Source organism: Xenopus laevis, chromosome 2L, assembly GCF_017654675.1.
Source record: "Xenopus laevis strain J_2021 chromosome 2L, Xenopus_laevis_v10.1, whole genome shotgun sequence".
NCBI lineage: Eukaryota > Metazoa > Chordata > Amphibia > Anura > Pipidae > Xenopus > Xenopus laevis.
Window position 1 is genome coordinate 170,492,259 of NC_054373.1, and position 144,179 is coordinate 170,636,437.

General features: G+C 40.0%; 2 protein-coding genes across 3 annotated transcripts; one reads left to right on the plus strand and one right to left on the minus strand.

Annotated features, from left to right (window-relative positions):
• Window positions 1–17,103: 17,103 nt before the first annotated feature.
• cwf19l2.L (CWF19 like cell cycle control factor 2 L homeolog) lies at window positions 17,104–98,520 on the minus strand. 2 transcript variants are annotated; one of them, XM_041581113.1, is made up of 18 exons: window positions 98,253–98,520; window positions 95,794–95,904; window positions 95,501–95,620; window positions 94,271–94,369; window positions 79,365–79,484; window positions 76,001–76,094; window positions 74,301–74,416; window positions 73,330–74,108; window positions 67,716–67,812; window positions 64,540–64,644; window positions 56,431–56,556; window positions 53,806–53,943; window positions 38,570–38,782; window positions 27,744–27,860; window positions 26,725–26,880; window positions 23,085–23,165; window positions 19,321–19,422; window positions 17,104–17,822 (listed from the first exon to the last, which is right to left on the minus strand). In XM_041581113.1, exons 1-18 carry the CDS (start codon window positions 98,343–98,345, stop codon window positions 17,688–17,690), a joined length of 2,802 nt encoding a protein of 933 aa, XP_041437047.1. In that variant the 5' UTR covers window positions 98,346–98,520; the 3' UTR covers window positions 17,104–17,687.
• Window positions 98,521–98,626: 106 nt separating this feature from the next.
• LOC108704684 lies at window positions 98,627–103,602 on the plus strand. Its single transcript, XM_018241371.2, has 2 exons — window positions 98,627–98,738; window positions 101,455–103,602. The coding sequence occupies exon 2, from the start codon at window positions 101,524–101,526 to the stop codon at window positions 103,411–103,413; it is 1,890 nt and encodes a 629-aa protein (XP_018096860.1). The 5' UTR covers window positions 98,627–98,738; window positions 101,455–101,523; the 3' UTR covers window positions 103,414–103,602.
• Window positions 103,603–144,179: the final 40,577 nt, after the last annotated feature.

The following is a 144,179-nucleotide window of genomic DNA, read 5'->3' on the forward strand; positions in this document are numbered from 1 at the left end:
AGTTATGATCCTATGTAAGTATGTAATGAAAGGCTTTCATTTAAGCCATGATTGTTTAGGGTATTGAGTTCATAGATCCATCTACTTTCTATTGAAAGGAGTCTATGATCTAAATCTCCTCTTCTAATTCCCAGAGACACCTTTTCGAGGACTGAAACAGTTAAACCATCTGTTGTACCATTATGGCATAAATAGAAGTGTTTTCCCAATGGACTGACTTTTTTAGGTTTATATGATTCTCCATCTGCAATAGTTTGGACCTCAAGCAATGCTTTCTTGGTGGATTTAATACTAGTCAGATGTTCAGAAATCCTTTTATTTAGTGGTCTCTTAGTTTTACCTACATAATGTAGATTGCAGGGACAGGTAATCATATAGATCACTCCAATCGTTCGACAGTTACTCCATTGTCTGAGAGTATGTTTCTTCCCGAATCTGTCTTCCACCTCTTTGATATTGTGTATATAAGGGCAGATATTACAAGATCCACATGGATAAGTACCCCAATCTTGTATAGATCTTTTACCTTTTTTATTATTAAAATGACTTCGAACCAATAAATTTTGCAGATTGGGAGCCCGTCTTGATGTTATTTGTGGGAATATTTTAATGTGTTTACCCAAAGAGGAGTCAGCATGTAAAATATGCCAAAGTTTTTTTAAAATGGATCTAATTTCATTCCATTGCTTACAATATGTAGTGATGAATCTCACACTGTCACTGTCCTTCTTTTTCTCTTTCGAATATAGAGTCTGTGACCTTGATATGGCGAAGGATCTTTTTTGTCCCTCTTTTATTGATCTATTACTATAGCCCCTTTTTTTTAGTCTTTCAGTTAATTCATGTGCTCTTCTCCTGAAAGTGGAGTTATCTGAACAGTTTCTCCTGACACGTAAGAATTCACCAATTGGTATGGCCTTTTTGACATTAGTTGCGTGGTGACTGGAAAAATGTAATGTTGAGTTAGTAGCGGTTTCTTTCCTGAACATGTCTGTTTGCAGGAAATCATTATCATCCTTGATGATAGTTATATCCAAAAAGTCTATCTTAGTGGGGTCAGCAGCATATGCGAGTTTCAAATTTAAATCATTGTCATTTAACACCTCAAAAAACTCATGTAGGGATTCAACTGAACCCTCCCATATAATTAGCAGGTCATCAATGTAGCGTATCCATTGACTAACATTACTGGTCCATTTGTCAGTTTTTTCAGAAAAGACATAAAACTGCTCCCACCAGCCCAAAAATAAATTTGCATAAGTTGGGGCAAATGGGGCCCCCATGGCCGTCCCTTGTATTTGTAAATAATATTTTTCATTGAAGACAAAATAATTATGAGACAAGCAAAATTGTAACAGATCCATGAGAAAAGTTCTAAAATCAATGCCATAATTACTCTCACTTTCAAGAATGGTATTGACAGCTTTTGTGCCAGCCTTATGGCTAATACAGGTATACAGTGAGGTGACATCACATGTAACCAACAGTGTGTCTCTATTAACCTTGATGTTTTCTAGTTTTCGTAAAACATCTCTCGTGTCCTTAACATAGGACGGGAGAGCAATAACAAAGGGGCGCAATTTCGTATCAATATATTGGCCTGCAATTTCACATAGATTCCCATTGCCGGATACTATGGGTCGGCCAGGAGGTCTCTCTTTGTTTTTATGGACTTTAGGTAACATGTAAAATGTTGGTATCCTGGGATTGTTATTGGATAGTGCATTAAACTCTTGTGTGGAGAGTATTCCTGATTCCTTGGCTTCCCTTATAAGATTATGATATAATCTCTTATAGTTGTCAGTGGGATCTTGTGCAAGTTTGGTATAGCATTTGTTATCATTTAATTGTTTCAAGGCCTCCGCTATGTACATTGTTTTGGGCCATATTACTATATTGCCTCCCTTATCTGCAGCTTTGATTAGAACATCGTCCCATTGTTGAATTTCTTTAATTGCTCTCCTTTCTGCTTGTGACATGTTGTCTCCAATGGTTTTGTCGGGTAATGAGCCAAATTCTTTCATCACTAGTTCCCCAAAAATTTGAACAGCTGGACAGATTTGGCTCATAGGGGTGAAAGTACTCTGTGTTTTAAATTGTCTTTCGGATGTTGTCTCATCATTCAGAAGTGAGCATAAATCCTGTAAAGCACAGTTAAAAATCTTCTCTTCTTCGTTGTAAATCTATTTCTTCTTTCTTGCATTCCACGGTCAGCTCTGGGCTAGTCCCCAAGCCTTAATGAGAACATTATAAATAATGCATTTGGCATCATAGTTATTTTGCTGCTATTGACTTTGTAATTTTATTTCTGTTTATGTGTTAATCCCTCGGGCATCTGAGAGGTGAAAGGCCCCTGCACATTTTGACTTTTTTCCCTCTGTGAAACGTTGATTTTTCTCTGAGAATAGGACGGCTATGGGTGCCTTGTTTCTCAAGCTCTGGGAGCTGCAGTTGGAATTTAAAAAAAAATACATGTTACAAATGCAGTTTTCTATTCTCAGGATGATCTTTTGTGTACTAGATTTACAGGGCTGTCAATCTGCAGATGTAAAGATGCATTATAAACCAGCAACATACAGAATTAAGTAAACCTTATATCTTGTTCCTCAATTTCAGGGTGGCCACCTGTTGTCTGGGATAATACTGGCCGGCAGGACAATAATATAAGGGTCGTGTGGACAAAGATGTGACATAAAAAGGGGCAGAGTTGGGTGGAGACTGGATAAGTCTTATAGTAGGCTTTTGAGTGGGGGTACAGCGGGGACAGGGGATTGGGGCAGGCTGTGGGCTGAATGACTACGTTCCTTGCCTTGACTGGTATTTCACCAGCTAGTCCAGTGAAATACCGGCTAGGTGGAAACCATAGTTAAGCCTTTAAAATGATAATCATCTCTCCAGCCAAACGTCCAAGGCCAGATGTGGTCCTCCAAGACATTGATATTAACCTCCAGACTGCTGAAGACCTCCATTGTATCCTATCATTTTAATATAATCTTGCCCCCCAAACATATAGCAAAGAGATTTACTGGAACATATTATAGAAAAAGTTTGACAGATCCATCAAACTTAAAAGTCTATGGTGGAAGGTTGTGGACCATAAAGACTCTAGATACTCCCCAAAGCCCACGGTTGTATAGGCTAAGGTGAAAGTGTTAGGTTTATGTTCCTTCTCAGAACCAAACCATATTTACATATTTACCACCCTTAAACTGTTTGGGCATGATGACTGATCTAAAACCAACTGTTTACTCTTTTGTTTGGTGTTACATTCAGCAGCTCAACCTAGTTTTAAAGAATGGCATTCAAACAAAGAATATAAAGACATTAATAGTGGACTTAATACTAAATAATATTTATTTCAGAGAGCTGCTTAGTTATTACTGGTAAAGCATTTTACCATTTTTGCGAGAGGAAAAGCGGATCAAGTTACCAATGATCGTCTACTGTGAAAGTCTAAAGGTCACTATTCCATACTCATCCTTCTAGATCTCTCTGCAGCCTTTGACACAGTTGACCACACACTCCTCCTAGACATTCTACACTCAGCTGGAATTCATTACACTGCTCTTTCTTGGTTTACATCTTATCTGTCTGACTGTTACTTTAAAGTTGCCTTCTCTAACTCTACTTCTACTATGTTCCCACTCTCTGTTGGAGTTCCTCAAGGCTGTGTTTCTAGGCCCTCTGCTGTTCTCGCTCTATACAACTTCGCTAGGAAAACGTATTCAGTTGTTTCGACTTCAGTATCACCTTTATACTGATGACACCCACCTCTACTTGTCTACTCCTGACCTCTCTTCTTCTGTCCTTTCACAAGTTACAGACTGTCTCTCTGCTGTCTACTCCTGGATGTCACAGCACCACCTGAAACTGAACCTTTCAAAAACAAAACTCATTTCCAAGATCTTCCCCTGTCCCTCAGATATCACTCACAGTAAACAACACCACCTTTCATTCCACCACACAGGCTGCCTAGGAGTCATCTTAGACTCACGTCTGTCTTTTTCACCACACATTCAAACACTTGCAAAATCTTGTCGTATTCAACTGCGCAACATTGCTCGAATACGACCATATCTCAGTTCAGAATCAACTAAAACACTGATTCAGTCTCTCATCATCTCCCGCCTTGATTACTGCAACTTACTCCTCACAGGTATTCCAACAAGTCACCTTTTACAACTCCAATCTGTTTGAAATGTGGCTGCTAGACTCATTCATCTATCTCACTGCTCAACATCAGCTGCTCCCATATGTATGTCCCTTCACTGGCTCCCAATCTCCTCTAGAATCAAAGTCAAACTACTCACACTTACATTTAAGGCCCTTAATAATGAAGCCCCTCCCTATATTTCATCTCTGATCTCCAAATACACTCCTTCACACAACCTTCACTCTGCTTCTGACCTTCTTCTCACTTCTCCTCTCATCACTTCTGCCCATTCTGGTCTACAAGACTTCTCTCAGGCTTCTGCTTTTCTCTGGAACTCTCTGCCTCGAGTTGTCAGACTTTCTCCTTCTTTCCAAACTTTCAAACGCTCCTTAAAGACCCACCTGCTTAAAGAAGCTTATTCAATGTACCTTAATCAATCATTGCTGTATCACAAATCACAAAATTGTTTCTAAAATCCTAATGTCTGAATTATACCCTAACATTTAGTTTGTAAACTCTAATTTGTAGGGCCCTCTAATCCTATTTTTATCCACCATTTAGGGTAGGGGCACACTGGGCGATTTGGGTAGAGTCACCTGGCGACTAATCGCCTCACCTTTGCGGTGACCAATCTCCCCGAACGCCTACCTTCTCTTGCACAGGCTAAAATGAAAAATCGCCTGCGCTAAAGCACACGTGTCACTTCGGTTTCTGAAGTCACCCGAAGGTGCCTCACAAGGAAACTTCGGGCAACTTCAGAAATCGAAACGCCGCGAGTGCATTAGCGCAGGCGATTCTTCATTCAAGCAGGCGGAAGGCAGTTCGGGGAGATTGTCGCCCCGCAGAAGAGGTGATTAGTCGCCAGGCGACTAAATCTCCCCGAATCTGCTCCAACCCTTTATTCCTTGTTTGTTATAACTGAGGTGCTATATAAATAAATGATGATCAAGTGCCTGTCTGCCTCACCAGTGAAGAGTTGCTGATATACATTCCTTAGCTAGCATGTACCCCCTTCACTGATTAGAACAGATACCACACTTTATTCTAGCCAAAAGGCCAAGAAGCAAACCACTTTTAGTACTTGTTTACATGACAGGACCTCTGTATTATATTGCACTCAGCGTTGCTCAGTCCTTCCTGCCTACAATTACAAATCAGGCTCTGCTGCACCTATTGATGCAGGTGCTGAGCAGTAGCGTAGCTAGAGTCCACTGGGCCCGCTGCAAAAAAATCTAAAGGTAACAAGCTAGCAAGAAAAAAAAAACCCTTCCCCACCGAAGAGGCTTCCTCTATGGTTACACCACTGGTGCTGAGAGAGCCCTGGAGCTACGGCCTGATCAGGAATTGGTAATAGCCCCACGTTTTCTTCAGCATCCTGCATCAATTGCAACAGCCCAGTTGTGCACAGACATTATTCATCCATTTAACACTGGAAGACGCAAGACAGACTTTGGAAATATTTTTTTAAAATATTGTGACACTTTTTGGAAAAGTGAATACTTATCCTAGTTTAGGCACATGAAGAAAGTGGCCGACAGACTCCGGTGTATCCGGTGCCCCAAAACTAAGCGAGGATGAAGCTCAGTTTCAGCCAGAGCAGTGCCATTGTACTTTGATTGGGTAAAGAAGAGAAATACTAAATCTTGGCAGCACTAAAACCCAGAGGAAACATTTTCCCACGACCCTGATATTAAGGGGAAGGGGGTATGGCTTGTTCTGTTGTGTGAAAAGTCAAAAGGCTGCAGAAAAATTGTTAAACATCAGAACATCATGTCCTGATAATTATTTATAGTTTGACAAATAACCGTTAGTAACATGATTGAGTTCTGTTGTTTACGTATTTAGATAGCATAGTCGGCTTATTAGAAGAGAGCTAGTGAGAGCAAGCAAGTAATAAACTCCCATAGATACAATTTTCAAGGGAAAAAACAAGGAGAAAAAATCCAGAGTCAAGTTTAACTTCTGTGACACTGGGGGGCCACATCCTTGATGGCCAGAGTTGTATATTCTACAATCTGTGGCAGATACGGAGGGTATAAAACAACTACACCCAATAAAATCATATTTCTTAAGCCTATACTTTTCTCAGATTTCCGGTTTTTATTATCACCAAGTGCTGAGTTACTTGCTGGCCCTATATAAATAAAGGATGGAGGGCACTGCTGCAGCACAGCACGTATCATTCATTCATGCTGGTTTCTATCCCAGGAACATGCAGGGGAGATTTCACATTTAAGGGGTTATTTATTATTTTAAGGTCGAGTCGTTTTTTTCCCAAAGAAATAAAATTTTCGAGTGAAGAAAACTTTTCGAATTTTTTCTTTTTTTAGAGATGTATTATAACCCGAAGCTGGAAATAGCTAGAATCCAAAGATACACCAGCTAAAACCTGTCCAGAACATGTAAAAGTCAATAACAGAGGCCCCTTGAACCTTTTGAAGATGTTTATAGCCTTCATGATGTTTTGTACCAGCCCAAGGCAACTACAGCCCTTTAGCTAAGATATGTCTCCAAAGATGCCCCAGTAGCTCCCCATCTTCTTTTCTGCTGATTCAGTGCAAACGCTCTGTGCTGCATTAAAGCTAATGCCCATCCAAATAATTATGACCTGCGACAATTTTTGCGTACAAGTCAATTTTTCTTTGTTCTGCCGAATTCTTCGCCTACACATTTTCACCACAGTTTTGTTTAACGTCGAAAAAATTAGCAAAACGTTTGCAAAACACATTGAAGTCAACGGGTGTCAAAATAATTTTGACGGCGCGATCGGCAATTTTTATACGTGCGACTATTTTGTCCAAATGCCTTAAAATGAATGGCAATTTTTATGCACGTGTCAATTTTTTTTCGTCCCGGCAAATTTTTCACTGGCATTTCACGAAAACATTCGCAAATTCATGCCTGGTGAATTTATTCCCCCATCACTAGTTATTACCAGATACAAGGAATTGTTATATTACAGACCAAAATCAAATCAGACAAATTTAAATATGCTTGTTTAAAAACAACACTATGGGAATGCCATTGCATACTGAATAAAGGAGTTTCTGGATAGTAGATCCCATACATTGTACATTGCAAGTGATTGTGGCGACTAAAACAGGCCACATTGAATGACAATTCCAATCTGGAATGAAATGTATCCATTCCTCGACACAAATATTTACATGGATACAGAAATAATGTTGATGCCCTTAACCCATGGAACCCGTAGTCATAATTATATAAATTAGCAGGTAGCATTTACAGGTCACCTGTGATAAAGTAAAATTCCTTAGTGTCCAGTTGCAGAACATAAGGGTTAGGGAAGTCCACCCCTTGCCTAAAAGGTAGGACAGTCGGAACACATAGAAATGAGAGGTTATAAGAACCCACCACTTCATCCTTATGCTTTTTTCTCTCCTACCTTGAGCAGGATGGTAGGAACCTTCTTTTCTTTTTGTTTTGCAGCTCCTAGTGAAATGGGGACATTTAAGGGACATGAGGGTTTGCCCACACATTGAAGGTGGAAATGAATGAGAAAAAACAGATACACAACAAATAAAGTATTGCAGTTAATGTAAAGCTTAATGTAATGCTTAATCTTGAATACCATATTAGTAACATAAGTTTTTAAAAAAAAAACTTTTTTAAAAATGAAGTTACATGTCAAACATCATTTGGCTCCACACTTACACATACCCTGTGTTTCTATATATTGTGGGCGTAAGTATCATATTTGGGGCCAACGTGCCATGTAATTGAAACCTTCTAAGATTAAGTTAAGGTGGAATCATTCCTCAATATACTTAAATTTCTCCCAGTAGTATTTTTTAATCTTATTAAATGGGGGGGGGCTTGTATTGTGTTACAAACAATGTCAGCCCATATTTGTACAGGGGTATTTTTAAAGTTATCCAGGGAATTTTATTTTCTGGATTGAACAAGCTGTTTAACAGAACCATATAACACCGTTTAAAGGGGAACTACGGTCTAAAATAGAATAATGCTAGAAGTGCTGTATTTTGTATACTAAAACATAAAAATGAAATTACTGCACCAGAAGCTTAATTTAACAAATTATTTATGCTTTCAAAGTTGGCCACAGGGGGTCACTATCTTGTCTTTGCAAGACAACGCACATGTTCAGTGTGGTCTGGGCTTCAGTTGGGAGGTTAAGCCCAGGGATCATCATAAATTATCAGAACAGTACCAGTCAAATAATATCTGCCATAGAAACCGATACAGAAGACTGATCAGAATATGCAGACTGCACTGGGTCTGTGAATACAAATCTCTACACAGTCGCTGGCTGCTCTACAGGGAAACAAACAAAGCTGCTTGAGTTTTGGGAAGTAAGGTGGGGGGCTCCCCCTGCTGTTTGAAAGTATGATCGCTTCCCTGCAGAGCAGTTAGGGACCGTCTGAAGTTTCCAATCCTCAGCAGTCAGAGCAAGACTGATCATTAATCAGAATATACAGACTGCACTACATCTGTTAATATGAATCTCTATACAATCGTAGGCTATACAGTCGTAGGCAGCTCTACAGGGAAACAAACAAAGCAGCTCAAGTTCTGTGATGTAAGGTGGGGGGCTCCTCCTGCTGTTTGAAAGTATTATCATTTCCCTGCAGAGCAGTTAGGGACCGTATGAAGTTTCCAATGCACAGCAGTCAGCGCAAGTAAAATGAAGGGGGAATTTCACTGCATACAGTCAGGTTTATTATAAAAACGGTACACATTTTTAAATTAAAGTATATTGGAGATATGTTTCTTTTTCATTCAAGGAAGTAAAAATTAGATTTTATTTTTTTGCTTTTACATCCCCTTTAAGGCATTTTCCATCTGCCACTCTGGGTATCCTCTAGTGAGGAACATTTGTATCAGTGCATGGGACTAGGAACTCTTGAACATCAGTGCATAGTTTACTCTACGCAGTCTCATGAACTGGGCTATAGGTATGACGCTGATGACATGTTTAAGGTGGCAGGAGGTAGCCCACTACAGTGAGTTACCTGAATTGGGCTTCCTATATATGAAAGAAACAATTTTTTCATTTCCATAGTGTGGAAAAAAAATCAGGTTAGCGAACTGTGAATTTCAGACCCAATTCATCAATGCTTGAGTAATCAACCAAGGATTCAAAACCACTGAACTTACCACATCAAATCAGTAGTAGGTTGTCAATGTAACGCCCAAAATAATGTGACTTTTGAAACTGCTATTGTTACTGTGAAGAAGTTGTTGCTCGCTCAAAAAAGAAAAGGTTGGCATACGAGCAAATTTTGCTCCCATTTCCGTACCCATCCTTTAATGATAGAACGTGTTATTACAGAGGAAACAATTACTTTGTAAGAAGAAAGTTCACTGGCTGCTTGTAAGACGAGAGACTGTAACAGTGATGAATAGGTGCTAAAGTTTTTTAATTGTTAATCTAAAGCTTTCAGGCCAAATTCATGTGAAATGCATGTGTAGAATAATGCTACATCCTGTAATTATACCTGGTGGTCTTGTAGGGCGGCGGGGATGTCGACCAATCTCCTCGCAGGTCGACTGCGTTTGGCATGCCTATCCTTTTATTTGGTGCGTCACATCTGATATCATTATTCTTGGCCCGAAATTCAAATATTTAAAGACGCCTTGTCCATTTTTTCATTGCCCAACGTAGGTCTATTGTTTGATAGTTCCTGGGTGCGATTAAGATTTGATTTACTGTTCCTTGCCTGCTTTGCGAGCACTGTCTGTTTACAGACTATTTCCAGATCCTGATTCTGTACTGCACTGTCTGACTCGTTATTGACCCCGGCCTGTTTTCTTGACTTTAACCCTGTTGCTCCTGTCACACGTTCTGGTTCTCTTGCCTGACCAGAATTATTGTCTTGGTTCATCCAAGTAGTGAAGGGATCCTCCCGATGTGAAAGGAGGCAGTTATAGGCAGAAGTGTGAACTGTGACCTGAACCTTGGCATCTGTTCTGGGTTTTGGGAGACCAAACGTGACTCATCCATCGAGGTCCAGATATATTGGTTTTTCCAAGTTATAGCAGATAATTGTTTTAAGACATGTTGGCTATCTTTTGATATAGCTAGAGAAGCATAGAACAAGTGGTTGCAGAGATTTATCTGCTAATTGAGCTAAAGGCTCACCTTAAAGAGCCAATTCTTGAGATAATAGGGTGGCAATCAGGGTTCAGAACCTCTTTGTGAACTCTGAAACTTGTCTTAATGCTTCATTATAGTAATCCTCAAAACTACTACTACCATTCCTCCCTTGTCGACTGAATGAATTACAATGAAGTGATCTATTTCCAGAATTTTTAAGGCTTGTTAACAATTGTTAAATTATGAGCATGTGTTCTATTAGAAGCACTGTTACAAAGTTGCCTTAATTCTTTATATTATTGTAATTTATTTTAATATTCACCATTATATTGACCATTTCACCTTCCTCATCACTACACAGAAAATGTTTCATAAATAGTTGTTTACAAACATTTCCCCCCCAATTTCTCTGATTGAGTCCTCAAAACAATGAGACAGGATCACTTCACATTCATAGCAATAATACCATTTTGGCTGAGGAGGAGCTGTTTTTTTTCCCCATTGATGGAGATGAGTTGCAGAGACTCATTGTGACTTAATGGGTGTATAATCTTCCTGTGTCCAGTATAGATAGGAATCTGTAGGTAATTAAGTTCATACATAGCTCAGCTCAGTCTGGTCATATAAAAGTGGCCACTGGCCATTTTACTGGATTTCTGACAGCACAAAATTAACCCAATAAAATTAGTTGAACTTGTACTTAAAGGGATACTGTCATGGGAAAAAACATTTTTTTCAAAATGAATCCGTTAATAGCACTGCTCCAGCAGAATTCTGCACTGAAATCCATTTCTCAAAAGAGCAAACAGATTTTTTTATATTCAATTTTGAAATCTGACATGGGGCTAGACATTTTGTCAATTTCCCAGCTGCCCCTGGTCTTGTGAGTTTGAAATATGTTTTTGGCGAACAATTCAGAAAATTATATGTATGCAAATTAGCATTATGTGCTGTCCATTTCTTGTTAAACATCCTACTTCAATAAAGCACCAACATATTATTTGAAACTTCACAATAGGATTGAAAGTATAAATCTCGGACAGTCAAAAATGGGAAGAAGTACTTTTACTGTAAATGTTAAACTTAACATGTAAGGACACCTTACTGAATGAATGAATATAAAATAACCCAAGATTAAAGCTGGCCATAGACGCAAAGTTAAAGTTGTACAAAACAAAGGTTTGCCTGATTTTCAGACATTTTTCGTACCATGGCGATCGGTCGAACAGATGAGTCAGTATCATTTCAGGCTCAGATGGGATATCTTTGTTGGCAAAACATTTTTAAAAATTGCTGTTATTTTTCGCAGCTGTGTATAAACCGATTAAACTTTCTGGCAGATATAAAGTCATTTCAACTTTGATTACTTCATTTCAACTTTTGCCTGAACAGTAATATCAGTGATGGCTTCTCACAAGTATTCTTATTGAACAAAAAAGGCCATTGAAATTAATTTATTCCATCCAGCTGAAGAAGAACACTATGCTTGGGAATGATGGGGCAGGTACAGGCAGAAAAAAATGTGTTGTTTAAAAAATATTTGTATAGATAACGTAAGTTAGGACACCATTAATTTCCAGTATACCTTAGTGGGAGCATTGGGTCAATAGTGCATTGTCTACATGGCCTAATACAAAAATAGAGGGTGACCTATTAAAGGTCTAGCTGGGAGACACTGGTCCATCTGTCCAAAAGCTTGCACTATATATAGGTAGAACTCCTTCACAGATAAATTAAACCTTCAGCTTTGCTTGGATGACTGAAGAAGGTGCCACAGTTAATGAATGTAGATAACTCACCAAGTTGAATAAGTGGTCCACGAGCACAAACCCCAGACCCTTAGCTGGGGAAGCAGTAAAACGTTATTAATGAAACAAACAGAAATGGGCCAACCGGCACTCTAGGAAATCCTCAGATATAAAAGTAAAAGCAATCTAAAAAAGCAAATTAAAATATAGGCATCTCATTTGGCCCAACAGGGTTTCCCCATGACAAAGTGCTTACTGGGCACGAAATGTATAGGGCCAATGAAGATGCCTATATTTTAACTTTTTCTCAATAAATACAGGCCCATTTTTGTTTGTTTGGATGACTTCTTGGACAAGCATATTATTATTAATAATAACATGTATTTTTAGAGCGCCAACATGTTGCACAGTATAGGTATGTGTAAATATATGGATTGGGGTTTGTTTGACAGGATGAACTTCAGGAGCTTTTGTCTTTTTCAACCCAAATCAACTATGTATCTAATCTATACATATCCAACAATATTTTAAATGAAAAGGTCACCTTTATACTTCAGGTGCAACACAGGAGAAAAAGGCTCCCCAAAACAACTGTGCTCCCTTCAGGTCCCAAACTGCTGAAAGATTTAAGTATACCTTTGTAAAACAGGACATGTTCCTAAAGTGTTGGGGGCCCTCTAAATGACTTATCTGCAGCCCACACACATTATACCAATCCTCTGTACGACCATTCAATTATAAACTTTAATCCTAAAATGTAGAGAGAACTTCCTTGAGACATTCAGAGATATAAAGGGTACAATTATTCTTCGTAAAACAGCTTGTTGTGGTATTTATAGCAGACCTAACTGATCCTATATTTTTCCCACAATATTTCACATGGGACACTCAAAAATAATAATTATTTTGGCTGGTGCTTGAATGTTTAGGAATGCACTTCTTGGCAACATTCAGTAAACAGGAACACAATTCTTTCCGTGTTTGCGCTAATCAAACATGCTAATTCCTTAAGACGAAAAAAAATGAAGGCGACTTGATTGTATTTGATACAGAAGAAACATGGCTTCAAGGGATCCTAAACCTAGGTTTGTTTTATCTTTAATCTGAGAGCAAAACCTGAGATTTCCCATATTTTACAAGACAAATCAACAGAGTCTTATTTACTAAGAGATGTACAAGTGTGGCCTTAAAGGACATGTAAAGCCTACATTTTCCTACCATGGATATAAATTGGACATATCTCTCCACCCAAAGTACATCATTTGTACTGCATATACCCCCTCCATTTGCCAGCGCTGTCACATGTTCTTAAAACAAATATCAGCTTTCACCTGGCGGCCATTTTCCCTCTGACACATCAGTCACATTTACATCTGCAAACATCATCTGTGTGCTGTAAAATTCATGCAATCCAGAATGCAGCCACCAATGATATGCTTTCTTTCTTCTGGGATGAGTATAAAATAAACACGGATTGACTAGCCAAGGTATGTAGACAGTATTGCCAAACTGGTGTACTAATAAGGTCTGGAAAACTAGGCAGTCTGGAAAAAAATAACTTTTTATTGAATTATAACTTTTCCAAATACCAAACCTCTATAACCTTATTCTTAATCATCTCAATGGGAATCCCAACCAAAGGTGTATATTCCTACCACCAAAGGAACTAGGTATGTTGTATTGGGAAGTGTGTTTTGTCTTTTTGACTCTCTATCATATTTAAAATAAAAAAATAGTCAGAGCACAATTACTGGTTGGGGCTTGTGTTTTTGTAGCTACATGACCACCAGTCGTGACTGCAGCCTGCACTTCTATGACAAACCATGCTTTTCCCATTCTGGACCCATGGGAAAGTTGAGGCCATCTGCAATACGAAAAAACAGAACACACAACTCAAGAGCTTGTATTGCGGTGCAAGTCCTGAGCCAGCAAGAACTGCTCAATGGCATCATTGAGGCTTACATTCAGATACGCCCACGTTGAGTGCTCCACCATCTTTGCCTGTATTATGGTCGGCAAAAGTACCTCCAAATGTTCCTACATCAGACAGGGTCATATCAAGATGACACTACCTTGCAATATGCAGTTGACTCCTCTCCTCTAGTGCCATGGGATTCATAAAGGGGTCTCAGCTTTGTGATCATGAAATTATTCGCTTGTAGACTTAACCCACCAAACAATGTAGGTCTCTATAAAAAGATATTGCATAAAACAGCTCATATGTAAAACCCTGCTTCATGTAAATAAACCATTTTCATAATAATATACTTTTTTAGTAGTATGTGCCATTGGGTAATCATAAATAGAAAATTGCCCCCTGGGATCCTATGATTCACGGTGCACACAAACAAACCATACATGTTAGGTCACATGAGCCAATTAACAGCCAGAGTTCTGTCTTTTGCTTCCACACTCCTTCCTGTTACAATTAGAGTTGTAGTATTTCTGGTCAGGTGATCTCTGAGGCAGCACACAGACCATCACAAATGGTGGTTTAAGTCAAGAGATGTAAAAGGACAATATTTACTTAAATATATAGCAGTTTGGTAAGATTTTTTAATATGCCACTTAATTTAAAATTAACGGTTAAATATGTTGCTTAAGTATTCATTTGGGGGGTATAGTTTTCCTTTTATATACCTTTCAGCCATTGAAAAACATGTTAAATAGTCCAGGCTGCTGTGCCAACAGATTAACTAGTAAAATAAATATGTATTTTCCATATTTAACTTTTGTGTAAAAACATTCATTTGGCAGAGTCAAATCTGATAATATATTTAAAGGAATGTTTTTTTTCTTTTTTCCTTTCTGCCCGGGGATTTGCACTTTCCTAATCCTATTATTTCTGTATTGTGTTTATAGAAGATTTGCAAGCTTTGTATACCTGGTGTGCATTTAAATGCAGAGTGGAAATAAGCCATCTCAGTGTATTTCCAGGAAAAGTGACGGGTACAGCCTTTTTGATAATCTGTGTATTGTGGGAAAACCTAACATGGGCACAAATAAAACGATTATATAAAATGTAAATAAGGTTGAGTTGTGTTAGGCAAATACATTTTGACAAAACTGTTAACTATTCAAAGGAATACATGACCTCAACAGGTTTTAGATGGTGTATTTTCGGATTCAAGCTATTTCCAGTTTCGGGGTATAATAAATCTTTTTTTTTTTTTAAGGACAAGGAAAGGCTTTTTAATACCTCTCACAGAGTATTATAGACTGCCCTTGCCTGTAGTTTTTTTTAAAATTTCCCTCCTGTCTCCTATTGTCCACCATCCCCCCTCCGTTGCGGCTGCCATTTTAGTCAAACCTATGTAATAAACATGGCCGCGCAATACCAAATGTGCATGCGCCAAGCTTTCTGCATTCCCCTTGATGCGAGTGAGTGGAGGGTAGGCACATATTGTTAAGTCGAGCCACGAGCGCATGTGCCTGCCACGAATATGATTAATTACGCATGCACGCGGTCTTGTACCGGGAGCGATGCATTAGGGGTATTTTTTTCTCTATCCAGCAGTTTTGAGGAACATCTACTACACTGCTTCATAATTGTGCGAATTAGGAGGACTATGGAAGAGGATTGAGGTATGGCTTTCCATGGACACAGTATTGAGTTTGGACTTTCCTTGTCCTGAAAAGAAACCTAAAAAAATTTTAGTTTTTTTTAACCCTGTGACTGAAAAATACCCTTGAAAACTTGGACTTTTCGTGTAACAATCAACTCCAACTTTAAAGGGATCCTGTCATCGGAAAACATGTTTTTTTCAAAACGCATCAGTTAATAGTGCTGCTCCAGCAGAAATCTGCACGGAAATCCATTTCTCAAAAGAGCAAACAGATTTTTTTATATTCAATTTTGAAATCTGACATGGGGCTAGACATTTTGTCAATTTCCCAGCTGCCCCTGGTCATGTGACTTGTGCCTGCACTTTAGGAGAGAAATGCTTTCTGGCAGGCTGCTGTTTTTCCAATGTAACTGAATGTGTCTCAGTGGGACATGGGTTTTTACTATTGAGTGTTGTTCTAAGATCTACCAGGTAGCTGTTATCTTGTGTTAGGGAGCTGTTATCTGGTTACCTTCCCATTGTTCTTTTGTTTGGCTGCTGGGGGGAAAGGGAGTGGGTGATATCACTCCAACTTGCAGTACAGCAGTAAAGAGTGATTGAAGTTTATCAGAGCACAAGTCACATGACTTGGGGCAGCTGGAAAATTGACAAAATGTCTAGCCCCATGTCAGATTTCAAAATTGAATATAAAAAAATCTGTTTGCTCTTTTGAGAAATGGATTTCAATGCAGAATTTTGCTGGAGCAGCACTATTAACTGATGCGTTTTGAAAATGACAGTATCCCTTTAATAAATAACCCCCTAAATGACAGCAGTTAAAGCCTATACCACATATATATTGTACACAGAAAACCTTATGTATTGTTTTTGAAGAGCAGATCAGGCACCAAAACCAATCACGATCATGCTGGGGGTTACACAAAAATCTACATAGTCAGATAAATAAAATAATATACAGTTATGCTTTACGTGAAGAGTAGCTCCCATAGAGTCCATTATAAGCAATACTTCTCTGAAGTTCATTTGACTTATGTTTAGGATAATTCATCCTTTTTGCAAAACGTTGCTTTAGGACTATATCCTATTTTTAGGACTATTTCATCATTAAAAAAATAATGCATTGTGGGTAAAAAAAATTGCAAATATGAAAATTTTGCACAGACCCATGGTGTATGTATAAATGCTCAATATAATGTTGTTTAATCATTATAAATGAAGTGCAGGTGTCTGTGAAAAACTCTGAAAAATAGCGAACCTATCGTTTTTGAGATATACATGGTATAGATGTGTGTCAACTCAACCTAATATCCTAACACTCAACCATGCTGTTTGTCAGCAGTGCAATGCATATTACTGACACATGCTGGAATCCGCCAGTTAGAGCCAGTAATATCTGTCAGTGACTCACAGCATGAGCCTATTGGCTGCAACTGCAGAGAAGATATAGTTCTTCATTATATAACAAGGACTTTCACATTTTTCCAAGCAGATGTTTCTAAACCATGAGCCATCACATTCCTTTAGTTCTATAGTCAGCGCAATTCACAGCTTACAATATGAGAACAAAACAAAATCTTTATTTATTTATTTAAAACATCCGTCTTATTCCAAAGGTTTAACACTGACCAGGAATACTCTACTCCATTAAAAGGGGATGTTCACCTTTAAATTAACTTTTAGTATGATGTAGAGAGTGATATTCTGGGATAATTTGCAGTTGGTTTTCATTTTTTATTATTTGTGGTTTTTGAGTTATTTAGCTTTTTATTCAGCAGCTCTCCAGTTTGCAATTTGGTTGCTAGGGTCCAAATTCCCCCTAGCAACCATGCATTGATTTGAATAAGAGACTGGACTATAATTAGCAGAGGATTGAATAGAAAGATGAGTAATAAAAGTAGCAATAACAATACATTTGTAGCCTTACAGAGCAATTGATTTGCGATGGGGTCAGTGACTCCCATTTGAAACCTTGAAAAAGTCAGAAGAAAATGAAGCAAATAATAAAACAAGAAAAACTATACAAGATAGATAATGAAGACCAACTGAAAAGCTGCTTAGAATTGACAGCTTTATAACTAAAAGTTAACCTAAAGGTGAATAAAGGAAATTCTACCTAGCTATGGCCACTGTTGCTAGAACTTTCACTCCTTTGTGACATCAAATGGTTTCCACCACTGGGCAAACTCTAACACTTTCTTTCTCTGGTCTTCAAAATTCTCCCGGACAGCTTTGCGCCAAATCCGTGGCTCCAAATCCAACATCCCCCCGATGATTTCCTGTAGACGAGAGAGAGTTAGAAAATAAAAAGGCAAAAAACGAGCAATCATTGTGGGAAGATGTCCCTGGTTAGAACAGAATATATGTCTCAAATTCTTCAGTCCAGGCTGCGTGTGAACTAGAATCCCAAAATGATTATTACTTCTATATAAATGAAGGACAATATTTTTATACAGAGAGATTCACATCAGCCCCTGCCCCAGTGAAGCTTTGAATCAACCCTGCCAAGAATCCCACTGTTCTGTTTCTATTTCTACAGCCATACCCTGTACTTTGGATTGTCTGGTTGGGGTTGTGTGTAATACTTTACATAATTATTCAGAAGGATCCGAATTATGGAAAGTCCTTCTCCCGTAGACTCCATTTTATTCAAATAATCCAAATTTTTAAAAATGATTTCCTTTTTCTCTGTAATAATGAAAACAGTAGCTTGTGATCAAGTGATCCCAACTAAGATATAATTAATCCTTATTGGAAACAAAACCAGCCTATTGGGTTTATTTAATGTTTACATGATTTTCTAGTAGAGGGTATGTAGATCCAAATTACGGAAAGATCCGTTATCCAGAAAACCCAAGGTCACAAGCATTCTGGATAACAGGTCCCATACCAATATATACATATATATATATATATTTTTTTTTCATTTAATGTAAGAAAATAAAGATTTGGATTTTTAACTTTTAAAACCAAATCCCTGTGTCTACCAATCTTTTGGACAAAACCGAAACGTCACTTTGGCTGCACATGCACGTTTTAATACATTTGTTTTTTTCACAAGAAATTCCGGTGTTGCTGGTTTTATTTGAGTATACTTTTCAACAGGGCTGAAATGGAAGCGGAGTGCTGCCCAGAATAATACTATAATACTATAAGCTGTAATGGTTCAGCATCTGCTTTGCCTCTATTGTTTAATGCCTGTGCCTTGCGTTTAATACATTTGGTTTATTGGTTATTCTGGAGAAGCTGCTCTTTCATATTTGGATTGTTTAAATATTTTAAAAATAGGTATTGGATGCCTTATCTAGAAATCCGATATTCAGAAAGCTCTAAATTAAGGGAAGACCATCTCCCATAAAGTTAATTTTAAGCAAATAATTCTAATTTTTAAACATTATTTCCTTTTTCGCTGTAATAATAAAACAGTACCTCGATCTTGATGGTAACTAAGTTGCATGAATCCATATTGGTGGCAAAACAATCCTATTAGGTTAGTCATACCTAAATCATATCGTTATTATCTTAACTGTGTGTCTGTATTAAAAAAAATCCTAAATTTAATTTTTTTAAAAGTATTTATTTTAACACTTTATCCACAAAGTTACAGCACAAGATAATTTACAGGAGGGAATGTCAATCAAAGCCTAGTTTGGGGAGACTTTTTTCTCTCCTTATTTCGCAGAAATTATTGTACAAAAAATAAAATCGTGGGCAAAATACATCAAAATTGCTTTATTGACACGCGTTATATATATGTATCTCATAAGACTAACATACCTTTCCAAAGTAAGATGGGAACTTGTGCTCATCTTCAATAACGTGGGCGTAGCCTCCTTGCATTCCAAAATCCACAGAGAAATAGGGCAAACCTTTGGGCACCTGAAACAACAGAAATATAAGTACTGCCTGGGTAATAAATAAATAAATTAAAAGGACTACAGGACTTGTGTTTCAAAACTTGTATTTTGTAATTTAACGTTTATTGAACGGTAAATTCACCCATTTTGCGAACCTTGTTTAAAGAGAAGCGTGTATATAGATATAGATATATAGATATATATATATCTATATATCTATCCGGAGACGCGTTATCCAAAAATGATTTCCTTTTTCTCTGTAATAATAAAACAGTATATTGTACTTGATCCCAACTAAGATATAATTAATCCTTATTGGAAGCAAAATCAGCCTATTGGGTTTATTTAATGTTTACATGATTTTTTAGTAGAATTAAGGTTTAAATATCTAAATTAGGGAAAGATCCATTATCCAGAGACCCCCAGGTCCTGAGCATTCTGGATAACAGGTCCCATATCTGTATAAGTAAGTATAGTCATTTTGTCAGTATAGACGACAACCAACAGAAGTTGAAACTAGATGTACAAGTTTGTATACAAGTAAAGAATCCATAGGGAATACACAATGTATTTCCAGAATGAGCTGCTAAGAGTTAATAGGCTTATGGTTTCAGCCTGATTATCAGACCTACAGAAACCCTGATTTTTTCTAGACGAATCCTTGTAAAATTTGCTAACACGGCACAATGTTACCAGCCCACTGAATACTACAAGTAAAGCAAACAAAATGTACCTAATTTAGCATAGGTAATGCAAACCATACACAGGCCAACTTTGCTTTTATTATTATTATTATTCCGCGGTATTCTCCATCCATTAGATCCGTGGGCCAATCAGTTTGACCTGTGTGTGGCCTCCTTGTGTTCCTTGTAGGATTACTGACTGCAAACGAAGAGTGATCGCAGAGTAGCTCACGGGCACAATCATCCGGCACTTCGTTAATCTTCGGGTCTTCTTCCCGCGCTTTGGCAATTTCTGTCAGTTGTAATGCCCATGAGCTCGGCTGCATTCACCATGCATGTATGCTCAGTAATCCTTCAGGGGACACAATTGTGGGGTAACACTTAGCAGGAGGAAGGCAGGGAGGGGGCCAGCGGATCACCGTGGGGGTTTTAATCACTCAGAAATCCTTCTGCTCCTCTAACCCACTCTGCCCCTCCCTCAGGAATGTACTTGGCTGTTGGCTAATGAGCATGCTCAGTTCTTCTAAACTCAGATTACTAAACACACCCTCCAGTCTAACAGCCAATGAAGAGATAGTGTTGCTGGTTCCCATAGAAACTCTGCTTTAGTTGTCTGTTCCTATTTTTTTCTCCTAACCTCCTCTCCTGAGCTCAGAGTAACCATTACAGTGCTCAACCCCAGCAGAACTTTTTATCAAAGTAAGTTGTGATTGCTTAACCCTGCATTTAAAATATAAGGATATTATAAGAAAGCGTTCCATGTCCATATGGCTCATACCCGAGACTGAGATTTTAAGAAGTCTAAGAAACTAAAAAAAGTGAAGCGTTTTACTTTACATAAAGCATCATCTTTAAGTTAAAATTTAGTATGATGTAGAGAGTGATATTATGAGACAATTTGCAATTGATTTTCATTTTGTATTTGTGGTTTTTGAGTTATTTAGCTTTTTATTCAGCAGCTCTCCAGTTTGTAATTTCAGCAATCTGGTTGCTAGGATCCAAATAACCATGCACTGATTTGAATAAGAGACTGGAATATGAATAGGAGAGGCCTGAATAGAAAAAAAAGTTAAAAAAAAGTAGCAATGACAATAAATGTGTAGTTTTACAGAGCATTTGTTTATAGATGGGGTCAGTGACCCCCATTTGAAAGCTGGAAAAAGTCAGAAAAGAAGACAAATAATTAAAAAACTATAAAAATATAAAGGGCAATTGAAAAGTTGTTTAGAATTGGCCATTCTGTAACATACTAAAAGTTATCTTAAAGGTGAACCACCCATTTAAAGGGGTCACTATACCCTTACATTTACCTGCAGAATTGAGCCTTACAGTACAATACCTATGCTGATTTTGATTAATATTACAGGTTATGGGAAACCCAAGGGGGCTGTACGTGGTATGGAGAGTGCCTGGTTCAATAAAGATAAGACTGTAGATAGATGATAGATTACATTAGATAGACATAATATATATATGTGTGTGGATATATATAAGGTCAATAAAAGAGAGAAATGCTTTGTAATTCAAAAATTCTATTTTTATTCAAATATCCATATTAAAAATATTTTCATACTCACCCCATGACCATCCACCTTACACATTTCATACCCTCCGGTACTTAGTCATAGGTGATCACAGGTGATGGGTTAGTATGAAAATATTATAAATATTGATTTTTAAATAAATATGGAATTTTATCAATTTTGAAGTACGGAACATTTTTTGCTATAAGTGGTGATTTGTGCCCTAGGAACTGGGGCAATATCCCATTCATTCTGGACCATTTTTGACTGGCAACAGGATTCCCCTAAAAGGCAATATTTGTTTCAATAAAAGAGACGGCATGATAGAAAAATAGCTCCGGCCAGTATATGCCTATGACCCCAATTCCTGATCAATTCTGAGCTCAAGCAAAAATATATCCAAGTTCTAAGCTATGCTCACATAGAAATCAACAGAGGGAGGGATTACACAGCAGAAAATGCAGATTAAGCTCCACTCTACAATGGACCAGGCCATCGACCATAGGAAACTCAGTTGGGCACAAGGGGCTCAGAGAATTTGAAGTATTAGAGAAAAAAAAGTCAGTCTCGTGTTAAGAGAAGTAATCATGATCGGTCAGAACAGTAAATACCTATGTATGGGTAGGACTACACAAACGATTTTGGCGCGATCCAACGCGCTGCGACAAAATGCATGTGACAAAAATAAGATAAGTGAATGCATTGTCGCATGGTGTTGCAGTGTTGATCCGAAGCAACATGACTGTCGGATGCAGACGCTGCGTTTGCATCCGACAGTCGTGTCAGATCAATGCTGCGACACCATGCGACAATTCTATAACATACCTTATTTCTGTTGCATGCGTTTTGTCGCACCGCGCTGGATCGCGCCGAAATCGTTTGTGTAGTCCTACCCTTAAACACACTACCCTTGCTCTGTTTAGCTACCAAATTCAATACCATATGTTACATCTGTCACCTGCTTATTTCTGATCTTGCCCACTCCCACACCTTGTGTCTTTTTCCCTTACCCTTTAGATCGTAAGCTCTTTTGCAATCTCACCTTTTGTTCCGGTACTGGTCATTATGTATGTAAAGGTGGCCATACACGGGCAGATTAAAGCTGGCGATATCGGTCCCGATATCACTCCTGACGGGTCCTCCCGGTCTATATCAACCAAAAATCGGCCCGATATCGATCGTCAAGTTTGATTTTTTCTAGTTAGTTGATGTGGTCCTGTGACCAGTCGGAGCCCATTCGTAGTATTGTAGTATGATCGGTTGGCCCCAGGTACGAACGTTCAGATTCATCCGATATCGCCCAGCCGTTAGTGGGCATATTGGGTTAAGATCCGCTCGTTTGGCAAGGTCTTATAGTGTATGGCCACCTTTACTTTGTATGTTCCATGTATGTAATTCATGTGATTTCTCTGTATAAACACTTTTATTTTATAGCACTGCGCAATATGTTGGCGCTCTTTTAGACTTTTTAAACTTACAGCTCTTCGAATGTCCTTTGTAGAAAGGTCTATTAATTTCTTATTCATGGACCACTCCTCATCAGATTCCATTATGGCTTTCTGGATAAAGGAAAATAAATGCTCATCAGTACATTGGTCATCACTGACACAGAGACAGAATAAACAGGCAGGGAATAATCATAATTCATTAGATGGGTGAAAAGCATGGCTGGACTTTGTACGAATGTAACAGGTAAACCTTCAGCATTATGTATGTGACATGTCTTTTTTAGTCAAATGTTCAATGAAACTGGAAAGTACGGGTATGGGACCCGTTATCCAGAAAGCTCTGGACATTGGGTATTCTGGATAACGGATCTTTCCGTAATTTCGATCTTCATACCTACATACTAGAAAATTATGTAAACATTAAATAAACCCAATAGGCTTGTTTTGCCTCCAGTAAGGACTAATTATATCTTAGTTGGGATCAAGTACAAGCTACGGTTTTATTATTACAGAGAAAAAGGAAACCATTTAAAAAATTTGGATTATGGGAGATGACATTTCTGTAATAAGGAGCTTTCTGGATAACGTGTTTGAGGATAACAGATAACATACCTGTATAAACAGTTAAAAAACATTTGATATATTGAGGGCTGTCCATTATTATAAATTGGCAATTCGTCGTAGCTCGGCTACATTGCAGCTGAATTAGGACTCCGAGATCTATCCATTAATCTCTTATAATAAATTTCTAGCTGGTTGGAAGGGGAAACCGAGCGGTCCTTTAATTGAGACATGATCTTTAAAAAGCGGTTAATGTAAAGTGGCAGGTATCAATTTACTGCAAACTCTGTAGCTTCATCGGTTTCATTTTCGGACTAACGAACATTCATCAAAGGACAAAAAAAGAAGAAGACTTAACAAGGCAGTGGTTGGCATTTTTTTATCTTTGGTCATCGATATTCATTGATTGCAGTCTAGAATAAGTGGTATGGCAATCAAAGCACTATTTAGCAGTTAATCTGTTGTGGAGTGCCAAATTCTTGTAAAATACCTATATTGAGTCTAGAATAAGTTGGCTCATTTTGAGAGTTTAGTCAAGTTATATATAGGGTATAGTAATAAGTGTTGGAAAGGTCGATGCGGTTAATCTAGAGCAGGGGTGTCCAAACTATGGCCCGCGGGCCAAATGCGGCCCGCAATCCATTTTTAATTGGCCCGCAGCAAACCACACAGGGTCGGACTGGCCTACCGGGGGACTTGCGGCGTGCGCTGCGTCTGCACGTAGGGTTTGATTGCGCAGCACCCGGTGACTCCTCTTTCCTGACGCCACTGGCCAGATGAAGGACACGACGCCTGTAAAAAACAGTGTGCTCATGCTTGCATGCACTCGCACGCTCAGCACAGTGCAGCAGGGAGCAGCGATGGCCCTGAGACGGCAGCATTTAAATATGATCAACATTTTGTTGCTTCCAAGTGCTGCCTGGACAGGAGGGAGGTCGGTAGTGTGAGAAGAAGTGAAAGGGACAGCGGAGAGATTGGTGGAGGTGGGTGAAGGGGAGAGGTCCAGTATGAAGAGAAGGGGGGGGGGTAAGAGGCTTCTAGGATGGGGAAGTGAAATTGGAGCAGAAGGTCAAGTGAAAAAGGTCTCCATGATGAGCAAAGTGGGTCTGGAAGGGATTAAAAAAGCAGGGCCCACATTGTTGTTATTATTCCAATGGGGTTAAAAAGCAATTGTAACAAAAAAAACACAATATGGGGTCTTTGACAAATGTAAGAAGCTACAAAGATTTGTACACAGCACTGAATACTATTTGGCCATGTCCTCGTTTGACACACCCAGGGTTGCTACTTTTTATTACTCATTTAGGGCCTAAATCGCTAGTTAGCTACCTCGAAAGGGATATCAGTGTCAGGCTGAATGTCAAGCTGAATCGTCGGCCCCCGCACATTTTCACCTCATCAAATTTGTCCCTCGTTGCAAAAAGTTTGGACACCCCTGATCTAGAGGCCTGTAGCTTTTACAGACTTTTAAAGGGGTGGTTAACTTTTAATATGTTGTAGAATGGCCAATTCTATGCAACTTTTTAACAGACATTCATTGTTTTATTTTTATAGATTTTAAATTGTTTGCCTTCTTCTGACTCTTTCCAGCTTTCAAATGGGGCTCACTGGTCCCATCTAAAAAACAAATGCTCTTTAAGGCTACAAATCTATTGTTACTTTTTATTACTCGTCTTTCTATTGAGGCCTCTCCTATTCATATTCCAGTCTCTTCACAATTTCACCAGTCTGGATGCTAGGGTCCAAATTACCCCAGTAACCTTGCATTAAATTGAATAACTGGAGAGCTGCTGAACAAACAGGCAACTCAAAAGCCACAAATAATAAAAAATGAAACCAATTGCAAATTGTCTCAGAATATCACTCTCTACATCATACTAAAAGTCACCTTAAAGGTGAACAACCCCTTTAATGTTATTATAACATAGCATAAATTAGAGTTCAGCAGACTCTTCTGTTCCATAATCACTAACTTGGCTGCAGAGCATGTTGCCATCTTTGTTTGACTCCCACGTGTCACTTGTGGCTTGGGCATATCATTTCTTGGATTCCAGCCTGTACTGCACATGTGCCCAGCTCATGTCACTGCAAGGAACCCCCCAGGCAGATTCTTTTTTTAAAAAAAGACATGCCCCAAACCAGGGTAAAGTTTTGTGACTTTGGCCACTTTTTGGAGGAGGGGGGTCATCCAGCGAATGACCAAAAGCAGAAGGGCAACCTGTCCAATGAAAATCCATCACCTTCAGAATCACATTTTTAATATAAACTAATAAAGGGGTTGCTCACCTTTCAATTAACTTTTAGCATGCTTCTAAGACAATTTGCAATTGGTTTCCATTTTTTATTATGTGTGTTTTTATTTGTGTTTTATATTGTGTTTTTTTTTAGTTATTTAGCTTTTTATTGAGCAGCTGTCCAGTTTGCAGCTTCAGCAATCTGGTTGCTAGGATCCAAAGTACTCTAGCAACCATGCATTGATTTGAGTGAGAGACTGGAATATGAATAGGGGAGGCCTGAATAGAAAGATGATAGTCAGAGTTAGAAAGAAAATAAATTCAAAAACTATAAAAAATGAAGGTCAATGGAAAAGTTGCTTAGAATTAGCCATTCTATAACATACTAAAAGTTAACATAAACCACCCCTTTAAAATTTTATTATTCTATTTATTTGTAACTGGTCTGACTTGTTCTATAGTTTGCTGTCTAGTAGTTGTTTAGAAACCAAAAACAGTGACGAGGTTGCTTTTTCCGCTTTTATCTGCAACAAAGAAAAAAACGAATGCCGTGTAACGTTAGTTTGGCAACATCTGTTGCAGCTGGAAAGAATGAACTAGCCATTAAACTGCTCCTAGTAAGTGATGCCCTCCGTCCCAGAGAACAATATTATAAGGAATAATGACAATCCCTTATATCCATATCTTCTTCTTATATCTAGACCTTCTTATGCTGTTCTATACAACTACCGCCTTATTCGTTTGAGAAATATTCCCAGTTCCCCATTCAAACTAGTTCTTGTGGTACTGTGGTTCATGTCTATATAAATCCTGGTTCTTTATATGGGTCTGGTTGCTCTAGACACCTTATAATTTGACCAAAGTTGATCATTTACCTTAAAATATATAGGTGCCATATCACCCAGTTCCTTTGGCAGAGGGATGCATTCATAGACCAAATGGAAACGTTTTCTTGCATATATGTTGGACTCCAAGAAGACACAGTCCAGGTCTTTAGATTCAAACATCCTGACCAAGGCTTTCCGGAACACCTATGAAGACAAACATCCACTTGCTCTTTTAGCATTAACACATTTTACTTTTAAAACATAAACAGCCCAATAAATGCCTTTATTTATGTAAAAGCCAATTGCACTTTTTCATTCATCTTCCTAAACAAGGGTCTACCATGTCAAAGTCATTGCATTTCCAAGATCACGGTTTGTCATTGGCATATGGTGGAACAGGTATGGGACCTGTTATTCAGAATGCTCAGGACCTGGGGTTTTCCAGATAACGGATCTTTAGATCTTCATACTAGAAAATCATATAAACATTAAATAAACCCAACAGGCTGGTTTTGATTCCAATGAGGATTAATTATATCTTAGTTTGGATTAAATACCAAGGTACTCTTTTATCATTAGAAAGAAATAGGAAACCATTTAAAAAAAATTCTATTTGGATAAAATGGTGTCTATCGGAGCCTTTCTGTAAGTCACAAGCTATTTTTTTAAGTGCCATCTTTTAAATGGAGCATCATCATGAAACGGCAGGTCCCTCAGCTGTAAGATCTGTAGAACAAGTTTTTTTCTGAACAAATATCAAGTGATAAAGAAGCAATAGATATTAATACATTCCTACTTAAGATAGGATTATGTCTGTATGACCCAGAGAGCAACTTACTGCTTAAATAACACCTTTCTTCCCCATCCGCAGCCTCTCCGTAAGCTGCTGGCATCTATAGTTTGCTCTATTTATTGATCTACGCAATTAAATTATGATGCAGCCTTCCATTTTATCCCCCCAACATTTCACAGCACTCTACCACCACTGCTGCCAATGAGCTTTGTTATCCTTGGGATCAGGTCTCTAAAATGACAGGTAATATATAGAAAATCTCTATTAAAAGTACCTGGATTTCATTATAGATGTCTTCATCCAGCAGAGTGCTCGCTGTGTGGTGCTGCAATGGAACGATCAGGCAATGCCCCTCTGTGAGCGACAGATGGTTGGGAAGACGCAAGTAAACCTGGACAAAAAGATGTCAGATGTTCCAACGATTAAAAATAAATTTAGAAAATGTATATTATATATAAATTAAGGAAACTGCACTCATCAGTAGAATTTATCTTCCATATTGGTGTCTTTAGATTGCAAACTATTTGCACCTTTTCTTTTAAATGCATTTGTATTTATACATTTGTATGCCATTTTATTTGCCTGAGCAGGATCAGCTTCCTTACATTTTTTATTTTGTACAGTATTTGATTTTTTTCTTCGGACTCTTTCCAGATTTCAAATGGGGGACCCCATCTAAAACCAAAATGCTCTGTAAGACTACAAATGTATTGTTATTGCTACTTTATATTACTAATCTTTGTTTCAGGCCTCTCCTATTTCTTCATATTCCAGTCTCTTATTCAAATCAATGCATGCTTGCTAGGGGAATTTGGACCCTACTGAAATTGCAAATGGAGAGCTGCTGAATAAAAAGCTAAATAACTCTGCTGAGCTGCTGTATAAATAACTAAATAATAAAAAATGAAAACCAACTGCAAATTGTCTCAGAATATCACTCTCTACATCATACTAAAAGTTAGTTTTAAGGTGAACAATCCCTTTAAAAAACACCACATTTTAGTGGTCGTAATCAAAAAGTTCTTTGGCCCTCTGGTGAGTGTCTTAGCACAGAGAGGGAACGAGCAAGACAATATGGAAGCTCATTTTTGGATGTGGAACAGAAAACAACTTGCAAAGGAGGAATGTCCTTCTCTATGGTCTATGGAAGTGAAGAAAATCAAAGAAGGCTTTATTGTCTACTTGGAGGTGAGGAAGTCAAACTGACCATAACCCTCTAACTAATTCACCTGAACAGAAAGGTATAGTAGATAAAGTGAGCATTTCAAAGGCATTGCTGTGTATACAGCAGTAGTAAACATGTACATGCACATCCAAGTGTATGGAAACCTGTGAAAAGACTCCTGTAACAATTAGGATAATCCATTTTATTTATGGATACTGGAGATTCAGTATTAAAGGCCCTTATAGACAGAAGCTTTTCTGTACTGCCGCTGTGTTTCTGTGCATTTGTGATCAGTCACAGCTCTTTTCACTTACCTGCATTGTTGCTTGGCAACCTATAAAAGAAGATCAAGGTTAAACAAGCAAAAGGTCCCGTCTAGAGCAGAAAATGGCTCTTAAAGGAAAATACACCCGATTTAATTTGAGTTTATATTCTAAAAAGAAGAAAGTATAAGATCACAAAAGAAGTATCTTTCCTACAGATTTACATTTATACTCCCAGGTAATTGTGATATCACTCTTTTGTTTTGCTAAGGCATTCCCCAATTTAAAACATAAATTCAAAGCACAGTCTTTGTTTGACCAACTAAGATACTTCTATTTTCTTTAAGGTTGGGGCCAGTACTGGAGTAATGGCAACGGCTGAATAGGAATGTTGCAAATAACATTTAAGGTTTATTGGGAGAGGTGGCTCTCAAATGACCCTAAATAGTATCTCCGTTATTGAATACATTAGTATCAGGGAATGAGAGTTCAATCAATAGACAAAGGCATTTACAAAGGATGCAAGATCATTCCCTCTTATTATAGCTCCCAAACCAATCACTGCATTTTTATACGCATTAAAACATGGAACAAATGTCAAATGCAGAAACCACTGTTGGTGTGCAGCATAAAGAAATTGAAAGTTTTAAAATATACTTTTATATAAAGTGAATAATGGAAAAGGCCCATTCGGTCACATATAGTTGCCATGAGAAACCCTCTGCCGCAAGCTTTCAGAGCAGTTTGTTTCAAGCTAGGAGTAGGGTGGAAGCAGAACATTCATAGGGGTTTGGAAGGAAGAAAGCTAAATATAGTCTTGTGTCTGATTGTTCATTATTGAAGAGATAGGAGCTTGCTTGGATACTGCTGAGCTGAAAATGAATAGAGGGAATCAGCGAAGCAAAGCCTAAATGTAGGAACATGTACAGAGCCAACGTTTGCTGTGCCAGAGTTAAAGCTGGCGGCTTATTTCAAAGGCGGCATAAACACAGGCTACAAGTATCCCTTGCCTCTGCCACCCAGACGTAATGCTAGGGTTATGGTACTTTTCTGAACTACAATCACAATGACGTCAAATAGGCAGTTCCTCAATGGTTCTGAAGTAGAATGTAAACCAGTAGGACAGTTATTTTCAAACGTTTTCAGTTCAAATGCCCTTTCGGAGTTCTAACTTTCAGGGTCAGGGTTCTCTTTTAGTGATGTGCAGGCCGGCCCGAAGTCCTCAGGTTGGGCGAGTATGGACTAACTTTCACACAGTGCTCTGATGGGTTCAGGCTGAACTTTACCCTACGTCCACCCTGCCTGTGATCTTACAGTGCCCCACTTCCGCCTCCATGGTCTGCATTTAATACACTTTCTGTGTCCCTGCCCTTTCTATGACTAAATGGGGTGGGTTCAGGCGGGTGTCTATAAATAGGGATAGGCACCAGGTTAGGGTCAGGTACGGATGCTACAGGGCTGGGTTAGGTTGGGTGCAGGTCGACTTTTTGTAGACTTTCGCATCACTATTGCCTTTATCTCATAACAAGGTTACAGATATAAGAGAATATTGTTTTACTAGTTGTTTAGCCACCAATTCCAGATCTAGGACAGCAAATAAGTTCTCATCCACAATCTAAGCCTAATGGCCTTCAAGATGTGGATCTAGAATAGCAAATAGGAATTATAAGTGGCTGCACCTTTCATGACATGCTTAGAGATTCAATATGATGTGAGAATAAAATAATTTCAGGACATGATGATGTCATCTAAATAAATGCATGATGCTTTTGTAATATCGGGGCTTCTAATAAGGAACAGTCCAACGACAGCTGCTACACTTCACATCCACCAGGTTTAACAGCTCAGTCTTCCTCCAAGGTGTCTGTCTTGAACTTAACGGTTATAGAGCATATAAAGTAAAATAGCCTTAGGCGTTTCATGCCTGGAGGTAGCAAGTGCTTTGGAATTTTATTCCAAAGGTCTGGAGCCCACTCTGAAGATGTGCCTCTCTTTCCTTGGGCATTTTTTGAATCAAAATTATATAATAGAATAACTACAACAAACAGACAGCTATTGGTTGCCTTCAGTTAGTAAAATGCTGTTTGGGGTATGGTTTTGTTGAACATCTTTTGTAACATCCATTAATGTTTTTCGAGGCAGCACCGATTTTCATCTCCAAGAAGCCATCCAGGACCCCCTGCCCCATACTGGTAATGTTACAAAGACTAAATGTAATCAGAACAGCAATTTCATGCTAACCTGATTCTGTCTGTGGCTTCAAGCTACAAACTAATCTTGATGTAATCTCGTGAAGAGAAACCACTAGCTATCCGAAGCCCTGTTAATACACATTTCATTTAACAGAAGTATATCAATTCTGCTACAGCATTTTTTACCTACTCATTTTCCATTAATCCTCCATAAGGAAGCTATACCCATGTCCTGCCTCATTAGAAGAAGTATTAGTTTTAGAACAACTGCAAAAATAAAAGCTGATGCAACAAGAGATGCCATGAGAGCCGGTAAACACTTGTGTGATTTTTCCCTCGCTTGACTTATTTTCTTTTTTTGAATTCTCAGGTAAATAGAATGTAACATGGTTTTATATGATATTCAATTCTACACCGTGTTCAGCAGTATTATTTAAACAGAACAGAATTAACACTTTCATTTTTTGTTTTTAAATACTGGTTGGTTCTCAAACTTATTCAGTTCAAGCTTTGTCCAAAGCCCCACTGTAGGGCCCAACTTAGTTTGTGAAACGAGTACAGGTATAAGAAAACCTAGCAATATCAGCCATAGTATTATTATTATTAACATGTACTTTTAGAGCACAAACATATAGTCTCAAAAATATCTAAAACAGCATATTAAAGGACATGTATTAAAGGAGAAGGAATGCTACAGAAGCATTTTATTGCCAATAGAATAGATGCAATAGTGCAAGTTAGAATGCTATATTTATTCTGTAGAATGTTTTACCTTACCCGAATAAAAAAGCTCTAGAAGCTCTCTGTTTGTTTAGGATAGCAGCTGCAGTATTAGCTTGGCCTGACATCACTTCCTGCCTGAGTCTCTCTCACTTATATCTCTGGGCTCAGATTAAAGTAGAGAAGGGAGGGGGAGAGGAGCAAACTGAGCATGCTCATGCCCCGGGGCAAGGAAGTTTAAGATGAAAACAGGAAGTCTGATACAGAAGCCCATGTGTACACAATAGAAGGAAAGAAATACTGTGACTGTGGGACTCAGAGCAGCATTACTTTGAGGGTTTACTGGTATATGTAGGTAGACCTTTCTCATAAGGCTTACTTAGTTTAAACCTTTCCTTCTCCTTTAAGCTGGGCTTTCAGATGCATCTATCATACAAAATGGCAATTCTCTCCGATTCTCACACTAACTTGCTGAGAGCATCACAAGTATGCAAAATGTTCCTAGGGGATGCCAATTATGGGCTGTGATTTACTATTAGTAGCCCCTATGCGATTTACTATTTGTAGCCCCTATGTGACTTTAAGCTGGCCATACACTGTTAGACCAATTCCCTTGGCAAGTTTGCAACACAAGCACCAATGAACTAGGCCAAACTGGGGCGATCCAATAATTTGGTCCCTGGACAACAACCATAACATAATTTGCCTATGTGGTCCTGTTCTCAGGCTTTGTGGATTTGTGGCGAGGCCACATAGGCCCGGGCCTAGGGCGGCACATTTTTGGGGGCTGCATGCCGCCCAGCCGCTCTATGGGAAGCACAGGGGACGTGCTGCTCCCCAGTGCTCTGGCGCTAGCACGCTAGCGCTCTTACGCCTGCGTGATGTGGTGTGGGCAGGCGCTAGGTCCACACGGGCCAGGGCCACCCGCCCAGCAAATCCGGCGCTGCCTGTTCTGCCCTCCTAAATAGATATATCTGTCTTGTTTTTGTTCAGATATCCATTGGGCCGGCCAATAAACTGCCAACACCATCTGGAAGAGTTGAGTTGGCAGCCCGTGTATAGCTGCCTTTAGTCTTCCATTTGAACAGATTTAAAGGGCAGTTTACTGTCAACTTTCATAATGTTGAAGGTTAAAGTACAAAATGCTCACACTTCAATGTGTGTGTTTAAGGTGTTTCAATGGGTTCAATTGCAGTTTCTTAGCATATCACTGACTACATAACACTAAAAGTCAATTTTAAGGTTGAGTGCCCTTTAATAATGCAGCTAGTGGTGCATTTTCATTCTAGAATTTGTGTCAGCTTGTATAAAATCTTACATGCACGTGAGGAGATCCAGAAGTCACGTGCCAACCAAAAGCATCAGTCTGGAGACAACATCTTCTGAAATCATTTCCCAACTCACAATGACAAGTTTCCTCAAATGGGTAACATGATAACGGTTATTTGTCACTATAATAATATGGGAAGTCACTCATACGGTGAAAAAGCTTCAGTACCTTCCATTCAGCGGGCTGACCTTTGGACTCCCCTACGCAGAGCATGACATGGTTGCAGAAGGACCAAAATAGACAATATTGTGTGCGCTTTAAAGGGGACCCGTCACCCAAAAAAATTATTAAAAATCCTATTTTATCAGATTAGTCAAGGAAAATGAACTTTAATTACACTATATAAATTATTTGAATCTTGTTTCCTTCAGTCTGGGATTTCATAATTATAACAAGCAGGCAGGAGCCATTTTGTGGACACTGTTATTAAGACAAGTCTTGTATCATCTCAGAATCTTGTTTGTGCACCAGAATGGGGACCCGGTGTCCATTCCCATGTCCTGGCTACACAGTTATATGCTACACAGTTATATGGTAAAGAGAACTGGGGGAATGTTTGGGGAGCAGTGACATCTAGGAAGTGCTGAATGGAAAGTGAAAGTAATTGTCTGCCCCGCCTCTATGCCACGGGCATAGAGGAGGGGCAGACAAAATTTGATTGACAGCTAAGATTTTTAAATGCGCTTACAACAGCTATGAATGCTTAAATAAAAAATAGAAATTGGATTTCATATTTAATTTGAAAAGGACTTTTATTATACAGATTTTTGTGTCTCGGTGACAGGTCCACTTTAACCACCTTTTTTAACCTTGTAGGTTAAAGCAGTCCGGAAACCCTTGCCAGGGGTTTGCATAGACATACAGGAAAAAAAATACCGCTGCATCACCTCTTCACCTGTTGCAAAAAGTGAAAACTTGAATTAATTATGTCAAACAACCAGGCAACGTTTCGGGCTTACTCTTGCCCGGAAGAGGCAAGAGTAAGCTTGAGAAAGGGCAAGAGTAAGCCCGAAACGTTGCTTAGTTGTTGACCTAATAAACTCAAGTTTTCACTTTTTGCAACAAAGAGGTTCTGCAGAGGTCATTTTTTCCCTGTACGGTTGCAGAAGGACAACACAGATAATAAAACCAGGCAGCAGCCTAGAAACAGCCACTACAGTATGCACTTCACATATCTACAGTACATAGCACCTGCTTCCATTGTACTAGCATTGTGACCGCTGCCTTGAAAGGTGGTGGAATCTCCAGGGTTCCCACCGGGCCTACACCTGAAAACAGATGCCATTTTGATGGCGAGCACTGGAAATAACATCTGAACACTAAAGATTTTCAGAGCAATTGAGGCTCATTTATAATCATTGAGTAAATTTGCAAATGGGCAAGTTTTGGATCTGCCCTGCCACGTCTGATGATGTCGTTTCCAGTTTGCAGCAACAGCACTTCCTGTTTAATGGTGGTTAGGGGGTTGCAGATTGGGTTGTGGAAAAGGTATTTGCTAGTTGGGTAGCTGGCCCAAGCAGGTAAAAATGTGGGTTGTGGGTCCTGGTCCAGGTCTGGGTTGGATCCAGATTTCAAAAATGGGTTGCACTCAGGACTCTACCTTCTCACATAAGCCAGATCCTTTCATGAGGCCATAAATACATCATAGGCTATATGTATGAACAAGAGCTTCACACTTTCAAAACAGACACCAAATCCGCAATCCAAAGGAATGGCGGAACAGAACCACAGATAACAGTAAAGGTTTCTCAAGATCCACTAGTAGAATTAAGGATTTATCTGTTATTGTGCAATCTAGGACATTCTTTACCGTGCAGGCAAACTGACACAAGGGGAGTGATTAATCTACTAGAAAAGCCAACCCTGCAATGCGGCAGGAACAATATCATGACATTTCAAGGTCATTGTAGCAAAAGTCCGTGAAGAAGTTTCTCCGGTGCTAATTGGACAAGTTCCCGATCTTACCTGGATCTGTCGAAACTACCAAGACCCTTTAAATCTTTTACCAGAGCTTTCAACTAAATGTGTTTTAGTGCCATCCCAATGGAGATTTACATTCTAGCCGGCGGGAAGGCTTTTCGGGGAGATTAGTCACTCCAACAGGAGGCGATTAGTCACTAGGCGACTAAATCTCCCCGAATCTTTGCATCTGTTTCTGCCCTTACAGGATTGTGGCATGATACCTAATATATATACCATTCCTATGTATTAGATCTCCTATACACATACATCGCCACTAACCTGCTGGGGTCTCTGGGTCCTGACCCACTCTTCTGTACTGACTGAAGTGAGCAGTTTAGGAGGCTACTGCATCGGAAGTTTAGATTTTGGAGTGCCAGGCTATTTAAAGGGGTAGTTCACCTTCAAGTTAACCTTTTAGTATGTTCTAGAACGGCCAATAGTAAGCAACTTTTCAATTTTTTCTCCTTTATAGTATTTGTCTTCTTCTTCTGACTCTTTACAGCTTTCAAATGGGGTAACTGACCCCATCTTAAAAAAACAAATGCTTTGTAAGGCTACACATTTATTGCTATTCTTTATTACTCATCTTTATTACTTTCTATTGAGGCCTCACCTATTCATATAGCAATATCTTATTCAGATGAACACATGGTTGCTGGGGTAATTTGGATCCTAGCAACCAGATTACTAAAATTGCAAACAAGAGAGCTGCTGCATAAAAAGCTAAATAACTCAAACACCACAAATAATAAAAAATGAAAACCAATTGTAAACCGTCTATCACTCTCTATATCATACTAAAAGTTAACTCAAAAGTGAACAACTTATTTTATGCATATACAGGTATGGGACCTGTCATCCAGAATGCTCAGGACCTGGGGTTTTCCAGAAAACGGATCTTTCCATAATTGGGATCTTCATACTTTATGTGAACCAGAAAACGATGTAAACATGAAATAAACCCAATAGGCTGGTTTTGCTTCCAATAAGGATTAATTATATCTTAGTTGGGATCAAGTACAAGCTACTTTATTTTTACAAAAAAAAGGAAATCATTTTTAAAAATGTGGATTATTTGGATAAAATGGATTCTATGGGAGACAGCCTTTCCATAATTCAGAGCTTTCTGGATGACTGGTTTCTGAATAACTAATCCCATACCTGTAGCCACTGTACATAATATAGTGTGCAATAACAAAGGCACTATCCGAAGATCAGTGCATTTTATTACATAAATATTGCCCAGCTGCTGCCCCAGAGATGATATAGTCTTCATATTCTAATTAGCAGAAGTGCAAGTAAACTTAGAAAAAGTGTTCCGACAATACCCGAGTGTGCCGATATTTATGCTCGAGCAGAATACATTACATTAAGCTGCCTTATTTGTGAGTCATCCATTTCTTTCTATTGTCTCTTGCCTGCTGGAAAGCCTCAGTCCACAAATCACTCCTATCCTCTACCCGCGCTCAAATTAGCCCTACAAAAAAAGCTCTCTCATTTCCCGGAGGTTAGAGACGAGGCAGATTTTTGACGGTCGTATTTCTGTAATATGCGGATAGCCTGGTACAGCACTTTCCCCCATATGTAATATAAGGCACAAAGTTTGCCCAGGAGCAGTAACCAATGACAACCAATAAGATTCTTGCATTTAAACAGGTGACTAGTAAATGCTAACTGCTGATTGGTTGCTATGGGTTACTGCCCCTGGGCAAACTTAGTGCCTTTTATTACATAACCCCATTTGTCTTTTGCCGTGTTACTTTATAAACACAAATGCGTCGGAATTAAAAAGAAATACGTCAAACGCACGTTTGGTTTTCTGCAGCGCTACATGTCCTGGGAACACAAACCCTTCATGTTAATGGGGAAATAAGGGCAAATAAAACGACACTTCTAAATAAGGTATGTGGAAGGAGATTGATTGAACAGGTACGGGATCTGTTATCTGGAAACCCATTATCCAGAAATTATGGAAAGTCCAGACTCCATCTTAATCCAAAATGTTGAAAATTATTTCCTGAATCTGTATTTTGTACAGGTATGGGATGCGTTATCCGAAAACCCGTAATCCAGAAAGTGCCGAATTATGGAATGCTCGTCTCCCATAGACTTAATTTTATCCAAATAATACAAAATATCTTTAAAAATGTTTTCCTTTTTATCTGTAATAATAAAACAGTAGCTTGTACTTGATCCCAACTAAGATATAATTAATCCTTATTGGAAGCAAAATCAGCCTATTGGGTTTATTTAATGTTTAAAGGATTTTCTAGTAGACAAAGTATGATGATCCAAATTACAGAAAGATCTGTTATCCGGATGACCCCAGGTTCCAAGCATTCTGGCTAACAGGTCCCATACATGTACTTGATCCCAACTAAGATATAGTTAATCCTTATAGGAAGCAAAACCAGCCTATTGGGTTTATTTAATGTTTACATGATTTTCTAGTAGACAAGGTACAAATTACAGAAAGATCTGTTATCCAGAATGCTCGGGACCTGGAGTTTTACGGATAACAGGTCCCATACTTGTAATATCCTAGTTAATACTTTCCTGCAAACAAGCAATATCAACCAAATAGTGATTGAGAGAGGGATAGAACCCCAGTACATGGGACCCGGACACCAGGACAGAAGGGATAATTCATGTTATGCAGATAAGCAGAAAGGTAGAAAAAAGGAGCCAGTAATAGGATATTGCAGCACCTAAGATGCAAGTTCAATATCACTCCTTGGTGGAGGTCAAGACTATTAAAGGGGCTGTTTGCATTAACTTAGTATGATGTAGCGAGTGATATTCTGATATAAAATGCAGTTGATCTTAATTTTTTACGATTTGTGATTTTATTTTTTTAATTATCTCCCTTTTTTTGTTTAGCAGATCTCCACTTTGGAATTTCAGCAGCTATCTGGTTGCTTGGGTGCAAATTACCTTAGCTACCATGGAGTGGTATGAATGAGAGACTGGTTTATAAATACTAGAGGACCTGAATAGAAAATCGAGTTATAAAAAGTAACAAAAACAACACAATTGTAGCCTCAACGCTACCTTTAAGTGTTCTCTGGCTTTCAGTTGTCTACAGGATTGGTAGGTGGTCTAGCGACTCCACCTGCAGTCATTTCAGTTACCATGTTTCACAGAGAGAGAGCGAGTTACCACCTGATACCCGGCTATATTATTAACATTTATTATTAACATTTATTTATATAGCGGCAACATATTTCGCAGTGCTGGCTGTATACTCTTTTACATGTTCATATCTGCTTTTGTCTCATCACAAGGCTTTATCTCAAAGGCAATAGGCAGACTTTAACCCAAAATGTAAATCCGCTGGTGTGTGAAGTGACAGTAGGATGCCATACAAATCACTGATTAAAAATACAGGACAGTTGAGAGTTAAAGCAGTTGTTTAGATGGCAGAGAAACCTTACATGTAATATAAGCCTCGGAAGAGTGTTTCCTTACCTTGGTACCAATAGCAATTATAAGATGCTTGGGAAGTTCAGAATTATCGAAGCAAAAGGGGCATTTTTCCATTCTGGCAGCGAGTCTCCGATGTTCGTCTATAGCTTGTTTTCTTTCTCTTTCTTCCTCTTTATTTTCATGTTCTTTCTTTGCAGCTTTGGAGACAAACATATCATCCAAAGTGTAGTTGTCCCGGTCAGTTTTCTCCATAAACTGGAAATGGGGAAAAACACACAAGGTCAGAAAGCAGTAACTTTGATTAGCTGAAAGCTTGATCTGAAACGCAAAGGGTGAAAACGGTCTTCAATTCGGGTCCCAAATTCATCGACATTTTAAATATCTCAAGGATACGGTTGGGTCAATGGGGATACTGTTCCTTTTTTAATAAAGCTATAATAAATATCAGATTTTTAACCTTTTTTTTGGCGGCCCTTGTGGAGTTTTTCTGAGTGCCCAATACCCCTCATTTGTATTTAGCTAGTTTATCTGCACCCTAAGCGGAGGATCTGGGGCACCTCACCAGTTGGTGAGTGATCTACATATTGTGTCTTGTGCCCCCTTTTTTCAGTGGTTTAATATTCAAGGATATGGTTTACCTACAGAGCTTTGCAAGCACAACTAAGGCACATGCAGAATAGATTTAAGGAGCACCTGAAACCTACATCCCTACACTGACCTACTTCTCTCACAAAACTGCACTTGTTGGGGCTCTTGAGAGCAGAGCATGGTTTGTGGATGGAGTCCAATCATCAGATCCCTTATCTGTTTTTAGCATGCAGTTCAATCGATGCAAATCTGATGAATGTTTAGACACAACAAATTACGGCAGTTATCCCCAACCAGTGGCTCACGAGCAACATGTTCCTCACCAACCCCTTGGATGTTGTTCTCAGTAGCCTCAAAGCAAGTGCTTATTTTTGAATTCCAAGCCTGGAGGCAAGTTTTGGATGTATAAAAAACAGGTGTACTGCCAAACAGAGCCTCATGTAGGCTGCCAGTCCACATAGGGGCTACCAAAAAAGTCAACCAGAAACTTTTTCATGCTCTTTTTCATCTCTTTTTATATTTGAATGTGGCTCACAGGTAAAAAATGTTGGGGAACCCTTAGCTAAGGGAACCCATATCTTCAAGGCAGGTGCTCCAATAGTGTGCACCAATTCACCAGCATTAGTTGAACTGTCTTGCTGATCATCAGAGCCGGGCCAATCCGGCCAGGCGCCCTAGGCAACCTGGCCAGGGACGGCTGCGCTCGTGCGCACATGCGCAGAGGTGCATTTACGCACAAAAATTCCAGCGGCAGCCGGGGAGAGACAGTGCCGGACATGGGGTAGGCGACAGAGCAGGTACGTGTCTAGCGACCCCCCCCCCCAGCTTTCAGCCCTAGGCACGTGCCTACTCTGCCTACCCCTAGTTCCGGCCCTGCTGATCATACAAGAAGCAAGCAGAAAGGCATGATTTTATAAAACGCTAATATATCTTGTACATAACCCAGATAAAACTGATTTTCCAATGAAGCAAAAGGCATTGTAGACCACATTAAATAATAAAAGACCACTTGTTAAGAAAGTGGTTAAAATTGTGAAATTAAATAGATCTATCCTGCGCATGTAAAAATACTTGAACTGCTCCCAAAGGCCCTTCCAAACAGACCAGTGTGTATTTTTAGATCAAAATACCGTGGTATTATTTATAGCCACAGGGCAGACAAAGGGGCAGATTTATCAAGGGTCGAATTTTCGAATTCATGGGAGTTTTTTTTTGTTTTTTAAACTCCCATAAACTTCCACAAACTCAAAATTTGAACAATCTAAATTTATTTAAAAAATCTAATTTTCTAAACTAAGGTGAAATAAGATTGACTGAAAACTCAAATCAAATTTGCTTCAAAATTTAAAAACTCGATTAAATTTTGCCTTGAATGTCAGGAAGGCAGCAAACATCTCCAAATTTATCCCAGGACTTCTCCCATTGACCAAAAGAGCAATTCGACAGGTTTTTGGTGGCGAATAGTCGAATTTGAGTTCTTAAAGGGCCAGAGTATGATTAATCTCAAAAAAAACCTCAAATCGAACTTTAACAATTCCCTAGTACAATTTGACAGTTTTGCCATAAAAAAAAATCAAAAATTAGATATTTCAATATTACCCCTGATAAATACATTTGGAGCATGGCTGGATTTACACAGAGGGCACCTCTAGGCCCGCTGTCGTTCGTCGCCCAGCGTACCCTCCCTTTTTATTCGCTCAGATTTTCATCATTGGGACCGGAGCAATGGGGATTGGCAAAGATTTAAAAAACGATCATATCTCCTTCTCATCCCCAGTATTTCTGAACCAATGTGGGTGTGGTTGAGCAGCATGCCATCCCCTAAAATTCTGTCGCCCCAGGCCCAGGCGGCCTCTCCACAAATCCGGTCCTGATTTGGGGCATTTTCACTTCCTGGCCCTTTAGCTTGCCAAAAGTATTCTTTCTTACTTATATACATTTTCCCTTGTTAACATTTTACAAAGAACAAGGCCAAATACTTGGAGCTGTTTTTTAGGTTTAAGGCTCATTTCACCTTATGGCAATTTATTTTGCTAGGATTCATTTTGCCCTCATCGTTTATGATATAATAGCAGCAGGAACACTAGGCCGAAAGTACAGAAATGGAGCTGAAATCTTCATAGATATTTCCTTCAGCCAACAATACAGCGAGGACCATGTGTCAGATCTCTTTTACATTGAAGACTTGCCTGACAGCACTGGCATTTCTGAATAAGCGGTCAAAATACACCAGGGGTAGCCTAGAAGTGCGGCCAACTGACCGTAACACACACTGGGATTCCAGTCCTGTTTCAGCCTGCTGAGACTTGGGATAGAAATGGAGCTTGATGGGCTTTATACAGCCGTCACAGGGACAGAGTTTTAAACAGGGGACTATGGTATTCAAGTGAACTAGTAAACTTAAAACCAGGGTGGGGGTATATAAAAACAAGCAGTCAAAACCTTCAGGAACATTACGGAGAACAGAAGGAAAAACGGTTTAAAGGATGTACGGTTGCCTTGCACTGGTAAAACTGCTGTGTTTGCTTCAGAAAGACTACTATAGTTTATATAAACAAGCTGCTCTGTAGCCTTGGGGGCAGCCATTCAAGCACAGGATACACAGTAGATAACAGATAAGTGCAGAAGAATCCCATTGTATACTACAGAGCGTATCTGTTATCTGCTGTGTATCCTGTGCCTTTTCTCCTTTATCAGCTTTGAATGGCTGCCCCCATGGCTACATAGTGGCTTGTTTATATAAACTATAGTAGTACTTATCTGTTATCTACTGTGTATCCTGTGCTTGAATGGCTACACAGCAGCTTGTTTATATCAACTATAGTGGAGTTTCTGAAGCAAAACTTTTACCAGTGGAGGGAAACAGTATTTTAATTACTTAAAGGAACAGTAACAACAAAAAAATGAATGTGTTTTTAAAAAACCTTTCAGATTAACCTGCAGTCTAACGATCTGTTACATGTATTTATCTTGAATAATAATTAGTACATCAGTGTTTACATCGAATCACACCTATTTTATCAAATGTGTTTTAAGCATGTTTATTACAGAAATGACACCTGGAGGTATCCATACCATTCTAAAGCCATGCAGGCTAAATGTCATCTCTCAGTGATGGCAATCTCCTGTCACCTGAACGACTGGCGCCATATTGAATGCATGGATAGTGGTGAAAAGCAGACCTTGGCGCAAAAAAAAAAAAAAAAAAAAAAAAAAAAAAAAAGCAGCCAATCTGAGAGAGCCTCAAGTGAGCCCTTTAGGCAGCACTGTATGATGCTCAAACACCCTGAGTGTGCTATAGGCTTTAAAGGGGAACTTAAAACCACCGATTTTTAATTTTTTCTCATAAATAATATCTTAATGCAATGTCTGGGTAGTGTTGGTGCACCACAAACAATTTATTTCTAATCCTAAACATACATTGCAGTTGTGAGTTAAAGGGGAATAAAGCCTAAAATAGAATAAGGTTAGACATGCTGTATTTTGTATACTAAACATAAACCTACTGCACCACAAGCCTAATAAAACAAATGATTTATGCTTTCAAAGTTGGCCACAGGGGGTCACCAACTTTGTTATACATCTCTGCAAGACCAAGACTGTGCACATGCTCAGTGTGGTCTGGGCTGCTTAGGGATAGTCATAAATTATCAAAACAGCACATGTCAAATAATATCTACCAGAAGCCCAAACAGCAAGACTGATTAATAATCAGAATATACAGACTGCACTGGGTCCTGTGTTGTCATGTAATCTAATGTTAATTTTATAGTTTATGTATTGTTTAATACAAACTTTCTTCAACTCTGCAGAATCAATGGCTGCAGCAAAATAATCCTCCGAACAGAATCCCAGTTTATCTTGCTCCATGATCTTTGTCCCTGCCACTGGAGTTGGAAACAGTAAAGGGGATGTAAAGGTAAAAATAAAATCTAATACAAATCTCTAAACAGTCGCCGACTGCTCTACAGGGAAACAAACAAAGCTGCTTGAGTTCTGCATGGCTGGAACTTAAGGTGGGGGCTCCCCTGCTGTTCATGAGTATGATTGTTTCCCTGCTCAGCAGTTAGGGACCGTCTGACAATTCCTATGCACAGCAGTAAATGAAGGGAGAATTTCACTGCATACAAGCAGGTTTCTTATAAAAATAGTACACATTTTTTAATTAAAGTATATTGGAGATAGATTTCTTTTTCATTGAAGAAAGTAAAATGGGATTTTATTTTTTTGCCTTTACATGCCCTTTAATGCCCTAAAGTGAACTTGTTGTGTAGAATACACAACGGCAGCAAGGAATGCAAGGAGTTATTTGCCATTGTCTGCTGATCAGGCACTCCAAATCCTTCAGGCGACTGTCATGATTATGACAACAGGGATCCATCTGCATCAGCATCCTCTCCTGCAAGGTGTTCATTTCTCTAACCTAACACTGATTAATGAACCAGTGGAACATAATGGGGCAGCCACATATGGTGCTTGCAGGACTCCAGAGCTCAGCAGCAACTGTTAATGATAAAGACAAGTGACAGGCTGGAGTCAGGTATTCAATACACGGCCATTGGGGGAATTCAGCTGAACTTACTCATATCATCTAGTTTTTAAGTCTTAGGACATCTTTTGGCATATCTGTGTATGCCTCACAGCACAATGTGAGCTTCCTACATTACATCAAGTCTATAAAAGGCCCAAAATAGGAGAAAGACCAAGTATTTATCGAAATCGGATAAACTTTGCTGCTTTATCGCTCAAGATATACATTTGGTCTAGCTGAGATTTCTGAGGATGTCACTACAGCTAGCCATAGTGCCTGTGAATGGCAGGCTAGAAACACTAAGATAAAGCTTTAACCAATCAAAGGCCTGCTGCAGAGATGATTTCCATAAACAAGACTGGCCCAGATTGGCTGGCGACTAAAGGTAGCCATACCCGGGCTGATAAAAGCTGCAGACAGACAGAGTCAGCAGCTTATTGTCTCGTGTGTGGGGGGCCCTCAGACGGGCTTTCCTAATCGATATCTGGCTGAAAGTTCGTTGATGTGGTCCCGCAATCCGACCGCCTGTATTCCTTATATTATGATCCGATCGTTGGGCCCTAGGGCCCACGACTAGATCAGCCTGATATCGTCAACCTCATGGTGGGCATATCAGGAAGAGATCCGCTCGTTTGACGAAATCGCTAAACGAGCGGTTCTCTATGTTTATGGCCACATTAAGTTGTTATACGTGCTGGACATTGCAAATAGAAGAAAAAGAAGATGCCACAGTAAACCAATGAAGATAACTCGCCAAGCAGAATCCATGGTCAAGGTGCACCAGCCCCAGACCCTCAGCTTGGGGAGCTATAAACCATCATACATGCAGACTAAAATGGGCCAACCGGCACTCTAGGAAATCCAGGGGGGCACAGATATAAAAGTAAAAACAATATTTACTGAAAAAATAGGGCCTACGTGTTTCATGCCCAGTAGGCCCATGATAAAGTGCCTCCTGGGGACGAACTGACTGTATTAACTATTTTCAATAAATATTGCTTTTACTTTTAGATCTGTGGCCCATGTGTTTTTTCTAGAATGCCGGTAGGCTTATTTGGTCTGCATGAATCACCATCTGTTGAGCAATATAATAATATTTTTAGAGCCTACACCACCCAGTATATATTAGAACTACACCATTAGCTTGGATAATAAATAGTTGAATATGGCCACCTTCTACTGCTATTCCAATCAGAATGGAACGTGAAGAGAAGCCACTTCCTTAGCTGCCAGTGCACCAAACACTCACCAACATGGTGCATTGATAGATACAATTTTTGAACATATCTGATGATCCACAGTTAGATAGATATGATAGATCATGATGTTCAGGCAATAAGGTTGAAATTGCTCAAATTCCCCAACCCAAGGCATGTATGACCAGGAGGACTCCTGTTATCCAAAATGCTTGGGACCTGGGGTTTTCCGAAAAAAGGATCTTTCTGTAATTTGGGTCTCCACACTTAAAGCTAAATAAATCATTTGAACATTAAATAAACCCCATAGGATTGTTTTGCCTCCAATAAGGGGATCAAGTACAAGTTACTGTTTAATTACTACAGAGAAAAAGGGGACAATTTTTAAAAATGTTAATTATTTGATTAAAATAGACTAGAGTCTAGAGGAGAGATGGCCTTCCGGTAATTCGGTGCTTTCTTTTTTTTTTTCAATTTGCAGGTTTATTGTGTAATAAAGGCATACAAAACAGTGATACGTTGCTGTGAAGAAACTCACAAAAAAGCCTACATATCAACATCGCATGTTATACAAATTGAGGTAACACAGTGAAAATAAAAGATAAGAATAGCAAAACCAAAGTAGAAAAAATACAAACAAAAGAGAGAAAGAAAAAGAAATAAAATAATACACGGCAGTACATGGCAAACACTCAGGCAGGTAGAAAATCACAATAGACCAGGGCATTTAGTAGGCCTTGGGAAATCTTAGAAGCAGAGTCATTCAAATACAATGAATCAATCAGCTGTAATGGGGTGCCACGGGTCCCAGATTTGAGCACATTTAAGCTTATCATCCACAGAACCTGCTGCCATGCGTTACATAAGTTCCTTGAGTCTAAATGTTGCAGTAAACAGGATATGGTAGGGGTCACATTAAGCTTCCATGTCTGCGCAATTAGCGTGACCGCAGTATTAAACACGTGAAATAGTAACTTTGGGTTATCATAAGAACAGTTATCAGGGTAAATCTGCAATAGTCCTATTTGGGGCTGGAAGGGAAGGTCGCAGTTCAGTCTACCCTTAACCAAAGCAAACACTGCAGCCCAAAATGGGTGAACTGTAGGACACAACCACCACATATGCAAAAGGGAGCCAATCGCACCGCAGTTCCTCCAGCAAAGCGGAGAGTAGTGGGGTGATATTTTAGCTATTCGTTGTGGAGTAAGGTAATTCGGTGCTTTCTTGATAACAGGTTTCCGGATAATGGATCCCAAACCCACACAATCAGGACACCTGTTCCATTAACATATGGATTCTTGGAGGTCTTGTAACTTCCAGTACAATTTTCTTTCCAATGATTTTTATTTGCTTTTTTCCACACATTTAAAGCAGACCATGAGTGATAGCATTATCTCAATAAGTATGTAAGGTTTATGAAAGAAAGGAAAGGTAAAAGGAAGAAGAAGGTGTGGCCCACATACCAACGCGCAGTGGGGCTGAAAGGGAGAAAAGGAAAAGATAAGCAATAGATTCCATTAACGATTAACCGAGTTGTATCAACATTCAGTTTGACGATGCCTGTGAGGACTTTTTACTAACCCCTCGGTGCAGATTCAGGGAACGGAGTTCACGGCAGCCATCTTCCTGGTCTTCATGTCTTCTTCCGGAGTTTCGGCAATTTCCATAAATTTCGGCTCCAACTGTACATGCGCTGCCACTGCCGGTCTCGTTGTCAGATTACCGAAAACCCCAAGATGGCTGCTGTGAACTCCGATCCCTGAAGTAAAACGTTTAGGGGCACTTGCCTGTGTTAGCAGCTAGGCTGGGGGGGAGGGAGGGGAATCTTTTTAATAAGGGGTTTTTTGTCTCCTTTAAGATGCTTCCTCAACATGAACCATAGATAATATCAATTGGCAAAAAATCCCCCCAAAAAGCATAGATCATGGATTCTTTATAGGAACTCAGTGAGTTTTATATCTCCTTTTGCCGAGGATAAGCTGGCCCAGCAGAACACAACGGCATAATAAACAAGATCAAGGATCTCCGTTTGCTCCAGGAATTGCCCATCCAATACAAGTTCAACTCAAAGTGTCTTTTCAAATGCTAAGTAAATAATTGTACATGTGAGGCTTCTGGCAGAAAGCTCAATGTCTCATAACTTGCCCACAGGCATTCCGGAATCCTTATTATTAAAGTCATTAGTTAGTGGTCTGTCATTCAGTGATAAATACGACCATTTGACCTCAGCACACGTCGCCACTGAAGGATCTAAGAGCGGAATGGCTATGTACCTATAATTGCTTCCTTTGTGGTTCAGCGAGGCTATATATTTGAAATTCTGCTTTGCAGACTCTTTTTTTTAAAAGCAAGAGGCATCTGGAATGCTGAGAAGTGATATACAGCAAGGAAACCTGAAGAAATGGTAATGTGTAGCCATGTAAAGAATTACGGTTTAATTGGTATTTTACAGTTACTCCTTGATACTGATAATCTTTAAAAAGCCAATAATACCAACAAATTAAAGTTTTTTATGAATTTAAATTGAATATACAGTTACACAGCACAGAAAAAAAATGATGTGCCTGGTTGAAAGCTCTAATATAGTTTATGTAGAGAAGCTGCTGTTTAGCCACGTGGGCAGCCATTGATGTTCCAACAGGGCTGCAGGGCTCTCATTTGCAATGCAGATAAAATATAAGTTACTTCAAATGCAGTGTTTTTAGTTCTTAAAAGAACAGTAACACCAAAAAAATTAAAATGTTTAAATGAATGACAATATAATGTACTGTTGCCCTGCACTGGTAAAAGGGGTGTGTTTCCTTCAGAAACACAACTATAGTTTATATAAACAAGCTGCTGTGTAGCCATGGGAGCAGCCATTCAAGCACAGGATACACAGTAGATAACAGATACGTTCTGAAGAATCCCAATGTATACTACAGAGCTTATCTGTTATCTGTGGTGTATTCTGTGCCTTTTCTCCTTTTTCAGCTTTGAATGGCTGCCCCCATGGCTCCACAGCAGCTAGTTTATATAAACTATAGTAGTACTTATCTGTTATCTACTGTGTATCCTGTGATTGAATGGCTGCCCCCATGGCTCCACAGCAGCTTGTTTATATAAACTATAGTAGTACTTATCTGTTATCTACTGTGTATCCTGTGATTGAATGGCTGCCCCCATGGCTCCACAGCAGCTTGTTTATATAAACTATAGTAGTACTTATCTGTTATCTACTGTGTATCCTGTGATTGAATGGCTGCCCCCATGACTAAACAGCAGCTTGTTTATATAAACTATAGTAGTCTTTCTGACGCAAATACACCAGTTGTACCAGTGCAGGGCAACAATACATTTCATTTTAATTACTTTAGAATACTTGCAGTTTTTGGTGTTACTGTTCCATGTTGATTGAAAGAATTACGTACACAACATACAAGGAATATTATAACTGCCAAAGCTCGAAAAATTTAAACCACATCCTTTGGGAATTCTACACCAAAATCAAAGTTAAACTACATATACCAAAAACAACTGGAAAACCTAAAACAACTTATATATTAATTGAACATGGCATATAGCAGATATGTAGAATAGCTGTTAAATACAACCCAAAATGAACTAAAGTTTTGTTCTTAGAAACAGAATTGCTTCTGCCACATCCTCCTTCATAGAAGCTCTTAAAAGAGAACTAAACCCTAAAAGTTAATATGGCTAAAAATGGCATGTTTTATATACTGAACTTATTGCACCAGCCTAAAGTTTCAGCTTGTCAATAGCAGCAATGATCCAGGACTTCAAACTTGTCACAGGGGGTCACCATCTTGGAAAGTGTCTGTGACACTCACATGCTCAGTGGGCTCTGAGCAGCTGTTGAGAAGCTAAGCTTAGGGGGTGTTGCAATTTATCAAGCAAAAAATGAGGTTGGTCTGTAATATAAGCTGATGCTACAGGTTTGCTGATTATTAAATTCTGATGCTAATTGCACTGGTTTCTGTGCTGCCATGTAGTAATTATCTGTATTAATTACTAATCAGCCTTATATTGTGACATTTCTATTCTATGTGTACTGTATATTGTGAGTGGGTCCCTAAGCTCAGTAAGTGACAGCAGCACGGAGCATGTGCAGTGAATCAGCAGAAAAGAAGATGGGGAGCTACTGGGGCATCTTTGGAGACACAGATCTTTACTGCTAAAGATTATTTTCAGTGTTTCTATTTAAAGTTATTAGGAGTTGAAACATTTTTGGTATGTTATTAAATTGCTAATTCTAAGAAAGCTGCTTGTTCTGTAAGTTTGTCTTTTTTGTTCAACCTACAGTTGTTGTGAGCTGCAACTCCCAGTACCCTCATGTAGGCTCAGCTGGGATCTGTGCTCGCTATAGCTGGAGAGCTGCACTTCCAATATCCGTCTCATACAGACTTTCTCAAACTGTACGACTTCCATAAAAAACATTAAGCACAGAGCATAGGAAGTAGAAAGAATAGGAAATTAGGTCACCGCAGATAAAGAGAAAAACTGCTCTTAATGAACACGGACAGCTCAGCCAGCAAACTGCAGCCACACCGTAATGATATCTCCTCCAGACTGTGCATTTCTGCAATCCCACTAGACTCACTTAATACAGATTTAATATCATCTTGAATAAACAAGTAGGAATTCTGCCTTACAGCAAAAGCCATTTCTTCTAGCAGCGAGGTCGAGTATTAGTGATGTGCTGGTCGGGTTTTCTCCGACCCGTCCGCCTTTTATTGACGAGCACAGACCACGGCCTGCTCATGACATCACAAAAAAGGCGGGACGATAAGGCGTGAATCTATAAAAAAAAAAAGGAAGTTGGAAGCCGGCAGAACGGCAGTGCAAGGTAGCGGGCGGGGAGAGCAGGAAGAAGAGTTCAACCCGGACCCGCCCGTGGAGGTCGGCTCGAACCAGCCGAAACCGTGGATAAACCCGCGGGAATCGGGCCGGCCCACACATCACTGTTGAATATCTCTATCTTAGTTAGATTAACCCAAAAGTCTATTAAGGGACCTGCGGATCAGTGCAATTCTTTTCTCTAATGCGCAATGTATGTTTTTGGTATACAATGAAACATTATGGGGCAAATTCACTAAGGCGCGAAGCGCCGAACGCTAGCGTTTGGCATTTTCGCTACTGCGCAAATTCACTAACGAACGCTGGCGTAGTTTCGCTAGTGTTACTTCGCAACCTTACGCCAGGCGAATTTTCGCTAACGACGAAACTACGCAAATTCACTAACTTGCGCAGTGTACTGAACGCTACCTTTTACGCTAGACTTCCTTTGCCACCTCAGACCTGGCGAAGCGCAATAGAGTAGATAGGGATTGTTTAAAAAAAAAGTCCAAATTTTTTCTAAGTCCCAAAAAACGCTGGCGTGTTTTCTATATTTCCTGACTCATGGCAACTTACCTAGACAGTGGGCACATGTGTAGGGCAAAATAAAATTTTTATTTGCAGATTTGAAGGTTTTCTAGGCATTTGTAGTGCAGATACGTGTTCCTCCATTGAAATTTGAATTTCGCGCCGTATGCAAATTAGCCTTCGCTAGCGTAACTTCGCTTCACTTAGCGAATCAACGCTAGCGCAACTTCGCAACCTTACGCTACCCCCGTGCGCAACTTCAGATTTTAGTGAATTTGCGGAGCCCTGGCGAAACTTCGCCTGGCGAAGTGCGGCGAAGTTGCGCCTGGTGCAACTTTGCATCTTAGTGGATTTGCCCCAATGACTTTTAAAAGGGGCCGGTCCCATTAATTGAACTTTTGCCCCCACATGTAATAAAAGGCACTAAGTTTGCCCAGGAGCAGTAACCAGTAGCAACCAATAATATGTTTGCTTTAAATCATGTGACCAGGAAATTCTACCTGCTTATAGGTTACTGCCCCTGGGCAAACTTAGTGCCTTTAATTACATAACCCCATTAGTATGATGTAGACTTGATATTCTGAGGCAATTGGTTTTCATTTTTTTTTTTAATTTATTTATTTATTTATTTTTGAGTTATTTGGCTTTTTATTCAGCAGCTCTCCAGTCTGCAATTTCAGCAGTCTGGTTGCTATGGTATGCATTACTGATCTGAATAAGAAAGTGGAATATGAATAGAAGAGGGACTGAACAAAAAGATGCGCACTAACAAGTAGCAATAACAATAGATTTGTAGCCTTACAGAGCATTTGATTTTTAGATGGGGTCAGCGACCCCCATTTGAAAGCTGAAAAAAAGAGTCAGAAGAAAAGGGCAAATAATTGAAAAACTATAAAAAATTAAAAAAAAGAAAACAATGAAGACCAATTGAAATGTTGCCTATGGCCCTTCTATAACATACTAAAAGTTAAATTAAAGGTGAATCACCACTAATATGCATTATTTTTGCATTTTTTAAATGATTTTTATGTTATTTGTAAATTGCTAACAATCAGTTGGGCTCTGTCCAATTGCACTTCTGGGTCTGACCGTTAGAACACTGTAGCAGAAGGCAGCCGATTATCAGGTGTGAAGAAGAAGCATAGTCCTGTCTGGAAGAAAGCGGACTATTGCTGCATTACTTGAAGAATCAGACTCGCATTACAGAAAAGGACAGACAGACACTGCATTTTCATTTAAAATAAATCATTGGCCATTTTCAAATGTATGTTGGAAAGTAACAAAATTCTTTTTTTTAAATTCTATTTCCCAAAAAAAAAAGTTAAATATTCTGCACCATACAGCGCTGTATATCTATTGTATCTACTGGAGCCTAGAAGAACATTTCCACAGGCAATAAACACACATATGACTATACTTTCAGCATCGACTCGGTTTATTGCTTGGAAATGAAACAGATCAATGTTTCTATGGAGGGTGAAAGAAGCCAGAGTTGTCGGGGCCTCATAGATATTGTACATAACCCTTGATCTCTCCCTGATTGTTTTCTGTTATTAAGCTTTGCTATAACACCATCAACCCCAGTGTCACAGAATATGACTAGACTACTGGTTTTTGACAGGAATAGCGGGTAAATGGGTGAATTTATGAAATGTTTATAACATGTGCTTGACTGACCCCAAGAAGATTTGGGGCCATATTTCGAGTGCCTGCCTTCTAATGGCAAGCCCTTACAGAGAGAGAGATTAATTCCAAATCTTTCCAAAATTCCCCTTTAAATGAGAAATTTGCCTTATAAATTGGGTTTATTTTCAGTATACATTTTCAGTAGGGCACGAGGGTTATCGAAGGCAATAAATAGGATTTGAAGATGCCGTGCCTGTGTGCGCTGCTGAGATAAACCAAATTATTACTAGTAGACTCTAATGGAACAACGAAAATGCATTGTCCTTTGCAAAAATATCATTTTGAGAAATGTTTTCGTTTTTGATTAGATGCAGAGGGCAGGCCTCTAATATTTGATAAGCTGCCATCGTAGCAGAAAACAGAGACATTAAAGTGAGGTTTAGGCCAAATGGTTAATAAAAAAAGGGGTTGCAGAAGTCTGCTGATTTTTCTAATACAAGGGAATAAAAGCGAATAGTAAGCATCAGTATTAAGCATCACCATTTAAAATCAGGCCAAACTAGGCAATTTTTCCTAGAGATGCTTTCAATATATCTGCTGATATTGGCTGCTGACTTGCCACCAAGTTGGGAGTATACTGGCCCATACAAGGCACAAAGCCATGGTCTCCTCATTCAAGAGTTGATCCAAGATATTATTTGGAAAACCTGGGAAATCCCAAAATGTGAGGGCTACAATGGACCATTGATGCAGTCCTCTCTTGACAGGTCTGCATGGATGTGGAGTGAGATGTTAAAGGGGTTGTTTGAGTTAACTTTTAGTATGATGCAGAGAGTGATATTCTGAGACAATTTGCTATTGTTTTTCATTTTTTATTATTTAAGGTTTGAGTTATTTAGCTTTTTATTCAGCAGCTCTTCAATCTATATTATAAACAATCTGGTAGCTAGGGTCCAAATTACCCTAGCAACCATACATTGATTTGAATAAAAGACTGGAATATGAGTAGGAGAGGACCTTACTAGAAAGACGACCAATAAAAAGTAGCAGTAATAATAAGTTTGTAGCCTTACAGAGCATTTGCATTTTAGATGGGGTCAGCGACGCCCACCTGAAAGCTGGCAAGAGTCAGAAGAAAAAGGCAAAAAATGATAAAACTATCAAAAATAAATAATGAAAACCAATGGGAAAGTTGCTTAGAATTGGGCATTCTATTGCATACTAAAAGTTTACTTAAAGGTTAACCACCCCTTTAACATTAGCCAAGGAGTGCATCAACAACTGCATCAGTCAGCTTTCACCTACTACTTGGGTGGCTAGATTGGGCGAAAAACTAACCATACATGTAAATCTTAGTCCCTTGGTGAGCTTGAGCTCACAATAGAAAAGGATTGAGCCAGAATTAGGGCATGTCTGTAAACAAGGACAAAGGAAGCAAGAATAGTTCCAGGGGCAATTATAAATGATACATTAAAATGTGTTTAGATTAGGGCTGTGTGGCCCTCCAGCTAGACATAAGCTTTTTTTAAATCTGGCCTTGCAATCTATTATAGTGCATGATTGGCCCAAGATATAGGAAATGTTAACTAGCATTGGGTTTGATGATATGAGACACCTATCTATTAATACATAAATAAAAAGCAGAAAATTGCTATAGCTGCTTTCCATTTTACCCTTCAATAATTCCCACATTGCTATGGCCAAAACCCAACCCAAGATGCCTCTTGCAGACTAATAATCAAGACAAGTCAGAAGTGGAGGCAGCCCATCGACTGTGTTCTGGTGTCATTGGGAATGTGGCTTTTCCAAGCAAAAAAGCAGGCATACCTGTAGGACGTCTTAAGAGAATAGCGATGAGAAACTACGCCAACATACACACATATATTCCCCTGTATGAAGAACATTTTTCAGCAGGAAAATGTTAATGTATATTGGACCTTTTAACAATGTCAAAGAAAGATGGAAATTTGTACCTTGGATGCCATGCGGAGAAACAGTTTATTTTGGTCCTCTGTTGTCCCCATCTTTTCTCTCTTGACCATTTCTTTAAGGCTTTGGTTATCATCATCATGAAAGTATCTCACCCTCTCCTTATCAACATGTGTAGCAACCTAAAAGAAAACATACAATGGAAATGTACATAACAAACATACATAAAGCCCCTAGAAAAGTCCCCAAATTAAGCAGTATTCTATGGTTTAGAGGTTTCTTTTTACCGCAGCATAAAAATATGGAACAATTAAGACTTGAATGAACCAAGCAACATATTTTAATATAACTACAGCTTGGAGGTACCCCCTTTGTATCCTGAAGGAAGAAATGCCAAACTTCCATGTGGTTGTATCGAGCGTCAAACAGGACCATGCTAGGGCCTGACAATTAATATGACATGTTAGATGTAAATAGTTTTAAATATTATCAATGTTATAGGCCTATGGTAAACCAGATATAGGTTTTAGCACCTACACCCCAACCCCTTTAATGGTGGAATCATGCCTTTAGAAAGGGTGTTGGTCTTGCAAGATCTCCCCCTTGTAAAAGATTAGGGATGCACCGAATCCACTTTTTTGGATTCGGCCGAACCCCCGAATCCTTCGTGAAAGATTCGGCCGAATACCGAACCGAATCTGAACCCTAATTTGCATATGCAAATTAGGGGTGGTAAGGGGAAAACATTCTTTACTTCCTTGTTTTCTGACAAAAAGTCATGCAATTTCCCTCCCGCCCCTAATTTGCATATGCAAATTAGGATTCGGTTCAGCTGGGCAGAAGGATTCGGCCGAATCCTGCTGAAAAAGGCCGAATCCTGTCCGAATCCCGAACCGAATCCTGGATTCGGTACATCCCTATAAAAGATACAGTGCAAGAGGATCTGACCGAGACCAATGCTTTAGTAAGGAGAACATACAGTACGCCATAAAATGCACCCAAGCATTAAGATGCCAGCCTATGAAAATATATGAGCACAGTTAAAAAATTAGGACCACAGCATGGGGTTTACCTCAACCTGGTATGGTGGCTTAGCAATTTTAACAACATAAATTTGAGTTATTACCCTCATTGAACCATCATAGAAGTGGATTAATGGTACCATTGTGCACAGCCCTCTTCCCCCCCCCCCCCCGAGTGCTTGCCATTAAAAGTTACATATTGTAGTCCAGCACTGAATGTTTTAAACCAAACACTGCTATTAAACAGTCCCGTCCTCTAAATATTTCAGCTGTCTTGTTGTGCTAATATTTCCTTGGAGAGAGAGAACTTAAATGAAAAAGCCCTCAAAGAAAATGAGCAGTAACAGTTGGTGAAAACATCAACACATAGAGAGAAACAGAACAGTAATTTATAATTTCCTCCATAAATCCCAGCGACCCTGAAGATAATTCTTATTTTAAGTTGCACACAGTCACAGAGCTCATGCAAAGAAAGAAACTCATTCTCAAAAGCACAGTAAGAGCTCAACAATAAGACAAGAACGAGGATCTTCAGCTGTTTCTCCGTAAAGGGGAAATAAACACCTGAGTTCAACATGATCACAATAAACCGCTTGTGTAGAAAATGTGTTCAGGGCTTTGAGGGGCAATGTGGTGGGATATCAAGCACCAATGTATTGCAATGCCTCGCTTATGGACTCATGCCTGTTTGACAGAGTGATATTTCTAGTGTCTCCTGTAGATGTGTTTACCTTCAAATAAATTGTGAGTTGCTTCCAGCAGGCCAATGCATTTCAATTGCCTTGAGTCTCCCTGAGAGAACCGAAGCAATCAAAACACTCTGTGCGTCATCAGCCTAAAATCATCTGTAACTCTTAGTCATACTAGGGGATTTCTCCTCAGCTCTCATAGTGCACATTCCTATTTTAGAGGAATGGTGTGATCTGCCCTTCAACATCATCAACTTTAAGTCAGAGTCCTACCTTAGCACATAATAAAAGTAACAGAGGTAAACATTGTTTTATCAGTCATTAGCTCCAAACACAACTAGAACAGCAAATGGTTTCAACTGAAATATCCTAATTGACCTTCAAGTTGGTATTGTATGTGTATCAAGGAGAGAAAATAGCAATTCAAGCCATTTTTTCGCCCCAGCTGGCCATCATCTTAAACCCCCATTCCCACTTCCCCCATTTTCTAGCCTAATCCCAACACCAAAATCTTTTAGAAAGTCCTACAAAACACTGTTAAAGCAGAGAACACCTCTCTCCACTCTTCATGTCTTTATAGGACCTTGGCTTTCAACTCTTGTTCCTCATGGAGCCGCCATCTTTTTACAACACCAACATCCACACTGTCTCTAGTCAAACTTTCGTTTCTTGCTTACCTCTGGGATTCCATTTATGAATTCTTCTGTAAAGAACTCTCACAACCTTTTCAAACCTAAACAAGACCAGGAGCAATAGACCGTCTTTTGCATTCCTGGCCCTTATAAGCCAATAACTAAACCACTCCAGTGTCTCTTAAAACTTGGCACCTTGCAGGTAATTGTATTCGTGCTCAGTGTTATTATTCTCTGTCTGTTTTATTAATTAATTTATTAATTGTTGAAATTTTGCCACATATACAAGAAGAACTATATAAATAAAATGATACACAAGTACATACCATCTGTCTCTTTCTCCTTCCGCCTTTTGGCTCCATTGAATCTGCTGTTGCATTCACAGGCCATGCCCGTCCTGACTGATCTGTCCTGACAAGGAGAGCTTCATTGTCTTCATTCAAGTTGGATCTCTATAAAAGAGAGAGGGAAAATGATTTAGAAACCTTTGAAAATGAAGGAATAAAACATACTCAGCTCTGGCCTGTAATTGAAACCAGCTTGGATTATACTAGCCCATATTTTAACCCGGAGTACAAAATATAAACGTAGCTAAAATGTTAAAATAATTTTTTTTTCACAGAGCAAGAGTATCTAACATTTACTTGTTGCTCTTTCCTGGAGAAGCTGACCTTTTTCTTTCTGTGGAGGGTGTTAAATTATTTAAATGCACTGAAGGCTTTTAACTTTTATCATTAATGAAAGACTCGCTGTGCCTTTTTTCCTCTCTTAAACAGGATGATAAGGCCACTTCAATAATGAGATTTGTGGACAGGGAAAAAGGAATAAAGCAAATGGTACTGAATACGATCTAAAAGAGGCTTTTATTGTGATAAAGAAAATGAACAGTGAACTCACAATAAAATGCTCCAATACAATCAAGGACAGCAGGAGATATCTAAATAGATAAATTAAAGGAGGCATTGGGGCTCAATCAACACTCCATTAAAGCTGGTCCACTCCAATAGGCCAAACTCATCCCGAGTATCATCAGGATTGTGAGCTGGATCACCTTCCTACTACTGGTCCAGACTCTATCTTGGAACACTAAATGAGATCTATTATATGTTTGTTAATAAGCTCCTTCATTCTTAACTACTGGTAGTGATATGCATTCATAATCCATAACTGGATTGTGCAGCAAATGAATTCAATTATCTAAAAAGTTATCCATGATTTTTTATGTCAGCTGTTCATGGGTATAAAGAGGCTGTGCCTGTGTAGCTCCTAGCCAACCAACAGCTCTGTTCTGATTGAAGACAGCTTATTCAACTGTTCCTTTTTAAAGATACAATACCTGAACTAAATAAGCATGGTTATTGACAATGTGATATCCCTCATATTTTGTAAGCAAAAATTGCATATCACAATATGAATGTTACACCGATACCCACATTCTGGACTGTGCAGAGTAACTGTAGGAGGAGAGGCCACTACCTGGCACTTATGACATGATGATGATGATGACATCCAAAAAGATCAGTGGAACTCTTGATCAGACTACAGACTATAAACATATCTGGCCAGTGGGCTTCCAAAAATGACAGTGATGTCTTAAAGGTGAACGACACCCCTCTAAATTTAAAAGCCCCCATCCACCACCCTGCCTGCTTCCTCCCCAGATAGTCTTCTAGTAGAAAAAGTGTCCCTGGCAGCAACGTTGACCTATCTATGCAGAGTAGTACAGTGGAGATTATGAGCATTATCTTCGATAGCTTTGTGAAGTGACCGCTGTCACTTTAGCTTCTTGCGCAGCCAGAGCCAATCCTTACTAGTCGCAACTGTGCATGCGCTGGAAAGATCCATAAGTTACCAAAGAGAAAGAAGAGAATCCAAAGATACTGAAGCTACCGAATATGGCTCAAAATTTAATATTTTATATACTAAATTTCCTACACCAGGTTAATGGTTCAGCACCTTTATAGCAGCAATGTTCCAGGCTTTCAGACTTGTCAAGGGAGCTGGCCATCTTGGATTTTGTTAGGACAGACTGTGACACTCACATGCTCAGTGGGCTCTGAGCAGCTGTTGAGAAGCTAAGCTTAGGGGTCGTCACAAATCATCAAGCAGAAAATGAGGTTCCCCTGTAATATAAGCTGATGCCACAGGGCTGATTATTAAATTCTGATGCTGGGGATTTTTTTCTCTTTAAACCCAGAACCGGCTGTACTGCACTATTAAGACGTTTGCATGACAGTCAATGGAAGGTGGCAAGTGCTGGTTTGGGTCCTTCTTTGTCGCCTAATACTGTATAAGCTGGCAGAGAACCAACCCCTTATGCCTTAGCCGTAGAATGAGTAAACCAGGTAAAACATTACAAATCATGCAGAAATCAGAAAAATGACAATAGTCCTGAATGCTCCCAGGTTGTTATCTCTTGCACTGAATAACGGGCCTGGCGGCAAACTCCACTCTTCTTGCTGCTATTTTCAAAAGGAAACAAAATTGCCGGCTCCTAGCAGATAACAATTTCACTACTCATTTTAAAATAGACTACTGCTAGCAAAAGAATAAAAAGAATGAATTGCGGTGTCATCGGCTGAAACAGACTGTTCCGCAGGCTCCTGAGTGAGTGTCTCAGATGATAACAATGAGAGCACAGACAATGTCTATAAGAACTGGACTCACGGGACAAGGAACAAGCTAAAATAACAAAGCAAAGAACATGAAGAAAGTCATAGAAAATAATCAAGGCCATTCAGATAATACATTTAAATGACCAAACGCCATCTAATTATTGTTCATTGTAGACGCAAATCATTCACAAAAGAAGAAAACTTTGGAGTGCAGCAGCAAATAAGAACCAGATAATAGGCTTTAATCTGTTTCCTTCTGTCTAAAGAGTCTCAATGTTACTGCAGTAAAGCTTTTTTGCTTAAAAAAAAAGAAAAAATACCCACATAACACATTTTATATCACTTTATGGGAAATCTACTTGAAAGGGGTTGTTGACCTTTAAATTAACATTTAGTATGATACATAGAGTGACATTCTGATTTTGCAATTGGTTTTTATTTTTTATTTGTGGTTTTTGAGTTATTTAGCTTTTTATTCAGCAGTTCTCCAGTTTGGACAATGACTTCATTGCACTTTTTGCCCAATGGGAATTTCTTACCTGCTGATTAATATGTGGCACATTATATGGGATATCTGTCAGGCAGGCCAGTCAGTGGTCCCCATACAGGGGGTTAATAAGTTGCAACTTAGTCAGAAGGGACAGAGTCGGCAGCTTTTGGCAGCTGATGTATGGCCACCTTTATCCACCTTCTCAGGTCGGTTAATCACAGAATATGTAAGGCAGTGTTGTGTTTCGAGTAATGGCTCTAGAGGAGCCGACTACTGGTACAATCGGTCAGTCGCATCAATAGTACAGGTATGGGACCTGTTATGCAGAATGCTCGGGACCTGGAGTTTTCCAGATAACAGATCTTTCTGTAATTTGGATCTCCATACCTTAAGTCTACTAGAAAATCATGTAAACATTAAATAAACCCAATAGCCTGTTTTTTCTTCCAATAAGGATTAATTATATCTTAGTTGGGATCAAGTACAAGCTACTGTTTTAGCATTACAGAGAAAAAGGACATTTAAAATGGAGTCTATGGAAGAAGGCCTTTCCGTAATTCTGAGCTTTCTGGATAATGGGTTTCCGGGTAAAAGATTGCATACCTGTACAAGTAGTCAAGGTAGGTAACTGGGTTGGACAATCAGAAAAATGGCCTTTATTTGCAGAGCTTACTTTATAACTCTTTAAAGAGCATGTTCACCTTTATAAAATGCTTTAGAAAGGGCAGTTCTAAGCACCTGTGTAAATTATCTTCATTGTTATTTTTTTAATGATTAGCCTTTCTATTCTGCCTTTTAACAGCTTGGTTGTTGGAGGGGTCACTGACCCAGGCAAAAAAAAGTTGACAGTGGGAGTCCAACTTTAATGCAATTGTACTGCAATTTCTATTTATTTATCTTTCTTTTCAGGACCTCTCCTACTGATCTTCCATTCTGACTACTGGTTGCTATAGTTATTAAAGGGGTGGTTGACCTTTAACTTTTAATATGTAATAGAATAGCCAATTCTAAGCAACTTTTCAATTTGATTCAATTTGGATCTTCATACTTTAAAGCTGGCCATAGAGGTAAAGATTTTTAAACAATCTTTTCGTTTTCGTGAGACCACGAAAATCTCGAAACGATCTTTAAATGTACGATTTGTCCATCTAACTAAAAAGACCATTTCAAGCGATATTGGCAGGAAAACGGAGGGTAGCTGCCTGCTTGGCCCTGCAAACATAGATCGATTGCACTGGGACCCGATAAAACTTTTTTAACCTGGCCGATCAATTTTCTGACAGATGGACGAAAAATCGGAAGATGCACGAACGTTCGATTCTCACTAACTTTGCGATAATTAGACTGATTGGTCGCATTGCACTGAAATCAATCGTTCACCAACAAAAGATCTTTGAGTCTATGGGGCGCTTTAGTCGAATATAAAATCATATAAATATTAAATAAACCCAATAGGCTGGTTTTGCTTCCAATAAAGATTAATTATATCTTAGTTGGGATCAAGTACAAGCTGCTGTTTTATTATTACAGAGAAAAGGGAAATCATTTTTAAAAAGTTTGGATTATTTGGATAAAATGGAGTCTATGGGAGACGGCCTTTCCATAATTCGCAGCTTTCTGGATAATGGGTTTCTGGACAATTGATCTCAAACCTGTAACAAGTTAAATTTGAAAGTGAAATTCCTCTTTAGATATAAAATATATAAATAAACAGATGCTCCGGAGGATCCTGCTACAGTAGGATATAGGAACACATTCAAACTTCCAACCACTAAGGGGCACATTTACGGTACTTAGCTCGGAATAGAATAAAAAAATACTTCGAATTTCGAAGTTTTATTTTGGCTACTTCGACCTTCGACTACGAATCGAACTTAAAATCGTTCGACTATTCGATAGTCGAAGTATTGTCTCTTTAAAAAAAAAAAAAACTACGACCACCTACTTCGCGACCTAAAACCTACCGAGCATCAATGTTAGCCTATGGGGAAGGTCCTCATAGGCTTTCCTAGCTATTTTTGATCGAAGGAAAAGCCTTCGATCGATGGATTAAAATCCTTTGAAACGTTCGATTCGAAGGATTTAAAAAAAAAAATTTTCCTACGATCGTTTGAACGAACGAATAGCGGTAAATCCTTCGACTACGATATTCGAAGTCGAAGGATTTTACTTTGACGGCCGAATATCGAGGGTTAATTAACCCTCGATATTCAACCCTAAGTAAATGTGCCCCTAAATGTTTGTAGTAAGTAGAAAATGAACACAGCAGTGATATCCGTAAGATTATACCGACTGCCAGCAGCCATGGGTTACTAATGTGGCCAAGCATTCCAAGACTGGTTTTGCTCAGGACACCATAAAGGGCGCGCCTTCATCAAGCTTTAATGTATAAACCCACATTGTACATTCTCTTTAGCGGCGTAATGCAAAAATCAATTGCAATCTTAGCGGACATGCTTGGTTTGGTCCTGAGACAGAATCCCTAATTATAAGCTTTGCTACTTCTGTAACTCAAAGATGTGACCAAGAAACATTCAGGCCTTTATTCCTTAGAGAAGTCAACAAGCTGGAGAAAAGGAGACAGCAGTGGCAATCTGCTCTTACAATCTTGTTCCACAATACAGTACATAACAAGACTATCACCAGAGGCCGATAAGCTTCTCTTCTATCCATCGACCCCCATGTTGTAATGCACAGCGAGAGACGTCTGATTTAGTGCTTGAGAGATTACGGACAGCACAGGTGGAAAAAAACATGGCGGAGTCTAAAAAAGATAGAGTATTTATGTAAGTTATAATGCAATTAACTATACAGGTATGGGATTCGTTATCCGGAAACCGATTATTCAGAAATCTCAGAATTACAGAAAGGCCGTCACCCATAGACTCTTTTTTTTTTTTAAAGGATTTTCTTTTTCTCTGTAATAATAAAACAGTAGCTTGTACTTGATCCAAACTAAGATATAATTAATCCTTATTGGAGGCAAAACCAGCCTATTGGGTTTATTTAATGTTTACATGATTTTCTAGAAGACAAAGTATGAAGATCCAAATTTACGGAAAGATCCGTGATCCGGAAAAACCTCAGGTCTCCAGCACTCTAGATAACTATTTCAGTTGTTTCTACCTCAGTGACAGATTTATTAAGGGTTGAGTTGTGTTTTCCATGAAAACTTCCAGTTTTCAAAGTTATTTTTTGGTCATATATCTATTTTTTATTTTGGTTTAAAATTGGAATTTTTCAATTTTTTTTTTAAAAAACTAGATTTTTTTTCTAGATTTATTATACCCCGACCCTGGAAATAGCTTGAATCTGAAAATACACCATCTAAAACCTGCCACGGTTATGTAGGAGTCAATGACAGAAGTACCCTGAACCATTTGAAGATGTTTGTAGCCTTCATGATGTTCAAGTCTTTTTCAGTGTGTTTCGCGCAAAAACTCAATCAATTCAAGCAATTCGATTTTTTTTTCGCCTAAAACCATCAATTTGAGTTTTCAGGTTGTTAACCCCAAAACTCGCCAATTCGAGTTTTTTCCATTCGAGTTTTATCTTAAAGTGATAGATGCTAAAAATTACTTTTTAAAATCTGAATGTATATTAAAAGTTATCTATAGGTCATGTTGATTGTTTTTTGCAGAGAAGTTTGTTTTGTATGTATGTTAGTTGAAGTTTCTATGGGCGTATTAGGCCGTTTCTATGGGCGTATTAGGCCGTTTCTATGGGCGTATTAGGCCGGTGACATAATTTATTATTTTCTATTTCCAGCCAGCGGTATTATGGGGAACGAGAATAATGAGAATTACATGTTGGAAAAAGAAACCTAAGTGCTGAACAATGCATGTTGATGGTCGTATGTGGTTTCAGTGGCGTAGTTATGCCCGACTGATCTTTTTTAAAAAAACGCAACATTAAAACGTCCCGTCTGGCCTTGCCCTAAACCTGACTGTTCCAAATCAGCCTGTCATTTAGAGATTCTAATGCTAACAGACTCCTGCTGCACAAATATGGCAGCCCCCTCATACAGGAACATGGGGCATCAGACAGGTAATGTAAAAGCATCAGGCAAATACTTTATGGCAAAAGTTATAAGTAGCTTTCAAAGGCAATATTATGATAGATGTAAAAATAGTTTAATTTCTGGTGTCAGTATCTCTTTAAAGGGGTGATTCACCTTTAAGTTAACTTTTCGTATTTCATAGAATGGCCAATTCTAAGCAACTTTTCAATTGGTGTTCATTATTTAATGTTTATAGTTTTTGAATTATTTGCCTTCTTCATTGACTCTTTTCAGCTTTCAAATAGGGGGTCACTGACTCCATCTAAAATTAGATGCTCTGTAAGGCCACAAATGTATTGTTATTGCTACTTTTTATTACTCATCTTTCTATTATATGCCCTCTCATTCATATTCCAGTCTCTCATTCAAATCAATAAATGGTTGTTATGACAGTTTGGACCCTAACAACATGATTGCTAAGATAGCAAACTGGAGAGCCGCCAAATAAAAAGCTAAACTCAAAACAACAAATAAGGTAAAATGAAAACCAGTTAGAAATTGTCTCAGAATATCACTCTGTACATCCTACTAAAAGTTCATTTAAAGGTCGAACCCCTTTAAATTAGAAACCATTTGCGTTGAGAGTTCATTCAAGGTTTAAAAAAGCTCGCATAGCTCTAAAATTCAACCTTTGATAAATAACCGATATAATGTCTGTCTTTGAGTAGCGCAGCCGAGTTCATCAGCGCCATCTTCTGCCCATTCATATATCTTCGGGTCTCTTTGGTGACACAGAGTCTGCAGGTCGCATGCGCAGTTGGGGCTAGTCAGGAATCCACTTCAGCTGTACATGCGCCTGCAGGCTTCGTGTCGGCAAACAGACCGGAAAATATATGAATGAGCAGAAGATGGCGCAGATGAACTTTGCTGCGCTACTCTGCATTTGAGCTCAAATTTCCAATCAGGCAACTTTCTACAGAATACAATGTGTCGGGAGGTAGAAGCAAGATGGAGAGCAGTTGCAGAGGGGCTGTTGCATTTCAGGGGGTTTAGTTCTCCTTTAAAATCTGAAGATCCACATTACAGCAAGATCCCTTATCCGGAAAACCCAAAGTCCCGGGCATTCTGGATAAAAGATGCCATAAACTGTATTTATGCAATACAAGATTACATAAACAAGATTATTGGAAAAGCCTTTTTAACATATGCAACGGTTATGTGTTTTATTTTTATTTTTTATTCTCAGGATCACAACCACTGTTCCACAGGACAAAGCATAATGACGCCCTCTTAAGAGCGATATACATGAAATCCACAGCTCCTGACTTACCTCTGCATCAGACCTTCTCTCTGTTACAGGAGGGGTTTCCTGAGGCTTCCTTTCTTTCTGTTGACGAGCTTCATCTAGCTGGGCTCTCAGTTTTGATGCCAAAGCCTAAAAGAATGAATAGATTAAAGATGACTATTTTGTTTACACTAAAAATAAATAGCTGCTTGAAATTCTGACATTCAATTAGTACTATGTACCTACATGAGGCACATAAACTCAACCAGGGCTGCCGTCAGAAATCACAGGGGCCCCGTACAACAAAACTTTCTTGGCCCCCTCTTTTCCCCTCCCCCACCCATCAGTACAAAAGCCACACAGGCACAAGCGCTAAAACATTACCTTAAGTAAAAAAAAAAATTAACATTGGTGACCAGGGCCGCTACAAGTTACTAAAAAATAAATAAATAAAAACCCATTGGTGCCAGGGCCCCTACAAGTTATAAGAAAAAGAAGATTGGTGCCAGGGCCAATACAAATTGTAAAAAAAATTGGGGCTCCCCTGTTGCAGAGTTCAGGGGAGCTCTGGAGCCTGTATCTTCAGCTTTCTTGTGCTTTGATTATCCAATGAAGTGCAAGTCCTGTTAAAGTCGCACAGGGATTGGATAAGCTGGAGGGGAGCTTTAAACTTCACCCATCTAATCCTGATGCCGCTTTACCAGGACTTACACTTCACTGGAAATCAGAGCACAGAATCTGTTAGAAAAAAAAAAAAGATGTAGGCACCGGAGCTGGGGCCCTGCTTAACACCCCAAACCATCCGGTCCCTGGGCAGTTGTACCCTCTGTCCCCCCCCCGATGGTGACCCTGAACTCAACAAACAAAAGTGCTTCTCTGAGCACCACTGCAAGTTAAGAAGACCATAGATGCGAACAAAAGTTTGTACGATTTTCGGGCCGTGTGTGGATCATCCTGGCATTTTTCATACCATGATGATCAGTCATTTAGTCGATCGGACATGTTAGAAGATTTCTGTCGGCCAACGATAACATCTCTGCATGTATTGTCTGACAATATCAGGGGGTGACTGTCACTACATAACTTCTGTACGATTGAGGTCTGTCAATTTATGGCCAGAACATGGTCTGATTTATTCTTTTTACTACTTTACTTAATCTGAAGTGTTAGCTGTAGGTCGGGAGACTGCAATGTACGATCGTTCGTCGCATCTGATGATGAAATCTGCAAGTCTATGCCCAGCTTTTTTTTTTCTTTTTAATTCAAATAATATTTCAAGTAGTTTTGGAGCCATTTTTTGCTTACTAACTCAATGTGAAGTCTGTAAGGACCTTCATACTCGCGTTGCTGCGCCGAAATACTTTGTGTGCCTGCAACCGGGCTGACGCCATGATTCCAGGTGCAGGAAAGGAAGAAGGCAGATGGCAGCGTAGGGTCGGATTCCTGGCCTGCACTTTAATGGAGGCCAAGACTCAGTCCCATGTGGCATTAGCCTTAAACTTAAACTATGATCCAACCTACAGGTCATTTCCAGAAGCTTCTCAGATACTGTCGGATTCCTGTGTTGATTCAGGCATCCTAACTGTATATTGAACTCTGATGCATGACATTTGCCCTGACCTTCATCATGCCTTCTGGGCCCCTGGGCCGATTGCCTTCTGGGCCCCTGGGCCGATTGCCTTCTGGGCCCCTGGGCCGATTGCCTTCTGGGCCCCTGGGCCGATTGCCTTCTGGGCCCCTGGGCCGATTGCCTTCTGGGCCCCTGGGCCGATTGCCTTCTGGGCCCCTGGGCCGATTGCCTTCTGGGCCCCTGGGCCGATTGCCTTCTGGGCCCCTGGGCCGATTGCCTTCTGGGCCCCTGGGCCGATTGCCTTCTGGGCCGATTGCCTTCTGGGCCGATTACCTTCTGGGCCCCTGGGCCGATTACCTTCTGGGCCCCTGGGCTGATTGCCTCCTGACACAGACAGTTTTTCTTGCATATTCGATTTTGCCATTTGAAAGCAATTGTCTATGAGAATCAATGCATTAAATATCAATGTGATCAATAAATGATAAATCGAATGTATTGGTATATTGGTGTTCACACCAACTTTGCATCAATAAAGTCCTCATCGACATCTTAAGCCGAGTGCTTTATACAAGATGAGATGCAAGAAATGATCCCTGATGACAAAATAAAATAATTTTCGTTGACAAACTGGCAGTCATGAATTCAAAATGATTGCTAAGAGAGTAACAAAAACCCTAAAACTGTGTCAATAAAACTATAAGAAAAGCTTTTATTTCAAATCGTTCCTGTTACGGATGATTTAGGTAGGCCTGTTAAGAGTAAATCATGTATGTACTTATTACACAATATTGCTCATGTTGTGAGGTAACAGTTGCTGCAAAACAGAATAGAACTGCGACAATGGATAATGTTTGGAACTCTCATTGCAACTGTTGCTAGCTGAGCTACCCATGGTTTGTTTAAAGCAGTGATCCCCAACAAGTATCTAATGAGCAACATGTTACTCACCGACCCATTTGATGTTGCTCCCAGGGCCCTCAAACCAGGTGCTCGTTTTTGAATTCCTGGCTTGTAGGTAAGTTTTTAATGCACAATAATCGTGTGCATTACAAACAGAGCCCCACATAGTGCTACCAGGTAGCCAATCAATGTTTTGGCACTCTCTATGAGCTTGTATTGCTCCCAAATGCCTTTTGCATTTGAATGTGGCTCATCGGTAAAAATAATAAAAAAAAAAAGGTTGGGGATCACTGGTTCAAAGGGTCACTATACATAAGGGTCCATCCTGTTAGAGTCCTGCAGCAGGTCGGGTACTGACTGGTTACATGCAAAAACCTGCGATACCCTGCGGGTTGCAGGTAGTAGTTTCTGGAGCGGGTATAGACGCGGTTCTCCAGGTCTTCTCAATAGCGAGTTTTACTTTTTTTTTCTGATCACGCCTACTTCCAATGATGTCACTTCCGGTTTACAATGACAACACATCCTGTTTCTTGATGGTCAGCAGGTCACGTATCGGGTTGCGGATAAGGTACTTGCGGGTCGGGTAGCGGGTCCAAGCGGGTAAGTATTCGAGTTGCAGGTGCGGGTTTAACAAATTGGTTCCGCGCAGGACTCTACATCCTGTTCCCATACTTACAGCGTCAAACCACAGGGCATTACCTATTTATAAAAGAAAGAATAATATGGGCAGAGCACATGCAAAGGGTCTTACCGTGTTACCCAGTAATTCTGCCTTGACAATTTTAGCTCCAAGCTTGTTCATCTCATCGTCACTGAGAATTCTGATAGGCTGGGAACTGCAGTCAGGCCTGCAGGTAAGAGTATGCCAATGATTAACAACATAGGATCTACATGTTTTCATTCATATATCGATCAACAAATATCTCTCAAACAGTTTCTCAATTACAGTTCCAATATTCTAAAGTTTTTTTGCGTATTTTTTTGTTTGTATAGGGAAGTGCAATAGGGAAGGGGAAAAAACATCTTAGACCTCCTTGCTGTGTGACAAAAAGGCCCGCGATTTCCCTTCCCGCCCCTAATCTGCATATGCAAATTAGGATTCGGTTCGGCCAGGAAGAAGGATTCGGCCAAATCCGAATACTGCTGAAAAAGGCCGAATCCTGGCTGAATCCCGAACCGAATCCTGGATTCGGTGCATCCCTAGTTTTTAGAGACTCACTTTTGCTACTTTATTTGCAACTGTTTCAATTAATATGCACAAGTTTTTTTCTATGTTACACCGGCGTTAGCTTTTTTCCGCCCACTTGTAACACAGTTCCACTTGCTTGTTTACAAGGGTTGCCATGACAACCAGTGTGTTCTGGGGGAGGGTATTTAGCAGTTTGTGTTGGTCACAGTCTGGTTTGTTATCCTTGAGAAAGAGCATAGTTGGTGATCGAAACGTTGGATTTTTTTCAATATATATATATATATATATATATATATATATATATATATATATATATATATATATATATATATATATACACACACACACACACACACAATATGTAGTGGGTTGTGGGGGAAATAGGTCTTTGTACAAGAAACTGGTGTAAAGGGACAGGGGTATTTGTTCATATAGTGAATAAAGTACCTCCTCTTGTAAAATATAAGGATATTATAAGTTACCGAGGAATTTCATGACCATATAAAAACAGGAGGCTGAAGGCGAGTGTTTTTATACAGGTCATGGAACTCCGAGGTAACTGCTAATATCCTCATATTTTGCAACTGGGGGTACTTTATTTATTATAATACACAAATTTCAGTGAGTCATGTGACAGAAATGACATCAGAACTCACCATTTATAAGGATATAATTTACAAGATATTCATGGCTTTTGTTTATTATATATGTATATACATATATAAAAATATATCATGTAAAATAATATATATATATATATATATATATATATATATATATATATATATATATATATATATATATATATATATATATATATATATATATATATATATAATATAATATACAAGTCACCAAGGAATTCTATGACCTTTTATATATGGTGACATAACATCCTTATATTTTACAACGGGGGGGGCATTTTCTTATTATAATATGCAAGTTTAAGGGAGTAGCGTGAGAAATGACATCAATAAGCACTGATTATAATGGAATTCATTGCTAAGCACCAATTATAACTGAAGACATCCCTAAGCAGCGTTTTTATAGTGAATAAAGTACCCCCTCTTGTAAATTATAAGGGTATTATAAGTTACAGAGGAGTTTCATGACCATATAAAAGCATGAGGCTGAATGGAAATCCGAGGTAACTTCTAATATCCTCATATTTTGCAACAGGGGGTACTTTATTTATTATAATACACATGTTTCAGTGAGTCATGTGACAGAAATTACATCACTACTCACCGTTTATAACTGATGACTAATTTACAAATGAGGAGAGCACTTCTCAGTAGCAAAAAAACTCTGTGGTTGTGTTTATTTAAGGCTACTACACGACATGTTTCGGGTCATTACATACCCTTTCTCAAGTGTTGAGAAAGGGTTTTTTGCTACTGAGAAGTGCTCTCCTCATTTGTAAATTAATTATTGGATATTGGGATAGCGGTATACCCAAAAGAGGATTTGATGCATTCCTGATAAGCTAAAAAGGCAGTGCGGAGAACGTCTTTTGCTTACATCAGTACTGACCGTTTATAAGGATATAATTTACAAGATATTCATGGCTTTTGTGTATCATATAGTGAATAAAGTACCCCCTCTTGTAAAATATAAGGATATTATAAGTTACCGAGGAGTTTCATGACCAATATTATAATACACAAGTTTCAGTGAGTCGTGTGACAGAAATGATATCAGAACTCACCGTTTATAACTGATGATATCAGAACTCACCGTTTATAAGGATATAATTTACAGGATATTCATGGCTCTTGGGACCAAACTGTAAATTATATCCTTACAGCACTCTCCTACTTCATAAAGATGACCTTTATAACCTATGTTGATTTCTTCTACAATGTTCTCCCCTTGCACTCTGCCCGTCACTTGTCTAAAAGCCTAACATAATTATTTTGAAAAAAACCTCTGGAAAATCATATCACATTTGTACCAGCATGTAGCCTCTTGCTTTTATATGGTCACTTAACTCCTCAGTGACTTATAATATCTTTATTAATTAAAGAAGGGGTACATCATTTACACACACACATACACACTCCCTGGCTTGGTTCAGTAAAGTCCACTGTTAACACTAGAAAAAAAAAGGAGGATTTTATTTCTCCTGAACATACGTAACCTCTTTTTTATTGTTTATCTAATTTTTTTGTACATAAACATGAACTCATTTAATTTATGTTTTGTTTTCTAATTTATGCTTTGACTTTCACTGATAAAATCTTGTTGTTCTGCAGTAGAGCAATTTGGAGGACAAACAAATAATATTTCATATTCCTGCTCTAGGCCCTTCAAAATGAAATGAAGATGTGTGCATAGATAAGACGGGTCTAGATTATCTTTTTATAAATTGGGCCCTGAGTATAGACCCGAGTGATGACCTTCCTTAAAATTCCTTCCTAATATCAAATGAACACAGCAACAGTACAAAGCTTATCTATACTAGGACAAATGGCCTTCCAAGAATGGAAAGAATTTATGATTTGGAGCTCATTGGAACAATCCGTGGGGCCCTCATATTGTTGTTATTTTTTTTTTTTATATCTTACATGTTTATTTCTTTTGACAGGCTACCACCCCAAAGTTACCAGGCCATGTCCTCTGAACACTATACATCACGAGCACCCACATAATTCCTGTGAAGGGTATTATCTCAATATCACAGAAGAAAAAAGGGTTGCGGCAAAAAAAAAAAAAAAATTTACAAAGTAGAATCCCCTCATAAGCAAATTACACAGTCATGGTGGGAGTTTCCCCATGAAAACATGGTCTATATCAGTGATCCCCAACCAGTGACTAAAGAGCAACATGTTGTTCACTAACCCCTTGGATGTTGCTCCCAGTGGCCTCAAAGCAGGTGCTTATTTTTGAATGAGGCAAGTTTTGGTTGCATAAAATCCAGATGTACTGCCAAACAGAGTCTCCTGTAACCTGCCAGTCCAGAGAAGGACTACCAAATAGCCAATCACAGCCCTTATTTGTCACCCCAGGGACATTTTTCATGCTTGTATTGCTTCCTAACTCTTTTTACATTTGAATTTGTCTCACAGGTATAAAAGGTTGAGGACCTCTGGTCTACAATGTTAACTTCACAGCGCCAAAGCTAGCAGTGTGCTCTTATTAATGCCACCATAGATTCTACGTTCTTTTGGTATGGATATCTGTAAAAAGAAAATTACTGTTAACTAACCATGGGTCACTCAACAAAATCTGTAAACAAAAGTAACATGTAGGCCTCAGAAACCCACCCCAACATCTCCATACTTCCAAACTCTAGAGACCTTAATAACCATTGACCTGTATCTTTACCCTTAAAATACCCCTACATTTAACTTTAAGAAACAACTGTAATCAATTATAATCGGATGTATTGGTGCATCCTAAATGATTTTAAAACAGGTCTGGCAGTCACCAGTATGTTTCCAGCAACTAAAAAGGTGGTTCTGAGGCCTGCATGCTACTTTTGTTTACAGATCTTGTTGAGTCACCCATAATTAGATGATAATCTTAGCCCTCGTTGAAGGTTCTCATTCATCCAGGTCATGGTAGAGCTTTAGTAAGAAGTCAAATCAACTGGCCTTGCTGTCCAATCGGCATAATTTGTTAAAGGGATACTGTCATGGGAAAAAAAATTATTTTTCAAAATGAATCAATTAATAGTGCTGCTCCAGCATAATTCTGCACTGAAATCCATTTCTCAAAAGAGCAAACAGATTTTTTTATATTCAATTTTGAAATCTGACATGGGGCTAGACATATTGTCAAGTTCCCAGCTGCCCCAAGTCATGTGACTTGTGCTCTGATAAACTTCAATCACTCTTTACTGCTGTACTGCAAGTTAGAGTGATATCATCCTCCTCCCTTTTTCCCCCCCAGCAGCTAAACAGAAGAACAATGGGAAGGTAACCAGATAGCAGCTCCCTAACACAAGATAACAGCTGCCTGGTAGATCTAAGAACAACACTCAATAGTAAAAACCCATGTCCCACTGAGACGCATTCAGTTACATTGAGAAGGAAAAACAGCAGCCTGCCAGAAAGCATTTCTCTCCTGAAGTGCAGGCACACGTCACATGACTTGGGGCAGCTGGGAAATTGACAAAATGTCTAGCCCCATGTCAGATTTTAAAATTAAATATAAAAAAATCTGTTTGCTCTTTTGAGAAATGGATTTCAGCACTATTAACTGATTCATTTTGAAAAAAAAATTTTTTCCCATGACAGTATCCCTTTAAGTATAACCAGCATGGGGTCAGAGATCTCACAGAGGCAAGGTGTTGATTGTATTAGCATCATTGGAGCTATGAGGTGTTATTAAACCATCCTGTAAGAGGTGCCAAAACCCCATGCTGGTTATACTAAACAGATTTTGCGGATTGGAGAAATATTCCAGGGTATTTTACCCCAGAAAGATTATTGTACAGGTCATTCTGAATTGCGAAAGTCAGATAACTAGTAAAATGTTTTCAAGAGCAAAAAAATACAACAAGTCCAGTTGATTTGCCTTTACTATAGTTCCATTTGCCAGCTTGTCATGACTATCCTCTTATCCAAAAAAAGGTATCACATTTATAATAATTATTTTTTAATTTCAAGACACACACAGTAACAAAGCCCTTGTTCACTGCACCGAATCCTTCAACCCATGTGTATATTACACGTGCACATCCATGCTAATGTCAAGATAGCTGCATTGTGTTTAATTAGCGCATACAGAAATAAAACAATATTTACTTGTTTCTGTAAACTGCAGGACACTATAAAACAGAGAGATGGTTGTGTGTAAAACAAAGAATAACTAGAAGATATATTTTCTCCTTAAATACTGCAGGGAACAGTGGGTGGTTATCAGGACAGGCAGAAAGATCAAAGCCTTATTCTGCTTTCATATAGCATTTGTGACTAATTCAGAACATGACAGGTCTTAAAAGGAAGACTTTCTGGCCTGTGCAGCACAGAACCCAGTTAAATTAAAAAAAAACCTGCTGAAAAGTATCATTTTATAATCAACACAGGAATAAAAGCCAGATATGTTTATGTATAGAATACCATGATTACAGGTAAACAATTGGACATGAAGTCCACACAATATCTTTTTTTTTTTTTTTTTTTTAATTCTTTGTGGTTTTTGAGCTACATATGATTTAAAAGAAGAATACCTTGGTGATTGTGGTCTTTCTTTCAATGATTGCGACTCCCTGCTGTAGGCATCTGGCTCAGTTTCCTCCCTAGAATCCTTCCTCTCATTAGGTGGAGAGTCATCTTTTTGGGATTCCTCATTATTCAAGGGTTTTTGGAAACAATGTTGTTCAGAGTCTTGAGGTTGCTGCTTCTTCTCGCTACAGTCTTTAGATGGTAACTTTTTCCAAGATTTTTCACCCTCATTTTTCGAGGTTTTTTGGAAACTAGGTTTTTCAGAGTCTTGGGGTTGCTGCTTCTTCTCGCTACAGTCTTCAGATGGTACCTTTTTCCAAGATATTTCACCCTCATTACTCGAGGGTTTCTGGAAACAAGGTTTTTCAGAGCCTTGAAACCCAGTTCCTTTATTCTTTTGTAATTGATAGTCTCTGATATATAATGATCTGTTATCATCAGAGGGCTTTAAAAACTGATGCTTTGGTTTAAAGGGGGCACTTTTATCCGGGTTTCTATCTTCAGATAATTGCCTTCTTCTGTGTTCAGGGTCTTTCCTATTTCTACTGTACTCCTCGCTGTGCCTGTATTCTTGACTTTCTTTACGGGAATATTTGTCATACCGATTATGATCAGTATGGTGGGGCCTACTTTTGTCATCAGTGTGTTGGCTTGACCTTGGAAACCGTCTAAGATCATCATCCTGATAATGAGATTTTCTCCACCTCTCTCTTTGGCCATCATTAGAATTCTGTGACGCTGCCTTTTCTGCTGCTTCTAGTTTTTCTTGGAAAATTTCCATTGACTAAATTGGAATGAAAAATAAAATCATATACAAAATATTTGTATATCAAAGAGGTGGATTTTGCACAGTGTGAAATTTTAACAGTTGTCAACCAACTTGCTGACATTGCTAGGTGCTACAGTTTTCAACTGGAAGAGGGCCACAAACATTATCATGCACTTAAGACAATAAAGGTTGCACAGTTATTCTCACCCCATATCTCTCAGCCACTATGTCATCAAGGCTTCGATTTTCCCTTTCAGATTGTTCTTTCATCCTCTGATAAGACTTTCTTAACCAGCTCAACCCTCCATCCTCAACATGTTGCACTGGAACGGAAAAGCCAGATTATTAGGTCATTTTAGAGATCACTTAAAAATGATAAAAGGGTCATTTGTTTAAGTAACTATACCGGTATTCCTGCATAGTTACAGAAGATTTTGTCTAGGTTTTGATGGAAGTTTCTAGGTTGCAAAGATTCTTTAAACAAGACAGCCAACAGAGTACAGGCAGGGGGGTAGTGGTAAACCATTGCACACCCTTGCCAACACCCACAATAAAGCTGGCCATAGATGTACAGATTTTCAACAGATCCAATCCACATCGTGAGACCAAGATCTTCTGAGAACCATCGTACGAACGTTCGAACTGTCCATCAACTAAAACGACCAATTTACCAGGAAAACAAAGGGGAGCTGCCTGCTTGGCCCTGCAAACATCCATAGATTGTACTGGGACCGACAAAGATTTTTTAACCTGGCCGATCAATTTCCTGGCAGATGTCGGACGAAAAATCGTAAGATGTTCGATCGTTTGAATCCCACTAACCGCACGATAATTTGACGAATCGGTCGGGCTGCGCTGAAATCGGTCGTTTCGCAAAGAAGAATCGTCGCGTCTATGGGGGCCTTAAGACAATTTCTATTCAATGAGATACAAGCTGCTTGTAGCTTGTTTTATGTTCAAATGAGAAGTAAACCCTAAAAATGCCATATTTTATATACTGAACTTATTGCACCAGTTCCAAGACTGTCTGGTACTACCTAATACACTGTCCTTGTACCTCTCTACAATGGGGTAAAGGCCTAGAGCCTCTGCCCAATAAAAATAATTTTTTAAAGAAACACTACTATAGTTATTATAAACAAGCTGCGGTGTAGCAATGGCGGAAATTTTTTTAAAAAAGGCTACATGACACAGGTTAAATAGTGGATAACAGATAACACCATTATGTTCTACAGAGTTTATCTGCTGTGTAACCGGAGCCTTTTCTCCTTTGAATGGCTGCCCCCATTGCTACACAGCAGCTTATTTATATAAAGAATAGTAGTGTTTCTGAAGCAAACACAGCTGTTTTACCAGTGCAGGGCAACACTGCAGTATATTTGTATTACTTTAAAACACGATTTTGATGTAAGTTTTCCTTTAACTACCAATGTTTTGTTATAGCTTTAACCCTGCCAAATGGGGGCCTAGCCAAAAGTTACCTTCAATGCAGCATAGACTAAAAAGTCTGACAACCACCATTCTATTTTTTTTGGAGGGGTTTCTTAGTGGCTAAATTTGCTGCCTACAGGATTTAGTTAAGGCACCACAACGGTTTCACAATGTTAATATACTTCAGCCATTGAACGTTTAGGTTATATGGGAAAAGGTCCAGTGTAGATGCATTTAGACAATGCTTTAGATACAAGGATGGGTTACAGAAAATTCTACAACTTGGAGATTCAACCTGTTTTTCCAACTGCCACTAACAGAGCCACCTGGCATGCAGAAAAGTTTTTGGGGCTTGAGGTATAACACCACAGGGCCATTGGCTAGAAATGGCTGATGTACAAAGTATATCTATGTGAGACCATTTTAGTTGTAGAATGTAGCAGCAGGAATATTAGTTATGATGCAAAACTACTTACCCTTTTTTTCTGAAGCTACATCACCCTCCACTGGTGGCAGCCCTGTACCACCATCCTTCCAGTAAGGGTTCAGTTCTCTGGATAGTATTGTTTCCTAGTACATACACAGATTTATGGAAATAAATATACTTGCCTTTAGGAGAAGAAACACTTATGATTTAGTATGCACATCATGAAGACATAAAAAGTGAAGCACATTCAACTATACGAAATAGCTTGCAGAAAACACACACTTTTCGGTTCATTAAAGTCATAAAACCGCGACTTGACAGTACGCCGCAAGTTAGATGTATGATATAATAAAAATCCAATTTTCTGAGAAATAAAAGCATGTTTGCAAAAGAAATTTAATATAAACAAAGGAACAGAGCTAATTGGTAAACGAGTTAGTTCCTTAGCATGACTAAACACAGACAGGGTAATGTAATAAAATTACAGATGTAAGTTTTCATAGAGGACCAGCAAAAGCTACATGCTGATTCGATGCTATAGGATATTAGACAAGCAGGAAATTTGCACCTTTTAATACATTATGTCATTAAATGCCAACCAACTAAAGGAGAAGTTCATTTTGGCCAAGGCAGTTTCTCCACCAGAAAAACACCTGAAATTGCCTACTCCAGCCCCCCTCGAGTTTACAGGAAACTGTCTCCATTAGTCGTAGTAGTAAAAATGTGCATTAAGAGACATTTCCATTAAATTCACTGGAAGGCAACAAACTCAGTTCTTGTTTCTCTGCTGATCAAGATGCCCCTCCTGTGTTATTAGCTTTAGAATATTGGGTTGCAGATTGCCTTGCCCACCAGAGTCTGTTTTATTTCAGGAACTGGCTTTACTCAGCTACAGTAAAGCTGGCCATACATGAAGAGATCCGCTTGTCTGGCGACATTGCCAAATGAGCGGATCTTTCACCAATATGCCCACCAACGGCAGGGCTATATCGGGGTAATCCGAACATTCGGCCCTAGGACCGAAAGATCGGTTTACAACGAAGAGCAATGGGCTCCAATGAGCCGCTCTGCGGATAAATGAAACCTTCCCGATCGATATCGTGGCCAGATATCGATCAGGAAGACCCGTCGGAAGCACCCAAACAAGGGGAGATAAATTGCCGAATTGCTCTGAAGGACCGATATCGGCAGCTTTATCTGCCCGTGTATGGCCACCTTAAGAGATCACATAGTCAACATAAACCATTGCATATTTAGGGAAATATAATAAGAGATGTCAACTTTGCTAGGGGTCTAGTAACTCATAGCAACTAACCAGAGATCATACTTCTCGCGGCCATTAATGGGCGACTTGTATAGTACTCCAACCAATCAGCAGAAAGTCCTCCAGACTTCATTTTGGCCGACAATGTTTTATATAATCCCTGTGGTTCTGTTTCGTCAGTGTGATTCAGTTTCCTACTACTGGTAGAGTTATTGGCTTGACCCTAGTGGTTGGCTTTGTATGCATGCAAAACAATGGGGTAATATTTTGCACTATTAATGCCTAAAAATAATAATAATGGAAAGCAAGGGATTTGGGGATATGGATTTATATGAAGAAGATTTGGATGACTTGATTATTTGACAGTGATTTTGTAGACTTTTGCAGAAAACAAATGTGTCACCACTAATCAAGTTATATGAGAATAACAAATATCAAATCCCTTTGTTATTTAAAGTTAGATCCCCTAGCAATAAAGTGTGCATTACTAATCAGGGCTGCAGAGTAAAAAAATTATAAATATGTGCCACATTTATGTAATGCTCTGTATATTTTTTGCTCAAGTATGAATATAGCTCACTGGAAAAATGTTAACGAGGGGAAATGCATTTGTAAAGATTCTTGGCCTTGAGAACACAGGAGGCCCGGGAAATACTGCGACCAATGTTTTAGCATTATTGTAAGAAAGCACTGTGGTGCTTTTAAAGAGACCTTCAATCACTAACAGGTTGTTAGTGGTACCATCCAGTACATTATTGCCAGTATGTACCTACCAAAGAAGTTTGGTTGTCCCTTGCCAGTTACATCAACTCAGATGATCCCGGACTGGTGTATTTTTTTTTTTCTCCCAAAGAGCATTGGCATTAGGAAAAAACTTTGGGAGGGAGGTGTCTATATTTTGCCACCTTCAAGTGAATTTGCCTTTCCATGTCCATTAAGCCATAACTCCCTATAAAGCTGGTTTCTGGAGGTGATTAAAAGAAACCCCTGACCAATGTAGGTCTCTATAAAAAAATATATTGCATGAAACAGCTCGTATGTAAAACCTTGCTTTACCTATATAAACCATTTTCATAAAAATGTTTTTAGTACTAAGTGCCATTTAGTAAGCCTAAATAGAAAATCCACATTTTAAAGTACTAAGGGGCATCCCCTGGGATCGTACAATTTACGGTGCACACTAACGAGCCAATGGTACACATACATGCTATGTTACGTCAGCCAATGAATAGATAGAGCTGTGTCTGCTAGAGCGGCACTATTTCTGGTCAGGTGATCTCTGAGGGAGCCCACAGGACTCGGTGCGCTCACCACTTATGCCCCTGATGAAGCCGAGATAGTCGGCGAAAGGCGTTGGGCGGCATAGGTGGACGGTGGGGTGCCTATCTCACACCCAGTCCCTACGTAGACCGGCAGGTTTTGCACGTGGGGGGCTCGAATGGAAGGGAGGGAGCGGGTCTAATTGTACTTTGGGACTTGTAATGCTAACCCACTTTCAGGCAACTTCTATTATAATTAAGGCGCCACCGTTCCACCAGTTGCAGATTTTAATTTGTAGGTTTTAAGGACACGAGTCCAGCTCTGCCAACAGTTTTTTGCAGCAGTAAATGAGCGGTCTATCAATTTTTTTTTTTTTTTTAAGTGTGCCTTGATTAAAGGTTACGTTTTAACCGTTAGCTACTTTGTATATGCCAACTCACTCAACTGGTTTGCTCTGAAGTGTAGTATGGATACTTTATGCTAAAAGTGTCCATTTCGCTTCAGTGTGTGAATTATTGGAGCCCACAGGAAATCACAAAATGGAGGCTCAAGGAAAAGATATAAAAGGGAAATATTTACTTAAAGGGCACCTGAAAATATTTTTTCCCAACCAACAGGAGTGTGGGCTCTATTAGCCTGCACCTTTGGTTGGGTAAAATATTTTTGACCAACAGGTGCCCTGTAAATATATATTCCAGTTTGTTAATATTCTTTAATAGTCTACTTAATGATGTTAACTGTTGGTTAAATATTCATTCTGGGGGTATAGCTTTTCTTTAAAACATATGTCTTGTTTTATAGACACAAACAATCGTTGCCTGGGACAAAGCAACCATGCCTAAAAACCTCATTGTGATTCCAATCGCTTCCAGCCTGTTGGCTGCCTTACCTTTTCTGCAGCTTGGGCTTTTTCATGCTCCAGTGTTTTCTCTTTTTGTTTTTCCGCTCTTAGCGCTGCAACTGATGTTGCTTTCAGAGACATAAAGTCTAAGGTCATCCACTCGTCCCTCTGAAATGCAAGCGCAGGTTCATTTAGTACATTTCTGGCAAATGCTTGTTTTACAGCTTTAGTCGATTGTGCTTAAAGCCAGTGTTCTTATCACTAAGGCGTGTGACAGAAACATGGTGCCAAAGCCTAAACTGGGCTCAAAATTGTTTTCCTTTCATACGTAAATGGGATGGCAACATCATGTACCGAGCGAACACTGGGGTGAGATAAAGGATTACTGGGAATGCAAGATTCAAATAAATAAAGCGGAAAAGTCAAAAGTAAAATTTAATGAACTGAAATATAAAGAACGCCCTAAAAATACATGTTTACTATGCAGATATTCCAGGTCAACTTTTCAATGGAGGAGTAGCACAGACAATTAAAATTATTCAAATCTCCATACTATTCATATAAAAATGTCCTGTTCTGATAACAGTGCTGCTGTGTTCAGCCACTTTTATCTGTTATCTAAATAATCCCACCTGGTCTGGATTTGGTGCCTGGTTCAGGGATGCAACAAATACAGTCTTTTGAGATTTGGCCGAATCCTGAATTCTTCATGAAAGACTTCGCCGACTCCTGAATTGAATCCGAACCCTAATTTAAATATGATCAGGGACTTGGATTATTCTGAATCCGAATAGAGCTAAAAAAGGCCAAAATCCTGGCTGAATCTCAAACCAAATCCTTGATTTGGTGCATCCCTATGACTTTTTTGCAATGGAACGGTGAACAACACATATTCATGAAACGCTTCCAAAATTCCTTCCAGAGACACTACTGTTATTTTCAAATACAAATATGCTTCCTATCATCAGAAAATTCAGACTGATTGAGCCCCTGCCAGTATCTCCTTGTGACCCTATCAAAGCTTCTTCAATTTCAAACAAACTTTGAGTCATTAACAGCACATGGTGGCTGCTGGTTTTGTTTTCTTTAATGGTATTGATGGAAAGTCTGGATATGGCAACATTTGGGGTTAGTATAAACTAAATTTAATTTAAAGTGGACCTGTCTACCAGACACAAAAATCTGTATGGGGGGGGTTGGACATCGGGTCCCCCATTCTGGTGCACAAACAAGATTCTGAGATGATACAAGACTTGTCTTAATAACAGTGTCCACAAAATTGCTCCTGCCTGCTTGCTATAATTATGAATTCCCAGACTGAAGGAAAAAACGATTCATATAATTCATATAGTGTAATTAAAGTTAATTTTGCTTGACTAATGTGATAAAATAGGATTTTGAATATTTTATCTGGACGACAGGTCCCCTTTAAGAACAGATGGAGCAATGGAGGCCTACTCTAAATCTCAATATTCCATAACTGTTAACGTGGTAATTGAAAAGAGAAACTTCATCTTTACATTTACATTTTTTCAATTTTCGTATGTTATAGATGTTGGATGGACCTAAGCAACATCTCGTTGCTCTTTATTATTACAATTTATTTAATAACTTTTTTTAGTCTCCTATTCTGTGTCTGGCTGTCAGGGTCGCTGACCCTGGCAGACACAAAAGAAAAAAAGATCGATGGTCTGGTAAACACAAACATTGACATAGGGCTTCAGTTTTATTGCCAAATGCTTTTAGAACTCTTCAACCTACACCCTACCTTTAAATCAGCAGTCTCTTGCTATATGTGACAAGTACTGTTGTTGCCTAGCGACACAGGGAACCCCACAAGACCAGGAGATGAGATAACACTTATCAATAACACTTATTTTTCTTATTTCAAGTGTGCATATTTAGAATTCTCTACTTGCCATATTTATAATTTAGCATGGAGAAGTTTCTGCAGCAAATTATGTCACCCTGATATTCCGGCTGCAGGCCTAGCCAGCAATGATTTAATTGCCAAGCCTTTCTAACATGGATTACGATATCACTTTATTATGCTAAGCACACTGCATGAGAATTCATTAGCTGCATCACACTTAAAGGGATACTGTCATGGGAAAAAACAGTTAATAGTGCTGCTCCAGCAGAATTCTGCACTGAAATCCATTTTTCAAAAGAGCAAACAGATTTTTTTATATTCAATTTTGAAATCTGACATGGGGCTAGACATTTAGTCAGTTTCCCAGCTGCCCCCAGTCATCTGACTTGTGCTCTGATAAACTTTAGTCATTCTTTACTGCTGTACTGCAAGTTGGAGTGATATCACCCCCTCCCTCCCCCCAGCAGCCTAACAACAGAACAATGGGAAGGTAACCAGATAACAGCTCCCTAACAGAAGATAACAGCTGCCTGGTAGATCTAAAAACAACACTCAATAGTAAAAGCCAGGTCCCACTCTGACACATTCAGTTACGTTAAGTAGGAGAAATAACAGCCAGAAAGTAGTTCCATCCTAAAGTGCAGGCACAAGTCACATGACTGGGGCAACTGACAATATGTCTAGCCTCATATCAGATTTTAAAATTGAATATAAGAAAATCTGTTTGCTCTTTTGAGAATTGGATTTCAGTGCAGAATTCTTCTGGAGCAGCACTATTAACAGATGTTTCCCATGACATTATCCCTTTAAGAACTATCGGGACCAGAGGAAAAGAAAGACATCCCTAAGCTATAAGATAACCTTTTCTATACCACTACAGGAGGACTGTGGTGAGAAGATTGAAAGGTTCTGGTCAGACAGCCTAAGTTCAATGGGATGTTATGTAAGAGTGAAATACCAAATACCACCTTGATAGAAGCAATGGGGAGGTATGAAAATGATGCATTCAGCTTAAAGGGACCATGAAGTGCAACCAGTGAAGCATGGGAACGTGCAACTAATTTTGTCACTGTTTTTCAACAATATAGCTAGTTACATACCGTAGTTAAGTTGGGTTGAAAAGAGACGAAAGTCCATCACGTTCAACCCCTCCACATGAATCCCAGTGGACATGGCTACACACACCAACTATATTATATCTATCTATATCTCTATCTATCTATATATATACACACACATACCAATATCTATATTAATTGCAGATTAATAAATCATAATAAATCTGCCCCTACATGTGGCATTTTCCCTGACCCCATCAGAGAGTCCTCATTTAACTCTTTCCTAAAACATTTTATCTATCTCACATGACATTTATTTGACTTCAAAACATTTCTCTTTGAGTGTGAACTCAGCGTTTACAGCATTTCATTTTTAGGAAAAAAATAAAAACTTGGAACATTGCTGGGAATAAGTGAAAACACAAGCAGACCCTGGAAAATTCTGGAATGAATTCATTCTCAGTGCTCCAGAAAGTTAGAGAAGTCCCACTAGGAATTTTATCAGTCTCCCGAAAGGCCAGTCTGAACTTGGTGATTTTCATGTTGCTGCTCTGCTAGCCCTGTCATCTTCTCGTTTAAAGAGATGGTTCACCTTTACATTAACTTTTAGTAAGTTATACAATGGCTAATTCTAAGCAATTTTTCCAATTGGCCTTCATTTGTTCTTTTCTATCATTTTTTAATTATTTAGCTTTTTCTCCAGACTCCTTCCAGCTTTCAAATGGGGGGGGGGGGGGAAATCACTGACCCTATCTAAAAAGACTAAATTTCTGTAAGGCTATAGATGTATTGCTAATGCTACTTCTTATTACTCACCTGTCTATTAAGTCCCTCTTTTATTCATATTCCAGTCTCTTATTCAAATCAATGTATGGCTGCTAAGGTACCCTAGCAACCAGATTGCTGAAATTTTAAATGGGAGAACTGCTGAATAAAGAGCTAAATAACTCAAACACCACAAATAATTAAAAAATTAAAATCAATCACAAATTGTCTCCGAATATCACTCTCTGCATTATGCTAAGATTTAATTGAAAGGTGAATGACCCCTGTAAGTCAAGAGGAATAATATTTCAACTAAGAAAATACAAGGGAAAATATTTAAAAACATTTGAAATACCTTAATGTAGTTTTTACTAAAAGATAATAAAACTTAAAGGGGTTGTTCACCTTTGAGAAAACGTTTAGTATGAATTAGAGAGTGATATTCTGAGACAATTTGTAATTTGTTTATATTTTTTATTATTGAAGGCTTTTGAGTTATTTTGCTTTTTATTCGGCAGCTCTTCAATTTGCATCTTAACAATCTGGTAACTAGGGTCCAAATTACCCTAGCAACCATGCTTTGGTTTGACAAGAGACTGGAATATGAATAGGAGAGGCCTGATTAGAAGGATCAGTAATAAAAAGTAACAACAACAATACAATTGTAGCCTTACAGAGCATTTTAGAAGGGGGTCAGAGATGCCCATTTGACAGCTGCAAGAGTCAGAAAAAAAGCAAATAACTATAAAACTATAAAAAATAAATTTGAAAATGAAAACCAACCGTTCTATAACATAATAAAAGTTACCATAAAGGTGAACCACCCCTTTAACTACTAGCAGTTTTAGAATCCAGACTAAACAAATAACTGAATTAAATCCAATAAACTGCTCCAGATATGAAAAGTATCAATCGTTTTCTGAATAACCACTGATGATGCATTTAGCCTTTATGCCCTTGTGCAATTAGTTATGCTTTAAACCAATTGGTGCTTAAATCCTTTATTAAATTGTATGGCTAGGGATTAGATAAAGCACAGTTATATTATTCTCTGACACCAGTAATAAAGTTAGAAATTCCATTTAATGCTCAGCGTGAAATTAATTTGTTCCATATTGCAAAACAAATTACTCACGTTCTAAACATTTCAAGCTTCCTTAAAAAAAAAAAAAAAAAATAATTTTGGGTTTTAAGTGTTTTCTTTATTGGGAAATTAAAAAGATGATGAGGAGGATATATAATTTATTTGTTTCTAAAGAGCAACTGTTCCTCTGGGAAATTCTGAAAGAGAACATATATTGCTCATGAAAGCATGAAAAAACGTCCAGCACCCCTATAAATCACCTTTACCCCCAAAAGCAAGATGCATACTGTTATGCAAGGCGAAAGGCTGAATGTAGAGGTGCCCAAAAGGCAGACTGTGATCCAACAGTAGATCTTGAGCTGGTGAATACTATCTTAAAGGAGAACTAAACCCTAAAAATTAATAGGGCTAAAAATACCATATTTATATACTGAACTTATTGCACGAGGCTAAAGTTTCAGCTTGTCAATAGCAGCAATGATCCAGGACTTCAAACTTGTCACAGGGGGTCACCATCTTGGAAAGTGTCTGTGACACTCACATTCTCAGTGGGCTCTGAGCAGCTGTTGAGAAGCTAAGCTTAGGGGTCGTCACTAATTATCCAGCAGAAAATGAGCTTCCCCTGTAATATAAGATGATGCTAGAGGGCTGATTATTAAATTCTGATGCTAATTGCACTGGTTTCTGTGCTGCCATGTAGTAATTATCTGTATTAATTACTAATTAGCCTTATATTGTGACATTTCTATTCTATGTGTACTGTATATTGTGAGAGGGTCCCTAAGCTCAGTAAGTGACAGCAGCACAGAGCATGTGCAGTGAATCAACAGAAAAGAAAATGGGGAGCTACTGGGGCATCTTTTGGAGACACAGATCTTTACTGCTAAAGGGCTGTGGTTGCCTTGGGCTGGTACAGAAGCACAAAACAATGTACGACATTTCTAGCTACTTCTTTAGTTAAGCTTTAGTTCTAGTTTAAGTAAGTTGAGTAAGTGATCCCTAATATCGTGCACATTCCTGTTATTCTTCTAGAGGACAGTTGATAAATTGTTTCAATAAAACAATAAGTCAGACGAAGCAGCGAAGAGAATAGTGAGAGGCAGATAGAACCTTCACTAAAATGACATCAACAAATAAGCCATTTAATTAATTCACGGTTAATAAAGCAATGCTTTTTTTTAATTTCACAGTCACTACAAAATGATTTGAGGGTAGTCAAGATTCATGACTAAAGTGAGCCAGAAGTCCATCTGTGCAGCAGAGTTCACAGGGACACATCAAGCTGCCTGTTCTGAGCAGGCAGATGGCACCATGATATGGGCAGCTTAATAACAAAAAAATACATAGCAGGGGAAAATACATGTGAAGTAGTGCCTGGGCATCACGAATGAACCACTGCAAATCCACCCTTTAATTAACAGTAGAATATAAATTGGACTTACAGTACTTAACACTAGGGAACGACAGATGGACGAGATTTTATTTAATTCGGAAAATATAGCGCAGACTGCCCAGATGATATTTTAAATACAATATATACAACTGATAACGATGTTATTAAACAACAGAAATTAATTCGACTAATCTGGCATGGTTAAGTGGCTCCGTTAAGAACTTGTGATGTGTAAACTTGGGATCTCACGCAACCCACAGACGGGCCGAGGACACAGACAACTGTACTTATAGGGTAGAACTTTTGATACGAGTAGGGATGCACAGAATCCAGGATTCGGTTCGGGATTCAGACTTTTTCAGCAGGATTCGGATTTGGCCGAATCCTTCTGCACTGCCGAACTGAATCTGAATCTAATTTGCATTTGCAAATTAGGGGCGGGGAGAGAAATTGTTCGATTTTTTGTCAGAAAACGAGTAAAAAATGTTTTCCCCTTCCCACCCCTAATTTGCATATGCTGTGATACCGTTATTGGCTAAGATGATAATCTTAATCAGAGCAAGCTTTCAAGAACTTTTCAGTTCCTTCTTCAAAGCGGATTACCATTACCTGAAACAACTGTAGTTTAATCGCAATATTCACAAGGCTGGGTCAATGTGAAGTGGCCTAAAACAACTAGATAACCCATTCAAGGCATCAGATGGGTCATATAAGAACCTTCATACACAAGTGCCAGAGCACTAAAAGGCACAAAACCATAGCCCTAAGTGCTCATTAAAAAGAACTTCCATCAGGGCTTTCCTGCACTCTGATCAGGCATTACGTACTTACCGTATATACTCGAGTATAAGCCGTCCCGAGTATAAGCCAAGGTACCTAATTTTACCTCCCAAAACTGGGAATGCTTATTGACTCGAGTATAAGCCTAGGGTGAGAAATGCAGCAGCTTCTGGTAAGTTTCAAAAAATTTAGGGTTTCTGCTCCCATTGGAGGTGCCGGCATCTCGTTTTTGGACGCCGGCGAATATTCTTGGAGACTATTCTTGGACGCCGGCGACTATTCTTGGACGCCGGCGACTATTCTTGGACGCCGGCGACTATTCTTGGACGCCGGCGACTATTCTTGGACGCCGGCGACTATTCTTGGACGCCGGCGACTATTCTTGGACGCCGGCGACCGTTTTTGCGATTGACCCGAGTATAAGCCGAGGTAGAGTTTTTCAGCATATTTTGGGGACTGAAAAACTCGGCTTACACTCGAGTATATACGGGTCCTTTGCACCCTGGGCCCTCCCTATCTTGAGCATCTGGCAGGGGGAATGCTCATGCCGAACATAGACAATACTGTATTTTCTACGGATTCTTTTTCTGAAAACAGGAGATCGCAGACACTGACGGCAGGCAGGTTGCAAAGTGCAGCCCAGTGTCTGTAAATATCCCTTTAAAGGGGTTGTTCACCTTTAAATTAACTGTTAGTATGATGTAGAAAGTGATATTCGAGACAATTTTTAATTTACATTTTTTTTTATTTTAGCTTTTTGAGTTATTTGGCTTTTTATTCGGCAGCTCTCCAGTGTGCAATTTCAGCAATCTGGTTGCTAGAGTCCAAATTACTAGGGATGCACCGAATCCAGGATTCGGTTCGGGACTTTTTCAGCAGGATTCTGATTCGTTCGAATGCTTGTGCCTGGCCGAAAAGAATCCAAACTCACATATGCAAATTAGGAGTGAGAAGGGAAATCATGTAATTTTGTCACAAAACAAGTAAAAAAGTTTATTCCCCTTTTTCCCTTCCTGACCCCAATTTGCGTATGCAAATTAGGATTCGGATTTGGTTCGGTCTTTCATGAAGGATTCAACCGAATCCAAAACAGTGGATTCGGTGCATCCTTACAAATTACCCTATCAACCATGCATTGATATGCATAAGCGATTGGAATATGAATAGGAGAGGCCTGACTAGAAAGAAGAGTCATCAAAAGTAGCAACAATAATAAAAGTGCAGCCTTACATTTATTTTTTAGATGGGGTCGGTGACCGCAATTTGAAAACTACAAAGAGTCAAAAGAAGAAGGCAAATAGTTCAAAAACGATGAAAAAGAAAACATGAAGGCCAATTGAAAAGTTGCTTAGAATTAGCCATTCTGGAACATACTAAAAGTTAACTTAAAGGTGAACCACACCTTTAAAATTACTGTCTGCCCATGCCCATTACTGTCCGTATGTAGTGAATCACTATATCAGTAACATAATATTAACAGCGTGCAAGGTTACATAGATTCTAGATGTTATTTACTCGGGACACAAATGCTAGAGCACTAAGGAGTGCAAGAGCATGGTCCTTAGTGTTCAATTAACACATAAGCCCAAGGTAATGTTGCACCTAGTTCTGTATTGAAAATCTCTAGTGAGATAATTTGCATATGCAAATTCGGATTCGGTTCGGCCAGGCAGAAAGATTGGGCCGAATCCGAATCCTGCTGAAAAAGGCTGAATCCCAAACCGAATCCTGGATTCGGTGCATCCCTATAAATAAGTGTAGCAAACCCAATTGTTCTACCAAAAAAATTAAAAGGAAATGGGACCAAATAAAACTTTGGTGGATTTTATACACAGATGCCAAACTGCATTTCTAGCCTGTCAGTAATTCTACATATTGAGCAGATACATAAGGACAATATGAGAAATAAATAAGTATAGCTTTGCTTTAAACATGCAGGAGGTGTACCAACCCTGTGTATTTTCCCTTCCAGGCCTTGAGAAACTGAAGAGCACTATTCACTAGCTCATGATTTAATGTATTTTGGCCAGAACGGCCCTGTCGCTACAGGTAATAGCTATTAATGGTAATGGCTGGATTGCACCGGCAACAGCTTCCAGGCTAACAGATCTACATTATGAAACCATCAGGCTCTTTGCTAAGATTTATACCAAGTCAAAAAAAAGAAAGAGATTAGGTATAAAAAGGACATTATGGGAAACAGTTGCTGTATCTTGGAGTTTTCTGCATAACAGAGTTTTAGTATATAAATCCAATACCTGTATTAGGAATAATGTATTTTCTACTATAAAATAAAAGAATATTAGAAGAGTCCTGTGGTCATGCAGAGACACAAGACCATTGGCTTTTATACAGTAGCCAATCTCAAGGTAGCCAATCTCATTTTATTATTAGACATTTGCAATGGCACATGGAAGAAGCATACCGTATATACTCGAGTATAAGCGGACCCGAGTATAAGCCGAGGTACCTAATTTTACCTACGGAAACTTATTAACTCGAGTATAAGCCTAGACACAACTACAGCCCTGTCTCCCAGCAGCGCACATTCCGCCAAAGCGACCCCCCCATCGATCAACCGGACTTCTTTGCAAAGTTGATGGTGACAGAGAATTGCCAAACGGATTACTGTGTGCATTGTCCCACTGTCCCACTACCATGTGCAGAGGGTGCTGTGTGATATTGCCATCACTGTTAATCCTTCATATAACCAACAGAGGGCGCTGTGTGATATTGCAGTCACTGTTAATCCTTCATATAACCAACAGATGGCGCTGTGTGATATTGCAGTCACTGTTATTCTTTCATATAACCAACAGAGGGCGCACTGTTATTCTTTCATATAACCAACAGAGGGCGCTGTGTGATATTGCAGTCTCTCTCCAAGCGAACTGTTGGTATAGGAATGATTAAAAGTGACTGCAATCTCAGCTACTGCCCACTGACTCGAGTATAAGCCGAGGTAGACTTTTTCAGCACATTTTGGATGCTGAAAAACTCGGCTTATACTCGAGTATATACGGTACATGGAATAAGTTACACAGCAATAACTGATGCATCTTGCACTATAATCTACAAGTGACAAATGTTTGTATAAACTGTTCAAAATCAAAGTAGAATTGACTCGGTGTGGTATACTTACCAAGTATTAACCCTTTCACTGCCAGCCAATTTGGCCAAGTTGATACTTTTATTGCCAGACCATTTTTGAACATTTTGTGCTCTTTTATTTTAGGGGCCTTTCCTGGGGGGTCTTTTAGTTTACCCAGGAAAACAAGATATTGTTTTTTTCAGGATAACCTAAGCTTTCAAAATATGCTAGAATTTAGTTGTAATTCCACTCCTGTAAAAAGATATGGGCTTCTAAGTGTATTAAAAAAAAAAAAAGGAAAAAAAAAAAGTTTTGCGTGATACAAACGCAAATATCACAAACAATTTATTAAATGCACAAGAACACAACATATTTGGATAGTTCCGTGTCTCCTGAACGCTACAATACCAAATATATATAGTTTTATGGAAATTTCTCACTTCTATAGATCAAAAACTAGAAGCAGCAAACTATCAAATGTCCAAAGCACCGCTCCACAAAACTGCATACATCTGATTTCAAGGCCAAACATTCCACTAACAGTAGGTTTACCCTACAAAACTACACATTTTTGGAAAGAACAGATTCTAACAAGTTCAAAATGGGTAAATATAGATTTGTACTCAAAACTACCAAGTTGCAATTCTTTCCTAAAATTAGCAGTTTTTATAAAAATGTGTTACATTTTTGAAAAATGACCTCAAAGTGTCCAGTCTACAGCACCGTATCTCCAACATATCAATTACATACCAAGATAAAACACCCTAAACATGAAAGTCCAGGGTCCGCTGAACAGTTTGATGCCCAATATGCATAGTTACACCTAAGTATGTGGCGTAAAGGGGCCCCAGAATGTAGACACCCCAAACGAGTTATCAGTTCTGTAATTCCAAATACTGCAAAATCAGCACATTTACAGCATTTTGCAGTGGGCAAAGGTGCAAAAATTCATGTTTACCCCAGAAAACCATATATTTTTGGAAAGTACACATTCTGACGAATCTAAAATGGGTATGCATGCCTTTCTACTCCAAAGTACCAAGCGCAAAGCTTTCATAAATTTGGCAATTTTAATGACATTTCCGAAAATCACCTCAATACTCCAACTCTGAAGCATCGTATCTCGCACATATCATTACATACTAGGGATGCACCGAATCCACTATTTTGGATTCGGCCAAACCCCAGAATCTTTTGTGAAAAATTTGGCCGAATACCGAACCCTAATTTGCATATATGCAAATGCAAATTAGGGGTGGGAAGGGGAAAACATTTTTCATCTTCCTTGTTTTGTGCCAAAAAGTCACGCGCTTTCCCTCCCTGCCAGTAATTTGCATATGCAAATTAGGATTCGGTTCGGCCAGGCAGAAGGATTCGGCCGAATCCAAATCCTGCTGAAAAAGGCCGAATACTGGCCGAATCCCGAACCGAATCCTGGATTCGGTGCATCCCTATTACATACCAAGATAAAACATCCTAAATCTGGGTCCTCTGAACAGTTTGATACCCAATATGCATAGGTACACCTAAGATGATGGAGTATAGGGGCCCCAGAACGAAGACACCCCATACAAGTTATCAATTCTGTAATTCCAGATACTGCAAAATCAGCATTTTTCACCACAGAAAACCTTGTCTTTCTACGCCAAACTACCACACTGCAAAGCAACGCTAAAGGCAGCGGTTTTTATGACATTTCTGAAAATTGTTGAAAAATATTGCAGTTGGCCCCATTTATCTCACCTAATTTCATACATACAATTGTAAAACACCCTAAAAATTGACGCCAAGGGTCTACTGAACAGTTTGATGCCCAATATGCATAGATATACCAAAGCATCTGTCACGTGCAGACCACCAAAAAAATAGAAAATAGACCAGTCACTGTGTATTGTGCCACAAGACCCCCCTAACAGCACAAATACCCCCCAAAACCCATATATTTTTCTGGAAAGTACACATTCTGACGAATCCAAAATAGGTAATTATGTCTTTCTACGCCCAACTACCATACTGCAAAGCAACGCTAAAGGCAGCGGTTTTATGACGTTTCAGAAAATTGTCTAAAAATATTGCAACTGGCATGTGCGGACCCCCCAAAAAAATTAGTGCATTTGAATTTTCTTCAGTCTTTTCGCCTTCTGTGAAAATAGACCAGTGACTGTATTGTGCCACAAGACCCCCTAACAGTACAAATACCCCCCAAAACCATATATTTTTGTAAAGTACACATTATGAAAATACAAAATTGCAAAAAATATAAATAAATAAAAAAAGCGCCTGAAAAGTAAAAGAATACAGCTAACTTGGTAAAATACATACATACATTTGTGCGAATAAGGGGGGGGGGAGTTTAACATAACGGCCACTTACCGTTCTGAAGGCCAGGAGGGTCCTTTTGGAGCCATGGGGGGTCCTAACAGAGGGGTCCACAAAGCAGGAAGTCCTGATCGTGCTGGAGCAGGCAGACAGAAGACGCAGCACAGGGCAGACACGTGTCTGCATAAGCAAAGGCGGGTCCTGCGACAAGCGCGTCGCTGGACTCACGTGACCGCCCCCTCCGGTTGCCATGCTCGTTGCCAAGGGGGTTGGGAGCGCACCAGTGCCTCTGCAGAAGCGGCAATCGCCACTAATGCAGAGAGGAGTCCTTTCCAGCCAAGAACATAGGTACTACGTGCTTGCCAGTTAGGGCTTTTCCTGCAAGAACGTAGTACCTACGTTCTTTGCAGGGAAGGGTTATGGTGCAGATTTATTAAGGATTTATCACACTCTGGCCCTTTAAAAACTTGAATTAGACTATTCGCCACATAAAACCTGCCAATGGGAGATGTCCAGGGACCAATTTGGACGTTAGTTGCCTTTCTGACATTCCAGTTTTTCAAATCGAGTTTAGTCTAATTCCATTTGAGTTTTCACGTCAGGAATATTGGTTTTACAAATTTGATTTTTTTTTTTTTTTTTAAATAACCCCCCAGTCAAATTTCGAGTATATTCAAATTTAATAAGAGTTTTAAAACAACGCACATGAATTAGAAATTCGACCTTTAATAAATGAGCCTCAATCATCATAAAATTCAAAGGCAAAAGTTCCATTCCCTGGAATAAAGCTCATTTAGTTCTAAGGCAAGTGCAGGTCCGTCTCAGATTTGCTGCTTTTACATTTTTTCAGTGTACCATAAACCTGCCGCACTTTCCACTATTGGCATCCTGAGAGAGCAGGGTACAAATATAATGAAAACTAAGCTATGGTGTAGAAGGAATGGCATTTCTGAACCAAACACAGAGATGTATACAAATAGTGCTGTCCTGGATTTTTTTTACTGGGCTTCCAGAGCTCTCCCATCGACGCAACCACTTCCAGAGCCCACACTGCTGCCTCTGTTCATCTACAGTAGCACCTGTCTGCACTGCTATTGACCCAGCTACCACTTTGGGGCAGATTTATCAAGGGTCAAATTGAAAATTCGAAATTTGAATTTGCGAGTTTTTTTTATGGTCAAAACTGTCAAATTCGACTAGGGAGTTATTCGAATTCGATTCGAGTTTTTAAAAAAAATTCTAATTCGATTTTCAAGATTTATCATACACTGACCCTTTAAGAACTCAAATTATCGAGTATTTGCCACCTAAAACCTGCCGAATTGCTGGGAGAGGTCCTGGGATCAATTTTGAGTTGGTTGCCGCCTTCAAGTTTTTTAAATTCAAATCTAATTAGATTGGAGTTTTTGGATAGTTTCTATTGACCTGAGTTTTAGAAAAAATTTTAATAAAATTTCAATTGGTCGTATTTCAAGTTCATGGGAGTTTAAAAAAAAAAAAAACTCGAAATTCGACCCTTGATAAATGTGTCTGTATGCATTGTATAGCCATAGCAGCTTTTGTCAGTACTAACGGGAACTTCCGTGGGAGCAGATATCAGACAATGCATTGCTGGTAACCAGAAGGGAGGGATGAGGGAGAAGAGTAGAAGCAGGCTATCCATACCAAGCTCATAGTATAAATGTTTGTATCCACTGCCTGTGTCTTCTCTTTACTTGCAGCATAACCGCCAACACAATTACACAGAACCCCAGTCTTGCACTCATCATCTGTATAAACCAGGTGCATGCAGTCAGCAGCTACATTTCCACTCTTATATTAGTAGTTGCTGAGAATCGTAGTTTATCAGTATCGGGAAGCCGCCGATTGGCCGTCACAAGCTCCTCAAATGAGCATAAAAAAAATGCTGTTACAAATTAGATTGTAGACTACAATGATTAATGTACCCCATGCTAAAATGTACAAAATTATTATAAGTCAACAAGTATTCTACTGCAATGTGAAGAAGACAAAGCAATTATACATACAAAGTCTAAACCAGGTCTAGCCTATAACATCCACCCAACGAGTGCTGTTCAACAGCCAAGATTAGGTTTGGGAGTACCTCTAATACAGTGATCCCCAACCAGTGGCTCATGAGAAACATGTTGTTCTCCAACCCCTTGGATGTTGCTCCCAGTGGCCTCAAAGCAGGAGCTTATTTTGGAATTCCAGGCTTGGAGGCAAGTTTTGGCTGTATAAAAACCAGGTGTACTGCCACACAGTCTCCTGTAGGCTGCCAGTCCACATAGGGGCTACCAAATAGCCAATCATAGCCCTTATTGGGCACCCCAGGAACTTTTTGTATGTGGCTCATGGGTAGAAAAGGTTGGGGACCCCTGGTCTAGTAGAATAATCAAGCTGGATGTAAATCATAAGCATCTCCAAATTACAAGCGCACACCCTTGCCCTCTTGAAACTAGAATACCTGGTGCCCAGCGAAATAGGGGATCGGCTACCCCCTCAGAATTCCAAACGTTTGTAAATCATAAGCAGACATTTACTGAACTGAAGAGAAAGGAGTATAGCGGATGCAGGGAAAAATAGTTCACCTCTGTTGATTTATCAGGGACTTCAGCCTTAATTTTCCATGCCTTCTCCACACTGACTGCCTGTGGCAGGGGTGCTTCAACCCACTCCTCTTCAGAACCCTGCAAACAAATGACAGTTGCAAGCTATTGGCGGAAATGCAAGTAAGTGAATAGTATAACAAACATAAAATTAACCATTATATCAAAGTGAGCAATGTTCCCTTAGCGTTAATAGGTTGTGTGCAAAGAGTGAGGCGGAGTAGAATACAATGAATTTCATTTCAAAAAACTTTGCACCAACTAAATAATTATTTTATATCAAGTTTAGTATTATATATCAAGTATATCAGTTAGTATTTATATCAATTATATTGGTTTAATATGATTTGTGAAAAGACGTTATGACCTAAAGGATAACTTACCCATCAACTGAAATCATCTGTGATCATGGAACACGAGAATGACTAAAACACATTGGTTTTGGGCTGCTTTCCATTTCTGGGCCAGGCCTCAGCGTTAAAGGGGCGGTTCACCTTTAAGTTAACGTTTAGTAATTCTAAGCAACTTTTTAATTGGCCTTCATTTATTCTTTTTTAAATTCATTTTTAAATTCAATTTTAGATTCATTCCAGCTTTCTGTAAGGCTAGAAATGTATTGCTATTGGTACTTTTTATTCAGTCCCTCTCCTATTCATATTCCAGTCACTTATTCAAATCAGTGCATGGTTGCTAGGGGAATTTGGACCCTAGCAACCAGATAGCTGAAATTGTAAACAGGTACAGCTACTGAATAAAAAGCTAAAGAACTAAAAACTTATAGAATGAAAACCTATTGCAAATTGTTTCAGAATATCGCGCTCTATATATCACTAAAAGTTAATTTAAAGGTGAACAACCCATTTAAGGATATAGAAGTATAAAATACAATACTATAGCTACAGAAGTATACATAATTAGAGATAATCATTAAGCCCATATGCCACCTATTGACATGGACAAGATCCTCCAGGGACTAGAAAGCGTTGAATGTGGGAAAATGGAAAGAAGGTTGCAGAAAACACATACTGAAATAAGACTTCTAGAATTGTATAACACTTTCCCTTCCAAAGCAGAATCTACATTGCTGGCAAGGAACTTAAATTAATCTATAGGCACAATGGCAGAAGCACACAGGCTAACAATGCAGGCAGGGAAAGGATTAAATGACATTTAAAAGCTATTATCTTCCCTTCCCAGTGTCCCTCAGTATACCGAAGAACTGTCCTCAGAATCATCCTTTTCGGATGTCTGCTTTTTGCTTTTTTTCTTTTTTTCCTTTTTCAGTTTGTGGCGGTGTTTCTCCTTTTTCTTTTTACTCTTTGCCGAATGTTCCTGAAAAAAATAAAAGTGAAATTAACAGCAAGGTGCATAGAAAAACACACATTCAATGACGGCTTGTCTCTGAACACAAGCAACTTTGCACAATTTGTTAATTCCTACTGAATACCTGCCATTTAAAATCAGTTTATTAGTAATAGCTATTTATCTTCATCTATGTGCGATACCTGATTTAATGCTTCCAAGCGCTCATTGACATCATTCAGCATCCACGTGTCTTCTCCTCGCAGGTGCTTCTGCTCTTTACGCCTCTCTGCTTTATCATAGTCATCTTTTGCCTTTAATAATTAATGAATAAAAAGTGAAAAAATAGACAGAATACAGATAGATCTATTCTAAAACCTATATAATAATAAGAATGAAAAAGTATAACATAAGTAAAAAACACAGCTTTTCACAAGATTAAAAGAAAAGAAAAGAAATGAATGAATGAATGAATGAATGAATGAAAAGAATGAAACACTGGACTGAGCCTAAAGTGGCTGCATTGATTATATAGTGACTAAAGTACCCCTCTTGTAAAATATAAGGATATTATAAGTTACCGAGGAGTTCCATGACCATATAAAAATGGCCAAGTGTTTTTATACAGGTCATGGAACTCTGAGGTAATTTCTAATATCCTCATATTTTTCAACTGGGGGTACTTTATTTATTATAATATACAAATTTCAGTGAGTCATGTGACAAAAATGACATCAGAACTCACCGTTTATAATGATATAATTTACAAGATATTCATAGCTTTTCTGTATTATATAGTGAATAAAGTACCCCCTCTTGTAAAATATAAGGATATTATAAGTTACCGAGGAGTTTCATGACCATATAAAAACACGAGGCCGAAGGCCGAGTGTTTTTATACAGGTCATGGAACTCCGAGGTAACTTCTAATATCCTCATATTTTACAACTGGGGGTACTTTATTTATTATAATACACAAATTTCAATGGGTCATGTGACAGAGATGACATCAGAACTCACCGTTAATAACTGATGACATCAGAACTCACCGTTTATACGGATATAATTTACAAGATATTCATGACTTTTGTGTATTATAAGGGATATATTGTCATCTAACATGAAATCAAAGCAGACAAACGTCTTGATGACCTTAGATATTAACTTCTACAGGGCAGGGACCTCCTGTCCCCTGTATCTCTTAATAGTATCATACTAAAAGTTACATCATACTAAAAGTTATCTCAAAGGTGAACAACCCCTGTAAGCAAGTAAAGCTGGCAATAGACACAAAGATACCATAGTACGAAGCTAAGGTTCATATGATTTTTGGACCGTGTGTGGAACGTCCCGACATTTTTCGTACCATGACAATTGGTTGTTTAGTCGATCGGGCAGGTTAAAAGATTTAGATCAGCTGCCGATAAGATCTCTGCATGTATTGCCTAGCTGGCAATATCAATGAGTGACCGTCACTACTATTTGTCAGACATAACTTTCGTATGATTGCCCTTTGTCAATTAATGGGCAGAACATGATCTGATTTGTTCTTGTTCCTACTTATTTTAATCTGACTAGTTAATGAAATGAACATGCATTCGTCGCACAAAGAATAAAATCTACAGATCTAGGGCCAGTAGAAGGTGGTTCTCTGTGGGAGAGAGTGGGAGGTGAGATAGGACATCATAATCTTGTTGGGGGGTCGGATCAGAAGTGGGATAGTGCCAGAGAATTAAGGTGGCCATACACGGGCCGATAAAAGCTGCCGACAGACCGAGTCGGCAGCTTATTGGCCCGTGTATGGGGGCCACCGACAGGCTTCCCCGATCTCGATCTGGCCGAAAGTTGTCCAGATCTCGATCGCGTCCGCATCTGTTCGTTGATGCGGTCCCGCGATCCGACCGCCCGTTCGCTAGGATCCGATCGTTGGTCCCTAGGGCCCACGATCGGATCAGCCCGATATTGCCCACCTCAAGGTGGGCATATCGGAGGGAGATCCGCTCGTTAGGCGACATCGCCAAACGAGCGGATCTCTCCATGTATGGCCACCTTTAGTTATTACAAATTTTTAACACAGGCATTGGCTGGTATTGTACCAACTAGGCTGTTTAAAATCCGGACGGTTTTCAACCCTAGCTGTGCAATAAATGTGTATACACTGAACATACCAATTACGTATAACATTACAACCGATAGAAGAGGTAAAGAGGGCCCTTCCCAAAATAATTTAGAATTTAAAGGGGTTGTTAACCTTTGAATCAGCTTTTAGTATGATGTAGAGTGTGATGTTCTGAGACAATTTGCAACTTGTTCACATTTTTTTTTAATTATTTAGCTTTTTATTCAGCAGCTCTCCAATTTGCAATGGCAACAATCTGGTTGCTAGAGTCCAAATTACCCTAGCAACCATGCTTTTATTTTAAAAAGAGACTGGAATATGAATAGGAGAGGGACTGAATAGAAAGATGAATAAAACAAAGTAGCAATAACAATACATTTGTAGCCTTACAGAGCATTTGTTTTTAGATGAGGTCAGTGACCCCCATTTGAAAGCTGGAAAGAGGCAGAAGAAAAAGGCAACTAATTAAAAAACTATAAAAAATACATAAACAGGGTTAGTGCCTGTGTGTTGGGCCCCTGTGCAAATACCAGCCACTTGTACCTTGCTAAGAAGCTCCTGCCGTGCCTTCCTCTTGCTCTCACGCTTCTCCTCAATACTCCTGGTACTTTCAAATGTGTCCCCATAAGCCGCCATCACTCTGGTGTCGTAAAGCAAAACTGGAGCAGCAATCCGCCAATCACAATCTCGGCTACAAAATCACTGCACGTGGTGTAAACTGTGACATCAATTCAGTGGCTTTCGAACAAGCTTTTACCACTGCAGATATACTATGAGGTACAGAAACATCGCCTCCATGTTGGTACACTCGGAAGCAACTAAAGACATAGCCATTTAGCTACATTAACAATGACGCCATGTTAGTACACCGGAAGTAACTGGGCGTTCCCTTACTTCAACTTAGAAACGTCACTCGATCCGTCACATGACCTGGCGTCGCGTGGAATCGCGCCTGGAGAGTGGTGTGGGAGGCGCTAATGAGTTTTGGCGTCGCCTTCCTCCAGCCTTTTTGCAGCCCGTCGCCCTTTGGTGAGTAGTGGTGTCTGAGGAGGTTAAGTGCAAACGAGAGAGCCTGTTTCCTATGTGGCTGCAAATATTTATCAGGTGCATAAAGGTGGGGAGGCGACTTTAGTTTGGGTTCCCTTTATAAATAGGAGGACAATGCAAGAGCAATGACTCTGTCTTTAGTCTGTGTCTTGTAACAGGTTTGGCAGGTCTAATTTTCAAAATCAGCTACAAAACCAGCCCAAAACTAGTCAAGTCACTTCAAAAGTAGCCCAAAAATAGCACAATATGTGCAGTGAAATAAAAAAATAGGTGAAAATAAATATATATGTGAAAATACGCCTTTTGCAAATTTTCACTGATTTGCAAATTTTCCCATGAAGTAAAATGGAACAGATTCGCCCCCTTGTTACAGGTGTAACTACTAGGGATGCACCGAATCCACTATTTTGGATTCGGCGGAATCCTTTGCAAAAGATTTGACCGAATCCGAACCCTAATTTGCATATGTAAATTATGGGTGGGAAGGGAAAAACATTTTTTACTTCCTTGTTTTGTTACAAAAAGTCATGCAATTTCCCTCCCCGCCCCTAATTTGCATATGCAAATTCGGTTTGGCCAGGCAGAAGGATTCGGCCGAATCCTGGATTTGGTGCATCCCTAGTAACTACAGAGGGGGCCCAGGAGGTATAGGGGCCCTATGAGGCCCTAATTCATGTACAATTTCAATAAATATTGGTAAAACAGGTCAACCTCTAGACACTATGGTGGCCATGAAATTTTTGCCCCCAAAATTGTCTTAAATTGAGAAAAGTCACCAGAAAACATGGTTGTTAAAGAGGGACGGGTGACTGGGGTACAGAGCCCAAAATCTGGTAACTCCTGGCTTCTACACAAGTCAGTCCCATTGCATGATTGTAGTTTTACATACATTACATTTACAGTCGGCAAATTGTTAAACAAAAGCCACATTACGCAACATACATTGGGAGACGCAGGGTTGGCACATTAGGGCAACAAAAATCCGTGCCTTGGCTAGTTTGTACTTTTAAAACCCGCCTGGGCTTTAAATTAGTAACCCAATTTTTCTGGAAACCCACCAACCTGGCAACCCTGCTTGTATATGATCAGTGTAAGTAAAAATATAAATTACCTACCTTTATTTGTGACTGAGACACAGTATGGGCACCCTGTTATAAAGTGTGGCTCACTGAGTGGTAGGGCATTAGGTTAAGGGCGAGGTCACACGTGGCGTTCTTACGTTGCATGTTAAAAACCGCTCGAGCGTTAATACGCCAATAAAGCCACACACTCGTGTTAATGAGTTTTTCAGCCTGCAGTTTTCTTTTCCCAACATGCCTTTCTGTTTTTTCTCATTCCTGACTATTCAACTTGGAAGAATTTTGATAACTTTCGTGGAAAAAATCGACAAAGCAATTTATATGCAAACTGTAGCCGTACTGATCGTCAATAAGCAACGTAATGATGTCACCAGCATACAACTCCGCAAATACATTTATACACCATCCGTCTCGTGAGAGTTTGGCCGCCATATTGAAAATACATAGCATATTTCAGCGACGTGTATTTCCAAACCTGTGGCTATCAGGGTTCAATAATGTGGCGTATCCTTGATGTACTTTTCTGCTGAAAAATGCAAATACTGGCATTGCGTGGCGAATGTTGGCTCGCAAATGCCCCATGGGAAGTGCTATAGTGCGTATTTCATAACTTTCAATAGGGCTTCATTTTGTACGTATTTAGCCTCGGCTGCACCATTGGTCGCAGGAAAGATCGTTCATTTTAACTAAAAACATTAAAGGACCAGTAACAAAAAAGTTTACATAAAAAAAACATTTTGCATATAGTTAAATATTTGAATGCTTTATTCAAAAATACCTTCTTAAAATTCTGCTTCCAGTTGTGCAGTGACTTCACAAATAGGACGATATGGCGACATGCCCTTTGCTACAGCCTACGTGCGCACTCCACATCTCCTAAAACCGGAAGCCAGTTACTGCCGCACTTGAAAGGGTTTTTCAGCATGCCTGTATTACCCTTCAGCGTGATTTGTTTCCGTACTGCGATCAATGAAGGCGCTGACTCCTTCACTGCTTGCAGCTCGTACAGAAATAAAACGTGGCAAGGAGATAGGCTTGTCAGGCTGGGAGATGTGGAGCGCGCACGTAGGACGTACGTAGGATGTAGAAGAGAGCATGTCGCCACATCAGCGTACAGTATTTGTGAAGACCGCAAACAAGACTTTCAGCATGGTATTTTTGAATAATTTTTTTACTTAAACTTTTTGGTGTTACTGGTCCTTTAAGAGCTGAATCCGTCCAATACACCGGTAGAAACAATTCTACCTCTATTTGACGATTCATCAGTATCCCTTTACAGATGTTCAGGCGCCTGATCGAAATTATCCGTCATGGTCAATCGAGGAGAAGACTGATATCCAAATCCCTTGCCACAATCAGTTGCCTCATCTCCCATCATACAGTCATTGTTTCATAAGATATCTGTGCATGTTTGGCCACCTTTAGGCAGAATTGGTTGGACAACAGAGCATCCTAGACTGCCACTCCCAGTAGTATATGTTTATAATGCAAGCATTTGTGATCATTTATATGTTTTGAAAGCCTAGTGATTTCATTTATACCAGAGCAGAGTATATATAAATACATTTTAAATTATTGTATGGACACACATTTGCCTTATATTCCTTTCTTTATTCTAGGAATTCTCTGTGCTCCACTTAAAAGGCTGACGCTGTGTCCTGGGAGGCCGTACGATTAAGATCCTGGCAATGGCCACAAAGCCAAAGAAACGCAAGTGTGTGTTAACGGAGTCTATTTTAATAGACTTTCCATATATTAGGCCAGGTCCTACTGAGAACTATGCTTTCTGTACATTGTGTCAAACTGCTTTTACTATTGCCAGTGGTGGAAGATCAACGGTGAAAGAGCATTCGGCTTCCAAACGGCATTTAAGGGCCTCCCAGTCTTGTAGTGTAAAAGAGACCCCATTCTTTAAAACCTATCTTCCTGATGCTCATGAATTCAGTTTTGCACTTCAGGAAGGGACATTCGCTTTCCACACAATAAAACATCACCAAAGCTTTTTATCTATGGATTGCTCAGCAAGTTTGATTAAAAGATTCTATGAATGCAAGTTTAGTTGCTCAAAGAGTCGATGTGAAACCATAATAACCGATGTGTTAGCCAGATGGGCAGAAGACACAGTTCTTCAAGATATCCACAAAGCATCGTATGTAACCTTGCTTACTGATGCTTCAAACAATGGGTGTGTTAAATTATTTCCTGTGCTATTGCAGTATGTTATAATAGATACCCAACCCATGGGTGACTGTAGTGTTCAGGTAAAAACCAAACTGGTTGATTTTTTTCAAACAGATGGAGAAACCACTGAAGCCTTGTCTGAAGACCTTCTCCAAGTCATTAGAAGGGTACTTGTAGAGGACAAAATAGTTGGCATGTCAGCAGATAACATGAACACGGATTTTGGAGGCTTAAAAAGAAAAGGCACCAATAATGTTGTCGTCAGCATGAGGGAATCTCTGAAAAGGAACGTGATTGCTCTAGGATGCATAACACATATTGTGCACAGTTGTGCACAGTGTTCTGTCGATATGATTCCATTAGACATTCAAGGAATGGTTACAAAGATTTGTGGCTTTTTTCATACATTCTCTGTGAGAGCTGAATGCTTAAGAGAATTCTGTGACTTTGTTGGCCAACAGTGGAAAGAAATTCAGAGCTACAGCAATGTGCAGTGGCTAGCTCTGTTGCCATTTCTAAGAAAAGTTCTCCAACATTATGCAGCTTTAAAGTCTTTTTTTTTGTCTGAAGAAAAATGTCCAGTGGTTTTGAAAAAATGGTTCTTGGATCCTTCCACTCTCCTTTGGTTGGAATTTGCAAATTCAAGTCTCTCCCTTTTTCAGGATACTCTTATAAAAGTTGAAAACCAGGAGGGAACTGCTGTTGAATCTTCTGTAACTATGAATAATTTCATTCAAAAAATATCCGCAAGAAGAAGTGAAAATTTCATTCCACCCAAGGTCAAAACCATTCTGTCTTCCCTGGAAGAGCATGGCTCATACACAATAGCTTGCTTTTTCAAAGTCTCCAATGACTTTTACACCACCGCTTTGCAATACTTGAATGCTTGGAGTGTTCATTTTGAGCATGTTGACAAAATGGAGTGTATTTTGCTAAAACATATACCGGAAAGGCAGTCGTTTGAGCATGCGGTTCATTTTTTCTTAAGCAAGTCAAATTTGGTGGATATAAAGGAAGATGAGTTATTTGATGAAATTACATGTTTAAAAAGCTTTGTAACAAAAGAAAAAGTACAGCAGTGGAACTCAAACTCTGACACTACTTGTGAAAGATGGAGTCAAGTTTTTTCTCATTTCAGTCAGAAATCGGCATCTTTTACACAGCTGAAAACAATAGTTGAACTAATGCTCTGTATGCCTGGAAGTAGTGCCCAAATACAAAAAGTCTTCTCCGCTATGAACATGATGTTGGAAGCAGATTACTCACAACTTAGTGTGCAGACTCTTAAGTCAATTTTAATGGTTCTGATTAACTTTCCAATGTCGTGCCAGGAGTTTGCTGTTAAACTGGCACATAGAAAAGATATTCTGCAGATGATACAGTCATTGGGAACATGATGCAAACATAAATTTTGCATCGGATGTTACTTTATGTTTCACAGAGTGTTGGATCAAAAGCAGGTAATATTTTAATGTCTTTAAGTAGCCATTTAATTAATGGAGAACTAAAGTTTACATGGAAGGGCGAAATTTGTTGCAAGGTTTCTCAGCAAAAAAAAAAAAATCCGTAGACTTCAGTGTATTGAGGTAAAGTTGCACGTTTTTGAAAATGAGCAAAAACAGCCCATTGACTTCAATATGTTTTGGCAAATTTCGATTTCACGAATTTTTGGTGAAATGACAGATTCACCCATAAAATAGGGACTAGAAATGCAGCACATTATGTATTGGGTTTCTACACTTGCTCTGGGCTGCTGTCACTTACCTGAGCTTAAAAAATAGGGATGCACCGAATCCCCTATTTTGGATTCGGCCGAACCCCCAAATCCTTCACGAAGGATTAGAACGAATCCTAATTTGCATATGCAAATAAGGGGTGGGAAGGGGAAAGCATTTTTTACTTCCTTGTTTTGTGACAAAAAGTCACGCGATTTCCCTCTCCGCCCCTAATTTGCATATGCAAATTCCGTTCGGCCAGACAGAAGGATTCAGCTGAATCTGAAGCCTGCTGAAAAAGGCCGAATCCCGAACCAAATCCTGGATTCGGTGCATCCCTATTAAAAAACAACTCACAATATACAATAAATATAGACTATAAAAGTCATTAGTAATTCAGTTATACATCTGTTCATTCTGTGTCAGAATTTAATAATCAGCTGTGTAGCATCAGCTTCTATGACAGACAAACCTCATTTCTCCTTGATGATTTCTGATGAGCCCTAGAAGTTTAGCTACTCGACAACTGCCCAGAGCACACTGAGCACGTGCAGTGTCACTGACACTCAAAAAATGGTGCGCTCCTATGGATAACTTTGCAGGCCCGGAGCATTACAGTTATAGGGCTGCTGAACCTCTCTGTTGGTATAGTACATTTCATATATAAATTTGTAGCCAAATTTATTTTCGTTTAATTCTACTTGAAAATTTAACAGACACCTTTCATAAATTTTTATTTTACATTAAATTGTATCGGATGGTGTTATAGTGGGTGCTGCCATATCATTTGACTTGAACAAAATATACAACTAAAAATAGTTTAAGGAATAAAGTATGTTATTTCCTTTTGTAGGGAATACAGTACCCAAATCCAAGAATTAAACTAAGTGTTTGTACTCTTGTCCTTTGAGCTACTTTGTGTAACCAGATCTAGAAATACGAGAAACCTTTTGATCATATGGAACGAATTTCTAAAATACCTTAATTAAAGGCTAGTCCCCTTCACTGACCTGCTTTATTCTTTGTGATTGATCAGTAAACACTTCGGGGAACATTTACTAAGGGTCGATATTCGACCACTGAAGTAAAATCCTTCGACTTCGAATATCGCAAATACTTAGATCGAACGATCGAAGGAAAAATCGTTCGATTTTAATCCATCGATCAAAGGATTTTCCTTCGATCAGAAAAAGCTTAGAAAACTTATGGGGAAGGTCCCCATAGGCTAACATTGTAGCTCGGTAGGTTTAAAGTGGCCAAGTAGGTAGTCAAAGTTTTTTTAAAGAGACAGTACTTCGACTGTCGAATAGTTCGAGTATTTTTAGTTCGAGTCGTAGTCGAAGGTCATAGCCTATTCGATGGTCGAAGTACCCAAAAAAAACTTCGAAATTCGAAATATTGGCATATAACATTGCCAGTGTCTGCTTTGGGCCCTAAACTTTGGGAATAAAACATTTTCCATCAACATATATTGCAGCTGCTTATCAAAGACCTCTGGGCCACCCTCTGTTTGGTCTTTACTTACACCCCTGCTTTTCAGTAGATGTTTTGTGAGTTTGTGTTATACTATCTGTAGAAAAAACAATCCATCAAGTTTAACCTTCTGTCCTATGAAAACCTACCGAACTGGTAGATTATTCTTTTTGTAGCACATACAAGGGTGTGCCCAAAAATGTTGGTACTACTCTTGTTTTGGGGTGGGACAGCACCAGCGGTACAGCAGTACTTCTGATGGTGCTTTTTATATTGGGCTTGTGTTGAAGATGAACCATATCTGTAATGATAGTATGCATCCCTATAATATGTGTGTACTGGTGTTTTGTGCATCTTTTTACTAAACAGTGGCATTCAAATTAGTGACGTGCGGGTCGACAAATTGTCGACCTGCACCCGTCCCTCTGCATCCAACCCTAACCTGCTGATTTGCTTCCCCTTATATACCCGTGCCTGACCTGCCCCCGTCTCTGATGTCACTGGCAGGTCTATAAATAAACGCTGCCGGAAGCGGCCCATACTTAGGTCCCAGGTGGCATGGACAGCAGGAAGAGCACAGCCCGAAACCTGCAAGCGGCCCAAAATCTCTGTGCGTTGTCGGCCCTAACCCAACCGACCCATGGGTAGGTATCAGGCCAGTCCACACATCACTAATTTAAATCTCATACTGTTACAAAATAATCTGTTACTATCAAGTGTTAAATCCATCCTAAATACCAGTCAATATTTCGGTTTAGAATACATTATAGTTTTTAACACTTGCTGAATTAGTGTTATTGAGTGTTCAGTGTAACACGTATGTACTACATAAAGTTACCACTGCCAAAATTATGTGGTTTGTCATCGCTATAGGATAATTTAAATATTTTATAATAATTTAATTATTTATTTAAAAATTCTTATTACATTTTGTTTTGCAATTTATGTCCGTAATTATTGGTGCCCTAAAAAGTCCTTTTTCATGTGTCACTTCACACAGTTTTTAAAGGAGAAGGAAAGTCAAAAATAAATTTCAGCTCTAAGTGTTGCCAATGAACAGAACATATCTTTAACAGCAAACATTCCCTCATTAGTTTCTTCCCCAATATAAAGGCAGCAATCGTTTTAAAAAAAAGTTTAAACATGTATATAAAATCATACCCAGTTTGCAGTCCGAAAATCACTCAGAATAGGGCACACGCATGCGCAAAAGTTAGCAGCAGTGCCCTGCGCATGCGCACTAGAATCTGATGTGTACCTTTGGTAGAGATGACGTTGTGGTCACGTGATGGAGCCGTACGTCATCACTGACCTCTCTGCCCCCGCCTCATTCATTCTATCTCCAATCGAGAACCTGAGGGGCTAAGCTGTCAATAAAGATAAAAAGCAATCCAGCAAACGGGTATATCTGACTGAGGTCTGCAGTGATTTATTATAAAAAAAAATTAAAGGATGCATACCTTTATTGTTAACTCTAAAGCTCTAGGAGCTTGCCCAGGGCGGAAGTGACGTGCCTATTTGAAAGTGGCGGCGCCAAAGTTTACATTACAGCAAGACTTCTAGACGCTGGTGGCCAAAAACTATTCTGAAATTACAGTTTTCATTGCGGCGTTTCAGAAGGTGGCCTGATGACGCACAAAATGGAGTAGGTTATATTTTTTTCGTTTCCTTCTCCTTTAAACATAAAAACACACATTCCAGCAAATTGCACCTAGGAAGCAGATTATCTTCTGTAAGGTAGGGTTCTATTTGTTTGTTCCCACATTTAAATCCTTATATCCTCTGTCCAGAGAGGCTTTAATTCTGTCTCTCTTTTTACCTTGTTTAAAGGTAAGAATAGCTCACACTGTTAAACTTATTCTATTCCTGATCAGGGCTTCTTGCCTTCTGTAAAGGTGTAAAGAACAGCTTGCACGATCTGCATTGTTTTGTAACACTCTTGTTTCTTTGTTGCCATGAGTCTTATAATACCAAAAAGCCTATGAATGCTAGTATAATAAGTCTTTTCGAAATCAGTAGTTGTAGTCCGAGCTTATTGAAGTAACTTTTACTACAGGATTTACTGAAATGTGGATTATAGAAATAGCAAATAATGTCTCCCCACACTCTAAAACAGGGATGTCGTTCTGGAGTCCCGCATTCTTGTTCTCCAAGGGATTTAATGGCGCCCAGCTTGCTCATGAAATCCACATGAGATCATAATTTTCAATACAATCTGGACCGTAGATATATGGTATGTTAAATATACTAAACACAAATCAAAGAGAACTGGTGAGTATTTCATCTTACCCATGCTGTAGCGTTGAGCTGCTGCTGTTTTATAAGCGTTCGAACTACACTTTGGTGTCAACCTGCTGCTACAAATGATATAGCCGTTATTTGCACAAAAGCTGAAAAAAAAATTACTACCAATCACATTTATCCTATGTGATTCCCTTTAAGTAAATTTTTACAAATATTGAGATGGTAGTACCATATTTTGGCCAAAATATAAAGGCTCAATTGCCAAGGCCCCTCACTTAACGTGAGTCCTACACTGTGTACTTTGTACTAAACTTTAAAGAGCATTTAGAAAGATTAAACACTATCAAAAATGTGCATTATACTTGACTAGAACTGTGCTCACTTACTCTTTGTAAGTAGATGTGTGATGTGTCAAATAATCTTCCCACTGCATGAAGAACACTTGATAAACTGAAAAAGGCCAGCCAAAACGTTTGTTTGCCTAAGTCCTGCGAGTGCAGTATCAAGTTTCCTGTGATCCCTGGTGTTATATACTGCACCCAGGCACCTCTACAGCAAATTTTAACTTGAGTGCATGCACCATATTCTCTCTGTGGCATAAAGCATGTGTAAAAAGTAAAATTGTATTGTGTGTTCTACAAGCTCTTGTCATATTGCCACATCCTTGTAAGACATGATATCTCTTTTACTGTTCACTAGAACGGGTGGAGAAAGCTGTATTGCATGTAATTTTGGTTATGCTGTTTCTTTACTTTCCCTTTACGTGAAACTTGGCATCAGTGGACTCCACAAACAGTGAGGCCTAGGGCACGCGCCTATTCTTGCTGTGAATGTAATAGCTGCATCAAACCTAGTAAGCCGCCTGGTGCCCAGCAGTTGTTACATTGCTTAGACTACTACTGAATACTGAGAGCTTCCTGCAATGCCAAAACTATCGACAAAGTTGCTTGAAGGTGACTGCACTAAGAAGAACAAGAAGAAGAATAGATCACAGACATTATGATGCCGGGCTGAAACAAGAACTGAAAGGTAATGAAATTCAACCATAGAAAAATCACTGAGCTTGTTCATCGGGATGCGATAAGCCCCGTTTGTGAAGCTTACAATACAAGCCAGGTTTCATTGTGCTTCAACAGCTGTGTCGGAACACTGTACAATAACCTGAGATTTCCATTTGCTTCTCTAATGTTCTCATTAGCAGCACCATAACAGGCCTGATACATGCTGGAATTAATTAGTATTCATTGCAGTGTTGGGTCACTCTATATTCCAAGCGTGTATAAGTACGATCAATGTCCCCATCTCTCAAGTGAGATTCTCATTATATTCTTAAATAATCCATGAAATAGCCTTATGTACCAAAACTATTGACTTACTGGCCAGATGTTCCCTTATTTAATAAGTAATAGCATCAACAAAACAAAACTATAGACAGGTAAACAATGGCGGAGATATATTGTCATTGCAGCACTAATCTATATAAAAATATCAGGTTTTATTGGTCCTAGAGAATCGTTAGTTTAGAGCAGATTTATGAATGATCATTCCTCGTGAGGCAACTTCGAGTGACTTGAAAAACGAACCGCAGCGTGTGATTAGCGCCGGTGTTTTTTCATTTTAGCCGGCGCAGAGTCAGGGAAGGCATTTTGGGGAGATTGGTCGCCGCAAAAACAGGCGATTAGTCGCCAGGGGACCAAATCTCCCCAAAGCGCCCTGTGGGGCCTAACCCTTAATGGATCTCTCAAGACACACAACTACTTTGGGAAGTAAGGGATCTTCAGGAGTCTTATCAAATTGGATTCTGCTCAGAACAAATCAGGTATTTCAATCTATCATACAGTAGCTGTACCTTGATTCTGAAGGGGCAGTATATGCCCCTTTTTTAATAGCTTGTGCTGAACTAATATGATGCTTTAAAAAGCATTTGTTTAAAAAGTACCACATATACCCACTTGAATTTATCTGGGACCTTTTTGTTCTTGAGTCTACAATTTTACTTTCAGTGCTAGGCCTACAATGAATGTGCCCAAGGCAAGGTCCAGGTCCCAACCCCTTTCCTCTGTCCCCACTCAGCTCCATGTGCAAACCCCCCCGTTGTGTTGTAGGAAGGTGTCATGTCTGACTGGGGGGTCCAGGGCTGCCACATCAGGGTCGTACCTGCAATCCTTCTATTGGTCGGGGCAGGGGAGAGATCAGGGGAGCACAGAAGGCAAATGGGGGAACTGGTCTGGTTACTTCAATTGTAACAAGATGCCTAGTCCCTGCTGATGATAAGCAGCCCCAAAGAATGCTGTTACATCCAATTTATATTTTACTGTCGGTACAGGTTAAAAGAGAACTAAACCCTAAAAATAAAAATGCCGTATGTACTGAACTTATTGTGCCAGCCTAAAGTTTCAGCTTCTCAAAATAAAGGGACGCTAAAGACCTGGGTTCAATGCCCGAATATAGGTTCTACTCCTGAGTGTTCCTGGGCGCATTATAATTTCCAATTGACTGATTCTTAGTTCCTGACCTTTCTGCTTTGATTCCTGATCGCTGCCTGCCTCTGACTTCTTGCCTGGATATCGACCTTGATCTGCTAAACCCTTTGTGTACCGCAGATTGGACTATTGCTGTCAGTCTGCATACTAGCTTCCTCATTGGCCTCGACTCCAACCTACTAGAGCTGTTAGCCCCTGAAACATATATAGGTTTCCTACAAATAGAACATCTTCCTTTCAAAGTTATATAAATGTATTTTCTTCAAAGACCACAAGCTGGAAATTTGTTTTTGTACTTTATTCCATCTGAGCCTTGTTTTCCCGCTGTATAATTGAGCCATTTGTGAACATTTTCGTCGAATGTGCACAGATAAAGGACATTTAGAATTAATACATCACTTTAATGACTGCTCCTAAAATATGTCCCACACAATCAATAATGCCTTCACCCCTGAGAGACTCTTTATTCCACGTGATATCATTCTCTGGTTTTCCCTCTGGATATGTCTGACAGAAACCTATGAAAAGAAAGGAATAGAAACCATTGCGCAAAATTGTCTATTTCTTAAGCTGTAATAACTAACGTAGAGGATGCCATCCAAAAACATTGCCTTCACTCCATGAAAGTGATATAGAACCAGAGAAAATGACAGATGATAGGATTGTTGCATTTTTATTATCCATTTGTATTGTTGATCTTTTAACCCTCAATTGAAAAGACACTCATGGCTCTAAGAATGAGCTAACTGTGATGGATTTTTATGCAAAGAATTAGTTTTTCTTTTAATGACCACATTATTAAGTAAGTTAAAAGACATTTGAAGGGTTCCTAAAGTGAAAACAGGTTTTATTGGTTTTCCACAAAAAAATAAACATACCTCCAATTTATTTGAACCATTTCAGAAAAAAAGGCTTACGTTTGTCCTTTTTCTTCTTTTGACCTGACAGCCATTCATAATGATGTCCTGGCTGTGCTGCTTAAGAGGAACTCCTGCTCCACTGCCTGAATATACAAAAACTAGTTTTGCAACAGACAGGAGCTTTGATAAGAAAGAGATTGTAGCAGATCCATTTTTTTTTTTTTGCAGTGAAGCATGGAGCCAAAAATTCCTTCTAAAGGTGACCATACATGGGCTAATCGCTGCCAATTCAGTCCTTCTGGACTGAGTCGGCATCATATTGGCCCATTTTTGGGGCCCTTCGGCTGGCCAGTTATGTTGTGGTAAGGAAGGCATTGGCTTGTCGATGCAGTCCTAACAACTTTTATTTGCCATTTTTGTGATGCAATAGTTTGGTCCAAAGGCCAAATGATCGAGTCAGCTCAATATCCCCAGCTCAAAGGTACTTACTTGTGAAAAAGCCCCTTCTTGAAGCTATCTAATGTATAGTACGACTGATTCTGGGAGAGAATTCCACAACTTCACAGCTCTCACTGTAAAAAAATCTTCCAAATATTTAGCCGGAGCCTCCTTTATTCTAATCGGAATGGGTGCCTTCTTGACAGCTGGAAGGACCAACTGCTAAATAAAGCATTAGAGAGAGAGATTATTGTACAATCCCCTTTATTTATACATAATTCTCAAATCCCCCTCAAGCACCACTTCTCCCGTGTAAACAACCCCAACTTGGCCAGTCTTTCTTCATAACAGAGACTTTCCACACCCTTTATCAGTTTAGTTCCCCTTCTCTGTACTCTCTCCAATTAAATAATTTCCCATTTGAGCACTGGAGACAAACTGTATGGCATATTCTAGATGGGGCCTTACCAAACTAGCGGATCTTTGTTTATGGCCATATTAAACAGCACAGCCAACAGCTGTCAGATCATCATTATGAACTACTGTTGGGAGAGCAAGACAAAATCTAGCCTTTATTTATGAAAAATACATGGGCCTTCATCCACTTTGCTCATATGGTCTTGCCAGGTAAAAGCATGTATACACCATTTTCAGTTTCAAACAGCAATATAATACTGTGAGTAAAGCCACGATATTGCTCGCCATTTAAGTCCAGTAGCTATTCTGTATGCTGCTAATAATGTATGTCACTGGCGTAGAGGCATAACAATAAACTCAGTGGACTGCAGCAACAATTGGGGAGCCAATAGGGTTTCCAAACAATACACACTTTTGGTTTGTGTGCCAAAGAAATCATCAGGTAACTTGCACTGAAATAAATGCACTGATTTGAGCTTGCAAATCAAGGTTTTTTAGCCATGAACTGAATATATTGTGAAAATAAATGAGATAAGTGATCCACCCTATGCACCAGACCTAACTGCACCCCCAACTTAAAGAAGTTAAGTAACTAGTATGGCTGAGCGTGATATCTCTTCTTGCATACATCGCTTCTTATCAGTAGGCCCTATACTCCCTCACCCTGACAGCTCCACCACTGGATTTATGCGGTAAGTCTTCTGCGGCAGTTGTAGGGAAATTTTACTCTATGATATATATTCAATTATATAGGCATCCAATTATATGGGGTGCATTTCCCAAAAGCTGCCACCATAGGCACAGACCCTCGGGCCCTGCCAACTGTTGACCTTCTTTTTAACATCTTCAATAGGCTACCTGTCCTAAATCCAGTTTCTAACCCGGCAGTGGACCGATCGACATGGTCCCAACGATGGTTTTTGTGGAAAACAAGCTGTGTAAGGGCAGGACTACATGGCCGATTCAGCCGTGATCCGACGTGCTGCGCAAAATCGTAGGCGTCACGTCGGATGCAACGGAAATAAGGTAAGTAATTCAATTGTTGCATCGTGTCGCAGCATTGAGCATTGTTGATGCGACACGATCCGACACTGCCATTACTTACCTTGTTTCCATCGCATTCAAAGTGATGCCTGCGATTTTGTGCAGCGAGTCGGATCGCGGCTGAATCGGCCATGTAGTCCTGCCCTTACTCTAGGCAGTGTTATTCATAAGGTACTGTTGCATTAACTTGAGGGATGGAAACATAATAGTTGCAGACTTGCAATTAAATTGGTGGATGGAGAATCTAAAGTATGAATTAAAACTGTGAAGGTTGGGGTTTTTTTCTTTTGTGACTAGTAACAGAGTTAAAACCAATAACCGTAAGAACAAATTTGGAGAATTTAAACAATGAAGAAAAACTGAAGGTTGGGGTTTTATTCTTTTGTGAATCTAGTAACAATGTTAGAACCAATTAGAACTAATTTGATTTCCAAGATCTTTTGGAACACCTGCGAGGAGTAAAGCTGGCCATGAATGTTGAGATTTTTAAAAGATCCGATCCTCATCGTGTGACCACAATTTTCTCGGAATGATCGTACAATCGTACGAATTGACCATCAACTAAAAAGACCAATTTGCCAGGAAAACAAAGGGGAACTGCCTGCTTGGCCCTGCAAACATAGATAGATTGCACTGGGACCGACAAAGATTTTTTACCTGGCCGATCAATTTCCTGACAGATGTCGGCCATAAGATGTACGATCGTTCGAATCCCACTAATCGCACAATTGGTCGGACTTCCCTAAAAACGGTCGTTCGGCAAGAAGAATCGTCACGTCTATGGGGAGCTTAAGTTTCAGTAGTCAAGGCAGGAAATAATAATTAGGGCTGAACTTCACGGAACGATTTGCTGCGCGGCGACAAGTGGGAGGCGCCGAATATAATGGGAGTGATAGAAACATCACAAGTAAAAACTATATGTTTCTGACACGACACAACTGCTGGATGTGAACCTCTTCCGACAGTAGTGTTGTGTGTAGTTTGTACCTGTGATGTTTCCATCACTTCCATTATATTTGGCGCCTCGTTCCGTGGAGTTCAGCCCTTAGTCTTGTAGTTGTATCTTAGCTGAGATGTTTGGCCAATGTTGCACAGATGAATACGACAAGACTTGGCAAGTTTGCCACGAAAAAGTCAGATGGGAGTCTAGGATAATTCCTAGACGGCATGCCTGTGTGGTTGATTGAAAGGTGACTTTGACTGTGAGTGAGACCTAAGAGACAAGGGAAGATGTTGGAGGAAATATAATGAATTCTGTTTTAGAATGGTTCAGTTTCAGGAACATTTGCTTATTTATTAAAAAATATGGATATAAAAAGATATAATTCAAACTTACACATTTTTGAGGGAAAAATTAGGCAGAAATTCTCAGCGCCTGTCCGGGAGAGACGGGACCGGACATGGGGTAGGCGACAGAGCAGGTACATGCCTGGTGTCCCCCCCAGCTTTGCGCCCTAGGGACGTGCCTTCCCCTAGTTCTGGCCCTGATGGAACTCCTTGATAACTTACATAACCTTTTATTTTACAAGAGTAGGGGGTATTGTATTTACTATATATATATATATATATATATATATATATATATATATATATATATATACACATACACAGTATATAAAGCATTATCTATAATGCATCTGCACATGACAAACTGTATTAAACCACATTACAAGACTTTTCCACAACAGACAGGCCCTTTGGCACCACAAGGCACAGCATATGTCAAATTGGATTTCCGCATGGCTTTCAGCACCCAGTATGCTAAGCACATTGTCATGCATGTGTCAGACATACCAAGTGACTTATAGAATATTTCATGCTGCCGGCAAGTTAGAGATTACAGTTGTCAGAAACCTGTTGATGCGTGACCGGAATAATCTCCCTCCCATCTTTATATCTTCTATAGCATCACAGTGGCTGAAATGACATTGGGTTACACTGAAGTAATATTTGGAGCCGGCAGAATACAAACATTAATATAAAAATACTGTATATACCGGCTATAATCCTTATACTCTCAATGAAACGTTGGTGTTATGGTGGCAGCATTCGGGGGCTACATTTCTCATAGTGACATATGGAAGGGGAAGAAAGTAGGTCACTATTGTTTCGATGGAGCCAGGCAGCTGAATGCAATCAACGCCCGCAGAGGTCATTCACACTTTATGTGCCATCTTTCTCCACTCTTGGCATGACTTCACCGGAGAGAGAGAATGACAAGTTGTGTCAGTAGGTTTAGCTGGGAATTACATAAGATTACACTGTGTTTGAAATTGTACAGACTCAAGTCAATTTAGTTGTTGGAGAGGCAAGTGATCGAGACATACCGGGTAGATCAATAAATGGCGGCGGATTTCATATACCGGACTCCAGCGGTGCTGGAAGAAGAAACAGCACAAATGGAAAAAAAAATAGTCCACAGTTTTTTCAGCATTTAATAAATGCAGTCCCCCACATCACACGAGTAAGTGCACAATATTGGACCTGTTATCCAAAAGAGTTAAATTAACTTTAAGTTAACTTTTAGAATGTTATAGAATGGCCAACTCTAAGCAACTTTGCAACTGGTCTTCATTGTTAATATTTAGCAGTCTTTTAATTATTTGCCTTTTTCTTTTAAATCTTTCCAGCTTTAAAAAATTTGCACAAATAAAGGGGAGGGGACGACGAATGGCAGCAGGTCTAGGGGCCTCCGCTATGTAAATCAGGCCCTGCTTCTAGAGAAATAGTAGAATTCTTTATTAGTGAGATGAAAGTGAGTGTAGGACTGGCCAGACCAATACAATCCCAGTTGGCCAGACTTAATATGGACTGATGTAGTAATATACTTGTAGGGATCCATAGGGTTAATTTACCTATGTTCCTGAAATCCTACCACATGCTGGGAAATCCCTTGCCTGTCCAGCTACGGGTTGGATATTGTAAGAAATGCCGGGAGATTGGTGCGCTCTCTTACCTCCCAGTACATCCGTCCTCGCCGTGGGGTGTGCATACGTGAGGACATCGTACGCTTGTGAATGGCACGTGCGTTGTGAGGCTCACGTATGTTGCGGATTGTCATGACGTCACTTTTGGCTCAAAGTTCAAACTGCACTCATTTAAAAGGCCTTTCCTGCCTTGTAACAATGTCCAAGTTGGCTTCTGGTTACAGATCCTGCTGAAGCATTGTTTATTGGTTGATTCCCTGTTATTTTGATCCTTGCCCATCTGACTACGATTCCTACCGCCCACCTAGAGCCTTTAACCTGTTTTTGACAATGTTTTTGCCTGATTCTTGCCAGTACTTCCATTACACATACTCCCTCTCTGGATTGCACAAGTTCCTTGTTGGTTCCGCAGCAGAAAATCCGGGCGTCTGTGAACACCGGTAACCACAATGGTTCCCTTGTGCATGAAAGAGCTCCAGCTGCCATTGAGTTTCCTAACTGACAAGTCGTTACAGACCTAGAGTGAAGGGAGGGGGAAGGAGCCCTTGTCCCTGTGCTAGAGTCCTGCAGCGTTGGGTACCCAGGGGTTACCTGCAAAAACTTGCGGTACCTTGCAGGTTGCAGGTGACCTTTCGGGAGCGGGTATAGGCACAGGTCGGCGGTTCTCTTGGTTTGCGGGTCGTGGGTCTTCTCAATAGCGAATTTTACTCCTTTTTTCTGATCACTTCCTGTTTTACTCCTTTTTTCTGACCACGCCTACTTCTAATGATGTCACTTCCGGGTTTACAATGACAGCACTTCCTGTTTCTTGACGGTCAGGGGGTCGCGGATCAGGTTGTGGATAGGGTACTTGCGGGTCCAAGCGGGTAAGTATGTGGGTCCAGGTCGGGTTCGGATTTAACAAATTGGTTCCGCGCAGGACTCTACCCTGTGCAGTGTGTTCTGGCAGATACCGGAGGTTGCCAGAAGGTGTCACTGCTGCGTAACTTTGATATAGCTAGAGCAAGGGTGTCCAAACCTTTTGCAACAAAGGCCAGATTTGGTGAGGTGAAAATGTGTGGGGGCAGACCATTCAGCCTGACATTCTTTGAACCATTAACATCATTTAACTCATTTAAACAAGGAATCACGTAATATACAAGGACAATGTCCACTGGACAGAATCTGCACAGAGGGGTAAGTAAAGAGTTAGGGGCATTTGCCTGGGGGGCAGCTAGGCTGAGGGAGGGGGTAGTGTTTTTTTATTAAGGTTTTATTTCTCCTTTAAGGCCTCAAAATATCAGTAGTATAAAGCTGAGTTATTCCACCAAGATATATTGAAATTGCTCATTAATTAAGGTCTTACAGGGCCCTCTACATTTCTGGGTCCCCCTGCAACCACAGGGTCTGCTGCCTCTGTAGTTCCACCCCTGCTGACAACAGTATCCCTTTAACACTCAACCTCTTGTTCCATTCATAGCAAAGCCAATAAATAAGCAGTAACCCCTCCCCCCCAAATCTCACCCTAAGTGGCATTTTTGCTGCCCCCTCATTTCAACAGCAACATAAATGCAGCTGGGCCTAACCCATGTACCCCCATGCTGTTAAACTGGGCACTAGGCACAATGTGTAGTTATACACTAATTTGTACAAGTATAGGATCAGTTATCTGGAAACCCATTATCCAGAAATCTCTAAATTACAGGAAGGCCATCTCGCATAGACTCCGTTTTACACAAATAATTACATTTTTTTTAAAAAAAAATATTTTCTTTTTCTCTGTAATAATTGTAACACTAATCTGGGCTTTCCAGACCAAAGATAGGTAAGTGTCCAGCTAATGGTAATGAGCATGGGTTACATTGGACTCACACATCAGGATCAGGGCCTTCGCTAAGTGGAAGTTTCCCATAACGATGTAGTGGAACTACAACACTCAGGCTACTGTATAACAAAAATAGGATTAATTGGACGCCAGGAGGTTCTTATGATGAAAACAGAAAGATGGTTTATTATGTCAGCGACAGATGACCACAGGTTTACTCACGTATGAGGAAGGTATTAACAACATATCACAGAGGAGGGTGGATAGGGGCGGATGATACAGCAAATGAAGGATGTGACTCCCATAAGGCATAGTAGTCAAGCGTACATCAATTCCCTCAGGCAATACACCTTTAAGTGGTCCAGATCCCATCCAGTGGAGTGGTTAGGGAGAATTCTAGCCTAACACCCTATCCACTGGGGCCCATTCACTAAAGGCATACAAGGAAGCCTTGTGGGAAGCTACTCCTTGTTATCCTTGATGGAGCACACAGCTGCTGTTTCTATATATCCTGTCTATCTCACTCTCCTAGAGAGTCTATGAATAAACTACCCTGTGCTTGCTAACCTCATTCACGGGGTTTCCTGGTCCCTGACTTGGATCTCTAAAGGTGCTGTCCCTTTAGGGCAGTGGCTTTACTGGGCCTTGGTGTACCCATGCTCAGTGGGAAACACCTAGCTGGAATGACACCAGGAGCCAAAGAGGAAGATCCACCCCTTTCCACACACTATATGGAAGTGTGGCAGGAAGTGGTCATTACACCCTTTGGCCAATAACTGATAGGTGTAAACACTTAAATGGATACATAGGATTTTGCCTAGTAACTAAGGAAAAGGGTAGGGATTTAAAGCCATAGGAACATAGTAAAACCTATGGGTCCCTACATAATAAAACAGTAGCTTGTACTTGATCCCAACAAAGATATAATTAATCTTTATTGGAGGCAAAACCAGCCTATTGGGTTTATTTAATGTTTATATGATTTTCTAGTAGAATTAAAGGACTACTGTCATGTGAAAACATGTTTTTTTTTTAAAACACATCAGTTAATAGTGCTGCTCCAGCAGAATTCTGCACTGAAATCAAAAGAGCAAACAGTTTTTTTTATATTAAATTTTGAAATCCGACATGGGGCTAGATATATTGTCAGTTTCCCAGCTGCCCCCATTCATGTGCCTTGTGCTATTATAAAATTAATTTACTCTTTACTGCTGTACTGTAAATTGAAGTGACATCAACCCCTCCCTTCCCCCTCCCCCCATCCAGCAGCCTAACAACAGAACAATGGGAAGGTAACCAGATAGCAGCTCCCTAACACAAGATAACAGCTGCCTGGTAGATCTAAGAACAGCACTCAATAGTAAAAATCCAAGTCCCACTGCGACTTCTTCAGTTGTATTGAGTAGGAGAAGCAACAGCCTGTTAGAAAGCAGTTCCATCCTAAAGTGCTGGCTCTTTCTGAAAGCACATGACCAGGCAAAATGACCTGAGATGCACCTACACACCAATATTATAAATTTAAACAAATACACTTCCTGTTTCAGGAATGAAATTTTATATGGTAGAGTGAATTATTTGCAGTGTAAACAGTGTCATTTAGAAATAAAAACTACACCATAAAAATCATGACAATCCCTTTAATATATGGAGATCCAAATTATGGAAAGATCCCTTATCTGGAACACCCCAGGTCTTGAGCATTCTGGATAGCAGGTCCCATACCTGTACTATTTTACAAATGACTTTACACCTGTAGCCGCCAAACATAGCGATGTGCCTGTCTGGACAGTAATAATTCAAATTGCATTTACAAGAGGACGTCGGTAAGTAAATGAAAACCGTGTACAGCATTTGATTGAAACTCGTGCAGAAAATGTTTCTATTATGTGAGCCAAATAGTGGAAGGGGAATGACCTTGAGGCTGATCTTAACACGCTGAGAAATGTTAATGAATTGTAAATTAATTGAAAGGTACAAAGCATATTATCTTGTAATTTGCATCTAAATTGCATAGAATATAATTCAGGCCGGGCAAGATTTTTTTTAAATTCAGATAGAGGTAAAAAAAATAATTAAAATAATGATATTGCGGGAGGGGGCCTCAAATAACACCGGAGCTGTTAATTATAGGATAGCGGATATCATTTCTCTGCCACTCACAAAGAAAACACACATGGCCCTCGTCCTTATTTATTCTAAAATTACATTTGAAATGATTCTGAACAGTGGTGAAAAATATGGATGGGGAAAAATACAGATGTTCTCCGTTGCATAATAATTGGGGGGGAACTGTTTGCACCAGACATAGTTCTAGGTTCTGTCTTTATAGCAAATGAATAAGGTCAGATTGCCTGTCTGAATAAGCACTGCGTATCTTGACAGCGCTATATATATAAATGATGATGAGGTTAGGCTCAGAAACAAACCCCTGATTTACTGTAAGTAATGGCCCATTCACTTCACCCACAATAATTATTTTCCTCCGACTTTTATTCCAGCCATTTCTCCTACTGCCTTCTGTAAACTTTACCAGACTTTCTACTTCTGCCCTGGGGCTGCTGTACATGCAATAAGGCAACATGGTTCTGAGAATTGCTCTTCTGAGCACTTTTGCAATTCACATTATTTTTCTTTTTTCTAGTTTTCAAGATTTTTTTTATACTGATAATATAATGAATATGAAACAACGGCGCCACCCAATGTTCATTTCAGCCAACTGTCAAGAGTTGGCAGAAACTGAAGTTAGTAAGAAGAGTAAAGTCTTGTGATGGTGCTCAGAAAAGGACGACATCTGATGTATCTCTGATCAAGTCTAAGCAGAGCAACATCAGAAGACTTTGAACTTTTAGACCATGGCCTGTCAGCTGAAATGAACATGAACTATTGTTTTAAATTCATTATACAGGTTTGGGACCTGTTATCCAGAATGCTTGGGACATAGGGGTTTCCAGATAATGGATCTTTCTGTAATATGAATCTTTGTACCTTAAAGGGCATCTATCACAGCCAAAATCAAACACATATTAACAATCTGACCAGTACAAGCTAAACACGTTTAATCAAACTACATATATAGTTTTTTGAAAAAACTGCAGGTTTTAAAAAAATCCCTTACTTTGTCAAATGGGTTCTTTCACTGAGGGAGGCCATATTGTGACTATAACAGAGACTCTAATATGCAAATTTCAGGAGCATGCTCAGATTGTAACACTGCTTTGAGTATTCTACCCAGAATGCCTTGTTTAAGTAAACTCCTCCACTAGAAGTATCAGGATATTTCCCTATCTTGTCCCCTGCTGGTAAAGTCATTATGCAAATGAAGGGCACACACTAACTTCCAGCAGGTGGCAGCACTACTGAACAGCAGCCTGGGGGTTTCCGGATAATGGATCTTTCCGTAATTTGGATCTCCATACCCTACTAGAAAATCATGTAAACATTAAATAAACCCAATAGGCTGGTTTTGCTTCCAATAAGAATTAATTATATCTTAGTTGGGATCAAGTACAAGCTACTGTTTTATTATTACAGATTTTTAAATCATTTTATTATTTGGATAAAATGGACTCTGTGGGAGATGGCCTTCCCATAATTTCTGAATAACGTTTTTTTGGATAATGGATCTCATACCTGTAAACTGCAATTGTTGATCACTTACCACAATCACATTGGCTGTGCCTTATTTTTCTGAAGGTGAAAGATGTCCTTGTACGACTCTTGTTCAAGGTTAATTCCTTGGAATTTCCACTAACGGTGTCGACCGTTTGCCCTTCTGATACTTGAATCACATCAAACTTTCTTGGTAAGATCCTAGAATAAAAAGAATTGATTGCTTGGCACGTGGCCTAAAGACTGGCATATGAAATTAATTTTCAGTTTTAAACGGCCTAAGACCCGCAGCCCGACCAGAACTGCAACCCGCAAAATTACCCACTTTGATCCGCTACCCGACTCAGACCTGAAACTTGCCTTAACCGCAACCAAACCCGCAACCCACCATCAAACAGGAAGTGATGTTGCTGCAAACCAGAAGTGACATAATCAAAACTGGGCGGGACAGAAACATGTTTTGTAAAATTTTAAAAGGAATAAAATATAAACAAGACTACATAAGATAAGAAATTTAGATGAGACCCGCAACCTTATGGGTTGGTATGGTTTCAGGTAACAATTTACTGTATTGATGTATTTCCTTATGATATAGAGAACTATTCTACTTTCCTTCAACTGCTTTTTGTTAATGAGCCCTTAAAGGAGAGTTAAACTTGAAATCACTGGGGTGCCAAATGTTAGCCCCACCTCCAGTGATGCCTGATACCCTGGGCTGGTGCTCCTGTTAGATGAAAACTTCACTGGTCCAGGGTTCTCCTGCAGAAACTGATCCACCCTGATCTTCTTCCTCTGTTGTCTTTTCTCTGTGTTCAGGTAGGATGCCCAGTCCGGGCAGGTACATGCGTAGTAGAGAGAAAAGGCCTGGTTTTGTTAAATAAGTTCAGCTATTCAGTTCAGCTCTGTGCATGTGCCCGCCCAGCAGGCAGGCTCCATAATACACAAATGAAAGTGATTTCCACTGGCAGAAATATGGAAATAGGATGTTGTATATATGTAATACCAATTTCTACAACTCATAAGGGGTTAAAGGATAACAGCAGCCTCTTTCTTTCTCCTGACAACTTCCTTGACTACTTGGTGGTCAGACTGGTTGGAAAATGACCAGCAGGTGGCGCTGGGGTAACAAAATTCTTCTATATAAACAGAACATGTATTTAATATCTTGGAATATAAACAAAATAAATAATGAATGTACATTGCAAAAGTGCTTAGAATAGCCCTCCTCATCAATTTTACATTCACTTATTTTAAAGGTTTACTTATCTTTTGAAGAACAGAATGCATGAGTGCTAAGTGGCGCTGTCACACTTGACACCCTATATCCAGAACCGAAGCTCCCTGGTCTTGGCTCTCACTTCTGCCTCTAACCGCCGCCTTTCACCTCGGGAGTAGCCCTCGGCTAATTGGATGCCTCCAGGTCTTATTTAAGAGAGGAGCAAAGCTAACGGTTCTGGACGAGGGGCACGATCGTCTCACCAGGATACTGGAAGGAAGAACACCAACAGGAACAGTCAGGCTGGGCCAGCACAAGCAGAGAATTGCCAGACAGGCCAGAATCAGGATAGGAAAACGTAGAATAGTCAGTGGACAGGCAAAGGTCAGATTGGAGAGGTCAGAGTAGTCACAAGCAGGCTAGGATCAGGATCAGAGAGGTCGGAGTAATCAGGCAGGCAAAGGTCAGGTTTGGAGAGGATCAGTCACAGGCAAAGCAAGGGTCAAACCAGTAATATAGCTAGAATACACCAAGGCAAGGCACCTAGGAACTTTACAAACATAACCTAACAATGGGCAATGAGTTGTATACTGAATTCCCCTTTTATATTACTATTTGAATTCAAGCCCTTGCGCGTGATGTCATCACGCCGGCGCATAAACCTGGAAGCGCGCAGGCGCACACACCATAGGAGAACCAGCACTGGAAGGAAAGGATGCATGCGGTAGGCGTCCCCCCGGAGGCATGGTGGGCGCCCCCGCATGCCCAGGGGAAAGCCACTGGACCACCAGGGTAAGCGTTTCGCCACTAGACCACCAGGGATAACATTCATAGCATGTGAGTGACCAAACATGGCTTTTTTATAAAAAAAACTACTGTTATCCCCAACCGGAATGAAGGCTCTATTAGCCCGCACCTTTGTTTGGAAATAACATTTTTGGCCCCAGGCCATCAATATTTTTTGTTACTTGCAGGGGGCCCTGATCTCCAATGGCTTTTTATAACACGTGTGAGGGGCTGTCTGCCAATGGCTTTTTATAAATTAAGTGGGTTACTGTTTTAGCTCTGATGTCTGTTTGGCTTTTTTACTGTGGGGTGGGCGAGATACAGGGTCGAGCTTGGTGGCGAGCGGGGACCATGGGGCCCAGAGAATTTTGCCATACAGGGCCTGTTGATTTCTGAAGGCAGCTCTGCTACTGTCAGAGGTCTGGCTGCACTCGGCCCCTTGAGCCAGATTAAAAATCCAGGTGCCTAGACCTGCTGATGCTGCATTCTGAATGATGCATGCACAAGTTAGGGGATGGGTAGAGTTTTGGATGGGGGCCCCTATGTGCCTCCCCTTGCCCATACTTGGTGAATAAAGCGCTACCAATGTAGGCAGCACTGTATTCATGGGGGAGACGGCAGGTCCAAAAGGGAGCACAGAAACCAATAGTCCTTTATATTGTTGGGAAGTCAGGGTGCAAAGTGCAAAAACATGGCACATGCCTGTTTTTTTTGCACAATGCTCCCAGCTGTCTGGGTTATAAATGACCCCTATAGAATTAATTTAAAGCCATCTTTATAATTTTCTGTTTGTCACCTTGATATCATGCAGAACTCCCTCTTACAGACAGTGGAAATATTCCTAAATCACTGCACAGAGAGAGTGAGACAGCCGTGCTTGATGAAACACATCTTGGTTAGAGAAACCCATTTTAGCTGAGCCTTTGGGTGACTGTTAAAGTGCTAAACTCTGTGCATATGGCTGTACAATGGGGCGAATGACATGCAGACCAGTGGGTTTGCAGGTACTTTGTATGCGGGGAGCGTTCACTCCTGCTGAATCCAGAAAATTTCCATATAATGGACTTAGTCTAATAGCCATATTGGCATGCAGCGTGTCACACTGACACAAAGACGGTATTGCTTATCCAAACGGCCTCTCAGCCTCCAGAAAATTTCTATATACTCTCTGGTGAATCAACCCTTCTAAACGTCAGTCAATACGAATCCCATTTAAAGGGAAAAATACACTAGTCAGCAGAATTTAGATTTTACTTGATTCCCTTAAATAGACAGTTATTAATGAAGGCAACGACGCTTTGTGTATACAGTGAGTATGACGTCTTTCCATTTTTGTACATGAGTGGGAACAGCTATAAAACTTCCCTTGGCTCATGTATTCTATCCAAGCGCTTCATTCTCACCATTGAGCGGTTATTTATAGATAATTGCCCAACAACAAGATTCTTAAAACTGAACTAAAGATGACTGGTGTGTGTACTAAATGATTTGAAATTCTAGAATATTATTGATAGATGGATGGATGGATGGATGGATGGATGGATGGATGGATAGATAGATAGATAATGGGTGAATTGACATAATGGGTGGATAGTTGGATCAATAGATTATTGATATTTAAAATAGATTAATGATAGATAAATGCTAGATAGATGGATGGACAGATTATTGATTGATTGATAGATAGATAGATAATGGTGGATAGACAGATAATGAGTGGATAGATGGATGGATGGATGGATTATTGATAGATGATAGATATAGACAGATGATGGGTGGATAGATAGATCGATAGATAGTTGGATGGATAGATAGTTGGAAGGATAGATTATTGATAGAAGATAGATAGATAGATAGATAGAGATGATGGGTGGATAGATGATAGATAGATAGATAGATAGATAGATAGATAGATAGATAGATAGATAGATTATTTATAGATGATAGACGGATATTACCCTGGCCGCCTACAGCAGCTCTGCCTCCAATGCAAAAGAAATCCAATTGGCCCCTTGACTTTGCTGTCTTCTCCGTGCAGTAGGAACCAATTGAAAATGAGTATACATAATACAAAAGAGGAATGTCACTCTTAGCACCCTTTATACTCGAGAGGTAGGTTTGTCTGACCTCCGAATCTTGGGATAAAAGAAGAAATGCAGTAACCTTCTACCAGAAAGAATAACTCATTCAGCCCACACAATAATAAGGAAACTGCGAAAAGATCAGATGACCACCCATAGAACCAATGGAGGCACTGATTCAGATTTTCAGTCCTTATAGGCAATGAACTTATTTCATAAGGCCTTTCTGAAAACATCACTATATTACTTTTTTAGGCTCACCATTGCCTACTTATAATGCTCTCATTTATTTCCCATATTGTGGTTCTGTTACTTAATAAAAAACAAAGCCACTGCCTATAAATTGGATTCTAAAGTCAATTAAAACAGTCATTATCGCAACAAAGGTTTCTATGGCAGCAGCAAATGTTGATGAATTCTCAGATTCATTTTACTGAAAAGGAAAGAATTAGCCAGGGGGTTAATGACCGTAGGTTTCCTGGTGCTGTAAAACTGAAGGATTTGTATCATTAGGATCATCTGATAAGATGCAAATTACAAGTCTTGTGATGTCTGCTCGAGGAGAACAATGAGCAATACATCCATTAAATACAATGGGAAGTCATTTACATTTGGAGATTTTGATTATAATGGTGAGTTGATATCCCAGTAAATGAATGAATGAATTAAAAATAATAGTCTGGGATGAGAAAATCCAAAATCTTCTTACTAAGACAAAGTCAAGGTTGCACCAAGACTCCATTCAGGTGGGCTACACAAGCTGGGCATAGACAATACATTGTGAGAAACTGCTCTAAATAATATTGTTTCTCTCCCTCTTTCTACCTGCTCCCATACCCCTATTATACCCCCTTCTTTCCATATCAATAATGCCTCTAATTCCAACCTCTATGCTTTCACCTTTCCCACCAACTCCTCCCAAGTATCCATGTGCCATTTTATTGCTCTGTACTCTCTTCACTCCACTCCTTTCCCCTAACCCCATGCTCTTTCTTCCTGCTCCGGCCATGTTCCCAATATCTGTGCTCTCCTCCTCTACTTTCTACATTATACCTGCCCATGTTCCACCCCTCCCAGATTAGGTAGTAATGAGCAGTTTAGAAATTTTTTAACCCAACCCTAACAAGTTTCTTCCGACCTCACATCGAACCCAGTCGAAAGTCCTCTTTTACTTTTTGACCTACACCCAACTCAACTCCACTCTAATGACATATCTAGTGAGCTTATCTTCCGTATTAGAGGTGACAGCGCCATTAAATCACCAAAAGAGAGGTGACATTCTCAAAGTTTGATCTACCACCCACTCAAACCTTCATATAGGGCTCACCTTTTTGGCCCAACCTGAAGGTTCAGGTCATTACAGGTATGGGGATTACATAAATGAAAAATATCCAACGTGTGGTCTTCCACCAGTTCCTGAACTCAAGGTCCAACTGCCTTATCTCCCCTATGTTAAACCAGTTGTCCATGGAGCTTTCAGGGATAAGTGGCAAAGTTGGCTACTGGTATAATAACACATTACAACCAATGAACAGGCAACACTTACTGGTCAGATGTCAGAAGACACCTTTGTGACATTGAATGCTCAAAATAGTAGCAACAATTTGAAACCACAAATATAGAAACCAAAACATTTCAGTTATCTTTTATTAAAAAGAACTGTGTTTTGGGGGGAAAATAGCACCTGTGGGTCAAAAAAAAAATATATAGGAAGAAACTGTCCATTTCTTCTTGGAAATGTGGTGCAATTTGTATTCTACTGGTCCCAAAAGCATATGGCTGCATAGCTTACAGATTTACAACAGCAGGCGTTGACGTCAAAGCTCAGCTGAAATGAGATTTTTTTATGATTGAATTCTCCTTGCTGAAGTCTGGCAAATACCTCAGAATGGATTCGGCTCCTTGTTATTCTATTCAAAGAGACACCACCAAAAGGGAAAGGAGCTCCCTCAGAAACAGTCTTCCATACGCAGCTCCTGATAACTGACATCATAGGCACGCTTGGCCTGATTCATTCATGCTAAGTATTCAGAGAAGAACAAAGGCTCTCTGGGACGCTGAACAAAATTATACACGCTGTCAGTTCGGCTCCTTTTTATAGAAACACTGAATTTTTCATCAAAGAACCACATGGGCCATGTAAGTGAGCTATTTTAACTCAACGCAAAGCTCAAGACTATGTCCCAGTAATAATAATTACAAAAGCTTTATAGCCAAGTGTAGTGTACATGGAATGTTTCCTAATCAAGTGGCTGTCGGACTTTTTTGGATCAAGTCCTGCTTGGAGAACATTTAGGGCACCCCTTAACACATAAGAAGACTAAAACACTGTCATCAGTCAAATATCAATCAAAAAAAAAGTTTTCAACTCCATATCTCATCCTAGCTGGTACTCTACATTTCAGGGGTACTCAGCAGAACAAATAAACATCTCCACATAGAAGCCTAAACGGCACAGCTCTTTCTGGTGTTTGGGTCAAAATATACTGGCATTGCCACATAATGTTAAATGGGGTTTAGTATGATGTTGAGTGATATTATGAGACCTTTTGCAATTGGCTTTAACTTTTTAGCTTTTTATTCAGTGGGCCCTCCTGCTTCTAAACATTTGGCCTATTTCATGGTCATTCCCTTTTTCTATGAGAATAAAGAGGCTAAATAGATGGAATAATAGGGTATAGTATGTAAAGAAAAGAGAATAAGAGAATAGAGGTTGAGTGAGGAGAGGAAGAAAATAATACTTAGAGTGGGCCCCTGGTCTAAAGGTTTTTGGTGGGTCCCTGGTGTCCCAGCAGTGGCAGAACTATCGGGGGAGCAGGGGGTGCAAGCGGGCCAGGGCCCGCACCCCCTCAGGGCCCCCCGGCAGTCCGTTCGTCGATGAAAATGCGGCCGTACGGAGGGGGCGGGGCCCGGCTGCGCGTCACGCACCAGGGCCCGCCCCCTCTAGGATTGCGACTGTGTCCCAGTCCGACACTGCTTCTCCCTGTGCCATCCTCAGATGGGCTTCATGTACTGTGAGCCGTTTGTGGGTCCTTCTCATCCAGAAACGATCCGCCTCCTTTGTAGACACTCCGGTAAGCCTGACACAGGGCTTGTGCTGAACATACTTTTTTTTTTTACCTATTGTATTTATTAAAAATTTATGAATTGTTATTTCTTCACTAAAAAGAGAAAATGCTGCAAGTAAAGTAACATTCTGCTTCCTGGTTTACATGAGTACAAACAAATCACTGAGAAACCTTCTATATTAACAAACCCTTCACTTTGCCCAGCTGCAACCTGTTAGGCTTTTTAGATTAGGAACAGCTCATTATACAGAGGTCTTGTCAGTGGACTGCTAATTTGTTCTGGTTGTGTTATACAAACAGGAATGTGACTCTACTTTTACTTTCATACTTTCTCCCTTTAAGGGCTCTTACTGACGAGCGGTTGAAGCTGCGCTCCCCTGCGTTCCGTTTTTCTGTGTTCAGCCGCAGGGGAGCGCAGGAATAGACGCATTTAGTTTTTCCAATGGGGCTGTACTCACACAGGCGCGTGTAGGCGCCGAACGCAGGTTGAGACACAACATGCTGCATCTTTCCTGCGTTCGGCGCCTACACGCGCCTGTGTGAGTACAGCCCCATTGGAAAAACTAAATGCGTCTATTCCTGCGGCTGAACACATAAAAAACGGAACGCAGGGGAGCGCAGCTTCAACCGCTCGTCAGTAAGAGCCCTTAGTGCAAGAAATAACAAAATCCATATATATATATATATATATATATATATATATATATAGTATAAGTAATCTTGAAACAGGGGGTATAGTGGATGAACCCTAGACTGTCCCACTGCTGCTGTGCCCAAGAAGAACAGGAGGAGAAGGGTTAAAAAGTAGGAAAGGAAAGGAAAGAAGAGATGGGGATAGATTATACTGTATATCTGTACTTCCATTATACCTAAGGGCACAGCACTATTTAAGTCTGTGTTTATGACTATACAGAAATATGAGCAATTATAAGATAAGGAAAGTATCCCAATTTTAGTCGCAATAATAATATTTTGCAGTGAGGATTTTTGCAGTACATCTAACCCAGTTACTTAAATTAGCTGGTTAACGAAGCATTCATTTGCAATTCACATTTTGGCAATACACAATGCACCTACCAGGGCATAAAAATAAATTCAAATGAATTCACTCAGCTCTATTTCATGCAACGGAAATCATATAAATGGCAACAGCCCAAAACAAACAAAACGTGTGCTTTGAGACTAAAAGACTGCCCCTTGGTCATCGAAAAAAGTCACCCTTTTCCTAAATTAGATGTAGGTCATCTTATAAAACGGGCTGTTCTTTGTAGAGGGCTTCCTAATGCTCCTTATGCAAATAACTGTCAGAATTTAATAGATCAGGGCTGTTCAAATGGAGCGTCACATGGATTTTTATAGCCCCAGTCTGCTCAAAGGCTAATTAGACTTCCCTATATGATGAGGGGGGCACAACCTTTTTTACCCATGAGCACCATTAAGATGTAAAAAGAGTTGGGGAGCAACTCAAGTCTGGGTGGGGTCCAGCAGAAAGTGGACGGGGTCCAGGCAGGAAGTGAGCAAAGGCGGGAATGGGCGGGAGGATGGGGATCGGAGTGTGCTGGATCCCGAAGAAGATTTTTTGGTAGGGGGACACAGCGCACTCTAGTTACACCACTAGGTTATGCCATTTCAAGGAGATTTGTTGCCCGCAGTAACACAGATTGAAATGTGGGCAACAAATCCTGTGTGCCAATAGCCTAAATAAGGTAGAGATGGACTGGGGGGCCTGGGGCCCACTGGGGCTGCTTCCTCAGGGCCGCCCTACACCCCCCCCACCCCACCATGCATACGCACGCGTACTGTGTTTTTGCCGCAACCAGCTGATCTCGGCAAGAATAGAAGAACATGCACAGGGTGCGGATCTGGGCCCACAAGAGTTGGGGGCCCGTCTAGGTTTTTCCCCAATCCGACCCTGGAGACACAAATGACAAGGAGATATACACCTGTGTTCAATATGAGCAAAATAAATAGTGCTTGATGGAGATGCATTATTTCTATTCTATTGATTCAGTCTTGTTCATATTTTCTTTATTAATTTAAAGCACTCGTAGATCCTTTCTTTCTTCCCGCCCTTAAGGGTAGGACTACACGGATGTTTTCGGCACAATCCGACGCATTGCGGAAAATCGCATGAGACAGAAAAAGGGTAAGAGATAGAAATGTCGGATGAAGTTGCAGTGTTGATCCGACGCGACACGACTGTATGATGCAGACACTGCATCTGCATCCAACATTCATGTCGCGTCGGATCAACGATGCGACTTCATCCAACATTTCTCTCTCTTACCTTATTTCCGTCAAATGCGATTTGTCGCAGCACATCGGATCGTGCCAAAAACGTCTGTGTAGTCCTACCCTTATACATCACACTCCCCCTATTGCGTAGTCAGGAATGCTTGCTTAAATAGTAATAAAATGTTCTGTAAAGAGGAGTGTCACCCTTTCTATAGTTATTTATTGTCTGTGTTTAAGACTTACATTTAATTTTTTTTTACGTCATTTACTGCCTTCTTCCAGTTTCACTGTTCTGCACTGATCAATATTAAAAAAAAAAGAATAGAAATATTTATTAGTTAAAGTACATCAAACAAAAAAGTCTTGTTCCGTTTTAAATGTTTTTATTGTTTTCCAAGCTAAACAAGCAGGATTTTAACGAAAGATCAAGGCTAAACAATGAGGCAAACCTACTCAACTTGCTGTAGCTAGAATGCATTTCAGTCCATTTATTACACTACCAATACAATGAATTTGAAACTAGAGCACCATCTGCTGTTCATTTCAGCTGACCAGACATAATCGGCAGAAAAGTAGGAAAATTAAAGTTTAAATGTGGCCATAGACTCAAAGATCCAGGGATTTTTCCCTGATATGCCACTAACTGCATGGCTATATCGTGGGTAATTCAAACGTTCGGCCATTTTTACGGTACGCCAAGGGGCTCTGACAGGTTGGTCGGTTAAAAATCAAACCTTCCCGATTAATATCGTGGCCAGATATCGATTGGGAAGACCCGTCAGAAGCCCCCATACACGGGCAGATAAGTCAAATTGGTCCAAACGACCGATATCGGCAGCTTTATCTGCCCGTGTATGGCCACCTTTAGGGTGTTGGTCTCAGGGACGGAACTAGGGGTAGGCAGAATAGGCAGCTGCCTAGGGTGCAATGATAGGGCGGCGCTGGGCAGCTACCTCTAAAACGGTCTTCTGCTTACCCTTGCTCTGTGTTCGCACCACTCAGTCACCCTCCCAGTCTGCTCAGAAAATACAGTTAGTGAGCAGAGAAGGGTCATCTGATGTTACTCTGGTCAGCTCCAATCTGAGCAACATCACACAACTCATCTAGAAGTTCTACGTCAGCCAGTGACCCCACACAAGCACAGATGTCGATCAGTCACCAATGTTTAATTGGGTACAGTGTTGGTCCCAGGGGCCCACCAAAAACCCTTAGACCGGGGGCCCACCCAAAAACCTTTAGACCAGGGGCCCACAAGTATTATTTTCTTCCTCTCCTCACTCAACCTCCATTCTCCTATTCTCTTTTCTTTATATACTATAACCTATTATTCCATCTATTTAGCCTCTTTATATTCATAGAAATAGGGAATGGCCATGCAATAAGCCAAATATTTAGAAGCAGGAGGGCCCACTGACACCTGGGCCCACCGGGAGTTTTCCTGGTATCCCGGTGGAAAAACTGGACAGATTACAGTTTGTCTTCGGCACACAACTTACTTGATATTTGTCAGGCTTACCGTCTGATCCAACGAGGAAGGAGCAGGAACTTGCAGAACACGAACCCACAAGCGCCTCGCACAACACTAACCCACCTGGAGTGGAACAGGGAGAAGTGAAGTGACGAGTAGCCAATGAGACTAACCAAGGCGAAGTACAGAGGGTTCAGGCAGAAGCGAAGTCAGGCAGGCCGAAGTCGGGGGCAGGCAGCAAAGAATCGTAAACGTAGTCAGGCAAGAAGATCAGGGCAGGCGGCAATAAGACAATCCCGAAACAAGCTGAGGTCAAACACAGAAGATCAGTAGAATACAATGCTAGGGGTTCAGTCAAATAACCTAATAACCAGGCAAAGAGTCACAGTACAGGTTAGGATTAAATAGAGCTATTTGGCGCCAAACTGGCGTCCTCATGCTGGCGTCGCACAGCTGATGTCAGTGCGTCCGTCATTGGCGTACGTCGCTGGCGCCCTTGCGTCGGCGACCGTCGCCAGCGCCTTCGCGCCGGCGTCCGTCGCCGGCGTCCAACACCGCGCGCCGACGCGCATCGGTTCCCCGATGAGCGCGCCTGCGCCTGCGCTGGAAGGAACACGGAAGCGGATCCTTACATTGCCCCCCATCAAGGAGCGGCCTCAGGACGCAACTGGCAGAAGGTTTATCAGGGTAGCTCTTGTGAAAATTCTTCAACAGCTCAGCAGCATGGATGTTAGAAACAGGTTCCCAAGAATTCTCTTCCGGACCAAAGCCTTTCCAACTGACCAAATATTGGAGATGCTTGCCCCTAACACGGGAATCCAGGATCTTCTCAACCTCGAACTCCTCTTGACCATCCACTACAACAGGAAGTGGAGGAGAAGCTGTACGGCCAGGAAAGTGAAATGTGGAGGCTGGTTTTAGCAGAGCAGCATGAAAAACTGGATGAATACGCCAGGTAGCCGGGAGCTTAAGTTGGAAAACCACAGGATTAATCTGCCGAGTAATAGGAAAAGGCCCCAGGAAACGTTGACCCAACTTCTTACTGGGGCAGGACAACTTGAGGTTAACAGTAGATAACCAAACGCGGTCCCCCACCTTAAACTCTGGATCACTTCTTCGTTTCTTGTCTGCATAAATCTTGAAGTTCTGTTGCGCTCTCCTCACGTTCTTCTGGAGCTTCAGAAAATTATCAGCCAAAAAGGTTAACCGGTCCTTGACTGCAGGAACAAGAATATCAGAAACAATGGAAGAAGGGAAGGTTACAGGATGTAGACCGTAATTTGCAAAGAAGGGGGACTGATTGATAGAAGAATGTTGGGCATTATTATAGGCAAATTCCGCCAGAGGAAGGAGATTAACCCAATCATCCTGGAGATAAGATGAGTAACATCTCAAATACTGCTCAAGAGTCTGATTAGTTCGCTCCGTCTGGCCATTGGATTGAGGATGAAAAGCCGATGAAAGCGACACAGAAATCTTAAGAGCACCACATAAAGCTTTCCAGAACTGAGACGTAAACTGTGGACCACGATCGGATACTACCTCATCGGGAAGACCATGAAGTCTTACTGTATATACTCGCGTATAAGCCGAGTTTTTCAGCACCCAAAATGTGCTGAAAAACTCAATCTCGGCTTATACGCGGGTCATACCGTAATACGCTCCTTCCGCGGCCCCAGCAGGACTGTCTGTGACTGACTGTCACGATCGCCGCCCGGAGCAGGTCCAGGAGCTCCGGGCGGCGCGTCCTTCCCTGCCGGCGTTCGCTCCCAAAATGGCGGCGCCCATGGCCGCCACGTGGGTAGCGGCGCCGGCCGCTACCCACGTGGCGGCCATGGGCGCCGCCATTTTGGGAGCGAACGCCGGCAGGGAAGGACGCGCCGCCCGGAGCTCCTGGACCTGCTCCGGGCGGCGATCGTGACAGTCAGTCACAGACAGTCCTGCTGGGGCCGCGGAAGGAGCGTATAGCAGAAGGAATAAGAGGGAACATTAGGTGGGCCCCCAGGGCCTCATTAGCCCAGATCCACTCCTGCGGCTGGCAGAGCTGCTTCTTGCCTTCACTCCTTCCTGACCTCCCCCACTCAATAGCAGCTGTAATACCCATGAAGAAGGTAAGCACTGGGGGAGAAGGGGGGACAGAGGGGAATTTGTGGCTGGGGGCCCTGTGCGGGTGGTGGGGAGGTAGTGTGCAGCCTCTGATTCCATAGTTTTCTGTTCCATAGTTTTTGTTACTCCTTTTTCTCAAAATTGTCTACAAACTTCTCAATATGATTTTATCTGTTAAATCATTTCTTTTAAATGTAAAAATGAGCTGACTTTTATGTCTCGATATTCACATTTTGAAATCTGACATGGGGCCCCTAGGCTTATACACGAGTCAATACATTTTTCCAGTTTTCTTAGGTAAATTAGGTACCTCGGCTTATACACGGGTCGGCTTATACACGAGTATATACGGTACTACTTCCTTAATGAAACAATCAGCCGTCTCAGAGGCAGAAGGAAGTCCAGGCAAAGATTTAAAATGAGCCATCTTGGTCAGGCGGTCAATAAAAACAGCAATAGTGGAGCAATCACAGGAGGGTGGTAAATCAGAAATAAAGTCCATTGACACTGAACCCCAAGGAAGAGAAGGAACTGGAAGGGGTTGGAGGAGGCCAATAGGTCGAACATGAGAATCCTTGGATCTAGTACAGACTTCACACGAGGAAACAAATTCCAAACAGTCTTTAGTCATCCCAGGCCACCAAAACAGTCTTTTAGCAGAAATAATAGTTTTCTTTATACCTGGATGACCCGCCAGTTTAGAGTCATGAATGTTTTTAAGAACCTCCAAACGCATTTGTTCTGGAACAAAGATTTTCCCTTCATGAAGAAGAAACCCTTCTTTGGGCACTAGAGAAGGTTCACAAACAGTTTTAGACACATCCTTAATTTGGTTTACAAGAACAGATTGTAACAAAAGAAAGTTATTTGAGTTTAGAATTCTCTCAGGAGAAGAGAGAATCTCGTCCTCAGAGGAGAACATGCGGGATAGAGCATCCGCCTTGACATTCTTTGACCCGGGCCGGTAAGTAAGGTGAAAATTAAATCGCATGAAGAAAAGAGCCCACCTTGCTTGTCTAGGTCTTAATCTCTTGGCGGAACACAGGTACTCCAAATTCCTATGATCAGTGAAAATGAGAATTGGGTGTTTGGACCCTTCGAGGAGATACCTCCACTCTTCTAATGCCAATTTAATAGCGAGTAATTCACGATCCGCCACGTCATAGTTACATTCGCACTTGGCCAATTTGCGTGAAAAAAAGGCGACTGGATGGAGTTCTTCTTGAATCCCAGACCTCTGTGATAAAACAGCGCCCACAGCACTTTCCGAAGCGTCGACCTCTAACGTAAATGGAAGAGCCAAGTCTGGATGATGAAGAATTGGAGCCGACGTAAAGAGTTTTTTCAATTTCTCAAAAGCCATCTGAGCCTGTGGTGACCAAAAGAATTTTTGATTACAGCGTGTGAGTTCAGTTATTGGTAAAATAATTTGAGAAAAATTCTTTATGAATTTTCTATAGAAATTTGCGAATCCAATGAAGCGTTGAACAGCTTTCTTAGAAGAAGGGATAGGCCAATCAATGATTGCAGAGATCTTCTTGGAATCCATTTGAATTCCTAAAGGAGAGATAAAGAACCCCAAAAAGTCCACAGATGTCTGTTCAAAAAAGCACTTCTCGACTTTGGCATAGAGCTGGTGAGTACAGAGGCGGGCAAGAACTTTCTTCACATGCATTCTATGCTCTTCCAAAGAACTAGAAAAAATTAGAATATCATCCAGATAAATGATGACGAAAATATCAAGAAAGTCTCGAAAAACATCGTTGACGAAATGCTGAAACGTAGCGGGGGCATTACAAAGTCCAAACGGCATGACAAGATATTCAAAATGACCATAACGGGTACGGAACGCCGTCTTCCATTCATCCCCTTCCCGAATTCTAACTAAGTTGTATGCTCCTCGAAGATCAAGTTTAGAGAAAATCTTGGCCTCCTTAAATCGTTGGAATATCTCCGGAATGAGAGGAAGAGGGTAACGATTCTTGACCGTGATCTTATTTAAGTCTCTATAATCGATACAAGGTCTCAAAGAATGATCTTTTTTTTCGACGAAGAAAATCCCAGCTCCGGCGGGAGAAGAAGACTGTCGGATAAATCCCTTGGCTAGATTTTCATCCAAATAAGTGTGTAATTCCAAGAGTTCAGGCTCAGTTAAAGGATAAATACGTCCGAAGGGGATTTGAGCTCCCGGGAGAAGATTAATGGGACAATCATAAATACGATGGGGAGGTAGCCTATCGGCCCCTCTCTTGTTGAAAACATCAGCGAATTCCCAATACGCCAGAGGAAGAAGATCATGAATTTCAGAAGAAGGAGAAAGGGAACATACTTTAATTGAAGAAGACGAATTCTCTAATGTACATTTAGAAAGGCAAAATTTTGAAGAAAATGTTACACCACCAGTGGCCCAATTGATAGAAGGGTTATGTCTCTGTAGCCAGGGTAACCCCAAGATGATAGGGAATAATGGAGACGTAACCACATCAAAATTCATTACTTCTGCGTGAATTTTATTAATCACAACAAAAAGTGGAGCAGTCTCTTGAACCACAGGACCTGAGGTAATTAGAGAACCATCCGCCACACGAAGTGCTATAGGGTTCTTCTTGGATTGGAGAGGAATTTGGAACTGAAGAGCAACTTCACGGTCCAAGAAGCACCCACTTGCCCCGGAATCAAGTATTGCTTGAAGTTCCACCACCTTGTCTCCCCACTGCAAGGATAGAGAAATTGTCAGTAAGGACACAGAAAAGTTGCAACCGTTAAAGTCTCTTTCACAAGCCTCCTTACCCGAGGGACGGGTCGGACAATTCCGAAGAAGATGACCCGCTTGACCACAGTACAGGCAAAGATTAAGCCTGCGACATCTGAGGCGCTCTTCAGGGGTTAATGCGGACTTAATGGCTCCAATCTGCATCGGCTCTGGGGCAGTACTGAAAGTGGCTGTAGGAACCGTAGATGTCATCATAGGAGGCATACGGATAGGAGGTGGAGCAGAAGGTAAGAGCCAAGTAGGAGATACAAGACCAGCTTTTTCAGCCTTTTCCTCCTCCCTACGTTCTCTAAGTCTTTGATCCAACTGAATGGAGATATGGATAAGCTCCTCCAAGGTGTCAGGAATGCCTGTACGGGCCAACTCATTTTTCAGCTCAGCTGAAAGACCCAGACGGTAGCGGTTCTTCAGAGCTGCAGGGTTCCATTCAGTATCCTCTGCCCACTGGCGAAACTCCAGAGTATAGTCCTCGACAGGACGGGTACCTTGCCTCAAGGCATGCAGGGCGGCTTCAGCAGTGGAGGTTCTGTGTGGGTCATCATAGACCACTGCCATGGCATCAAAGAAAGAGTCCACTGTGGCCAAAACAGGACTTTGCCGATCCAAAAGACGGAAGGCCCAAGTCTGGGGCTCGCCAGTCAGGAAGGAGATGACAACCCCAACCCGTGTCTGTTCATTCGGATAGGTGTGGGGCTTAAGAGAAAATAGCAGCTTGCAGCTACTTCTAAAGTTGCGAAATAACTTCCGGTCACCAGCAAACTTTTCTGGGAAGGCGACTTTCGGCTCCGAAATCTCTGAAGTAATTACTTGCACTTCAGCTGGAACAGAGGGAGAAGATGCTGTAGCAGAGGAAGGATTTGCAGCCGGGGGATGTGCTCTGATGTGCTCCTGTAGCTGAGCGTAACCGCTCTGCAGCTCCCGAACGGCTTGGGTCAAAGACGACAGCTGTTGCGTCAGGACAGCAAATGGAGAAGCCCCTTCGGTTGGATCCATGGCCTGGTTATACTGTCAGGCTTACCGTCTGATCCAACGAGGAAGGAGCAGGAACTTGCAGAACACGAATCCACAAGCGCCTCGCACAACACTAACCCACCTGGAGTGGAACAGGGAGAAGTGACGAGTAGCCAATGAGACTAACCAAGGCGAAGTACAGAGGGTTCAGGCAGAAGCGAAGTCAGGCAGGCCGAAGTCAGGGGGCAGGCAGCAAAGAATCGTAAACGTAGTCAGGCAAGAAGATCAGGGCAGGCGGCAATAAGACAATCCGGAAACAAGCTGAGGTCAAACACAGAAGATCAGTAGAATACAAAGCTAGGGGTTCAGTCAAATAACCTAATAACCAGGCAAAGAGTCACAGTACAGGTTAGGATTAAATAGAGCTATTTGGCGCCAAACTGGCGTCCTCACGCTGGCGTCGCACAGCTGATGTCAGTGCGTCCGTCATTGGCGTCCGTCGCTGGCGCCCTTGCGTCGGCGACCGTCGCCAGCGCCTTCACGCTGGCGTCCGTCGCCGGCGTCCAACACCGCGCGCCGACGCGCATCGGTTCCCCGATGAGCGCGCCTGCGCCTGCGCTGGAAGGAACGCGGAAGCGGATCCTTACAATATTGGTGCATTCAACCCAGGCTGCTTCAAGCCGAACGCAGTAATCTCTTCAAAAAGGGAAAAAAGAAGCACACTATATACTATACTGATATATGGACATACTATATAAAGCTGATGATCTAGGCACATCTGTCTGCAGATAGGGTGATGATTTACCCCTCATAGAGGCACCAATGTAATGAAGCTCATACCGATACTTACCTTGGCCAAGTTCATATTAGTTTATTGTCAGTTGATCAGGTTTATGCAGATATTTTCCTAGTGCTTCAGTACAAAAGTCAGGGAGACCTTGTGCACCAATAGCAAGTTGTGTCATTTGTAATGTTCACGTTACACCATGAAATCTCCATATTATCCTATTGGAGGAGTGAGGGCACCACCTGTGAATCCGGAGGCTTCAGCTTTGGCTTCACTCAAGGCTGTTACATGAAAGCTGCAACCACTGCAATTGGAGTCTGGAATCCATTATAAATAGTTTGGGAGGTGGAGGGAGAGTTGGCTTACCAAAGCAGTGCATTCATAATGGCTACATCTGTTTGGGCACTTAATCGTAGCCTATAATTAAGTGCCAAAGTGCACAAAGCATAAGGCTATGCACTAATCTACTTTGTGGCCTGAAATAAAGTTCTTTTACAAGCCTGTCTGTGGGATCTGTGAGTGTCTGCCATTTTCTGTTTGGTTGGGTACCTCATTCTCCTTAAATGTCATGTAATAATCCATTACAGGTATGGGACCTGTTATCCAGAATGCCAGGATCTGGGGTTTTGGATCTTTACATAATTTGGATCTTCACATCTTAAAGGAGAACTAAAGCCTAAAAATGAATATGGATAAAAATGTCATCTTCTATTACTGCACCTACCTAAAGTTTCAGCTTCTCACTAGCAGCAATGATCCAAAACTTTAAACTTGTCACAGGGGGTCACCATCTTGGAAAGTGTCTGTGACACTCACATGCTCAGTGGGCTCTGAGCAGCTGTTGAGAAGCTAAGCTTAGGGCTCGTCACTAATTATCCAGCAGAAAATGAGCTTCCTCTGTAATATAAGATGATGCTACAGGGCTGATTGCTGATTTATTAAATTATGATGCCAACTGCACTGGTTTCTGTGCTGCCATGTAGTAATTATCTGTATTAATTACTAATTTCTAGTGACATTTCTATGTGTACTGTATATAGTGAGTGGGTACCTAAGCTCAGTAAGTGACAGCAGCACAGAGCATGTGCAGTGAATCAGCAGAAAAGAAGATGGGGAGCTACTGGGGCATCTTTGGAGACAAAGATCTTTACTGTTAAAGGGCTGTGGTTGCCTTGGGCTGGTACAGAAGCACAAAACATAATGTACAACATTTCTAGCTACTTCTTTATTTAAGCTTTAGTTCTCCTTTAAGTCTACTAGAAAATCATTTAAACATTAAATGAACCCAATAGGCCAGTTTTGCTCCCAATAAGGATTAATTATATCTTAGTTTGGACCAAGTACAAGCTAGTTTATTTATGGGATACGTCCTATCTGTAATTGAGAGCTTTCTGGATAATGGGTTTCTCGATAATGGATCCCATACATGTAATAGAAAAGTGTCTACATTATTGTTGTCATATCGGAACTCGCATCTGTAATGTTTCACTTGTTGGCACTTTAATGATTTCTGAACTGCAAAGAGAAAAGATTAGTTTGTTTTGCATGTGTCATTGAAGGTTTTAATAAGGTGGTGGAAGTGACTTTTGCAATTCAAGCACACTAGAAGGGTAAACTTCAGTCATGGCCACCCTTACAGATATAGAAAAACATTAATTTATTGCAGCCATAGTTCTAAGAATCTAGGATATGTTTTCACCCTAAAGCCCATCTAATTCACCTTTAAACTGGGCTTTCAAGGGTATAAAGGAGAGCAATGGGCATCCCCAACCAAATCCAACCCTAACTGGCCTCCGGGCTAAAGCCCCAACCCAGCCACTGCTCATGGCCCCACAATTTAGGAACAACATTACTACTGCAACCCTTTTGTCTTTATCTGTGTGTAACCATATCTCAAGGAAGCATGAAGAGACCATTGTATTTAGCACATTAACAGCATCTGTTATACCAGACTATAGACAATGTAAATATTATACCAGGGGTGCCCAAAAGGTAGATCAGGATCTACCAGTAGACCTGTAGCTGATGATCAGTAGATCAGAGAATGTCAACAGCTTGACTAAATTACCCTCCTGTTTCATGCTTTTCATTCAGATATTAGTTGTTTGTTAAATATAGCAATATATCTTTTCCCATTAATCAGTATTTAAGTAATATTTTCCATGGAACAGAATGGTAAAGCTTTTATGGATGTAGATCATAATGGGACACTATCACTAAAAGTAGACCCTGCATTAGTAAAGTATGGTGTAAGGGGCACTAACCCTGGTGGTCCAGTGGGCCGGCGGGGACGCCCGCTTTTTGGTGCTACCCCTTTGCCTGCCGATTAATCTTCTGCCTTAGCGCTCCCCGTTGTTGTAGGCGCATTGGCGCTGGCATGATTACGTCAGCACGCAATGGTGCGAAATTTAAATGTATTTAAAGGCACAATTTCGATTTTCTCACTGCCTGTTATAGGTTTCTTCCCAACGAGTTCCTGGTGCCTCTGTGCTGTTTAAGCTTCTGATTTCTGATTATCTGTTGTGACCCCTGCCTGTGACAATCCTGACTTCTGAAATCCTGACCCTGCCTGGTAAACGACTCTTCTGTATCCGAATCCCTTCTGATTGATCTCCTGGTTTGACCCTTACCTGCCTTTACTCCGCTTGTACTCTGCCTGCCCTGACCCAGCCTGATTGACTACACCTTCTGTTTACGCCTTTTAATGCCACCTTCTGCCCAACAGACTTTGCTTTACCGTCGTGCCCCTTTGCTCGTCCAGATCCCTTCGTTTGGCACCTCTCTTAATAAGACCTGGCAGCATCCGATTAGCCGAGAGCTCCTCCCGAGGTGAAAGGCGGTGATTAAAGGCAGAAGCAAGAGCCAAGAACAGGGTGCTTAGCATTGGTTCTGGATTTAGGGTGCCGACCGTGACATATGGGCACTCCTTCATTATACTATTCACCAAATGTAAAAAGCATGCTTCTATCATTTTTTATATACACACATAATAATATATATATATATATATATATATATATATATATATATAATATATATACTGGGTTCTGGTTATAGGTAAATTGATCATATGCAGAGCGAAAAAACACACTCACTGGACTTCTTATTGTGCATAACAATTTAGCATTTTATTTAGACCGTTTCCGCTATTCACTTAAGCCGTCATCAGATTAAATAAATAGCCGAAACGTCAAAATGTCTCTGTGTATATATATATATATATATATTATATATATATATATATATACACACACACAATACAAGAGTCCTCTGCACTCAACCCATTATCAATATATTTAAGACAGAGCCATTTTTGTGCATACTGCTACTGAAAAATGCCTTACCCTTTAAACAAAACAGGGATTGTTTGTCCATATATTGCAATATATTTAAGCTGGCCAACTACGTCAAAGTCATCCCATATCTGGCCAGTCCTACTCTCAATTTTCAATTTAAGTTGCAGGTAAAACTTAGTCCCTTTGTAAAATGTATAATGTAGCAATAGAATTCTTAATGAATCAGATGAAAAAGTGACTTTTGCAATTCAAGCCCACTAGAAGGATAAATATAAATTTATTGAACTATCAAACTTGATAAAAGTCTCTGTTGGCAAATTCTTACTGGATGTATCCCAGTCAATGCTTTCTAGCATGGTCCTTTCCTGCTCAGGAGAGACAAAGTCTTCTACAACAACTAGTCCAGGGGGTAATGAAGGAGACGACACCTCTTTCATGTCAACTGCAGAAACAAATGCACTCATTAGCCCTTTAAATGTACTGGATACTAAAGCAAAAGCCAAAAAAGTCTTCCTTCTCATTTCAGTGGGAAGTGACCTACCAAAGTGGTAAAGGTGGACATACCTTTAAGATCTTCAGTAAGTTTAGTATAGGTAACAGTGTATACAATTCATATATGTGAGTGTATATATAAGTCTGTGTTAGTAATGTGCAAGTCGACAAATATTCCACCCGCACCCGACCATAACCTGCCAGCTGGCACCTCCATTTATAGACACGCACTCGCCCATCTCAGACGTCATAAAAGTGGTAGAATCAGGATGCGGGCAGGAGAGCGAAAGAAGAGCTCAACCCAACCCGCGCAATGTGTGTGGCAGTTGGCCTGAACCCTCCTATCTATATAGATGGTGGTAAATTATTTTTTCACTTTAGTAAACAGACGCCTGTACGACGGTGTACTTAGATACATTTGTAACAATTTAAGATCAGCAAAGAAACAATTGTAACAATTTAAGATAAGCAGGTCTCTTGGAGAAACTGTGACTCGCAGCTTAAAGGGCAATTCACCTTCATTAGCAAAACTGTAATTAAAACCACCGAAATGTGTTCAAACGTTCATAAACTGCCAAGTTTTGTAAACTGAACATGGTAATTAGGGGGTGTGGCCACAAAAATGGGCATGGTCCAAAAATTTCAAACCTTTTTGTCCCTCTTTCTATTTACAAAATGTTGGGAGGTATGTGCTGGGCTGCTACTAAAATATATACCCCATTTCCATCGGGCCACTAACAGGGCAAGCACAAAGCCCCATGGTCTGTATTCTGTCTCACTCCTCACTGCACCTGCAGGTAACTCACCTGCAGGCAACAAGTCAGTTGCAGCTATTGGCACTGCAGCAGCAGAACTCTGGGCCTTGAGGCCTGATATCATATAAGGTGTGGCATTATATCCAGCTTTTTATAGGCACAGCATTAGCAGTAACCATCTTTCATTTCATCTCCACATTTATTCTATGGTCTATAAAGAGGATACCGCACCTGCACGGACCTATGACGGCAACTTGCATTGTATTTAGCCAGTCAAAGGTATCACTGGAGGAAAAAGTAACAGAGAAAAACTACAACAAACTGCAACTTGCTACCACAGGGAGGTGCTACAGGACCAGAGATCACATATAATGTAACTACAATCATGCTATTTGTGCTTCTCTCTGCTAAAATCTATATAAAAGCTTGGGAAATATATAAATACATATTACTATTGGATTGCAGGGGCGAGACTTAAACAGCTCTGTACTTTTTATTTCCTATTTCCAACTGAATATAATGCAGGAAAGCCACAACAAACCCTGTTGAATTCCAGGGAGTCACAATAGCTTTTTATAACAGAGCTTCTGCAACTAGTGATGGGCAAATTTGTCCAGAAACGCTTAATTTTCGCTGCAAATTCGTGAATTTATTCCCTGGCGGCGAAACGCGGAATTTCGCAGCAAGTTCGTGCCTGGCAAATAAATTCGCCCATCACTATCTGCAACTTTTTCCCCAGGGACCCAGATTTATTATTTGAATTGACCTGTAGATAAGAGAATATCTGATTTATCATACTCCTAGAAGCTCTGCAGTCCCTGGGTTCCATCTCCAACTAGTCAGCCTCACTGCAGGATGCAATCTGCCTGTTTTTTGCACTTTGCGTCCAATTGCCTCCAGCATATAAAGGTATACTGACCACCATGATTCTCCCAGAGAATCAAAAAAAAGAGACCAAAAACATTTAAGCACAAAACATGACAAAACAGGACAAATCTTTGTAGGATAACTCACCAAAGTAGACCAGTGGCCCAGGTGCTCCTGCCCCAGGCCCTCAGCTCAAGGGAGCGGATAATTCGTATGCAAACAAACAAATGTTGGTGCAAAGCACTCTGGTAGGCCACATATACTGTAG

Coding starts and splice junctions, on each gene's coding strand:
- LOC108704684 (XM_018241371.2), top strand. CDS start 101,524: ATGGCCACAAAGCCAAAGAAACGCAAGTGTGTGTTAACGGAGTCTATT.
- cwf19l2.L (XM_041581113.1), bottom strand. CDS start 98,345: ATGGCGGCTTATGGGGACACATTTGAAAGTACCAGGAGTATTGAGGAG. Junction 95,905..98,252: donor GGCAGGAGCTTCTTAGCAAG/GTACAAGTGGCT, acceptor TAATTATTAAAG/GCAAAAGATGACTATGATAA. Junction 19,423..23,084: donor CAAAGGACATTCGAAGAGCT/GTAAGTTTAAAA, acceptor CTGTTGTTTCAG/GTGCCCAAAGGTTTGCCCTA.